The sequence below is a fragment of the Lacerta agilis genome, chromosome 4, assembly GCF_009819535.1.
Source record: "Lacerta agilis isolate rLacAgi1 chromosome 4, rLacAgi1.pri, whole genome shotgun sequence".
Lineage (NCBI taxonomy): Eukaryota > Metazoa > Chordata > Lepidosauria > Squamata > Lacertidae > Lacerta > Lacerta agilis.
This window is the reverse complement of record NC_046315.1, coordinates 74,503,152-74,626,374: the sequence shown is the minus strand read 5'-3', so window position 1 is coordinate 74,626,374 and position 123,223 is coordinate 74,503,152. Positions and strand designations below refer to the sequence as shown.

Below are 123,223 nucleotides of genomic sequence, written 5' to 3'. Positions count from 1 at the left end.
GGAACCAATGCTTTTTAACTTATTAAGGATTTAGAGTTAGGGATGAACAAAGTTTGTTCATGATATTGAACTGTGTGCGTTTCCTACTAGAGGGGCAAAAAGTGTACAATATTTAAGAAACCTTTCCATTAAAGTTAAACAGAGTATTTCAATCAGCTATATTTGCACCATATTTTGCGTTTTCAGGTCTAGGTGTTATCTGAGTCAGCATCATTATCTATGCTAGTTTAGTTGTAAAGACTTATCCAGGTACATGGGGCCGAAGGGGCTTCAGCTCCCCCAGTATTTTTGGGCAAGGGGCAGTGCTTCCCCCAATATAGAGGGGGCCGCCACCCCGCTGCTGCTACTGGGCACACTCCATGCACCCCCAGAGCTGGGCTGTGACAGGGACGAGCAAGCATGGAGATCACCCTCCTCCAGTGGCATCACGTGACGTCATGTGACCACCCCCCCTCAATGTGGAGGACAAGTTGGCACCCCTGGCCTTATCTTATCCTTGGCTTGATTTCTCTTGCAAGAGAAATGCTGCACCTCTCTGCCATTTGCTTTGTTATTTATTCCTGAGAATCAGACACTTTCCTAAAACAATGGCACCCCCTGTATTTTCCCATATGGACTTCCACCCCCTCCCCACCCCCAATGTTTTAGCATTTTATGGTTGTGTGTGCACACACTCCAGAGAGACAAATCAGAATGTTCACCTGTAATATTGTTTGCAGTAAGTTGTAAAGAAGTGCTAGTTTGGATGACGACAACCACAAAACTAAGACACACACACACACAACTCACTCCAATCTTTGGCCCTTTTGGAAGAAGAATTGCAACTTTGATGTTTCCTCCAAGTCATTTCTATCTTTGTTCTTTTAAAAGAATTTTGTCACCCAAAGGAAATATGATAAGCATCACACTGTAAAAGAAACCACCACTGAGATCTTTTGCTTGATATTACATGCACCTGTGTACTCAAAACTTTACTCTTCATCAGAAACTAAGGCTGCTATTTGTTCTGCATTCCCCACCCCACCCCATCCTGCCTTGCATACTGTTCACAAATAACATCTATATTCATTACGCTCTGTACCCAGTGACTGAGCTAGCTAACAGGGAAAGATATGTTCTTCCTGTTTTCTTGGGCTCTCCATTAGTGTTGGCCTGCTCCCTTTGCTTCCTTGCATTCCTGTTTACACAACAGTACTTCACAGCTTCTGGACCAATAACTTAAAACCAGCAGACATTTCTATGGCTCCTTCACTTAGAAAAAAAAACACACAGAAGTGATGAATGTCTTCTTTGTGTTGTTTTGTAGGTTGAGACAACATCAACAGAGATGAGGCTGAAGCCAGATTTTAGAGTTTTTCGGGGAACTAAAGGTGGAATGGCAGAATACTTTTGCCCTTGCTGTTCTGTGCCCACTCATCCTGCTAGGGCAGGGGTCAGCAACCTTTTTCAGCCGTGGGCCGGTCCACTGTCCCTCAGACCATGTGGTGGGCCAGACTGTATTTTGGGGAAAAAATGAACAAATTCCTATGCCCCACAAATAACCCAGAGATGCATTTTAAATAAAAGCACACATTCTACTCATGTAAAAACACGCTGATTCCTGGACCGTCCGTGGGCCGGATTGAGAAGGTGATTGGGCCGCATCTGGCCCACGGGCCTTAGGTTGTCTACCCCTGTGCTAGGGTCCCTGGTAAATGGTTTTCCTTCGAGTGGTTTGAAAGCTGCCTCATCACCTAAACCCAAGAGCAAATTGGATTATAAGCAGCTTCATCCATCACAAGTTTGAAAACCAATAATCGGAGCAAGCACCGCTTTTTATAAGTTGTGCTGGGTGAAAGCTGCTTAATAAGCCGTTTCATTCTCAAGTGAAAAGAAACCCCCCAGCTGCACAGCGGGCTGCAAAACTTAAGGAATGGGGGGTTGCAAAGAAATGGGATTTTGCTGCAGATGGAGCTCTGCTCCCACCTGCAAAGACATGCACAGCCCGAGGATCAAGGGGGCAAGCCAAACCCCACTCCCACTTGGGTGGCTTTGTGGAGTGACAAGGCAGCCACCGCATCTGCAGCTCTTCTGCTCACAGCAGCTGCAGGGGCAGGGAGAGAATGACTCAGCCCAACGCCATCATGCACTGAAACCAACTCGTGATCTGGTCGGTACTAGGCCAGTTCAGCTTTTTCGCTGACTCATTCCAGTGGTTTTTCCTGAATACTTCCAGTGGGCAGAAGGGGCAGGGTTGGTGCCAACAGGGTGATGCTTCTGCTATCCTTCCAACATCATGGGGGTTTGGCTTGCTCTGCCTATCTAGGTTGTTTCTTTTTATTTGGTCGTTTCTCATTTCTTCTGTTATGCTTTATGCAAGGCTATCTGCTTTGAAATATTTATTCTTCCTCAAGTGCCTGGGTCAGTTTACCTGCTCAAATAGGTTGTTGTTGTTGATTCAGTGCTTTTTCCTTTTAAAAGGTTTACTTTTTTTTACATACTTTAATTTTTTTTAAAGTAAATTTGTATGCCACCCTTCATTCGTAGATCTCAGGGCAGTTCACAACATAAAAACACATAAATAAATAACCCCCCCCCCAACCTCCCACAAACACATTTGAATTGGGCCCAGAAACTAACTGGCAGCCAGTGAAGGGGGCCCAGGATTAGTGCAGTATGCTCAAACCGTCTTGCCCCCGCAAGCAACCTGGCCACTGAACTTTGTGCCAGCTGAAGCTTCCGAACACTCATCAGAGGCAGCCCTATGTATAACACATTGCAGTAATCTAACCTAGAGGCTATCAGAACATAGGCAACATAGGGGCACAATAGGGCTAGCAGCCCAAGCTGGTGGAAGGCACTCTGCACCACTTTAAAACTCTTAATCTGAGTGCTTACTGTGGTGTTTTTTTAATTGGATAGAGGCTTGTGTATACAACAGTGGCATTTTTACTCAACTATTGCTGCTAGATTGGAGAAAATAATATACAGAGTGATTATATTTTTTATAATATGTTATGATTCTGTTATGAGTCTGCTCTGTCCCTTGAAAGCTCAAGTGACAAAACCTGAGAATCTTTATTTTTGTTTTGTTTTTTAAGTAAGGTAACTTATTTAACCTTTGCAGACACAATTTGCAAAAATTACTGATGCACTTGTACTCTGGGGCAGAGCAAGATTGTTACTTTCCCTTCCATGCTGCTCAAACATTTGGAGCGCTACAATCTGGTTTGAAGGTGAATTAACTGTGACACATCTGAAGATCTTGTTGCCACCACACCATTACTTTCTGCACACATCTGCCGAGTATGTGTTACTGCCTGGCTCTCACATTTATCTTCATCTGTTCCGTATTCCACAACTCTGGTCATAATGCCAGAAAGCATTTTCCAGCACTGTAAACATTTGTTAGCAGATAGAGGACTGGCTATGTTGTAGCAGCCATTTCAAGAACAGGGTGCAGCTTTTGTAAAACTTTTGTTGTATACTCGCCAAGGCATAAATACTAATAATGAAACTGCTTTAAATGGTACCCCCTCCCCCCAATTTCCACATTCAAGAGTAAAGGTTTATCCAATGCTGCTATTCTGCTCACTCTCCTGCACAGTGGAAGGTCCCCCCCCTTCTCCCGCAGCCTGCCATGCACTCTCAAAATACTCTCCAGAGGTTTGGGGAACCCTCTGGAGACGACTGGGGGCACAGGGAGAGTAGAAGAGAGGAAAGTCCTTTCGCACAAGCAGGACTCTGCTTGCGCAGTATTGAGCTACAGGTCAAAGCCCAGATGCTCAAAGAGAAAATAGTGAATTTAATCCTATAATACACTTAAGACCAATTCTATGAAGGCTTACTCAAATGCAATTCTCAGTTTGTCAATGGGGCCTTACCCTAAGTAAAGCCATTTTTGTCCATGTGTAATTTATTTAGTAGCATTATTCATGCTGCTTTCCTTATGCCTGAAGAGATCATTATTGTTTCTGGATGCTAATAAATAATAATAATAATAATAATAATAATAATAATAATAATAATAATAATAATAATAATAATTCCAGGTAGGTAGCTGTGTTGGTCTGCCATAGTCAAAACAAAATAAAATAAAAAACTCCTTCCAGTAGCACCTTAGAGACCAACTAAGTTTGTTCTTGGTATGAGATTTCGTGTGCATCTGAAGAAGTGTGCATGCACACGAAAGCTCATACCAAGAACAATTTACTATTTGGGTTTTTATTTTGTTTTGACAGTTACCCCTTTACTTATCACAGTGGAGGTGTCTGTCCTGCACTTTAACAAATTGTGACTTGGAGAGCAGAAAAGGCCGAGAACTGTGAATGGGTACTGTTCAATTTAATAGGAAAAAAGTGACTTCGCTTATGGAAAATGTGGAGCCAGTTTGGACATAATAGCCAATAAAAGTGAGGGGAAACATTCCTACTTCAATTAAACGGAATTTGGAGGCAGCTAAAGCCAAAGTTATTTTTCTTCTTTTTGTTTTACTTTTGATTATTAAACAATGTGCCGTATTATAGCACCAGGAAGCCCTAGGCAGGACAGGGGCTGCACTGCGATCTTGACTTCAAGACGTTGCAAGCCTGATACTAAACAGGATCTTAAGCTGGCTTTTACACGGGTCCTTTGTTTCTGGTCCTGCTCATACCCCAAAGATGCCTTCAACTTCTCATTCCTGCTGAAAACATGGGGAGTGTTTTACAAACTGCTGTCTAACAATGCTAACCCGCTACTTTCTGTGAACTTGACTAGGTTCAGCTCCACACCACGAAGAGGGAAAGAGCTGCTTTCTAAAACGAATCCAGGCTTGACAGATTCGTTTCGCACAGCAACATGCTTAGGGAGAGCACTGCAGATTCTAAGGGAAAGTAGGTATCTGTTCAGCTCCTGACATTGCCAGACTGTGTTGATGCCAGTGGCGTAGCTAGCCATTCAGGTGCCTGGTGTGGGGGGCGTGTCCTGCAGACGGGGGTGGGGTGATCCCCCCATGGGGGCAGGGCGAGCCTCTCCGACACTTGGAGCCTCTCCGCCGCCTCCACTTCAGCTATAGGGTGGCTGAGGGAGAGGCAGTAGGCAGACGCAAGCCGCACACTGCCGTTTCAGGTAGCGCGGAACCTGCAGGCGCCTAAGCCACCACGTCACTCCTAAAAAGTTTCATGAGTCCTATTTTATTTTATTTTTTTAAACTCGTTTTTTACACACACACACCCTCAGTGATGACAGCCGAGGCAGCCGTCACCCCCTTTCTCTACCACTGGTTGATGCACCTTGAGTTACTTTGTGGGAAGATACTGTGAACACCAGCTTTGTAGTGACCACAATGGGTCAGCTTTCGGAAGAACACCAAAAGCACCAACGCACAAAAACAAACTCATTTACTACCACGTGTTCACGAGTCACTTACCTGAAGTGAACAATTTAAGCAGGGCAAGCTGACTGGGGTGTGTGTGTGGAATATGTGGCAGATTCCCCACCTCCTCTTTCATTTCCAGAATAAGAATGTCCTCTCCCATAAAAGCTTGTTTATGGAAATGATGAATCATACTTAAGTGTTCTGGAGCAGCACCTACATTTGTATGCATAAGGCAGTGTTTTTCAACCACTGTTCCGCGGCACACTAGTGTGCCGCGAGATGTTGCCTGGTGTGCCATGGGAAAAATTGTGTTTATTTGATTCCTATTCAAGAGAATTACTTTATATATAGTCAATATAGGCACAGAGTTAATTTTTTTAACATTTTCTAATGGTGGTGTGCCTCGTGATTTTTTTCATAAAACAAGTGTGCCCTTGCCCAAAAAAGGTTGAAAAACACTGGCATAAGGGAAGCAAATCAAAGAAAGGTCTATTTCTCTGTGCTGACATCTCTTTCATCAGCCAGTTCCCTGGGCCCATCGGCAGCTCCTTCTTTCCTCCCACTTAGGAGGGAAGATTCTGGTTCCTACACCAAGACATCAACTGCCAGGAGCCAGAAAAGAATACATTAAGCACCTCCACATATACAATATAATGCATCCTTAGGTGTTCCAGTTTGTATGGGGTTGAGTTTTAAGTTATTGTTGGATTCACAGGGCCACCCAGTAGTAAAACCAGTAGTAAAACTATGTGGCTCACGGCATCAAGAAGCGCTTCACTATATTGCTATAATTTATATAGTAACACACCATTCCATACCCTTCCAACTCCCTGGGCCAAGAGCAGCTTAGATCAGGGGTAGGCAACCTAGGCCCACAGGGGTTGTTTAACTGGCTCACAAGCCGCCCCTGAACTGAGTCGCCCGCTCAGTGAGTCCCCACCTGCTGCGCTAAACCAGCACAGCACGACGCGAGGACTCACTTCCGTGGCATCGGAAATTGTGTCTGCGCAGACACAGACAATGGAAGTCACGCACGTGCATACAATCTGGCCCGTGGAGGGATTCCGCTGGAGTGAACTGGCCCAGGCGAGGTAAACCTTGCTGACTCCTGGCTTAGATGTATGTTTCTCACAGGGCAAAACCCCCTTTCCCCACACCTCTCTTGAAATGAAGGGACTTTAAGGAGCAGCTGGTGGTACAGCACAAAACCCTGCTGGAACGACCTGCCATGGTAAACTATGAAGTTAAACAAAGGGCAGAAAAGCATGGTGAATGATCAGTTGTATAGAAATCATTTTACTGGATGTTTCATATGTTTGTATAAGATCAAAATAATGATGGGTGGAATATTCAGGTTGTAAAACAATTTTTTGGGGGGGTGCAAAATAGAGACACAGGTGGCACTGTGGTCTAAACCACTGAGACTAGGGCTTGCTGATCAGAAGGTCGGCGGTTCGAATCCCTGCCATGGGGTGAGCTCCCGTTGCTCGGTCCCAGCTCCTGCCCACCTAGCAGTTCGAAAGCACGTCAAAGTGCAAGTAGATAAATAGGTATCGCTCCAGCGGGAAGGTAAACGGCGTTTCTGTGCGCTGCTCTGGTTTGCCAGAAGCGACTTTGTCATGCTGGCCACATGACCCGGAAGCTGTACACCAGCTCCCTCAGCCAGTAAAGCTGCAAAATATGAGATACATCCATTTCCTCTTGCCTATTTTCCTTCTAACAATAGCCGAGGCTGAAGCACTTGTGTAATAGAGACATTGCTATTCAGAAAAGGAAAACTGGCCTTCCTCCCCCTTCCTCCCCCTCTTCTCTCCGTGCACTCATTATTTTCGGTCCTGCTTCCAAGCAAACGCGCAGCCCCTCTGTTGCCCACTGAACAAAGCTCTTGGTGGATTATAAAGCCATAAGTGTGTGCGGCTGTTCTACATTGTTTTATTGAACGCCTGGTGCTCTTGTGACAGCCTCGCTCGCACACTGCCGCACATGAAAGAGCTGTCTGTGTCCCCGATTCCTCCAAACGGGGCCAGAGCCTGAAGCAGCTATGCACAATCCCTCAGGTTCCTCACTCCACTTCCTGATACTTCTCCGTCAGCAAAAGTATTTACCACTGCTTTCACTGTTCCACTTAGCTCTCAGTGTTTTTGCCAACAAACCCTTTCTTTGTGCTCTCTTTTAACGTTGGGCTGGGAGTTGTCATTCAGAGTTCACAGACCCCACTTTCAAATCTCAATTCAGCTATAGCTCCGTACTCTCCATATGATTGCAGGCCCTCCAGGTGTCCCGATTTTCCAGGGACAGTCCCAGATTTACAGAAGCCGTCCCCAATTTCTGATTTGATTTCGGATTGTCCTGCTTTTTCACAGGACGTTCCTATTTTCATCTGAGAAATGTAGGAGGGTATGGATTTATGCGACCCCCGAGCCAAGGAGATAAGTAACTATACAACCTTTAGAAGACATTGGAAGGTCGCCCTGTACAGTGGTACCTTGGTTCTCGAATGGCTTAGTTGCCGAACAAATCGGCTTCCAAATGCCGCAAACCCAGAAGTAAGTGTTCCGGTTTGTCAACGTTTTTCAGAAGCCAAATGTCCAACGTGGCTTCCGATTGAGTGCAGGAGGTTCCTGCAGCCAATCAGAAGCTGCGCCTTGGTTTTTGAATGGTTTTGGGAGTTGAATGGACTCTCCCTGTCATTCAATGGCAGGGAAGCAGCGGGGTATTGATGTTTGTTTCATAGATACTTCCCATGAAATATCCCGAAGTGATTAACAAAGAACGAGTGAGCAGGGCTTAGGGGCAAACTGGACCTGAGGTTGGCAACATGACACCCATGGGCACACATGTGCCTGCAGAGGATTGCCCTGCCATCCACAAGGTCTCCCCCCCCCACTCTGAAATTAGGCTTTAAAGAAGCATTATGTTGTAGACAATAAGGGCGTTTTTAGTGCTGAATTACATGCCACATGCAAATGTTTGCATTTAAATCCTGACAGCTGATTTTGGAGCAGAGAGGAAGGCAACTTCCCCCCACTTAACTCTTCTTTAATTACAACTCCATCAAACACTGCCCCCGTCCAACAACAAAGCAGGAATCTGGATGCATGCTTAACCTCATGCCTTGCTTTTGAGAGGCTCTATACTGTGAATGTAGCAAGTGCTGGATAGCAGTCAACATGACCACCCTACAAAGCTCCTTGCCTGCTGATATCTGCTATAAAAAGAGGCGAAAGAGTGGGTCAGGCTGTATTCTTTCGCTTCCTGCCTCCCCCTGCCACTGAGGCTCGTTTGCAAAGAGAGACATCCAAAACGCTCTGGAACAGGAATGGGAAACCTGTGTGGCCCTCCATCCCTGTCCATTATCTATGTTGGCTGGAGCTGATGGAATTTGGAGTCCAGCAACAGAGGCTTCAGCCGAGCTGTCTCTTAAGCACCATAGCCACTTGTGTCTCAGCTTGAAATATTGTGTGTCTGCATGTTTGCATGTCCACATCACTGACCAGGCAAAAGTTCAGAAAGTTCAGAAACCACGAAGCCCTCCAAACAGATGCTGGCTTGTGGTCTGCACAGACTGCAACAAGGCAGGGCTAACAGACACGGCCATTTTTGCATAAACAGGTGCCCATAATTTAATTTCACACTGCCTGTTTTGATGCCCGAAGTTCTTCAATCAAATTTTATGCATGCCAACGCCAACTTTTGCTGGTTTAACCACCATCATTTTCCCTTTAAAAAGGCATCAATTTGACACCTCCCAGAAAACTCCATGGGATCCTCCAAACTCTGCAGCTCCCAAGGTAAACTGAAGGGGCAGAAAATTTGAAGAGCCAAGCTGGTTCATAAACACCAATTCTCAAATATCTGCTTGGAGACCAGAATATTTGCCCTCTCCCACTCTCTAAGGCAAAACACTTGCAAAAACTCTGCACAACCACATCTGGTAAACATCATCCGAAAAAGGCTAGAGAACTTTGATCTCAAAAGAACCTTCTTGACTTGCCTATAAATGCCAGGTCACCTTTCTACTCATTCAAAAATGAAGAAGAACTGTTATAACTCTGAATATTTCAACTAACTCCATTGAGAGATCATTACACAACCAAGATAGTGCTCATCAAAGGGGGGGGGATAAAATAATATGTGTTTAATGTAGGCATGAAAGGGAGGACAAAAAAAGTCTAATTAAATGAGAAACTCAATGGTTAAGCACCTCAAAAAGAGATATTTCCCACCCTAAGAACACCGTGAACTTAATAGAGTTCAACCCCTCAGTTTATTTAATGCTAAGCATTTGCTCAATCCATACTAAACCACCATCATCACAAACACAACAACACCGTATGTTAATCTCCTGGTTAAAAATGGCGAACGAAAACTAGCATTAGGCCACAAGGAATAATTTATTGCCTGTATAATTTGTCCTTGCTTTAGTACAATATTTCATCAAAGACCTATTCAGAAGCGGTTCTGCATAAACCAAGTCAGTTTCAATTGCTCAGATAAGAGCTGGCCTAACTTCAGGAAAAAAATGAAATCTTTTGACCTTTGTAAACACATCTGAGCCTCCATTCCCCTCGCCCCCTCCTTCTCTTCCTTTTGGCAACGAATTTCCAGTGCAGCTAAATAAGAATATTTGAACAGTCATTCTTTGTAAAGTGCCATCCAAGCTTTTAGCGTTTGTAACAGTTATTGTAGCTCTATTCATCATACTGGAAATAGTGTGCAGATTTTTTTTTAAGGCTGTGAAATAATTTACAGGGATTAATCAAATCACTGCAAAAAGGGGGGGGGATCTTGATTAATCCCAGCAGGGGAGGTCTACATTCATGTATGAACCTGCCTTGGAGGAGGGGGGATTTTCAGAAGCAGCCAGCAGATCATTTGAGTTTGCTCGAGTTTGATCTGCACTTTATCTGAATTTGAATGTTTTCGATACTTATGGAGCATACAGCTGGGGAACATAGGCTTGACTTCTGAGGTTCTGTAATGATTTACACCATCTGATCAAAGGCCTGGACTTAGTCCAAGAATGACTGATGATGGTTCAACATTAGGTTTCTATTTCTGAAATCAAGGATGTGAATGGACAGTAATAAATGGCTCTGTTGCAATAGGAACTTGACATTTTTAAGGGCAGGATACATTTCTATGGTTATTGCACTTCTTGCTCTTAAAGAAAAAAACCCTCTCTAAATATTAGAGAAGTACAGAATAAATCATAATTAGAAAGTTCGGAGTGTTTTTTTAAAAAAATTGAATCACTGGAAATTAGATTCAGTTTGCAATTTAAAGGCAAACTTACAGAATCTGCACTTCCAATACAATATGCAAACCAAAACACAGCTATCCTTCAAAATCCACACTTCCCCAAATTTTGTAGCACAGATCTCCAGCTAAGAAATGTGCAAGAACTTGCATATACTAGGGTAAAAGTGCATATAAATGCATTTATTAGTGAAAATAAATATCCAAAAACACATTGTATTAGACAAAATTGCTTTGTAAAACTGATTATTTGGAAAAGTTGCATTCAACATGTATATATTAGGAGATAATACATTTACTTATACCTATTCATATGCTTAATTTGAAGTTATTGATCACTGCAAAAGAAAAAGTTTGATCTTGATGATAGTTCTTGAGCAAATACTACCCTTTGTGAGACAATAACCGAGCTGGCCTTCTAAGCACTCCGTATTTCATACCCCTTCTTTAAAATTATAATATTTGTATTTTAAGACAGAGCTCTATATACACCAGCATTGGACAAAAAAAAAATAGTAGCCTAATTCATTCAGTCAACTGAGTTATGCTGGGGAAATTTCCAGGTCAAAAGTTGCATCAGCTACTGAACATTTGATACTGACACAAACAAATTTAAATATTTTACCGGCTTAATATATTTCTCACGTAAGTAATTGATGTTGGGTGCTGCGAACTTCCAGCACTTCACATAGCTCCCACCAACACAATTAAAAGTACAAACACAATAAAATACACAAAGCCCTAATAATACAGTGGTACCAACCTCAGGTTACATACACTTCAGGTTACATACGCTTCAGGTTACAGACTCCGCTAACCCAGAAATTATGCTTCATTTTAAGAAATTTACCTCAGGATGAGAACAGAAATTGCACGGCGGCAGCAGGAGGCCACATTAGCTAAAGTGGTACCTCAGGTTAAGAACAGTTTCAGGTTAAGAACGGACCTCCAGAACGAATTAAGTTCTTAACCCCAGGTACCACTATACTGTTAAGTGCTCCCAGTCATAGAGTTGCGAGTACCATTGTCAGGTTGCTGAACAATAACCTGCAGAACTCAGTGAACTGGGAGGCCAACCAACCAGAAGAATCTCTGGGGTGTACTTGCCTGGAGGCAGAGGCAGAATCTGAAGTCAGGTCCAGCCCTAGGGTTGTGCGAATGGCAATCCACGTGGTCAGACAGTCCAGGGGTCAGGGAATTGAATGAAAATGGTATCAGGCCTCAAGACCAGCAGGAAACAGCAAGCTAGGGCCAGGAACTTACAACTGTAATTACCAGCACCTGACTGCTGCTGGAAGCTCTGCTTGAGAAGGCTGAAGCCAGCTGGTTTTCATCAGTGGCCTCTCTCCTCTGTGTCCTTGAAGGCTGATCTGCTGCAGGTGGAGTCACTCCACCTTCTCCCCCATTCAGGCTGCTGTTCAGCGGGAGAAACTGAACCCACTGACACCTAGCATACACCTTGGGTGAATGAATGAACTTTATTTGCATCAGCCATAGCAACAAATGAACATTGCGATATGCACAGAACAGATATAAAAAGTCGATTATATAAAACACAATTTAGGGCCCTGAATCAGCAGTCAAATAGTGCAGTGTTTTTCAACCTTTTTTGGGCAAAGGCACACTTGTTTCATGAAAAAATTCACGAGGCACACCACCATTAGAAAATGTTAAAAAAATTAACTCTGTGCCTATATTGACTATATATAAAGTAATTTTTCAATTTTTCCCACGGCACACCAGGCAACATCTCGTGGCACACTAGTGTGCCGCGGAACAGTAGTTGAAAAACACTGAAATAGTGGACCTTATTCTGATTGCCCCAGCTAAAAACCTTGCAACCTTTGCTGTCATCTGCTCCTCTTGATCTGCCAGGAGAAAAGACACTGTGACAGAGGTTGGTCGACCCGGAATGGACAATAAAAGAGGGGTGATAATCTCATTTCTCAAGTCTTTATAAAGAGTGCAAGCCAGAAGGGCATGCACCACTGATTCGGTGCTGCCATCTCCACAGGGACATAAGTGTTTTTAGTGTGGATCTGTTGGAATCGTCCCTCAAGTACAGCCGAGGGCAATACATTCAATCTAGCGAGTGTAAAAGCGCGTCTATATTTTGGAACTGCTAGGTTATGCAGATAGGGTGCCGGAGAATTGAAATGGGAAGGTGGAAAATACTGTGGACAAAATTCCCTTATTGTGGCCAAGTTGTTCTGACGCTTCATATCATTTAGGCACTGGCCTTGGGTTTGGTTCTCCTGAAATGAAGGTCTTTGGAGGCCAAGGACCATAATGTAAGATTTACACACATGCGCGCGCACACACACACACACACACACACACACACACAAACTTATACAGGCTGGGTATAAGACGGAAGGCTCACAGTATTAACACTCCATTAGAAGCTGCTCCCCCATTCTAGGGGGAGCTTTGGATTTTGCACAGAGAGCAAAGCAAGCTACTGGGTCATTTCCATCCCAGTTTCAAGACCGTCAGTTCCTTTTGTTTCGTTTCACCCACAGACACCTTGATGACATCTCCTTTACTCAGGGGAGAGGATAAGAAAGACACACTCCTTTCCAGAAGACTCATTAGCTCCTATGGCAACAAATCACCTGTAATGGGCCATCTTATACATACTCTGAAAGCACACAGCTATAAAAGTACAAGGCTGGAAGGGACCCTAAAACTCAAGTAGAATAGATTCCCTTAGAAATTAAGTTCAAAGAGTTAACATTATGTACGCTCAGCGTTTTTGGCATGTCTGCTGGGATTCCTTCCCACCAAATTCCAGCTGCACTCTCTTATTGAGCAGTGCTAGCAGGTGGCGCTGTGGGTTAAACCACAGAGCCTATGGTTTGCTGATTAGAAAGTTGGCGGATCAAATCCCCAAGATGGGATGAGCTCCCGTTGCTCAGCCCCAGCTCCTGCCCACCTGGTTCGCCAGAAGCGGCTTTGTCATGCTGGCCACATGACCCGGAAGCTGTACGCCAGCTCCCTCGGCCAGTAACGCGAGATGAGCAGCGCAACCCCAGAGTTGGACACGACTGGACCTAATGGTCAGGGTTCCCTTTACCTTTACCTAGTCATAAATTGCTTTGAAATAGTCTTTGGTTTCAAAAATGGCACCCAAGAAAGACCAGCTTGAAGCTTCCATGTGCAGTACTAGATTCAGTGCATGCGCACGAAAGCTTATACCAAGAACAAACTTAATTGGTCTCTAAGGTGCTATTGGACTCATATATATATATTCGCAGTACTAGTTGCCCTGTTCTTTGGATAGGTACTGGGTAAGTATCATGGATGAGGGACCTGTGGCCCTGCAGATGTTGCTGTACTACATTTCCTATCAGCCCTGATAAGTGGTCATGGGAAATGGAGTCCAACAAGGGCTACACTTTCTCCATCCCTGGTACATGAGGAGCACGACTGGTGCAGGATTTACTGCATTATCTCACCCACTAATTATACTCTTTCTACTAATGAATGTAAAGGGAACAAACTGTTACTACTTCTTCTTAACCAGAAAATCAAAGCACTGTGGGACCGTAGAGCTTATCCGTGTTTGCTTTGTTTATACCAACTTCTTACAAATTAGTGAAAGAAAGGTCGTGCCCGTTTTAAGCTGGCAAACTTAGCATCCCAAAACTGCAGCCCCCCCCCATATCATTGCGTTTTACTGATCTTACCAATGACCGTGTTCTGTTTATTACAAAGTTGTCACTTGTTGCTCTTGCATGGCTATCGCTCTCCCTACAGCAAACTGAATATATTCAATCTCACGTAACAGACGTTACAAGCAGTGCTATTTTGCTAGAAAAAGAGGTGCCGGAACTCACCATGAACGCCTTCCTTGTTCTTTTAGGATGGCAATAGTGCCCACCTGAGAGATGCCAGAACCGAGTTCCGGCAAGTTCCGGCTGGAAAAAAAAAGCCCCGATTGAAAGACTCAGAAATCTTTACGGAATTAAAGACATTGAATTCTGTCTAAACACACACACACACACACACACACACCTATTCCCCTCTGACTATTCAAGGGCACACGTGTTAGATATACAACAACGATGATCTATTGAAAGAATGCCATCTAGAAAGCCCCCGAAGTTAAGCCAGTGGAGGGGAGGGGGAAACCAATGTTGACTAAAGAGGTATCTGCTTTTCTCTTTGCATAGATCTTGCTGCTAAATCTCCCGGGGATCCGAGTTGAATGACATCCAAGGACAGAAACGATCACTGTCAGAGTTAATGGCTATGCATCTGCAATTTTTTAAAAAAATAAAAATGAGCTTCTGCAGTGCACAGCCCTGGAAGGTTACAAAAAAAAGGTCTGTTGTTTAAAAGTATTTATTTGTGCCTTAACGATGCCCTCTGTGCCTAATCCAATTAGTAAAAGAAGACGAGGCTGTATCATTAAAGATGATCTCATTAAAAAAAGGATGCTAGTGGGAAGCTTACTTGCATATAAGGCGGCTGTAAATCTAAGCTCCAGTATAGCCTGACTTCCAATGGTGTTTGCTCAGCACATTTTAGTAAGCTCTGATGGAAAGCCAGCATTCCCAAGGTCCAAATTAATAAAGCAGATGAAGTCATGCATTCCGGATGCTGCATGAAAGAGAGGGGAGGGAGAGGCGGAGAGGCGAAAGAGAGAGAAGATTCAGTGTCCTAATAAAATTATACAATTTTCCATCAAAAACTCAATACATGAAAACAGCCTAACAAAATATTTATGGGCTACCTTGGAATATCGTCTGGACTAAGCTATAATAGAGGGTGCTGGGAAAGATCCAGTCTTCAGAGGATTTCAGATTTAAAAGCTTTCCAGACAAAAGCAATAGTGTAGAGGATTTTTTTGTGCTTTACTAGCAATAGCTCTGATCCAGAGCTGGAGGTGCAATGGACGAGGGAGGGATAGCCTTATTTGCTTGTGCAGGAGGATATACAAGATTTGTGCATCGGGGCTGGGGGACAGAGCTTAATAACACATTTTAAGGAGGTGCGACGAGAGGTCAATGGCGCAATTTACGAAGTCCTATGTTTCTTGAGTGTTCAAAGCCCTTTGCACACATTTATGCAACAATCCTTACAACGGCCGTCTAAAACAGGCCAGTCTTCCTATTTCAGACAGGGGGCAAAGCCAGGAGAACAGTGCCTTGCTTAAAAACCACCTAGCAAGTTTGTGACTGGCATTAAGAGTTGGTGTGGGCGTGACCTGGATCATGCATGTAGCAATGACACTATTCCAGCTTCCAAGCTTCAGTAATACAACCTTGAAAAGATAAAAATATATACATTAAAACACCTCTGAAATTATGACACAGACGAGAGCTGAGGGAAGCTGAAACTCACCAGCGTCTCAACAGGCACTAGCCAATATATGCCCATGACAACTGCACAGCCACATTCCATATAAACACTCCCTGCCGTGATGGATGTCATCATACCTGGTGGAAGAAACCTCGTTTCCAAGCAACGGAACACCACTTTTAAGTGCTTTGGGGGAGGGAAGAGAAGCAAATTCACTTAAAAAACAAGAACCCCAGAAGTACTTTAAGGAAAGACCACCCACATTTATTGCACACCAACATTTTATCTGGGAGGCCTTAGTCGAGTCAGTTATGGAATGTCTGAGCTAAGGCTGCTGCAACCTATAAACTATTAGCTGCCTTGAATGTCAACATTACTGACAGAAAGGCAGGATATGTATTTTTTATATTTTATGATCAACCAGTGGTCTGAAAGCAGAAACTATGATGCGTAAGAGATTGGTGCCTCCACCACGTCCTATAAGAAGACTCACCTGTGGAGAGGTAAGAAGTACTGGCTTCTTCTATTACCCCTTTTTTTCTCTAGCATTCCACAAGCCTTTTATAGATCTTCTTGCTAGCAGAGTGTGTGCGTCAAATAGCTCATCAAATAAAGTAGAATCCAAATGCACTTCAAGCTCGAATGTGTATGGCCCAGCAATAATGTTGATGTTGTTGATGAGGACGATGTAGTAGTAGTAGTAGTAGTAGTAGTAGTAGTAGTAGTAAATTAAATTTGTATACTGCCCTTCATTTGAAGAACCCAGGGCAGTTCACAAGAGACCATCCAATACTTTTATTTAATGATTCAGTTTGCTAAATTTGCAGTTGGAACATGTTAAAAGAATTGCAAGGAATTTATGAATTAATATTACAATTGAATTGTTCTTGCAGTATTAAGTGTTTTTGACAACTACCGGTACTGTGGCTTAAGTGTTGAATAGTATCCCAAATTTTATAAAATACAAGCCAAACATCTCAAGACTTCTTAAAAAGACACAGTGGACTTTTAAATGAAGGAATCCTGCATTTTTATACACATACATTATAGGTTATATAATCCCAGATATTCTCTGGCAGGGTTTGGGACTCCCTCCGCCTGCCCTCTTTTCAGGTATGCAAAGTATGCAATCCTTTTAATTGAACAATCATCTCTTGGCAAGTGGACAAGCTTAAGTAATTCACAGAGCTGCGGCCTTCCACTCTATCTTGAAAACAGCAAGGGTGGGGGAAATCAGGTGGTTTGCACATATCAGCAAACTGTGGCTTTGGGTCATAATCAAGAGACAGCAACACTTGATCAATGTGTACAATGAATTCCACCTCTCCCCCCCCCCAATGAAGACTCAGACCCTCCTCTGTACACATTCCAAGCTTGTCAATATCCTTTGTAAACTGTGGCACCCAGAACTGGACACAGTACTGCAGGTGGGGGCCCGACCATGGCAGAATAGAGTGGTACTATTACTTCCCTTGATCTGGGCGCTATACTTCTGTTGATGCACACCTTCAAGCTGTGCATTAAAAAAAAGAAAGAAAATAAGTTGAGATTCTGCCAACTCACAAAAGGCTGAAAATATTTTCATAATGAGATAAAATAATGTATTTGGATGAAATTTTCTAAGTCACAGGAGCCAAGGGATGGATCAATTGTGGAATTCCTTGTTTCCTTAGCCATTTTCTTTTTGATTCATAGAACTCTCTGAGCAATGCATTTAAATGAAAATGAATAATCGCCCGCTTAACAGAAGTCATTAATCCCCTTTAAGTGCATTCCTGCATGAATCTATTACCATGCATTTCACAAGCTTCAGAGCTAAAATAAATGTTTGATGTAATGTGTGCTACCTACTCTGTTTTAATTAAACAACCTCCTCAGCCTTAGCTGGTGAAATATGTCATTAGTCAGTAGCACATTCATCTTCAAGGAGAAAGCTTTTGAGGGCTGCCTGATAGATACACTTCTGAAACAGTGGGAACTATCAGTTAATCCTTCCCAAGCACTAATGTCCTTTAATGTAATGTGAACTGGTTTCCCTCCCAACTCACCTTCGTTCTGGGCGCAATTAACCAACATGCCATGTTCCCCTTCTCCGAAAGGCAGAAACAAAAGGCATTTATAAGCTTGTCTTGGGCCTATGACTATGAGATATACTCCATAAGTGTTCCATTTATTACTGAAAGTCTGTGGTTTCTCAACCGAATCGGCCTTTGAAAGACGCGAACTCTTCCTCAGCCCTCAAAAGGTCCATCTCTTTGCACTGTTGTTGGCATCTGTCTGTCTTGGGAAACAAAAAAAGACCATTGGCTAATCCTTTTTCAAACCAACTGTGGGCTGAGTGGGACTCTGGCCTGCAAGATGTTGCTGCAGGTTCCACCTACAACACTGTTTAAAAACATTGAGCGGACAAGAAAATGACCAGCTAAGCGCTGAGCAGCCTAAAACAAACCCCTGTGAGTTAGCAAACACAAATTTTCAGTTGCGCATTTCTCCGGACAAACATCCAAGAAATTCAAAAGTATACTTTAGCAAGTTCACAATATGGTACTGCCTTCTGGTCGGGGAGGAGCTACAGCTGTTGACTGCAAGATCCTAGATTTGTAAAGGGAACAAGGGAAGACTTCCTGCCATAGGCTGGAATTCGTTCCAGCTGCCCTCTTGTCTCAAAGGATTTTGATGAGAAATGCAGTGTGGTGTGAGACCAGGGAATGATGATGATGGCAATGGCAGGAAATGCTTCCTGAATAAGCCAGGCTCTCTATAGCCAGCATGGAATTTCTGTCCTAGCACAAAACATGAGTGTGGCTTTATTTCTTTCTTTTGTAAACTATTTTTAGGGGATTTTGGAGCCATGAAGCAGGATGTTATTTTTTACACACACAGTAATGCATATTCCAAGTGATCAAATTTATGCATTTTGAGAAAATAACTTTGTTTCAGGATTTCTTGTACACTAAAGCAAGTTGGGTCAGCACTCCTCAGTATTCCATTTGTTTCTGGTGGTTCCCCACTATCTGTAACTGTGTGGTGAGCCAGTGTGGTGTAGTGGTTAAGAGTGGTAGACTCATAATCTGGTGAACCGGGGTTCGCGTCTCCGCTCCTCCACATGCAGCTGCTTGGGCTAGTCACACTTCTCTGAAGTCTCTCAGCCCCACTCACCTCACAGTGTTTGTTGTGGGGGAGGAAGGAAAAGGAGAATGTTAGCCGCTTTGAGACTCCTTCGGGTAGTGACAAAGCGGGATATCAAATCCAAACTCTTCTTCTTCTTCTGGAAGGCGTGTAGACATTTCTGTAAGCCTTACAGTGTCACTCTTCACTTTCATACATTTAATCAAGTTGCATACAGCAATTACTCATATGGTAGCAATCTTCCAATATCTTAAGGGCTGCCACATGGAAGACAGAGCAAGCTTTTCTCCTGCTCTGGAGGATAGGACCTGATTCAATGGCTTCAAGTTACAGGAAAGGAGATTCCGACTGATGGTAAGAGCTGTAAAGACAGTGGACTGGTCTCCCCTCAGAAGGTGGTGGACTCTCCTTCCTTGGAGGTTTTTCAGCAAAGGTTGGGTGGCCATCTGTCATGGATGTTTTAGTTGAGATTCTTGCATTGCAGGGGACTGAACTAGATGACCCTCAGAGTCCCTTCCAATTCTAGGATCCTACAATTCTATATTTTGCAACAGTGCTATCATTGCAATAACTGCTATAAATTATATACATGTCATTATACAGCAACACTGCTGTTTTTGTGTCATTTTGCAATGCAATACAATGCCCATTTTCCTTGTCAAATTAATTTTGCATCCATTAAGTAAAACCAAGAGGGTAAGATATTTTTGAAAATTGGTAGATCATCACTTCTGAGGAATGCAAAGAGGTCGCTTCACCTTAATTCACAGAAGAAGAAGAAGAAGAAGAAGAAGAAGGAGGAGGAGGAGGAGGAGGAGGAGGAGGAGGAGGAGGAGGAGGAGGAGGAGGAGGAGGAAAACATTTCATTTCTCATTTTCACAAGTAATGTAAGGAAGCAAATTTGTCCAGTAAATTGATTTTTTCGATACAAATTGCTGTGGGAGGGAGCTTGAGAAACACTTAACATTCAGAGCAGCTTCCTTTTGCTGCTGTTTTGTCAAACTTGAGTGCTCAGAATTCCTGAAAGCCCCAGCACCACTAATTTGAAGATAAGCTCCTAACACCCGCGATTCCAAAGGCTCACTGTTTGTCCTTCTCAGAGCAAACTTTTAGTTACCTTAGGATTCTTAAGACAAAAATAAATGGCCCAAGTTATGCTGGTGGCCTAGGCAGAGGAAGGAGGTTCTGTGGTATTCGCATCAACACAGCGAGTAGCCCTGTTAAGGGAGGAATTTCAGATTGTGGTAAGGGAAACTCATCAAGATAACCAGGAAGCTGTGGTGCTGCTACATTTCATATACAGATTGGAACACTTCCGAAACACGGGCTTACAAAGCATGAGTTTGATTTTCTTCTCCTTCTTCCAGCTGTCACTGTTTGTGTGAGATGAGGGAAGGACATTTTGTAAAAGGACTGCAGCCTCTGTGTCACTCTATAGTAATATCCTACTACACAACTTCAAAGACTCAAATGCATCTGCTAGACACAGAGGGCACAATGACTGAGATTGATTTCCTTTTCACATCAAGACAAATGAATAGGCTATATCTGAAAAAATCAACAATACAATTAAATACTATTATGAGCAATTAAATAAAGATCAAGGAGAACATAATCAAATTAATTTACAATACTGTAAGAGGGACATCAGGCAAGACAAGTCAATGGACAATAAATACAACTGGAAGATACTCTCATTCAAGCCAGCAGCTAAATTGTAAAAAGTTGCCCCCACAGGCAATTTCCTTGGGAAAAGATAGGCAACCAATTACCAAACGCTGTTTCATTTATCATGCTGATATATTAATCTGTCTAATTCAGTTGTTGGGCTCCAAATCCAGTCCCAAAAAAAGTTGCCCCAGAATTGTCAACATGTATTTATTTTGGGACATTCTTCTACTACAATTCAGTGGCATAGGAAGGGCAGGGTGCAGGGTGCGCTATGCTACAGGTTCCAGGGGAGGGGGGGTGACACTCCCTGGCCCCATCTCTGCCGCCCGGCACCCCGTCCGGATGGGGCAGCCCTATGAGCCACCGCTCGCATGCGTAGTGCATTCAGCCGGCACTGCTGCTCCCGCGGCGAGCGAGCGGCGGGTTGTGGGGCTGCCCAACCCACCACTCGCTCGGCGGCTCGCAACAGGGCATGCGCAGTGCATCCAACACATCGTGGCGTCATAACGCCGCGACGCCCCGCCCCCCAGGGGGTGCCTCCACGCTGCCGCCCCGGGCGGCGAAAAGGCTTCCTACGCCGCTGCTCCAATTTCTTGTACAGAAAGATTGTATGAAACTACCCAGCTTTAAAGCCCATTGAATTATTATTCCTGTTTGATACAGAGCCAAAGCACAATTCTTTTATTATGACCCCAACATGGTTTTATTTTTGCAGCCCCCTTAAAGCATTTGTATTGTTTTATCCATTATGCTCCAAGACAAATTCAGCAAGTTGAAAGGAACGGCCCAAAGGAAAGGAAAAAAATGGGCATACAAAAAAGTTGCCTGTCAATCTCACTTCTGTGACAGGCACGTGCCAGAAGGAAACTAAAAGACATTTTTAGAGGGTTAGACATTATTACAATCCAGCATAAATCCTGGATCGTTTGCTAAATGAAAATATATTTCACATTCCTGAAATGATAAAAATGTGCAGCTCGTGATTCTACCTTATGAAGCAAAATACATTTTCGAAGGATACTAGATCTCTGCAGATATTTGGTCAAAGAGATGCTCAGTGCACATGTGACAGGCTCTCCAGGGCTCAAAATGTGAGAGGAAAGTAGGAGGACCCTGTGGCGATCACCCAAACTTAGGAATGGCACAGAAGGAGTTAACAGGAATACCAGTAAGAACCTTTAGGGGGCGGAGTTATGTGGGCTATATAAACCCCTCCCGGGGAAGGAAGAGAGTTCTTTGGTCTTTAGTTCGTTAGTCTTTTGGTTCTTTAGTCTTGAGTCTTTTGGGGCTTGTTGTGGATATTGAGAGGTGGGAAGAAGGGTGGCAAGGGAAGGAGTAGGAACAGGGTTGGGAGAAATCGTTGGGCACTGTTGTTAACAAGAACACAACCAAGAAAGTACTGTTTATTCAGAAACCACATGCTTATGTACTAAACTTCAAATAAAACAGTTTTGTTCCAATATTCTCCTTGACTGAACTGAGTGAAGTAAATACCAGACAGACTGGTTGGTGGCAGCGGTTAATTAATAAAGTGGTGAGTGCAGGTATCAACGGACCGTTAAACGTCTGGGGGACCTGTGCAGGTTGAGCGAACCGCCACAGACCCTATATGAAAAACACAGTCCACATGACAAGTGGGACCTCTCTGGCTCCAAGGCTCCTGGCAAACCTATGGTTAGTTACAGTCCAAACTATGGCTTGCAGTATGCATATCACTAACTGCAATGTCATACTTGACTTTCTTCACTAATGTTTTATTCTGTGTTGTTTCATCTGATATTTTAATGCTTTATAAGCTGCTTTGAGATTTACTCGTAAAAATATTAAGCGGTATAGAAATGAAATGAAAAATAATGATGACACACGTATGCGGAAGGGCACCAAAAACAAGGTAACAAACAAGGTATCTGAAGAAGTGTGCATGCACACGAAAGCTCATACCAGGAACAAACTCAGTTGGTCTCTAAGGTGCTACTAGAAAGAATTTTCGATTTTGTTTTGAAGGTAACAAACGTTTGGCAGCGTAGTTGCTGATTTACTTCCAAAGCTAAAATATCACATTGCAATAGCATTAAACGTTGCTTCTCATGACAACTGACTCTGGATTACACAGAAGCGTAAAGGCTCTGCTAAAGTTGTGAGCAGAAGGCATAATGGTGGTTTATTCGCTGTATGATTTTCTTGTGGGCGCCCAGGGCGAACACCTAGCTGTTTGACACTGGTAAAATTGTGAAGCAAGAAAAGAAGAAGAGCATAAAGATGAAAAAGATATGGGTGCAGTAAAGTGAATTAAGCTATACGACGTCAGTTCACAAACAGAAAATAGCCCATGCATAGGAATAAGCCTCCCTCCTGCCACTCAGGCTCCACCTTCATTGCTCCCCACCAATGGTATAGCAGCTGCAAACTTATTTTCTTAAAGACTCTACCTTTGTTTCAGCAACAGTCAAAAAAGGGATGGTTGCATCACAAGAACAGGTTCAAATACTAAAGAAATAGGCTTGTGTGTAATAAGCAATGGCTTTTTTCTTTGAAACCAAGCCAGCACCTTCCCAACCAGTCTAAAAGCTGATGGGAGGAAGAACCTTTCCCCAAAAACCATCTCTCAGAATCACCAACAGCCAAGTGGACTACTGCCATCCATCACAAAGTGACTGTAAATCAAGCCAGCGGTAACTGCACTAGCTCTTTTTTGTCTGTCTATCCATGTTCCAAAACAAACAAGCAAACAAAACAACAGGCAGAGAAAAAATGGAAAAGGGTAATAAGACAGCTTCTCATGTCCCTTGAGGCTGGAACAAACTCCATTGTCATGTGGGGAGTTCATATGTTTGAAAACATCCCCACATCTCAGACAGAAACTTGCTATTGAAGGGAGAATGCAGAGAGCCTTCAAAAAACCAATTTAACACCTGAAAACTGTGATGATGCAACTGCATGGAAGGACTGGGTGACTTCGATGGCTGAACATTTGAAATGGACCTTCCTTCACCATCATGAAAACTCTCTCTCTTTTGTAAAAGAAGATGCCACCTTAATAACTTTAAATGTTTTGTAATGAATTTATGGTTTCTATATTTAACCAAAAAAGAGGCCAGTTTAAAAACCCCAAACCTTTATGCCTGCAAAAGGACAAAACAAATTTTGAGATTGATACCAAAGTGGTGAGGAACACCAGGAAGAATTTAAAACCAGTTTGTAGATTGATCAACTCAGTTACTGAATTCAGTGCTGACAAAGTCAAGCTGTTACTCACTGGAAGAAATAATCTGAGCTATTTATTTTGCATTTGAGGTGTCATAAATTAAGCTATCAATTGTTTTGAAGAAAAAGGATTCACATCTCACTATCAAGAGCTCAATCAATCAATGCATTTTAACAACAAAGGCAAACATTTTGTCGTATTGAAATAGAAAGCAACATGGAGAACAACAACAGCTCATTGTATAAAACTTATTGCATCCTGTTCAACCCAAGTAATTTGTAGAGTTCCGTACCCCAACCTCTAAAAGGGTTTTTTTTTTAAAGTAAGTGTTCAACATAATTAATAAGGAACTACACAAGCACTGTTGCAACAAAGTTCAATAGGGCTGAATCAGAAAGTTTTGGTGCATTGCATTCTTATTCATAAATATTCTCAACTACAGTGCTTACTCAGACTATTCAACTTGAATAAATATAAAATAGCAATTCAAAAAGAATGTATCAGGTAAATACAGAAAAAATGAAATGAAAATAATGTACTTAAAAGCAATACAATTTAAAACTAGTATTCTTTTTTAAAAAAGCAAACGAACAATGGTGAATGTCTGTGGATTTACCTCTGTACGAAGGCCATGAACTTATTCAAAATACACTAGACATTCATAAGATTAGAACAGACACATTCACATCAGATGAGCTGAAATTGTTTTCACTAAAGTGTTTATTGCATTTATAGCTTAATCCAGTCATTAAATGGTGGAAGAAATTTGCCACGTGGAGAAAAGGATCCCCTGGCAACTGATTCTCATGTGCCCGCCACCAGCTTCTGCCAGGCTAATGGGGCAATTTCCTGGTTTGGCTTCAAAATTTATTTGTTCCTGACCCTTGGCAATGGAGCACATTCACAGCTGTGGCACATAAGAACAGTGATCATACTTGGATTCAAGTCTATTTAGCACCACTGAATTTTAAGGCTGTAAACATCCAGCCTTCCTTCAACTGTAGGGAAGTTCTATTAACATCAATGCGAGTGCTTCAGAATAAATTACTGTGGCCTGAATATGTTTAACACACTTACTCTGGGCCAGAATCTAAGGTGACTCCAGTGAGCTGTCCCCCAGTAAAATTCAGACGAATGTCACAACTGCTCTGCTGGATTCTACCAAAGGTCCATCTAGTCAAGCATCTTCTTTGCCAGATTGGCCAACCAGATGCCTCCAGGAAGCTTGCAAGAAGGGCTTGAAGGCAATCATGTTGCGCTATCGGTTTGTCCTCCTACCTTTGCACAAGCAACCAGTGTCCACAGGAACAAGGATGGAATATGGATTCTCCATTTAGCCACTGCAGCAAATAGACCCATTTCCCATGAAACTGTCTAATCCCATTCTAAAGACATCTAAGCCTAGTGGAACTAATTCAAGAGTGGTGGGCTTTTAATCATCTTGAGAAGGTAACTTACATATAGAAAAGACCATCATGTACAATGGCCATTACTGACATGAGTTAAAAGGACTTGAAAGACTACCAAAGCGAGCGGTCCTTTAACTACAGGCAGCAGTTCCCCAACGTTAATATTATATTAGAATTCAAAGAAATAAAACAAAGCAAGTGTCCATACATTTGGCATGAATTCAAGATTTAAATATAAGAACATTGCAATTTGTTTTGGCTGATCTGATCAAACTACCTAAATCTCACGGTCAGTATATAAATGGTGGCATTTAACCACATTTCATCATGCTATAGGACTATTAAGGTCATCACCCAAGGATAAATTCAATACTCCATCTTCACATGATACCTTTTTTATTACAATATCCAAAAAGCTGAGTAAGCAAGTTTCTGGGATCATCAAGGTCCTTCTTTTGTTTTTCTTTTTGTTTTCAATTTTCAGGAATGTGCCATCAAGACTATATTTAAAACCATAAGAAGGTTAAAAGTAAAGAAAAAAGAAAAAAAAATGCATTTTCTTCATATAACATTCTGTGTGTCTTACTACCAATCACATCACCATTTGTAAACCCTGAATTTTTGTTCCGTTATGCATATATAAAACGTATGCATGTTATGTGTTGGAAGCCCCACCCGCCCATAATTAGCTATGTTTATTAAATGTCTGTATTAGTGTCAATCAGCTACAGATACATATTACTTTAAGAATTAAATACATAATTGTTTAATTCAAACAAGCAGAAGGGCAAGAAAAGAAAGCATTATGTGGATGGCACATTTGGTCGTAGATTACCAAAACATTCAACCATTACAATTCAATGATTCTCTAAGTAATCAACTTTCAATGAAACATCTCTGTTGCAATTACATGTCAAAGTATGCTAGATAGTTTTCTTATTACTACAATTTTACCGTAGTAGTTTAAGAAGTACTATTACAAAATGCTTTAGTTAGTGTACTCTTCACAAAGAATCAAGGAGGCAATGTAATAGTTGAGTAGAGAATGTAAAGAGTGCTTCTAGAAACTAGGAATTTCTGGAGTATACTACTTGGTAAGCAAAATAGCTACAGAACTCACAGCCACAATTGTTATGTCTACTATATTTCACTTAAGTTAGCTGCAGGTTCAGTGCATTCAAACTGTGCCCAGTCTCTTAATGATGAGTTCTGCCAGCGTGAGCTATCTGAACGAGTTAACACTGTTGTTGTTTTTTTAATTGAGAAAAAACCCCTTGTTTATGTGAACTAACTATGTAAACGTACACAGAAGAGAGGAGCTTAGAACCCAGGAAAGAATGGCCACTTAAGTGATATTTTCAACCTGAGGGAAACATGAAGCAACCAAATTTTTGACAGAGAGAGAGGGAGGGGGGAGACCAAGTAAGCAAAAAGAAAAGAAAAGAAAGAGGGGGAAAATGGGGTGGGGAAACAAAAGAGAAAGAATATAATCGACAGAGCAAATACTTTAGAAAGAGGTCGTTCTCTGAAGACAGTCTCAGACTGGCGTAGACTGCTCTGCTCTATAAAAGTGAATTTAGGACCTAAGGCTTGTAAGTTATGAGGGGCCCCCAACAGGCCTAGTCCATCTTCGACGTCACTGAAGTGCTTTCACAAGATATAACTTTTCCCCATGTTCACTGGTGAAGATAGGAGCCTTTTTGTAGTGTTCCACCAACTCATCCATAGTATTAAATCGACGCTGCCCAATGCAATAGACACTGTCCACCAGCTGCACCTTGAAATGTTTATTCTTCCCCGATGCCTTTAGAGATACTGAAAAGTCACTGGGCTGCAAAGAGAAAAAGGAAAGGAAGTGTTTAACGACAATATCAAACGTGCAGTTTTAAAGTCTGCTATGTGACGAGGTGAAGGAGCTTCCCTCCGCCGGGCTCAGCACTCTGGGTACTTCAAAATACGAATTACTATCATCATAATCAGCATCTTCAGTTAAGCGAAAGAATCTCAACAGCACCATCCATATACAGATATAAATTATGCAGCTCGAATGCAAACACTGCTGGTTTAAAGCCAGAGGCCGGCAAGTGTCAAGAGAAGTAGGTCTATATGCATTCAGAAATACCAAATATTCCTATGTGGAAAGAACATACCTAAAGCAGCATGCCATTTGAATCCATGGCCACAAGAGGGCCTTTCTTGATTTATTCTGTACCAAGTAGCTTTTATAAATATAAAAAGATCTAATATAGTTCATCCTATTTAACTTTAAACAACATGGCACATCTGCAGTATTGTATTACTTACAAAAAAAAATGTAGTTAAAATCGGTGTCTCTTATTCCACCACAAACTGAGCTGCCAACATTTCTTCGGGAATGGGTGTTTCAAACACCTGCTTTCTTTCTTTCTTTCTGCCTCTTTTTAAAAGTGGATGAGTTCCCGATATGCATTTCTGTGCCAGATTTATTTTGCTTACTACAATTAACTTCCCATCTGGTTTTACACGTTTAAGGCCAATGTATTAAGCCAGGGTTGTATAAATGAGCAGAAGAAAGAGCCATGTTAAATACTAGCAGACAAAACAATTCATTTAAGTTTGTGTGCCCAGCCATGGATTTCCGAGAGCTTCTTTCAAGCTACAGAACTAGGTAAGAAACAAAAGAATATATCCATTACTTAGGATGCTTACAAGGTTAGGATATAAAGAAACACCTCTTTCCCTACTAATTTCAATTGGCAGCAACTACTGAAAAACACTGCAGTGTTAATTGACAATTGCCTGTTATTTCGAATATTTAGCCCCACCTTAACAATGAGGTCGACCGAGCTATATATTGCTCTTAGCTAAAAAGCAGTAACAAAATTTTTACTGGCAGTTCTTTTGGATTACACTCGGTTCATGGGTGGAGGTTTTCCACTACACTATCCAGGCAATCTGGAAATTCCAATGATTTAGACCCCTCTGGTTGTAGCTGTCTGTTCCAGACATTTTGTCTTCCACATCCAGCCCAATTTTCCTAAATTGCCAGCCAGCCTACACACTTCTGGCTGATTCCCCACACCAGGAGGAAATAGGTTCGCTTAGACAACACTACCTGGAACCAAGGCAGAGAACATGAACTGTAACATCAAGTTACAGTTGTACCTTGGAAGTTGAATGGAATCCATTCCAGAAGTCCATTCGACTTCCAAAACTTTTGGAAACCAAAGCACGACTTCTGATTGGCTGCAGGAAGCTCCTGCAGCCAATCAGAAGCCCCGTCGGATGTTCGGCTTCCAAAAATAGTTCAAACACTGGAACAGTCATTTCTGGGTTTGTGGCGTTCGGGAGCCAAAACATTCAAGAACTAAGCTGTTCAAAAACCAAGGTACGACTGTATTACCCTACTGGTGTAATCCAAGGTGGTGTGTGTGTGTGTGTGTGTGTGTGTGTGTGTGTGTGCTCTGTAGAAAAATAATATGAAAATGAGATAGGAAGCAAATGTCTCAGGAGAATCAAGAAAAGTTCTAGGCTTTTCTATTTAAATAACTAAAACGGCTTAACAATCTCTGTCATTTTCCAGCAACCAATTCTATTAGAAAAAAATATATCACTGAAATTACAAGGGATTTATTTATGGAAATCATAACTTAAGTATGAGAAATGACATCACTGGCCACTGGAACATAATTTTTATATTATATTTATGTGATAACAAAAATGTAAGTTATGTGTCATTTGTCAAAATGGGAATCTGACAGATGAATAATACGCCAAAAACACAGCTCCTCCGGTCCTCCCTTCGAGAGCTGACTGCGTATGAAGTGCCTTAGTGCTCTCCAGAAGACTGTGGGTGTTGGGAAAGCCTTAGAGCAGCAATTTATAATATTAAAGTAAAAGTAATTTATAGGCAGAGCTGTAAGGAAACAAGGCTGGAAGCTAGAGACACCTGCACCAACATTGCACTGTATTTTCCACGGTATTAGGGCAACAACATCAACACTGTGCTATGGAGAGAGAGAGAGAGAGAGAGAGAGAGAGAGAGAGAGAGAGAGAAAGAATACCTTGAACAGGAGATTTGCAACTGCCCCAGCCTTAACAAAGCAGACAGGGAAAACTTAATAGGGCTTTTCTGTCACTTGAAATGAGTTCCTACTCAAGGATTGACATTAAAGCAATGATCGTCTTCCCAGATCCAAGATTCACTACTTAAATTTACATATAAAATACAAGTACTTTTCTTCCATCAGGCTACAAAAATGAGATCCTTTTGGGGTCCTTGGGCATTAAAAAAAAGCAAGCAGCGAAAAGGCACTTTAGTTCTTTGCAGAGAAGCACAGTCAAATAGGAGAATCTGAAGAACTTGAACAGCTGCTGCAGAAATGTCAGCCTCCTGCTCTCCACCTCCCCACCATGGGCTCATATTTTAGGTAACACAGGAAACTTGAAGAAAATGTAAAAGTAATTCAGCTTGTTTATTACTGTTCCCCCCCCCAAAAAAAACGCAAATAGTTCCATTAAAGTCTAAAACCTTTTTTTTTTTTTTGCATCTTAGCACTGTCACCCTATATACTGCACTGAAGTTAAAATGCAGCCTAAAACTATTCCCTGCTGTCTGCCTTGAACTTGTTCCAAGAGTGTTTATTTTTATATTTTGTGTCTGTTTGCCTTTTTCGTTTCAGCTCTTGGCAGATATTTCTGCTCCTTTTCCCACTGGACATAACTGCTACAGTCGGATGGCTCGCACGCAATCTTTCCCATGCTTGGTCTTCTGGAGTTGTATAGTAGCTCACAGGCACTTTTAAGGGCACGTCTGAAACTGGTTATTTGCTAGGGGTCAATGCTTCCGAGCGGCATCCAGAAGACTTTGCCTGCGCTATAATGAAGAGCCAACCTGCACCATCCCACACTGGCATAATAACCTAAACAAACATGTGTGATGATATTGTACAAGGATTAACCAAAACACAATGAAAACGCCACCACCTGCTATTGTAAAAGGAAGTTGCTTGATAATAAAATTGTTGGAAGGTGCTTGAGAGCCAGTGTGGTGTAGTGGTTAAGAGTGGTAGACTCGTAATCTGGGGAACCGGGTTCGCGTCTCCGCTCCTCCACATGCAGCTGCTGGGTGACCTTGGGCTAGTCACACTTCTCTGAAGTCTCTCAGCCCCACTCACCTCACAGAGTGTTTGTTGTGGGGGAGGAAGGGAAAGGAGAATGTTAGCCGCTTTGAGACTCCTTCGGGTAGTGATAAAGCGGGATATCAAATCCAAACTCTTCTTCTTCTTCTTCTTGAATATTAAAAATTGTATGGCGCGAAAGGTTACTCACGCACCTACATTTTCTACATTCACTTTTTTACACTGACTTTTTCATAGAAAAAAGGTAATGCCAGTCACGTTATGATTCTGCAGAATGTGTGCCCTATTTTGCACCCCTTCCCGCTACTTCTTGTAGACTGAGGTAAAACAGAAAATTTCATTCCAGCCCACGATTCTGCTGTCTGCTTTCTCACATAACCACAATCTTTACAGCTCTTCTCAGCAAAAGCCTCAATCATTTCCTCATTTTGTAGACAAAGTAATGCACTAAGTCACCTCTGGAAGAATCAAAACACTGAAAATCGCATACTCTAGTCCTATCCACTCAGTCAAAATGTATTTAACCTATATCTATGGACATTTAATTCCCCTCATCTGTGGTATGAGGCTTTACTGTAAATCCTTCCAGTGTATGTGGTTCTATGATGTAGAATAACACACACACACCCGATATTATTTTAACGAAGGGAAGCTAGAAGCTCTCTGTTCTGTTTTTGAGCAGTGGACAGTTCTTGAGTTACCAGAGTATACCATGGCCCAACTTCCTACAGAAAAGAACACTGCATTTGCCTTTGTACTTAGACTAATTCTTAGACTAATTTCCCACACAACAAGCCACTTTCAAGGAAGTTCCTCGTGATAGCTGTGCATCACAATGGTTGTGCAATGTGCATCTAATTCGTAAGAGCGGGTTCTGAACTTGGTTGTTCCGCATTTGGAACATGCTGGTAACATTCTTAGTCAGCAGAGAGAACTGAGAATTCATAGGTAGCAAGTTGCCTGAAAAGCAAATTTGGGAGCTGGTTTCCTGCCCTGTCAGAAATTCAGTGGGAAGGTTAATTTGCCTTGTATCTAAAGGCCTATGGAAGGATTACTCTTGGGGGGTTGCAAACGCATGGACGGGGGGCAAAAGAGATGCATTAGGCAGAGACCTCAGACATGGGGAGCATCAATGGATAGAAAAGGCTCACCACTTCATACAACTATCTTTTGAAAGGCCATGGCGAGGGGAGGGGGAGAGAAGGCGGAGGAGGCAGAGTTAGAGCATACACACAAACATTTTAGGTCTCCTAACGCGGGTGGTGCTGTGGTGTAAACCACAGAGCCTAGGGCTTGCCAATCAGAAGGTCGGCGGTTCAGATCCCTGTGACAGGGTTTGCTCCCATTGCTCGGTCCCAGCTCCTGCCAACCTAGCAGTTTGAAAGCATGCCAAAGTGCAAGTAGATAAATAGGTACCATTCCGGCGGGAAGGTAAACAGCGTTTCCGTGCGCTGCTCTGGTTCGCCAGAAGCTGCTTAGTCATGCTGGCCACATGACCCGGAAGCCGTACATCGGCTCCCTCGGCCAGTAAAGCGAGATGAGCGCTGCAACCTCAGAATCATTCACGACTGGACCTAATGGTCAGGGGTCCTTTTACCCTTTACCACCTCCACAGATCTTGAGCTGCTGGTAGGGACTCCAGGAGGAAGTGAAGGACTGTAGATGCCTCCATATTCCAGGGTTCAACTCCCTCATCTCACATTCTAAACCCAAGCTCACAAAAGGCACAAGGCTAGATTTTTATTTGACTTTTCAAGCTGCACTAGAAGGTTCAGGGGAGCCTCAGTATCTTGTGGCCCTACTTCATGTCACGCATAAGATCTAGATCGTTCCTTATCGACCTTCTGCCATCCCTTTCACCAGAAGCTGAAAGTATAACTTCAGATACCTATGTAGAAAATAGATTTTATTTTTGCCTTGGAATTTGTAAATTTCAGGACATCGTACACCCTCACACATTTATTCTTACTCCTTTATACTGTATCCTGTTTAATTGGCATTGTATACTGTGTTATTTCGCCTTACTTGTTTTAAAACAAGCAGTTAAAAAGCTAAGTATAATTATTCATGCTATCCTGCTTCCCAGGAAGCAATCTTATGCTGGTACAAAGCACATCCGTTGCCCCTGGGAGGCTGAAAGGGTCAAAATAAGATCTCTTGTTTATATGCTCCATTCTCTTGCTGTGGAATAGAAGCCTGACAATTTTTTCCTCTTACTTGCTTCTACTGCAGCTGAACTCAGTTTCATGCCCTGACCACTCAAGCACAGCTATCCCCTTAAGATGCCTTAAAACAAAACAAAACAAAACAGAACACACAAAGTCTCATGATGGGAAAAGCAGTAAAACTAGGCCGTTGACTATTTTAGTAACTCTGCTAGTGCAAAAAAGCAAAAGCAAAAAATACGCAGAGAAGAACAATCAGATTGAGCTGTCTTGTACACAACTATTGGAAAAAAATATTACCAGCTGACTCATACATATGTGCAGCAGGTCTGGCAAACTAGTTGCCTGCAGAAATAGTTAGCTGCCCTGGGCAAAGAGCTAATCGCAAGGTTGCTGGAGAATGGTTATTAAAGCCACCAACTGCTGACGAAGCCAGCAGCCGAGGAGACACACATGATAAATGATACAGGAAATTCAGTAATCCTGCTTGACGCATGAGAGAATATCTTCTGTTTATAATATACAAACAAGACTCCCGAGTGTGATATAAGGTAGCTAGAACGAAACCGTATTAAAATAACTTCTGAAATAAGCGGGGACGTGTACAGATTTGAAATCCACCCAAACATATTGGCATTTTCATTCATTGTTATTTGAGATCAAGTCCATCTTGAAGTGGTAGCTGTGGGAAGCCTGAGTGTGAAACCCACAGGAAGTGGCGAGAATAAAAAGCCCATCTGAAAAAGAGCTGAAGGTTATTCAGCTGCATCCAATGACAGCTGTTGCTGCAATAAATTAGTCTGTTTTGAAAGGTGCCTCAGGATTCCTTAGCTATGCGTAGATTTCAGGAAGATTACTCCCAAGTATGTATAAGATCATAATTCTACACTTTGCTGCAAGAGACCAAACACAGCTGTTCTCTTAGATCAGGGGTCGGCAGGCTAAGGCCCATGGGCCAGTAGTGGCCCACGAGGTTTGTCTAACTGGCCCATGGTGACCCCTGCCGCCCCCCACTCTTACCGGTGCAGTGCGGGGGCCGACTTCCGGGTTGATGGCACCTGTGCATGGGTGCTCCTCCGACCCAGATGTGCGCCGGAAATAGTGTGTGCACACGTATGCGGAATGGAGAAGTGCTTGTGCGCACACGCTATTTCTGGCGCACTTCCAGGTCGGAGAAGCGCCAGGAATAGTGTGTGCGCATGCATGCTCCTCTGACCCGGAAAAGCGTGCGTGCACACACACTCCGGCCCATCCTCGGACGGACATAGCGTCGACCGGCCCATCCTCGGATAAGGTTGCCGACCTCTGTCTTAGAAGCTTTCAAAGTGACTTCAACGAAGAAGCCAGAAGCAAAGGAGAACTTAACTGAGAGAACTTTTACACAGTCTGCTCACATGTAGAATACACACTGCAATACTGGAATTTCATTTGTATTTTAAGGAAATAATTCTAGTAGAAACAAAAATAAACCAAGAAAATTATATTAACAATCCAACTCATTTAAAACTTTCACACGAATATTTTGTTACGACCTCAGGTGCATCGGCATAGTTAAGAACTTGTTTTGCAAAATAATTTATAGACTCCGAAAATTCGCCGTAAAAGCTACTGAACAGAACCTCTACCTGCATTCAAATTTTTAAAAGTATAAAACAACACTGAAAGTTCCATTTGCATTTCCCCTTTAAGATGTACTGCACATCATACACTAGATTGGTTTGCTCTGTTCTTCTCTGCCTGTGCATATAACAAATATATTTATATATTAGTTTCAACCCATATAAGGTATTTTGAGATGTAGGCCACTTTCTTTAGCATAAGAGAAACGGTCACTTTCTGTACTATTTCATAAGAAAGACCTGGTCGATACATTGCAAAATCGAAATGCAGCACTTCGCAAAATTTCAGATTCTGAAATGGGCGCCACTTACCGAAGATTCGCTGTCTCTGACAAGGAAGTCCCCTTCCGCTCCCCGTTCGTTTAGAGCACATTCTGCCTGATGCCGAGTAACATTCCCATAATACCATTCTCTTCCTGCAAACCGTCCCGTAGTAGAGGGCCCTGTGTAGCTTATCGGAGGCGGGTGGGAACTGTTACTTGTAGGGCCATCACTTAAGATTACTACATAGTTTTTCGGAACGAGGCCGATTTGACCTCGGGAATTTTTACATTTCCACCATTCCGGGTCATTCTCAGGTTTCTCTATGACTTCCATGGTTTCGCCTTTCTCGAAGTTGAGCTCTTCTTCTGTGACAGAACTGAACGGGTACAATGTCTGAACAACGTGAAGTACTTTCATGGCCTGGCCATTGCTCATGGAGGCTCCCTTCCTCAAGCTGAGAAAACTCGGCGAATCGGCAGTCGCTTCCTCGACTTCTTCTACCACGTAGTTTGAAGGAAACCATCCAATTTGTCCGTTGTAACTCCCCCTCCACCAGCCATCGCTGCACTTTTCCATAACAATGACTCGGGATCCTTTCACGAGAGATAGTTCATCTTCCCTTTCTGCCACATAGGCAAATTTAACATAGGCAGGGATGTTCAGATCATAGATCCGATCGGCGTTGCTACCGTTAGATGGGTACTCTGCATCGGTACTAGGGGTCGGTGAGGCGTCTCTGGCACTTGTCTTCCGCTTTGTTTTCCCCAAACCTGTTTAAAAAAAAATCCAAAAAAGTTTCTAAAAAGCATTAAACAAAACATGGTTTGTAGATCTAATACAAAACTCGAAAACGCTAGGGCTGGATCTAGGCCAGGGGTCAGCAACCTAAGGCACATGGGCCGGAAGTGGCCTGCGGAGGTCGTTTGACCGGCCCATGAGCCGCCACTGGGCTGCCCGCCAGCGTGCTGTGCTGAAACAGCACAGCTCGGGGACTTGCTTCCACAGCGCCGAAAATCGCGTCTGCGCAGACGCTGAAAATTGTGTGTGCGCGATCCGGCCCAGGCAAGATCAACCTTGCTGACCCCTGATCTAGGCACATCAAAGAAGTGCTTCATTTAAACACGCTGCAAACTTTGCATGAGAAATCGGGTTGGCAAACACAAAACTCCACAGTGCCCTCTGGTGTCGCCGTGTTAGAATGCATGAACAATGCACATAAAGCGTTTTTTTTTCTTTGCCAATGTAGTCGAGTCCTAGATGTGTCAACAAAATAATGAAGACATAGAAGAATTGTTCTATGATGCCAGAAAACTGCCAGAGGGAAGAAAAAAAAACGTTAACTTTTTAAGAAGCTTCTTTTCATCTCAGAAGGGTAGCTACTAAATGAAGCTTTGATGTGCCCTTTCAGTGCATTTCTTTCCGAAGTCACTAAAGAACTAATACACACAGAACTGTTGGCAGCATAGAAAAGGAAATTACTATTTTTATAACCAGCTAGTATTGCATTGTGGGAATAACAACTCTTTAAAAATGCAACCAACCGATTTTCAATCCATTTTAGTTGCAGAAAAAGAAGTTGAAACAAGGTACCAAAATGTAAAGTTGGTTGTCTGAAGGTTCTACGTGGCTCCCATTAACATTCAAATCAATTCCACTGCAACTTCATAGAATAAAAACCATTTAAACCAAGAAATCGTATGATCATGCACAATACATATACGAAATTATTTGTGCACATTTTAGTGGTAAATTTTGACATTAAAATATGTACATGACCTACATAGTGACATGCAGTGAATTCGTGCAACTTGCTAATGTGCAACCAAACTGAGATATCAATTGCAGAGTGCAGCAGTATGGAAATCACTAGGTTTGGTTCTGGATAGGAGTCAACACAGGATATTCAATGTCACAGCATTTCAGATTTTAGAGGTACCGTGCACCTAATAATCTCCTATTTTGCTTTTAGTTGTGTCTGATCTGCAGCAGCCAAAGGAGCTCACAATTACTTGAAATAAAATAAAACCCATAGGAGTGTAATATTTTGAAGCACAACACTTTCAAAACCTGCAACAGAATATCAAGGTATTTATTAAACAGCTAGCAGCATAAGGAGTAATACAACCTTCACCAGCTCAAACAATAATATTAAATTCAAATGTTACTGTGATAAAGATCTAACACAGGAACTATTCTTTAATGCTCTGCACACACACACACACACACACGTTATTTTGCTTGTAAACCTCTGAAGGTAGTGAATTTCATTATGGAATTTCAATTAGGTTGCGAGCTCAGTTTATCTGGGACAAGTAGAATCCAAGCGCTGTTTGGGATTTCAACTGTGGGGGAAAGAAGGGCAACACATAGAAAAAACCACCCAGCCATAATCTTACACATATATTTGGACTACAACTAGAGTGAGAAAGAATCTGACTCCCCCACCCCACCGGCTTTCAGTGTGATACAGGATCTAATTAAAGTGCTTTGGCTAACATAAAGGAAATAATTCTGATATGAGCAGACAAAAACACAAGGTGGAAAATACAGAACAAAAACAAGGCAAGAAACACACACAACCTGCAGTATTTTAAAAATAAATCCTATTCTAAACAGTTGTCTCTCGCACATGCCATTTTGGGTTGACTACATCACCGCTTAATTACACACCGAAAATAGTTCCAAGTTAAATGCCTGTCTAGGGGTAGCTGAACGTACCTGATGCATTCTGGCAGATTATTCACCTAAATGGCATAAACAAAAATCTGCCGTACAGAACCTAAGTTGAAACTGCAGCAGGAGGAAAGGGGTGGGTGGGAATGACACACAAGTATGCTTGTCAAATTAATCTACGGAGCATCAAGTGTCACATTAACTAAATGAGGAAAATGTCAGTGATTCCTCCAGATACGTTCCACAGCTAACTCCCTTTTCCATCTTTCTGTGTGCTTATCTAAAGAACTGTAACTAAAGACTTCCCTCTAGCCTAAAAGTCAGTGGCCATGCAAGTTGGCAAAGTGACAGCAAAGAAACCAAGCTATTGTGGTGTGTGATACAATTGTAGGAAAACAGTACTTCAGTCTGCAGTAGAAGTTGGCCACGGTCTGATCTATGATGAAAACTTCCCGACCGTCACTGAACAACGTCTTGTGTATCAACATACAGGGCATTATTAAAAGGAACCAGAGATGGTAACTGGAGAGATACTGCTATCAAGAGAATGGGTAGTAATTGGACTTATTTCAGGTTAATGACCTCATTATTTCCGCATTCAATGGCAGTGACTAAGCCATTTTCCATTTGAATGTACACTTCTAGCAATTAAGATTTCCAAATATTTATAACAAGTCCCTTCTAACAACAGTGAGAGAGTGCAATTACCATCAGGAACCAGCCCTAAACCAACAACAAAAATCCATGAACAAATTTCCACAAAACAAGGCACTTGATATGTTCCAGTAACTAAAATTCAATAGTGAAATTACGCTTGAATTGAAGATTGCAACCTACCTTCTATTAAATGCCTTGACATCTGCAAACATTTGACCACTGTGCGGACTATTTTTAAAACTTTTCAGTATGGAAGAGAAGGAAGGAAACTCACTGCTTGTAAAGATTTATGCAATACAGTGGTACCCCGCTAGACGAATGCCTCGCTAGACGAAAAACTCGCTAGACGAAAGGCATTCGCTAGCGGAAGGCTGTCTCGCAAGACGAATTTTTCAATGGGCTTGCCTCGCAAGACGAAAAAATTTCCGATTTTTTTTTCTTTTTTTCGTCAAACCGCTATTCTCTCGTTGGTGCTTCGCAAGACGAAAAATTCGCTATACGACAGCACTCGCAGAACGAATTATTTTCGTCTAGCGAGGCACCACTGTACTAGCAAAATGCTCAACGTTATGATAAGCAGAGCAAGAGAACCAGAGGCCTAGCATACTGCAAGGACCATGGTGGGATTCTGGTCAGCTCTTATGGGACCACATACTGTCATGGAAGGGAATGCAGCCCATGACCATGTCTGTTTCTGTATTACAAATAAAAGGTGGTCAATGTTTAACAGAACTGGGAGCAGATGCATTCAATAAGAATTCATGAAGGCTTATAACAAATTATGTTTCTTAGTACTGAATCTTCTTACGAATTAAGTTTCGAATACATTACAATATTGGTTCAGAATCTGGCATTCAGGAGTCATGATATCTGTCTGGAGCAGCATTCAAAATTTCCCAGGTGCATTTTGCACCTGGCTATCAGTCACTTGTAACCAAGTGAAGATGCCCAGGTGTCATGATGTGCCTGACATATCCACCATCTGGAGGTGCGTGCCTGGGGATCCTTGGATCTTGACTGTTTTCACACACTACCAACACATCCTGTAGAATTCTGTCCATGGTATTTTATCTGCCCAATCAGAACAAATTTCAGGAACCAAAAAGTTGTACGGAAAAATACGACTTTTGAGCTGTCTGGTCCCCAAATGGCAGCTTGACATTGCGGTTTGGCGACCATAATCCTGGTTCAAGGAGCCATTTGGCACCTAGCTTATATATCGGAGTTTCTAACACTGGTCAAGAGTCAGTGTCTCCTGCTCAAGTCCCTCCTCCAAAACAAACAAACAAACCAACCCATCTCAGCAGCACTGACATAGCTGGCAACATTCAGCACTATGAAGAAATCTGTACTTTTCATTCCATATATTTTGGCAGCAGATAAAGATACCTGTTTCTGCAGACTTGTGCCATTTTCTAATTATAGTTTGCAACACTCGATTTGCAACGAAAGCAGGTTCATACCAAGCCTCCACATGTTTTTGCACATTCACAGGCTCTGCTGATTAGTTACTTCAATTCAGCATTTTAAACTCTTGGTATTCTCTGGATGAAAGAACAGAAATGCTGAAAGCAGTGGCTCTTCTGTTAGCCTACACTCCTCAGTATTTTATCAGTTATATAGGAGAGAGGCTGGCCAGCTGTTTTATTATTCAGTTATAGTTTTGGGTCATACAAGTCGGTACTGTCAGTTACTGTATTTTTCACTCCTTAACACACACCTGACCATAAGACACACCTAGTTTTTAGAGGAGGAAAACAAGAGGAAAAAAAATTCTGAATCACAGCCTCCTCGGAAGGAGAGCAATCCCCGCAGAGGCTTGGGAGGCTTTCCTTCCTATTCACTTTTTTTCTCCCCCTCTCCAAGCAGCACAGGTCCCTTTTCCAGCCTCCTCCTCTCCATCCCTTTCGCCCAAACTCCTCAGGTGACACCTGCAATTTCTCCCCTTCTCTGGTGCCTCTCCTTTGCCTTTGCCTTTCCACTCGCGGCAACCTACCTCCTCTCCCTTCGCCCCGCTTCTCGGTCCCCCTCCTCTCTGTCCTCTTCCTCGCCTCTCTCGGCAACTTCCTTGTCTCACCATCCTCCGGCCAACATCCCCGGAGCCATCAGGGGAAAGGGGAGGCCGCTGGCAACCTGGGAAGGCGGGGCAACGGCGCACACCGCATTCGGGCATTCAGTCTCCAGGGACCACAAATTCGCTCCATAAGACGCATGACATTTGCCCTTACTTTTTAGCAGGAAAAAAGTGCGTCTTATGGAGCGAAAAATACGGTAATTGCAAAAGTTGCTTGCCAAATATGATGATTAGGCATAGACTTTCCCCAAATCCAATTCAATATATAAACCCCCCCCCAAAAAAAGCTGAAAGGAAATCAGTAAAGGGTACTTTATACTTGGGCATCCAGCAACAAAACAGGATCAAGGAACACCCCAATTTGCAAACTTGGTCCATGAGAAGAAGTGCACAGTCATCACAAACAGATGGAATACCATCTCTCTGAATCTGTGAATTGTTTACCCACAGAAACTCCACGTTGTTAGACCTGAGTGTCCCATTACTGACCATCATCCAGCTTTTTTTTTTTAAAACAAAGTCCAGACTTCCAGCACTTCACCGAATTCAGATGTCCGCCAAATCCCCACAAATCTGAAAGTACAAATGACAAGCTGAGGGTACCCCACGGCAGAAGCGCCAAGCAGGGAATGAAGCAAAAAAGCCCTTCCGGAAACAGCCCTGCAAATAAGAATGGAACAACTATATCACCATGCCCCAAACTTCCAAACCACAGAGCCAATTCAGAAACTTATAATCACTAGATGGTATGGTATCAAAAGCCACAGCTGGAACACAATCCCCCATCCCTTTTCCCAGCATTGTCCAGCCATTAGGGGAAGGGGTGGGGAACTGTTTTAAGGCAGAAAGCTGTTGGGGGGGACGGGACATTTCAGTAATTGGCAAGGCTGGCTCCAAACACGAAATGCTATTTTCCGCAGAAACAAAGCCCTGTATTTAATTCTTAGTAACTCCACTCAAGTTTCACCTTCCCTTTTCTCCACAGATTTCTTTTAAAACTAAATTTGGGTGATGGGGTCATTCCCCCCCCCCCCAGACAGAGACCCTCTCTCAATCCTGACTGGACTAAAGACAAATATAAACTCCATATTCCACGAAAAAGTGTGTAACATGCAGTTGAACTGCAAGCCCTGCTTTACAATTGTATCCAGAAAAAAGTACAAGCTTGCAGCTGAAAAGTACATGGATGGTTTTTTGCATATTTTGCATATCTCTTGCTGAGGTATTTCCCATCTTTGGGGGTAGCAAATAAAATGTTATCTGCTGGAAATATGATAACCAGAGTGGTTCTACTACTCAGGAGTATAATTCTTCCTTCCCCTCAGAAAAAAAATGGGCCAGTTGGCTCACACAGCTTTTGCAGCAAAACATCAACTACTTAATGGAACAGTTGTGGAATTGGCAGTTTCTGTTAGACGCCAGGCGTATAAACCAGGCACTTATGCAGGTCACTTACTTGCAACACTAAGTCTACAGTCCTATCCACCCTTACCACTGAACGCAAGGTATACTTATGAGTAAACATGGACCAATTATGCTCTAGGTTTCCTGAAGACATGGACGGAAGTTGACAATAGAAATGGTCAGGATTTGAACAATAAGAAGCAGAACACATCACCTATTGTGTCCTATTTATAACGGTTGATATCAGGAATCGTATTTTTGTCTCTGGGGAAGGTAGGGAATGAGTCAAAGGGCATTTAATCACTTTAAAGGCACAAGATGTCAATGGAATAGGTAAGTATGTCCAATTGTTGTTATCCTTTAAAAACAAACAACTTCAGTGATATCTTGAACTCTGCAGGGAGTGAAGGGCAAATAATACACAGGCAGGATCAGGCTGAATTCTCCATAGTTTGTTTTGTCCCACGAAACCTAATTGAAACAGGCTGCAATTTGACAGAACTCTTTTTCTGAAGGGGGAGAGGAAGCAAAATTGCTCCCACTAAGGAACTGGGATTACCAAATTTAGCCCCCAATTTCACGAAGTGGTGCTCCGCATGTGGTAGCAAATTTTGTTTATCATGCCCAAAATAAAGTAGCCTGGGCTCCACAGACAGAGAAACCAGATGGCCCAATATTTCTCTTCTCCCCCTGAAATAGACGTATCTTCCAGCAACCACTCCTTCTTTCTATACTCTCCCCATGACTGAAGGCATTTTGCTAGCTTTGTTTAAAAAAAAAAACGGGAACAATTGTCCTAGGCTTGCTTGAATTATTTGGCTTACTTTATTATACTATTTTAAACAAACAAAAATTAAAATGGAAAGAGAACTTGTGGTGCGTGAGGGAGAACAGTTGCAACAGCCATACCACTATTCTGAGCTTAGATGCGGAAAGAGAGAATTAGCTTACGTAACCTCAGTCAGGGAAAAGTCATAAAGTCGCTTAGAAATTCTTCAAAAGCTGTTTGCATATGGTACTCACTATTTGACAGTTTATCATGCTACACTCCATAAATAGAATTGCGTGTTTTGTATCAGGCAACCGTAACTTCCAAAAATGTCGTCATTAACTACCATACAGAGAGATCGAGAGACTGGCATGCTTAATCATCTCTTTATTATTTTCTGCAGGGTTTTCACTGCATCTTGTTGTAGGGGACACAGGGAAACACACAAAAGAAGCAAAAGCTGGAACAGGCAGAGGAGAAGTCCCAGATTTAACATGCTGCCATTTCTGTAAATGACGCTGATTTAATGTCGTATCACAATTTCGATGTTTGAAAAGCAGATTCTCGCCTCGCCTTCCATCGTTCACATAGTCTAGAGGAGATGATGTTTTGGGATAAAGTTTGCTGTTGGATGATAGACAGATGGATAGATAACAAACTTTATAATTAAAAATCCTTAAGGCTACGATTGACTGTGATGGCTGTCACTGGTTTAAAGATATTACATTAGCCATTTTGATTTAACAAACCTGAAAACAATTTGTATAAAGCTATGTGGATTAGGGTGGTTCATAAAAAAAAAAACTTTTTAAAAAAATGTTAATATCAGTTAATATCTTGACCCTCCCTCCACGAAAACAGCTGTTTACTTGGCCGTTTTCCTATGTCGTGAAGGCTGAAATTTCAATACAGCGGAGCAGGGTCAAGATATGCATGAAATTTCAGATATAGTTATATAATCCCTAGAGAAGTAAGATAAGACCTTTGGAGCAGGCATTTTAAAAATAATAATAATTTATGAACCACCCTAATGTGGATTAGGGACAAAGGTTCCAGAGCATCCCTACTAGGAACTGAGTCTTGCTGAACTCAGCAGGAATTTATTTCTGGGTAAATATGCAGAGAATTTCAAAGTGTTACATTCCACATTTCCACCAAATGTTAGTCTCCAAGGCAGCTCACAACAAATAGGTGCAATCCATTACAACAAAATAAGAACCAGTGAATATAAACACAAAACAACAGCAGATCTAGCAGCTGAACACCAAGTAAGCGAAACAAAGAAATTAACTCCAATCAGACGCTGCCAAAGGTCAGGGCAAATAAACTTTTAGGTGGCAGCTAAAAGAGAAGTAATGTAGGCATCTGACAAATATATAGTCTGCTTATAGTTTTTGTTTGGCATATGCCACCTGCATGTATGTTAACTGAGTCGGTATCATTATTCTCAGAAAAATTAAGCCAATTTTAGCTGCTGAAAAATGGCAGCAGAATGGAGGGTGCACGTGGGCACTCAAGATTATTTTCTAAATAGCTGTTATGAAATAAAGCTTTAAATACACATAAAACATTAAGAGCTTCAGTTGACAATCGGAAGCAAAAATATAAGAATACAAAGGGCAAAATGAAGCGAAACAAAAACAAAACTTGACTGTACAGACACAGAAAATGTTTGTGTTGTAAATCTGACTCTTCCCTGCTTCAGTGAGGATTACACCATATACTTCCATTTTCATTAGTTATCTATAGGTGTTAATTGTCAAGTGAAAAAGCATTTGGTACTCCGGCAACACAGAGGGCCAGGGTTAGACTTAGGTTATTTTGTTGCCTCGGGTGAAGGAAAAGATGGTTCGTTTGCTTTAAGCATCCATATCTTGCTGTTCATCCCCTCATTATGCAAGAACATTTCCTAAGGTTCAGCAGTGTCATGAAGTCATCCTGACATCTGGCTTAATCATCATGGCATCTCTTTTGAGATCTCTACAGAAAGCAGCTCTTCAGAATTTATCTGTATGTACCACACATCACAAGCTCTTTTTTGTTCATAGAAATATCTGTGACCTGTTATCTCTTTGCAAAATGCAAAGCCAAAGCATGACTGAACAAAACAAAACAAAAAAAATTCCTTCCAGTAGCACCTTTGAGACCAACTAAGTTAGTTCTTGGTACGAGCTTCCTTGTGCATGCACACTTCTTCAGATACACTGAAATGGAAGTCACCAGACCCTTAAATATAGTGAGGGAGTGGGGAGGGGTATTACCGAGAAGGGTGGTTGAAGAACTCTTATTTTTATTATGTTCACTTTGGTTTTGAATGAAGCACAAACTATAACTGGTACAATTAACTAACCTTGGTCAATTAAGACTTCTTTCTCCAGACTCAAGATAGGCAAATTAGTGCTGATACAAAGGCCTGAATATTAACTTTTGTGTGCTTTTAGAGCACTTTCCTCCCTTTACTTATGACTTTACCGATTTTTTTTAATTGTTGACTATCCAACAAAACCCCACACATATTCCCAGTTTTAGAGTGACAGAATCACGCTATTTCCAAGTAACTAATTTCTTAATGTTTCAATAATTTAAAATTTGAAGTTATTGCAAATCCGGTTTTACAATTTAAAAAAAAAGAAAAATTCATTTTTGGTGCAGAAAGCAAAAGAACTTCATTTTAATTAGTAAACGTTTTAAATAATGTCTATATTTTAAACTTCATACAGCAGCAGCAGTTCCCACACTACGACAACTTGCCACACTTCGCTCCTACCTCAGAAGCAGCTTGATGTACGTAAACACACAACTTTTTTTTAGCGAATTGACTGTCAAATAAAAATTACTCATTACTGGGAATTTTCCCCTTTCCCTCCCCCATTTGCTCCTATTCTTGGTTCCCAGGGAGAAATATGGCAACGTAAAGATCACTAGGAACTGAGGGAGTCTGAGGGAGTGGAAGGGGATTGCGTAGGTGCTGAAATGGGTCTTGTGCATAGTCAAGTGTCATGTGTTCTCACTGGCTGATAGATCTGTTATGGTGACAGAGTGCAACTAGTAGAGCAATCATGGCTTCAGCAAGGCGCTCCAAAATGCGACTCTGTCTCTGTAGCAAGGCAACTCTCTTGGCGAAGCACCGCCCAAAAGCAGCATCTGACTGCCTCATAGCTGTGTCCATCTGTTCACCGAACACTTGTACTGACATGCCTCACGGACCAGGCTGAAACTTGTCTGTCCTGAAATCTGTGCTCAGCTTCACATTTGTCCAGCTCATAAAAAGAGCTCTGACCACCCTATTTCCTGCGTCTGCAGCAACATTTGCTAAGTTCTTTGTGATCTGTACACAATCACAGTCTTCTTCCTGTTCCTCAGCCTTGCTGTCCTCTGTGCATTGGTTAATGGCACCTCTTCTAGCACTAACTCATGTTGTTGTGTGTGATTCTTGCCTTATAAATGTGGGGGGAGGGGAGGGTGAGAAGGGAACTGTTAGAACTCTCTTTCTCATGAGTTGTGTGCGAAATTATGCTGGGAGAGTAAAGTGCAATGTTCAGTTGGGCTTAGGGGGGATAGGAACACATTGGCAGTGGGTGTGTTGCCTCTTTGCTTGAAGTGGAGCTGGCAGGACCAGACGTTTCCTGAACAGCAGCATCAGCTATAGTGACCATTTCCCCCCCTCTACTCACGGCCTGAGAGCCAATTTGTAGGACAGGCCTTAGTGAGTCACATGTTCCTGGGGCAGCTGGAGTCTGGTCTGGTGTAGTCATGGAACTGATCAGGGTCTATTCCACCGATGCTGGTCAGAGATACCGATGCCAAAAACCACAATATAGAAGATCACCCTAGCTTCCACTCTCAACTGCTTGTGAGTGGTGACCTTCTTCCAAACATTCATTTTCTTCCAACAGTGGCAATTCCATAGGAACATCTCCTTGTTGGGCCAGACAGAAACGATATATCTTGGCGAGACCAATGTGCTAGTCCCTCTGCATGTGTGGCAAGATTCAGAGATCAATGAACTCTGAGTGCTCTTCAGATGACCAGAACACTGCGCTTACTCTCTAGGATGCCATCTGCTGAGAGCCATGGACTCTCATGATGGCACATCTGCTGGTTCCTTTTTTGCAAGGGAGATGATATTGTATCTCCCAGGGAAACACAGGCCTGCGAGCACTCCCAACTGGAGAACAGCCTTTACCAAAGGTGTCATCGGTTTTGAAGACGCTCGAACTCAGGACGAAAGAAAGAAACGTGCTAAGAGGAAGGCACACCTGGCAAATCCTCACCGTGATCAACTCCCACCTGGAAACCTACGTCCCCACTGTGGAAGGACGTGTGGATCCAGAATTGGCCTCCACAGTCACTTATGGACTCACTGTTAAAACCGTGTTTATGGAAGACAATCTTACTCAGATACAAGTGATCGCCAAAGAAGGATTATATCATTATCACCATCCCCATCATTTATATCCCACCTTTTTTTTGCCAAAAACATGGTGTACATGGTTCTCCCCTTTCTCATTTAATCTCCACAACAACCCTGTGAGGTAGGGTTGAGAGGCAGGGGCTGTGCTGAAAGGTTTTCACTCTACTTCTACTACGGGGTCTCGCAACCCCATATTTTTTTTAAGGATTTTTTTAATTAAATATTTTCTTGGTTTACAAAGGTGTGTGCAATGTCTCTCGTATTTTTCCATGTAACATTTTTACAGAACAATTTTGGCTGTTGAGACATTAGGGGGAGGAAGGGGGAAGGAGGTGGGTGGGATGGGGAGACAATGTTTCTATTTTCCTTAGTATATGTAGGATTTGGTGTCAGCGTCGTTTGTGTTGGTTCTCTGTTGTTTGCTTGTGTTTCTTTGGCGGTGAGAGGTCAGGATTGGCATAGGGTGTGATTGTTCATTTGTGGTTGGCTGTGGTGGTCTTTGGTTTCCTGTGTGAATGGGGTGGATGGGCAACCCCATATCTAAAAGTATATACAGGACTGCACACCTTCCGCATTTCTAAAACTTTCTCAGTTTTATCCACATGAAAGCCTGATTTTATTTCTTCCAGATGATTGCACGTATAAATTGTTGCTACCATTTAATAAGGTTAAGTTGGAATATCATTATAACCTGTTCATTAAACTTCATTGCTTTGCTATTTATCCCTGTATGGATGTTAGTAAGAAGTAGTGAGCTATGCCTGCTTTAGGTTTTCCTCTCCTTGGCAGCATGGCACCTGCAAGGCAAAGCTGTTTCTTGTGAGGACGGGGAGGTAGAAGAGTGGGGTGGGGAAGGAGCTCGTTTCCAAGCAGAGTTAGGAGGAAGTTCTTCAGGCAAAGCACCATTGAGAGTCACTCAGACTTGAGTGGGATTTTTGTTTCCACACTGCTCTTGCAGCCGGGCTCTATAGGTTGGCACATGCCTGGGCTGGGGCAGGCAAACAAACCACGCTGAAGACATGCCATATTAGGACACGCCACAGTTCACAAAGCAACAACAAACCATGGTCAATGGTTTGCATGATGAGACAAATCACAATTGGGTAAAAACCAGCTGTGTGAAGCAGCTCAACATCTTCATTCCAATATCACTCCATTTGACAATTGCTTACTAGAGATTTGTGTAATCTTTGCTTATCCTTTCCTGAGATAGAACTTGATAAATACATGTGTGTGAATCAGCAACTGAGAGCTTATGGTGCAGCAGTGCCATTAAAGACTACTGAAGAGAGGGCCTTCTCTGTGGCAGCCCCTAAATTGTGCACTTCCCTCCTCACAGAGGTGTGCTTGGCATCAACATTAGGCAGTTTCCACCACAAGCTCTTTACCTGGGTTTTGACACCATATCAATAGATAGGACCCACCATCCTCTTGTGAATAATTCACTTCCAATTGTTTTAGCTCCATAAAGCTGGGTTAGCTCAGTTGGCGGAGCATGAGACTCTTACTCTCAGGGTTGTGGGTTTGAGCCCCACATTGGCCCAAAACATACCTAGATTGCATGGGGCTGGACTAGATGACCCATGTAGTTGCTTCCAACTTTACAATTCTATGATATTGTAATTTAAACAACTGTAACACACTCATCTTTGGACCCCAAAGTGAATGGTGGGGTTGTTGTTGTTGTTGTTGTTGTTGTTGTTGTTGTTGTTGTTGTTGTTGTTATGCTTGAGCTAATGTCAGGGGATGTACAATCTCAGGCTTCTTGATTATTGAAGGATAGGAACAAATTTCAGAAATAAGCAAATGAATTACTGCATGCTCCACCTATTGACTGATATCTATCCATCCATGCATGCAATTTAATAATGCCAGTATCTAGTGATGAAGTCCAGTGTGAAGCAGCTCTCAAAATCAATTGGAAAACAAGAATCCTGATTTATTTCTGTACCTGAAACCAGATATCAGAACCGTTTCTTCTGGACACCTTGGAAACAGGCCCACAAAAACCAATTGACCAATAAAAATAAATGGGTGATTTTGAACTGAGGCTAATAAACTGTGTACAAAATGGAGGACCCTCAAATTTAAGGCTGTAGGCTCAAGAGTTCTGTTCGGGCAAAGTAATTCTCTCTAGAGTGAGATTTGTAAACATTTGGTCACAATCCTATTAACTCCAGACAGAATGGCCATGCAAACCAAGACTTAAAAAGGGGTAAGTGCACATAACAGGATAAAAAAGCCCTTTTGGGAAGGGTATAGCTTAGTGAAAGTTCTCAGACAACAAAGCCAACATCTAAACAAATGCTACATTTCCTTTGGTGGTGAAATGGGGAGGGGTGGCACCTGAGGCATCCTGGCTGCTAACAAAAGCACGTTGCTTCAAAAAAGGAAATAACTGACAGTTTCCAGCAAACTTTCAAACAAACAGGAAGCTAAGTGAAAAAAAAGAAAAACCAAGTGACAGGCATACGACGTATTTAACTTTAAACAATCATAAAACTGTAAAGACAAGAACTGTGAATATCTGTGCTACCAAATCCAAATATTGCTGAAATAATCACCACACTCAGTGTATTGGTGCATTAAGTGCTGTTAAAAGGCAGGGACGTCCTATTATCAACAAAGACTCCACAGCAACAATTAGAAACAAATTCCGGACAATTTTTTAAAAAATATATATATTTCCAAAGTGTTCCAGGTACGGTTAATCCTTGTGTTTTACTGTCACAATATCTGACAAAACCTACGGTCAAGATTTCAGAGTGCGGAAAGCCAGGAACAATTTTCACCAACACTATCTAGCTTTCAAAATTCATATCAAGCAATTGTCATTTATGCCCTCATGAACTCAAGGCTATATTTTGAGCAGGCCTCTCCTCCTAAGCCTGAAGCTAGTGATAAATGTGGTGGGCCTTCTAACCAGAGAGGTCACTGCGAGCATACAGTAGTGGCACAGTGAAACTCTGGCTTCCAGGCACAATTCATGAAACTTAGATTTGACCTATAAAGCATTTAGACCTAAATGGCAAGTGTACATAAAGGGGAACTTTCCATGGCTGACCTAGCAATTACAGAATTCGCTCCCCTAGAAGCTAAACCTATCTAGAATGTGGCTGAGCTGGATGGAGACAGTGAAGTGGGCAGGAACACAGTTCAATGGATGGAGCCTTGCCGTTTTTATCATTCCTTCTGTCTTGCTGCCCTTCTTCACATTTCTTAAAGACGCAAATACATGTGATCCATTAGGATCTCCATTAAAAAAGCACACACACAACCCAAGGAATTTATTAAGAACCAAATAAGACCTTAACAAGGTAGGGACTGCAAGAAGAGATTAAACCTTCCCTCACTTCATGGTCTTCCTTCTGCCAGCTATTAACTGGCATGGAGGGCAGGTGGGGAAGAAGATTGGTATCCTTCGCCAGTGCCAATCCAATTCAGGGACCAAGCAGCCACTATTCTTTTAAAAAAAGAAAAAGAAAACAGAGTAGATCCTAATCATGGATCTCCCGTCACATCTATTAAGATAAGGTAAAAGTTCACTTTTTTTTTTAAATTATCATTCCCAATTCATTGAAAGAGACATCTAAAATTGATGAAGCCATGGTTTATAAATAATTTGTAAGTTGCTTGGATGAATACACAATACTTTTTTTGGTACTATATATTATCAGTTTACATACACATGTTTGGTGAGCATTGGGATGAATGTACCTTTTAAAAAAAATTGTCAAATTTTCAGGAAATGAACTGAGAATGAAAAGGAAAAGAAGCTATGTTGCTATAAAGCGGCAAACAAATCTTCGCTACTGGGCAAATGCTGTTAATTCCAGCATTTGCTCGGTTTTTCTGCTTGAACAACTACCAACAACTACAATCAAAACACCAAACAGCACAATGTGTTCTGTTACATCAGCATCTAATTATACATCAGAAGAAACATGTGTCTGAAGCCTTACTACCTTCAAAGATATACAGCCTCGTTTTTATTAAATAGAACATGAAGTCAAGACCTTTGACTGACAAGGCACTGATCACACTTCATGCAAGACACTCTAACCTAAAAAAAATATGTCTCTGTTCTGAAACAAATTCACACTCGGTTGCACATCTACAATGGAGTTCTCACCCAGGCCCTGCTGGACTGTGTGCATGAGCATTTTGAGGTGGGCAGGATCTGTATCCCCATTCCAGGTTAATAGTTACCAACTACTAGGGCTAGATCTAGATCATAATGTAGTTTTTGCCTCACTATCAACAGGCAAAATTAAGCTGGTTCACTGAAATACCAGCCAGGGCTATGGGGGGTGGGAATGATATCTTAACTGGTAAAATCTCTTGCTTTGTGTCATCAAAAGGACACATTTTTTAACATATATTTTTATTGGTAGATGCAGGGGCATGGTGAATTCTTACAAGATAGGGGCACCATCTTTACAGGATTGTACGCACATGAACGTTGATGGCTGGCTGGTGAAGGACCCTGTGTGAGAGGCAGGGAAGGGAAGATTTCCTAAGGTGAGGGGGCTGGGAGAAGAAAGAAAAGCTCCCAGGTGAGAGGGTCCACCCGCTTCTGAGTGAGACTAAGATTGAGATCTACCTTGGAGTGAGGGCCTTCTACTTTCTTTGCTCTTCTTTGTTTTTGCTTTCAATTTAGATTAGTTTGTTTTTTTATTGTATTGTATAATGAAAAGATTCAATAAAATTTATTGGGGGAACTAGGAAAACTGATTATCATCACCCCAGCATCATTATCCTGTCTAGTTTTCCATTCTGCCAATCACAGCCAATTATGTGAAGCGGAAGTGGAGGAACACGGCAAAATGATATCAGAAAACTGCATAAGTTTGGCAACTTAGTCTAGTGCATTTAAAGCAAGCAATGAGTTGCATCATAAATTAGAAATTCCATATGAGAGAGAAAGACTATGTGTTTCTGGTACACATTCTCAAATAATCACATGAAATGCACCACCTCTCCCACCACAGATTTGCATATCTGCTCACTCATGTAAAGATAAAAAATTAGGTCTCCAGTAGGCAGTAACTGAATTCGGCAAAGGACAAAACATAGCAGCAACTAAATGGTAGTAATAAATATAGAAACATGGAGAGGAAGGAACACACAAACAAAAGGTATAGGATTATAAAAGACAGGCATCACTTAGAGGAGTGATTTCCAAGGCACCATGGTGTGCCATGAAGGGTGGTCAGATGTGCTGCGAGCAACAATGGCACCTGCCCCTCTTTCCTTCCCTCCCTCTTCTGATGCCCTCTTATGCCTCTGCTTCTCAACAAAGGTTGTGGGGGGAAGTTCAGAGACCAGGGGTGGCAGCAGCGGCTGCCCAGAGGGTTCTCAAGGAGAGGAGGCTGAGGGAACACTCCATAAGGGAGGGTGTTCAAAAAAGGGTGAGGGGCTGCCAGCTATGCAGGTGAGGGGTGACATAACTGGACTCCTGAGCCCCACAGGGGTACCGCAGAAAGAATGTAGTTGGTCAAGGGAGTCGTGGACTCAAAAAGTTTTAAAACCTCTGACTCAGAGACACAATATTTATCCTCAAAGTACAAAGCAAGAACTGCTCGGCTTTTTCGATGATCACATAAATTAAGCAAATGCCACTTATGGTTAAAGTAGAACAAAAGCGGAAAGAATTCCTGATGTAGCAATTGGAGGATAAATGGAGATCATTCAACTCTCGCCATCACTTTGGTACAAGGCTAGAGAAAATTCAGCATGCTATAAAACAAAGCCCAGGAGCCCACAGGCTGCACCACACGGAGGTAGCTGAGGAAGAGATAGAGTGGTATTCAAGGAAGTTCAACTCAAGAGTAGACTCACTGAATGAGCACAGCTAAGATAGAATAGACCCACTGACATTAATGGGCCCAAGTATAACTTAGTCCAATACCACTAAAAATTTTCAGATGAGTCTAACAAATTGAAAGTTACCATGAAAGGAGACCAATCCAGCTAAAAATCAGGATCACCAGTCATTCTTCTTTAATCAGTGAAGTCCCCATGAGAAATTAAAAAATAAAGGCCATTAAGAGATAAAAGCTTTTGTAAATTTCACAACAACTGCCCATGTGCACGACTCGACATAAGTACTGTATATTCTGGCGTATAAGACTACTTTAAAATCCAGGAAAATCTTCTCAAAAGTCAGGGGTTGTCTTATATGCCGGGTGGAGAATCTGCGGTTGAGTATATCTCAAACCCTATATTTTAATTGGAAAAGTTGGGGGTCGTCTTATACGCCGGAAAATACGGTATACCAAAAAAAACCCAAAAAAAACCCACAACACAACACAATCCAAAGTGTTGGCGCTACCAGTACACGTGACGTATTTTAAAGCCTTTCTTTTTGTAGGGGAAAACAGGGAGTGTGGCGTGTGCATTCTTAAGAAAATCTGATAAACAGATTAGAGACAAAAGAAAATTTCTCTCTACTTGCATTTCCTCTTGATAATACAAAAATAGCTTCTTACAATAACGAATTCTCCACTGCTTAAAATTATGAGCTCCAAATTAAGAGCAAATATCCACACTCCTTTTCATATGCAATGCTGACATGATGTTCACCCTACAGGCGTTTTAACATAATTGGTTTCTGAAAAGAATTAATGCAAGACTCCAAAAGGACTTACCCAATGTGTCTTTCAGATTTTTAACCAAGGAACCCTTCTTCAAGCTGTTCTTCCTCTCAACATAATTTGATGGCACATATCCTGTTTTGTTGGCTGCGTTTCTTACCCTCCACCATGTTTTGGAATCATCTAACAGCCAGAGGCGCTCATTCTTCTTTATGTCAAGTTCTTGGTCCTGTTGTGCAGTGTAATCCCACTTTGCTATAACAATAACTTCTTCTGTCATCTTTCATGGAGTCCCTCTGTCATGAAACAAATACATTCATTGAAAAACTGCACATACTCCTCCGTTTCACCATTGAAGATTGAAAACATAGAGCAAGCTTTAAAAAGTAAGAACATCCTTGCAGAGCAAAAACACTACGTTTCTGATGCAGCACTAAACTACATTCCCGTAGAATAGGTCCAGATCAGCCCCTCACCCTTTTTCTGATCTGCTTCCAACAACTTTGTGCACATGTGGTACAGTCTAAGCAGAAATTTACCTAGCCACCACACAGTTTGACTACTTCATGATCCTGCCTCAAGGATTCTCATCACACTGCATCTAATTTGTTGGTCTGCAATTTATTGCAGATGCTGGAAGTTTAGTTTCATTTTAGGGGAGAAGAGATTATAAACTTCAGGAGGATGTGAAGATTAGAATCAAGACAATGAGATGCAGAGTGAAAGGAAATACAACTTAAGAACGGCAAAACCAGTCATTTTTGTTTTAATGAAACTCCCATAATATACTACTTGAAATCTAACCTGAACAATGAGTGTGGATGAAATATTTTGCTGAACTTCTCTAATATGATTGCTCATCCTTTACTATCCACTGCTTGAATGAACCTGTGTCATTCTTGGGTAGGTTTTAATCGGTTGCTGATGTTCCCTTTTAAAGCAATACAAAGACTTAAAATGCTCCAGAACAATTATCCTGATCCAAAACTGTTTTCTTTTTTTCCAAATTTTGACAAAAGTAATAATCAAAAATAAATAAGAATAAAAATGTGCACCCCACCACCGAGACTGTTCCATTGTAACTATCCAACCTCCCAAAATTTCAATACCTCTTGCGATGGTTTGACCCCTTTCCGTTTCAACAGTACAAATTCTACAACCACCCTCCATATCTCCTCAAAATCATTTCTCCTGCATATTCCCCATCTTACCTTAATGGCACATGTTAATTTATCATTAATAGCTATATCCCACACCTGTTTATACCATTCCTTCATTTTATATTCTGCTTGCCCCTTCCACTTCCTAGCTATAATAATTTGTGCAGCTGTCAATAAATTTGTGAGCGAGTCCTTCATAGCCTATAAACCTTCCATCCCATCGTAAATTGATAACAGTGCTACCTCAGGACTTTTGGTCAGCTTTAACCCAGTGATTTCTTTTGTCTGTTTTCTTTCATCTTAGAAGGAACACATAACTCACAAGAGACGAGAGTGCCAATGAGCATATAGAAATCCTCACCCCATTCATGTTACAATTGGTTTTCCCCAGCTAGGATAGCTCATTACAATTTCTTTACTATACAGCTAGTCAGCATGTAGATCCCTTTGACCCTCGCCCTCTCTCAAAATTCTGCACTCCTAATCTTCTACTGAAAAAACAATGCAAAAACATTTCTGCAACCTGAAAGGGACTTTTAGAATGAGGTGGTGCAACTCAACGCAAGGGCTGATAAGATCTCCAAAAGAGCCCCAAAGAAACAAGTACTAACTGTTTGGCCTACGGCAAAGAAAGAGGAAACAAGAGGCAGGTAAAGATGGGAAGTATTTGGAGCAAGAAATTGATTTAAGGATTAGTGTTTAGGATATTGTTCGTAGGCTATATAATGTTTATCTTCATAAGGAAAATAACCTTCTACCACCCATGATGGTACAGTGGTACCTCCGGTTGCGAACGGGATCTGTTCCAGAGCCCCGTTCGCAACATGAAAAGCCCTTAACCTGAAGCGTATCTGCGCATGTGCGCAGCGTGACCCGGCACTTCTGCGCATGCGCAAAGTGCCGCACCCGGAAGTAACCCGTTCCGATACTTCCGGGTTCAGCGCCTTCGTATCCCGTGACGAACGCAACCTGAAGCAAGCGTAACCAGAGATACGCCTGTACTTCACTTGTGGGGAAATTCAATAGGCCCGCTAACCACCAGATCACATCACACAATTGGCTTCTGTTGACTCTATGCACCTAAAATTAATATCCAGTTTCGCTTATAGTCCTTTTGCTCTGTCTTGCAATATACTATTGCTGTGTAATAAATGCAAGAGGAAGATCCAAGTAACTGTGGGGTCATTCCACGTCATGTCAACATGGGCATGTCACCCACCACCTCGGATTTTGATGAAACTTGGTGTACACCCTTCCCTTATGGTTGAAGGAACCCCCCTTAAATCCCCCCCATCTCATCCTCTTATTGAGCTCTGTGTAAAATTTCAAAGAGATCATTGGTTATGGGGAGGGTGTACATGTGCTGAGGGTCTCAAGAGGGACAGACAACGGAGATTTCATGAATCATGCTATAAAATTAAAACCGTTTGAGATAGAGGGGGGGAAATTAAGGGGGTTTCTTTCAACCATAAGGGAAGGGTGTACATCAAAATCCGAGACGGTGGGTGACAAAACCCTTGTTTTTTGTGTTGATTTGATGTGGAATGACCCTGTGACTTATCTTTTCAAAAGCAGAACAGATGTACTCAGCTCGCCTCTGCCTTATACAGGTTTTGGTGCCACTCAGTATTTTGTTGCTACAGTAATGTTCTGTAAGTCTGCAAGCACCTCCTCAATTAAATCTTAATGTATTAACAAATTGCAGAAATGGGCTCCCCATCACGCCTAGCGACATCAGCCAGACCCCCATTCCTGCTTTCCTGACAAAAAGTTTTAATGGACTCAGTAACACCTTGCGTTTCAACATAGCAGCAACAAAACTATCTGCTCATTGAAGGAATGGATCGCAGAACAGCAGACAAAACAGCTGTACTCTAGGTAAAATGACTGTTCTAGTTTTTAGGGTTTCTTCCATGGGAGTTATGCAGAGCTAACACACAGTAATCACAAAATAGTCAAACCACAGGTCAATGAAATGACCTGGCCACAGGGAGATTACAATTGTGCCTGCTCTGGATCCTCTTACTGTCAATACACATTTAGATTAATTTAAATTATTTTGAACATGGGAAGCTGAAATTCTCCCATTAACAGCTATACCGCCAGCATGAACAGTTGCTAGGTTATCCCCCACCCCCGTAAGAGCATCCACTCGCACGACCAAAACAAGCTTAACACGAAAACAAAAACAAAAAGCATTTTGCGTATTTTAAAACAAAACTTTTTAAAAAGAAAACAAGTTGCAATGTATCATAGCACTCTCAGTTGAACCAAGGACACATAATTGTTAACCTGAGCAGTCAGCCACATTTGGTCACTGCCAGAATTTTGTGATGGGAAGTGTGCCTAGTCTCCAACATTATTCTCAGCTTTGAAGGTGCTTGCAGAATCAATCCACAAGCTCCTTTTTTGTGGCCCCATACAATTGCTGTGCCACCACATTATGGACCAAACATATCTGTGGACATATTCCCTTTGACCGGATCTAGCAGAGATCCTGACCTGAACAAGCAAGAGTGTAGTGCAGCAACACAGAAGACTATATACTACAGGGATGGTAAAGCAATATTAATGCTTTGCTGCTACTACTGCAAAGTGACTGGGCAAAAATCATAGAATTGTAGCGTTGGAAGGAATCCCATCAAGTCCAACTCTCTGCAATGCAGGAATATGCAGCTGTTACCTTACAGGAATCAAACTTACAAGGATAAGGTCCCAAATTTCCAAGTGATGCTGGTATTATTCATTTCTGGAAAAGGCACTCAGCTATGAATGTCTACTTAGTCATATCAGCACACAATTTTTTTCAAAGTTAAAGGCACAGTTATCAATTTATGCAAAAACAGGCCAACTCCAACCATGACTTGGAGAAACATGCCACTAAAAAGGTAAAGGTAAAGGACCCCTGACAGTTAAGTCCAGTTGCGGCGCTCATCTTGCTTTACTGGCCGAGGGAGCCGAAGTTTGTCTGCAGACAGTTTTTCCGGGTCATGTGTCTAGCATGACTAAGCCGCTTCTGGCAAAACCAGAGCAGCACACGGAAATTCCGTTTACCTTCCCGCCGGAGCGGTACCTATTTATCTACTTGCACTGGCGTGCTTTCGAACTGCTAAGTTGGCAGGAGCTGGGACCGAGCAACTAGAGCTCACCCCGTCGCGGGGATTCGAACCGCCGACCTTCTGATCGGCAAGCCCTAGGCTCAGTGGTTTAGACCACAGCGCCACCCGTGCCCTCGAAACATGCCACTAGCTTCCTCTTAACTGAATTTCAAATGTAAATGTTCCCACCTCATAGGACTGAGCAATCTGTGAAACAAGCTTCCCCCCCATAACAGTTTGTTGACCCAAATTAAAGCAGAGCAGGATCTCTTCAAAACCATGGTTTGAGTTACAAGAACTGTAGCACAGAAATAGGTCAGAAGTCGGCTAGCAGAGTCGGAGGAACTTAAGTTAAACATCAAGACACACCTGCAAACACTCATCCCTTTTTTCAATGTTGCCCTATGATGTTCTCCACTGGTGTAATATATCTTTTGGCATGCCATCACATCACTATTAAGATACAGCTTTTTGATCCGACGCTGGAGCAATGGAGGGGGTTACAGCAGAGACAAGAAAATCGAAAGACACACACGCACACAAGCTTTGTGTTCATGCATTTGAACCTGGTATACCTTACAAATATTTAGCATCCGATACACTGTAATATCCACCACCATATTAGCAGCAGTATGAATATGGATTTTATGAATATGAACTTCATTTACTCTCTTTTAATGCAAATACACGGAGAAAGGTCTACAATTGCTACAGATAATATTTAAGACAGGATTATATCCTCCCTCATCTTTACAATTCTTCCACAGTTGGATACCATTCTAAGACTAAAAATTCCCACAAATGTGCCACCCATTTTACAGTAACATGGTTGGAGATACCGTGTCAAGTATCTTAACCCTGTTCACATTGTTCCCCTGAAATGCAGGTGTTGGGTATGTAAAAGCCTGCTTTTATCAAAGTGTGCAAGCAGCCACTCTAACTTACATATCCTTTGTTTACAGGAAACCTCAGGTTATGGGCTACCTCAAAAGCTAAATGTGCAGTTTCCTTACAAGACGAAAGAGTGTTGCACACACCACTAATGGCACAGAAGCTGTACATGCACATTGCATATTTGTGGTTTTAAAACAGTATTGCAAAATGCATTCTGTACACCATATTGTTCAGCCTTAAATCTGTTGTTAGTCATGAAATGATTAATCATGGAATGATATTTTTATTTATTTATTTTTTATTCTGATGCATGATCAGAGTGAAAGGGGGGGGATCTGACTGCAGTACCTTCTTGTCCATATTTTGCCCAGTTTTAACAGAAAAAAAACTAACCAATCCTTATAACAGTTATCATAAACCCAGCTCACACAAGCACACGACTGCATCACCAGCTGTCCTTTCCTTGGCCAAAATGCATGGTTTCTGCCCATGAGTTGTAGGACAGCAGCGAGGAATGAAAGTTAAAAAGCACTCTGAAAAATAGGTGTGCTGGAGGTCAATGAGAAGGCAAGACAGATTGCATCAAGATGACAAAAACAAATGTGGGGTTTTTTTTGGAGGCAGTGAAGATGTTTTAAAGCAGTAACCAAAATACGCTCCTGTACAATCCAAAACGACAAGAAGCTCCCCTTTCCCTTCCAGCTAATTACCTGCAAAATCAACAACATGCCACCTAGAATACACATTGTTCTGGTGCTCTATTTGCAGCATTAACTGTACAATTGGTATCAGTCAAATTTAAACTTGAAGTCTCTTCCAATATGCTATTGTTCAAAGAAAGCTTAGAATCACAGAACTGTAAGAGTTGGAAGCGATCCTGAGGCTCATCTAGTGCGACCCACTGAGATGCAGGAATACGCAGCTCTCCCTTACGTGGATCAAACTTGCAAAACTTGGTGTTATCAGCACCATGCTCTAACCAAGTGAGCTATCCACCTGACTTTAGCCTAGAAAATATTTCTTCTTCTTCTTCTTCTTCGTTGGCGACCACTCGTAGCCACGTAAGATTGTCTTCCATGAACACGGTCTTAACAGTGAGTCCCGTAAGTGACTGTGGAGGCCAGTTCTGGATCTAAATGTTTTATGCAAGCTCACTGCCAACTCCCTTTTCTACTTGTTGCACCACTCCTCCTTCAGCCCCACTCAACTATACTACCACTTACCCTACTAGTTAGTCTCAGCCTCCAAGGCCATCCTAGGAGTCTGTCCTGACCCAAGATGAACCATGCACAGCGCAGATTGGCACTCTCAAAAGCTACAAGCGCGCTGTTCTCATTCCCCCAAGTTCTGCCACTTCCCGAGTCATCCCAAGTTCTAGCACTGGCTCAAAGGACAGATGGGTGAACAAATCAAGAATGCAGCTTCCACAGTGCTACCCCGTATTAAAGGAGGCAGTGCTACAGAAAGTGCACACAGTTCTGTTTCCTGCTGCAGGAGCAACATTGCTACGGCACCTGAGTATAACTTGCAGGCAACCTGTTCAATGCTAAACTACAAAGGCTGTTGTGGTTTTTTAAAAGGAAGAATGCATGAATACTGATTAACCAGATGTTCCTTGTCAAAATTATCACAGCTGGGGGGGGGATGCCACTGATAAATATCAAACTGCCAAAAAAAGCAACCACAAGCGCCTAATATATGCTTATGTTCTCAGGCAGGAAAAAACCCTCCTAGAAACTTTGAACCTTTGTATCCTCTGAAGAAACAATGAAATGTCACTTAACAACACACACACACACACACACACACACACACACACACCAAGATACATCTTTATTCGAATCAGAAAAGATGTTTCTATATCGGACTACCTTCAACTTATTTCTACAGGTGATTTTCAACTAAGTCATGCTGTCATTCTGGCAAGCAGAATTCTGTATCTATTCATTTTCAGTTCTAATTTAAGATTCTGGTATTAGTCTTTAAAGTCCTAAGTGTGGGTCTAGGTTATCGGAACAACCACCTGCACCTATATGAACCTGCCTGAGCTTTTAAGGTGCCTGGCTCCCTGCCTAGAGCTGTTATATTGACAAGCATTAAAGGACAAAGCCTTTTCTGTGGTGACCCCATATCCTTGGAATCACCCCCCCCCAAAAAGAAAATACACATGGCCTCTTCTTTGTTCGTCTTTAGGAGAGACTTGGAGACTTTTGTTGTTGTTGCTCAAGTCCTCTTTTGGGTAATTTTATGGTGCTGTACTTTAATTATAGGTTTTACTGCTGCTGCTATTTTAATTTTGTTTCTGCAAGCAACTTTGAGACCCAGATGAGGTAGTTTTAAAACCAATAAATGATCTGGCGTTTTTAGTATATTGTTATTTATTACTGACTATGTTGTGAGAAGCCATTTAAGGAAAGATAACATTAAAGCTGGGTGAAAAACCCAACAAGGCATGTCTAGCTAGTGAACAAATTTAACAACTGCCATACCCTGACGATTTTAAAAATCTGTTACCTGAGACCTTGTGTCACTGGCAGAACTGTTGCAGAATGAGACTATCGAAAATGAGATTCTAAAGAAGTTTATACAAAACACTAGAAGAATCCTTCAGGAGTGACCTAGCCAAACCAGGCACCTGTGACTACTGTCCACAGATTTGCCACTGTAATACCTTGCAACTACAATGGAGCCCTACCTGCAGTTCCCGTGTGCCAACAAACTGCTGCTTAAAGTGGCTCTTATGGAGCTTGCTAGAGTGTGGCAACCAAGAACAGCTTTATCAAAGCAGGGTTCCCAGGGAAGCTTAGGTAAAGGTAAAGGTACCCCTGACCGTTAGGTCCAGTCACGGACAACTCTGGGGTGCTGAGCAAGGGCACCGTCTAAAAGATTGCAGCCACATGAAAGGCACTGGCTTTTTACCATTACATATTGCAGGTTGGGGGACACGACTCGGGATGAGCACCACAAAACAAATTCCCCTAAATTCATGGGTTATTTATACCAGATCTAGGGTTTCCCAAATCAGCGCCCATGGGGCAGCACAGCCCATCAAAGCCCTCCGACCCTCCAGACAAAAAATAAAACGAACAAATAAATGAAATGTTGTCATTTGTTGCCTATTTTCAATTACCTTGATGAGCAGCAGGCTGGGCTGGCTGGAAAAAGAAGAAGAGAAAGCTCCAAGCTGCCCCACCTTCTTCCCAGATAGCCAGCTGCTGTTTCCTTTCTTGGAAAAGAAAGGGTCAAAAGGAGTTGGGGTAGCAAGGAGAGAGGGGAAAAAGAAACAGATAACAGGACAATGCTCCACCTTGTATCCTCCCTCCAAATCTCTTCAGGTAGGACCCTGCCACTGGGGAATGAATGGGAGGCAGTAGGGTGCAGTCTTTTTGGGGGCGGGTTGAAGTGGGGGGGGCTTCCCTTTTTGGGGGGAGGGGGTTGTACTCATTTTCTCAGGCAGGTTATTTGTTCTCTGGGACCAGATAGGTCATCCAAGCAGTCTTCTTGTCGTGGTTGGAAAACTGTGCTGTGCACACCGATTTATGGCATTGCTCACAACAGTTCTGCTGTTGCCCACAGTCCCAAAAAAGACCCACAAAAGAAGAAGCGGAAGGTATATAGAACAGCATGGGAGACATGAAAAGTGTGAACTTGGGTGAAGATAGCTACAGCTCCTTAGCACAATGTGTGGGAGGAGAAGGAGAGATTCCTCTGCTGAGTTTTAAGGGAGCAGGAAGAATTAGATTACAAGAAGGAAAATTTTACTTTCCAGTTCTCCAGTTCCAATGTCAGCCCACATCTGTCTACTTTAAATAATGAGCCTTCAGGGCATAAAATTACCTCTTTTACATAACACTGTAAATTCCTAGGATTGGCTTGCTCCAAAATTAAAAGGTTCTCTCTCTTTCTCTTCTGTGTAAGTATTGGATTGTTTCTTCTTTTCTTTCTTGTGCTTTATCTTCAAATATTAAACAAACGTTACTTTAAAAAAATATTTCAAGAGGTCTCTCTCTTAAAGACTATCTGACTTTTAGAAGACATCTGAAGGCAGCCCTGTTTAGGGAAGTTTTTAATGTTTGGTTGTTTTATCATATTTTTAATATTCTGTTGGGAGCTGCCCAGGGTAGCTGGGGAAACTCAGCCAGATGGGCAGGGTATAAATAATAAATTATTATTATTACTTTAGGCACCCCAACCAGATCCTGAGCAGACCACAAGGGTCACATGGTAGCCTACTTAATAGATTGGTTCTGCCTTACTCAAATGTTCCTCAATGCTTTGTGGAGCAATCTGCTGAACAAACCAGTAAACTCCTTCCTTGAACCCTTGGAATTCAGCTTTTTGCCCATTTCTAGGCAGAGAAAGGCAATGAAGAGCATTTGGTCACAGGTTCCATATAAACAAAAGAAGAGGGTGGAACTGAGAAATAAAAGTTCTGCTTCTCCAAAACAGAAACTGTGGCATTTGGGATATTATATAAGAAGAAGGGAAAGGAGTGGGGTGTGTGAGATCAACCAAGTCCCATGGATTTCACAGTTGGCAAATACCCACTGCATAAAAGCAGAAGAGAATATTATGTTTACTCGCCTTTCCAATGCAATGTCTAACTCAAGATCATCGTGATCTGGGAATTTCCATGTCGGGAGAAGAATCACTGGTCCTCTGTCTATAAGCTATTGTCACAGAATTTCAGTGTTTCACACAGACTAGGGTGGCAAGACACAATCCCTTTACAACAGCTAAGTCCTATGTTTAGGGGAAAAGAGAAATAATATCTGACTGGTCACCTGGTGCGTTGCAGTTATCCCCTCCAGCATACAGATAATGGTTCATACATAGTGCAAGTCACTGCCAGTCTCAAAACTTTGAAGTACAGTATGTATGAGATCTGGCCCTATCTGTTCTTTTGGCCTATTGATTTTCACATGAAAGAGCCGCTGCTGTTCTCAATTCACTTTTTCCAGAAGCATCATAGTGCTTCTATCATTTGTGGGGGTGGGGGTGGGGATTCGTTTCTAAACTGTGCAAATTTCACCTTGATCTTACCTACAAAGGACAAAACTCTGAAACTTCTAATATTGCAAACCCGATTACTAATCCCCTAGAAAGCTATTACCTACTTTCTAAGGGAGTCTACTGTGTTGCTGTCTGTAAATGCTATTACTGACCCTTCTGCCCTCTGGAAGGGAAACACGTATTCCAATCTGTATTATCAGAATACTGCAGATATTTTACAGTTTAAATAAAATTGCAAATTGGGCAGTTGGGCAGGGGGAATCTTGCATGGATACAATACAATCAAGTTACTTATTTAGTTCGGGCATCACTATGCATATAATGCAATACATATCTCCAAGCACCATAGAAACAAATATCACAACTGGTAGTATTCATAATTTTTCTATTCTTTCACAATCAAAAATCTGATTGTGGAAATTGAGAGGAGCTAGGGTTGCCAACTGGCCAATGAAACACAGCCTGCCCTTGTGTCGTTAGGAGCAACCTGATATGCATGAGTAACATCAAGACGCAGTTAAAAACACAGCTACGAAGGCTAGTTAAAACTTTGGCAACATTACAAGAGGAAAAGAATAGAAGAATAGATTAGTGAAAGCCAGGCAATGTTGAGAGCCAGGGATAAGGGAATGTAAATAAACTGGATTATGACTCTGCCTTTTGCCCCTCGGTTGAAGAGCAGGGGCAGCTATTTAATAAATGATATGGATAAGGCAGGAAAAGTTGATTTCTTAAATGATATTGAAGGGCACTCCAGCCAGGGATAGGGATAGCCTTACCTTATTTCTATCCATCATGTAACATTACTTACAATAAATAAATAAAAAACAGGATTAGCAATTTGTTCTATGTTTGGAATTGCTAAAAAAACCCAAAACATATGGCACGTGACTGCAGCCCATATAAAAAACAAACAAACAGGTGCAGTTTTCCCACTTAGCTTCAGAGACTGTTGAGAGCTGATCTCTTTCATCAACTGATGACAATGGTTAGTATCACTGTATCATTAAAAAAAAACCTGTATCAAAATGAACTTAACAAGCATAACACTGCTTTGGTGCTGGTTGCTACCTGTAGATGGCCCCTGGCTACAAGACAGAAAGTCCGTCTCCGTTGTGAAAGAAAACTTCTGCAGTTTCCCTTTCACCTGAAACAAACTGATCATGCCCCTTGGAGAAAAGAAGGTAGCTTCTTCCTTTCCGGTTCTGGATCTTTGGGACATGGGCAGAGGTCACCAGAGAAAAATGAAGCCACATTTTTCTAGGTTGGTGGAAATCTACACAGGACTACTTAATTCTAATAGGTGCTGCTTCAACTTCTCAGCATCTTGTTTCCCAGAAGAAGACTATCCAAGTGCAATGCACCCTTAGATTCATTTTGTTTCTTTCCACTCCCTCCAGACCAGAGATTTCCATAATGGTCTTGTCCATTTGGTATTCCCTTTCAGAATACGGCTACCTGCACAATCAGCTTCATAGTCAATTGCATCTTCCCATCTGAATTACGGGGATTATTAAAAATTCCACTACAGTAATTGCTTCCCTTCTTACTAACGCCAGTGTTACAAATCTACTTATTTGGAATTATGGTGGCAACATGAAGATAACCAATCATACCACAACTAACACTGTCTTCTCATTTGCAAATCTAAGGATGCACAGATAGATAATCAAACTTTGCTACTCAGAAAAGAAGCAAAGCCAATTATTTGATACACTCGGTTAATTTTACAGGCACCATAAACTGTAACCTTATGGAGTAGTGATGGAAAGAAAATGGATGGGAAATGGATGGACGGCATAGCACAGGGTTGGTTTCCCCATGTGAGGAGAGAGGACAGAAATCCTTCCAAAGGAATATTTCTGTCTTCCCCTTTCCAAGGGGAGAGGACAGAGATCCTTTCCAAGTTCTAAACATTTCTAAGATGCATAGGTTCAGTCTCCACTGAGTAACACAACTGGTACTGCCTCCGATGCTGTTCACTCAGGAATGCATGACATTAAAGACCTCCTGAACTATATCTTGGAACAAGTAGTTAAGGAGGCTAAGTTAAGGATTCCTCCCCATATTTAAGAGTGAACACAAGCAACGTGACCATCCTGGAACTGATAGTACGGTTGCAGCCTTAAGTATACTAAATGATAAAAGCACTTGAGGAATGGGAGGCAAGACACAATTAGTCCAGCAATTTAAAGTGGGAAAGAGAGAAGTATTCTTAGTTCAAATGAAATCCATGTAACTTACCTTTGGCACAATTCAGGATCCAGACACAGAAAGTTAAGACTCTTGAGCAAAGTTACACTTGCGAGAAGGTTCTGAAACAAACAAAAATACACTTTTAATTAGAACGTTAAAGACAACACATGCTTTTAATCACTCTACTTTACTTGGTGCACGTGTTAATTTTAAATTAATGTAAACCAAAATGTAGATACGATTTCCACTTTCACCAGGAAAAAATTACACAGAAGAAATGTTAAGGGAACTGTAGCCGGTTGAACTCAAGCAAACGTTATTGAGTGATCAGCCTTTGACCAAAGTATACTATACTATAGCAAAACCACACACACACACACACACACACACACAGTCCCAAAGGGTGTACTTGCATTTAGTCTCAGGTAACTACATTTGCTCACATTCATGCCATAATATCCACCGTCTCACTTTCTCCTCTTTCACTATAGCTGGGAGCAGCCTTTGTAGCAACAGACCAGATAAATGGCTTCAAACTCAAGAAAGTTCAGAACCCATCAATACTGTAGACATATTGGATGGTATCCAAAGATGGCATTGCCATCATAGAAGCAGTTACTGATCCATGCTTTTCTGAGCTCTCCACGTACTCACAATCCCCCTCCCCGAGTGTGTGGGGGGGGACTACTTCTGAGAGTCGTGGGCCGTTGGAACAGAGTGAGATTTCATGTGGAGAGTTGCAGTAAGCAAATCGAAACAAAACCAGGTGCTCAGCTATTACTATTACAGCGGAACCTCAGTTGTCGAACGTAATCCATTCATGAAGACCGTTCGACTTCCGAAACGTTCAACAACCGAGGATCAAAGGGCCGTCGGCAAATCTCATTGGAGGGAAAAAGAGAAACGTGTTTCGGAATCCTTTTGACGTCTGAGGCGCGTTCGAAAATGGAAGCAGTTACTTCCAGGTTGCTGGCGTTCGGCTTCCGAAACGTTTGGCAGCCGAGACGTTTGGCAACTGAGGTTTGACTGAAATTCTATTTCTTACACGCACACCCCTTCACCATGAGGTCCCATGGCAGGTTACAGCAATGTAAAAAAACAAACGTATTAAAACCAGTTAAAAAAGAATTACAGCAAAGAGACTAGGGTGGATGCTAAACCATATACCTCAGGTGCCAAAGGAAAGAGTAAGGAATTGTGTCTTCCGTATACAACTAAAGTGATACCACTGAAGTGCTGGGTGCACCTCTGTGGGGAGGGAATTCCATAGCTGAAGGGTCTTCTGAGCCACCACTGCCATAATTTCCAAGGGCTGAAATTTCCAAGAGGACCCCCCTCTGCACATCCTAACACTGTAGAAGAGGTGGCTTTTCAGATTGCTGTTAAAGGTTTTAGCTGAAAAATACCTAAGAATCAGTTACTGATAGCAACACAAATGTTTTTCCTTTAAAAAAGGGAAAACTATTAGAGGGACACAGCTAATCTTCCTCCACTCCCAGGTCAGGTTAATCTTTAGGTACTGCAAGCATATTACTGTGTATATGAAAACAGTCCATGTTTTATAATTAAAAGCAACTGACTCTTAAATTAAGGCCACGGCTGATACGTAGCTTTGTGGGGAGCTGGTAAAAGAGAAAACTGCTCCTTCATAGTACTTCATTCATTATACCACTAAAACGAAGAAACAACTATACTAATTGAATGTAAAAGGACCAGACAGGAAGGATAAAAGAAACTGACAGTTTGTGGGAGTGAGAGTAAGGTACATGGAGAATGGGAGAAAAATTACAGGAGATAGGTAAAAATATATTGAGAGACATGTTGGGGTGAGAAGGAAAAGAGTTAAATGAAAACATCTCCTTGCAGTGCAACTTAAGGAAAGCCAGTTATAGAACTCCCTGTCAAAAGGGAAATGCTGTGGCAAAGAATTTAGCAATTTCTAAAGATGGATTAGATAGATATCAGTAAAAAAAGAAAAAAAGAAATGCTAAACACTGCCTCCATCTACCACCAATTTTTGAATGGGTCTGCCACTGCACCACCATTTTGTGACTAGTGGACCTCAGTAATTTTCGGCTGCCTTAAGTGGACCCTGAAGATAGGTTTTAAAACCTTCTGCACCTGACCTCTCTATGATCAAACATAATAATAATAATAAACTGTAAAAAGGATTAAAGAAATTGGAAAGCATGTAAAAAGTTCTTTTAAGTATTTGGAGACGCTCTACAAAACGCACATATGGTAAATAGTAATACAGTATACCTGAAACGAGGCATTTGCTCAAAAAACAACAACACTGCTGTGATGAATGTTAAGTTGAACATTACAGGTACATTTGGGGTATTACTTCAACCATGATAGCTTTTGTGGTTAAAATGCGCCATTGCATTCAAAGGGAAGAAGATACTAAAACTCATGCTACATCTTTTTTCATGACCCTAACCAAAAGGAGATGCGTACTCAAATAATCAGCTATCTTCCAAGGGAAAAGACCACATAGTTGCCCCAAAACAGCACTCAGAAAGTGTATATCAGAGTATTAGAGCATTTCAGATCCTACATAAGTCTATTCGGAAGTAAGCCTCGTTGTTCAGTGTAAATTACTCCTGGCTAAGTACATATAGGATTGCAGCCTGAACAACATACTGGACGTTGCAGAAACACTACAGATACACTAAGAAGAAAAAGCCATTCTCCCTTATTATTCAGGCTGAGCCAAAGATCAAGCCAAAAAAAAAGGGTTTAAGCTTGAATTGGTGTAGCTTAAGAAACATAAGAATGATTTTTTAAAAAGGAGCTGATAATAAAGAATAATAAGCAAGTTTAACAATGTGATTCTTTATGCAGTCATCAATAGCTTATCAAACTCTAAAAATAAACAGAACAGGGTTAAAAATCCAGCAGTAATATGGACTGTGGCTTGATTAAAAAGCAAACTTACCCCTCTCGTTGGACTTCCAAGGCTCCCTACTTTTTAAATTTTGCTGTATTTTATTTTGATTGTTGACTATACTACTGTGTCAAAGACTAATGACAGAATGCTATAAATTGCTAAACAATATGCTGTTGCAGACTTGTCAATCTAATGGCACCTTCAGAGCTATCTGAATACAATATCTGAGCACGAATCCAATCATGTCGTTTCTGTTTTTAAAACTCAAATAGAGAGCCCTGCAGGATTAGATGTGGAAATCATTCAAAAATATGGATTAGTTTCATAAATAGTTCCAACTCTGACACAAACCCTGAGCTACATCCTGGTCTGCTCTCAACGTGGGAGGAAAGGAACATATTTTGTTCCAGCAAGAACGAGCCTAGCTGCTGTTGCTGCTTGATCTGTCTTTGGTCAAAGCCCCATTAGCATGAGGTAAAAATCTGTCTCACATGATTAATTAAGTTACAGGTGGGTAGCCGTGTTGGTCTGCCATAGTCAAAACAAAATCGAAAATTCTTTCTAGTAGCACCTTAGAGACCAACTGAGTTTGTTCCTGGTATGAGCTTTCGTGTGCATGCACACGAAAGCTCATACCAGGAACAAACTCAGTTGGTCTCTAAGGTGCTACTAGAAAGAATTTTCGATTTTGTTATGATTAATTAAAAATTTTAAATGCATATGTATACAGAAAGAGAGAGAGAGAAAATAGAAGACGAAGAGTAGTTTGGATTTGATACCCCACTTTATCACTACCCGAAGGAGTCTCAAAGCGGCTAACATTCTCCTTTCCCTTCCTCTCCCACAAGAAACACTCTGTGAGGTGAGTGGGGCTGAGAGAATTCAGAGAAGTGTGACTAGCCCAAGGTCACCCAGCAGCTGCACGTGGAGGAGCGGAGACGCGAACCCAGTTCACCAGATTACCGCTCTTAACCACTACACCACACTTGCTCACAATCCTACCCAGAGGTCCTATTGGATTCAGTGGAGCTTACTCCCAGGTTAAGTAAGGTTAGGATTTTCATTGTAAATAAAAACAATACACTATAATCGTAACAAAGGTTACTAAAATTTGTTTACAAAACATAATTATTATTTTTTGGTAAATTCTACACTGGGATAGCCCTCCAGACATTGTGGACTATAACACTCATCAACCCCAGCCTCCATTGCTAATGGTCAGGGAGGAGAGTTGTTCTGGAGGGCACCATATTGGCTATTCCTGTTATCTACTATATATTTTGGAAAGTGGTTTGTATGTTTGTTCTTCGTAGGTTCAACCGCCTACCCGGATATTGTCGCCAAACTTGGTGGAGGGAGGGGAGGGATCAGTGTCAATGTTTTGAGTGCCTTTGGTGTGACATAGGTTTGGCCACCTCTAAAGATAACATTGCCAAACTCTGTGAAGATATTCCCCAAAGAGGGGGAAGCAGACTTCATTGTCCCTGATATGCTGGGTGCCATTTTGAATCAAGATTTCAAACCAAAAAGTGACTCTGGCATGATGGGTCTAAAGTGGCCATTTTACACAATCCTTTTTAAAAACACAGTATTTGGTGGGTTCTTTAAAAATCCTAGGCAGTGTCGGGCACTCCCTGTTAATATATCTTACTTTCATGACGTTAATGAGAAGAACCCAGTATTTTTCACAACTTTGACCTGTCTACCCATCCTTATTCACACATACTCCTCTGAATATTTTGCAATTTGAGAAACCTTCCAAACATACATTTGGATGCCAATGATTTTCATTAAGCATGCCAGAATTTACTACTGTTAAAAGATTCCACACTTGGTCATAATGCTCTTGAGTGAGCAATTGATTAAAGAATACATGCCTAATATTAATGGAAAGCTGGGGATGCTGTTAGTATCCTCCCATAAAGAAAACTCTTATCATGGAAAAAACCTACCAAATATATATAATCTGCCTTTAGTTAGAGATTATATATAGCATTAATGCTGCTGGTGCCTGTGTATCTGGTTTTATGTGGTACTGAATACCAGCAAGATAAAATTTTATATGACTTTTCTTTTGCATTAAAACATTATCAAGGCAATAATGCTAGTCCTTTTGGAAAGATTTCCTACCAGCTAATTTCTGCAGAGGCTATATTGATTCATAGAGAAGTCTTTATTAGTGAGTACAGTTTAATAAAATTGTAAATCCAGACTTTCTTTAGTTAACAGACTTGTAGATTTAATTTTCGAGTGTCACATAGGCCAAGAGCCTAAGTGATTCTGATGCTCAGTAAGAGTCTAGCCTACAAAACTAATGTTATAACCTAGATCGTTTACAGGAAAACCCTTCCACAAAGGATACAGAGATAAAATTAAGTTAGCTAGCCATGGTCACACCTTTCCTTCAAACCTTTTCAGAAAGCTTATTTCTATTTCCTTGCTCTTTCTCAAGCCACTCCCTACTTTGCGTGTTGAGCAATAATCAAACCGGAATGCTTAACCGTTAAGACTCCTATTGAGGCACGTTTCACAAAATTTTCAAGCACTTCACTTTCAAGTCACTGTTGGCGTACACTTCCATCATTTCTGAGAAACACGGTTCAGAAAGAAGATTCGTAAAAATACAGTATCTTCTGTTAACAGACACCTATGGGCTTCACCTGAAGTAGTAATGTTCAGCAACAGACCAAAATTAAATACAGTAGTGCACAAGCAACATGGTACGAAACTATACAAGAATAAAGATCAGTAATTTGTTCCCGGGACTTGCTTGAACTTCGCATAACTGTACCAGTAGAAACTACAATAATCACTAAGAGATGGGAATTCGTCCTCATGCAGCTCTGTGCACTGTATTGTCTACCCGTGGCCCTCCAGACATTGTTGGACCAGAATTCCCAAGGTAGCATCACCAAGGGTCAGGGCTGATAAGGCTCCAATAACACCACGGCAGACTGCAAGTGCCCCATCCCTGATATATATATATATTTCAAACAAGGCTCTACACAGGAGCACACACACTCAAACGGAAAGTACTCCAAAACAGTTCAGTTCCACAAGCCCATCCAGAATTTGAGGTGCACCTTCTCCAGTTGTCCCCATCTTCAAAGGTTAGGTGGCTGGTGAGCCGACATTTTCAGTGATGACACACAGTTGGTTTTATCAATAAAGCTTTGTGGATTTCTTGTGTCGATAGGCCAAAGTCTGAGGGCAGAAGACAGGGTGGGAGTTTAACGGAAACCAAGTAGTAATTCTGGCATATGTTCTTAGATAGTTATACGGGCTTTTAAATTTAACAAACATACATGCTGAATTTTTTTCTGGTTTATCAGACTGATTTGCTGAAGCATTCAGCCTCACAAGAGAACAGGGAAGTTTTGCATTCCCTGTCCTTCTGATATTTTGGGCAGCCAGAAGAAAGCCATGTAGAGTTTCCGTCACCCACCCGAATCCAGCCTAAACCTTTTGGGGAAGGAAAGGCCTTGGAAACAAGAGTCTGTCTCCAGGCACGACCAACCTAGAAAACTGCCTTCTTTACATGCTGTTCAAGAGTAGCTCACGTTGGTGGAATTCCTTCCACAAATCCTCCTTGCGAGCAACTTCTTTCTGCCCTTGACCACATCAATGCAAGCGCTTGTTCTGTCCTAGGGCAGTACAACAAACCTCTCAGTGCTATGCATAGTTTCATTTGAGATGTTATATTGCACACATTCCACTCCTAGCAGAGCATCAGTAAGCTCCAGAATTTGAATGATGTCTGCTCCATCAATGAATATACATAACAGTGGGTGACTCATGCTGTAGCTGAGAAGTCTTCTATGCATTTCATTAAGTCACTGTTTTATATCCAGGGGCATTCTTACCGCAAAAGACAGTGAAGGAGGGCATACCTAACTTCTGCGTTCAGAGAAACCATCAAAATTCCTACCCTGTGCTTGGCCATCAAGTTAAGAAGAGTGCACTACATGCTTTTAAATTAAGGCAAGTCTCTTTCTTTCTTTCTTTCTTTCTTTCTTTCTTTCTTTCTTTCTTTTTGACACCCTGGTTGTTTAGCTACAAAATAATGTTTTATTCTTCTGACTTACATCACTTTTCTCCATAGTTAAATATCTCCATAGCAGAAGGTCTCCAATTGTCTTTGGATAGATGGTGTCTTCTTTAAAGGAATTGACAAGCTCTTCAATCACTTCCACAAGTGAACAAGCATCTTTAGCAAATGCTGTCTGCACATTAGACATCTGATCACCGCGATGTGTTTCCATTTGTTTTCTTGTGTGCTGATGGGCTTCCTTAAATTCTGTTATCATTCTGGTGATTCTGGGTCCAAGTAAACATTGTTATGACTGAGGTAAAGTGCCACGGCTGGGATTCTGGTAAACTAACTAGGTTCAAACAGATCTTAAGACCTCTTAAAGAGCCACCGTGAAATATTATCTAGAATGTTGGACATGAGATCTAGGAGACCCAAGTTAAAATGTCTGCTGAGCTATGAAGCTCATGGTGTACCATTGAATCAATCACAGTCAGGTCTAACGTATGCCACACAACTGTTGTGATGATAAGTCAAGACTTCTACTCTTCTATTTCCTTGGATAGGAAAGCAAGATTAAAAGCTTATAAACACTATACAGTGGTACCTCGGTTTTCAAACATAATCCATTCCAGAAGTCTGTTCGAGTTCCGAAACATTTGAAAAATGAAAACCGAAAGCGGAAGCCTCAAAACGCAAGCCTCAATACGGAAAACGCAGAATGGAAGCCACGTTTCCCTGTTCAAGTTCTGAGGCGCGTTCGAAAACCGGGGCATTTACTTCTGGGTTTTTGGCGTTCAACTTCCAAAATGTTCAACTTCAAAGGCGTCTGATAACTGAGGTACCACCGTATGTACAGTGGTACCTCAGGTTACATACGATTCAGGTTACAGACTCCGCTAACCCAGAAATAATGCTTGAGGTTAAGAACTTTGCTTCAGGATAAGAACAGAAATAGTGCTCTGGCAGTGCAGTGGGAAGCCCCATTAGCTAAAGTGGTGCTTCAGGTTAAGAACAGTTTCAGGTTGATATCCCACTTTATCACTACCCGAAGGAGTCTCAAAGCAGTTAACATTCTCCCTTCCCTTCCACCCACACAACAAGAATCCAAGAAGAAACTTAGCTGGTCTCTAAGGTGCTACTGGAAGGATTTTTTGATTTTATATTTTGTTCCCCCACAACAAACACTCCGTGAGGTGAGTGGGGCTGAGAGTCTTCAGAGAAGTGTGACTAGCCCAAGGTCACCCAGCAGCTGCATGTGGAGGAGTGGAGACACGAACCCGGTTCCCCAGATTACGAGTCTACCACTCTTAACCACTATACCACACCTCTACGGAATTAAAAATCTTCTCAAATATCACTGGTTGAAAATATAAAAATGGGGTTGTCTTCAAAGAAGGTTGCAGGTTTGATTCCCCATGTGGGACAACTGCATTGCAGCGGGGTGGGACAAGATGACCCTCAAGGTCCTTTGCAACTCCATGATTCTATGATTCAAACCATGCTTGCAGAGGGGGTGGCAGCCCTTAAAAATCACTCCTGAGGCTCAGAGGGAATTCATGCTAAACTGAAGCAGGGGGAAATCGCTGTCCTCAACACACTATATATCCAAGTAAGTGAATGTACATAATCAGAACATTAATTCTTTAGGACCCTATGCACAGAGATCCTATGTTACCTTCATTAAGTTACCACTGTCTCTCAAACTAATGTTATTATTGTGTTATACGAGATCAGTTTTCACTTAAGGAAAGCAAAGTCCATGAGAAAGCCTTCACCCACTACAACAATTCATTTCTGCATAGCAGTTCCGACCCCCACCCCCCAAAAACCGAATCCTCAGGCAGAATTCCTGAGCCTCAAACTTGCCTTGCCCTCCCAGAGCAAAATAATCAAGATGATATAAAAAGCTCAGAAAAAGGCAACTTGTTTTGAATTTTTTTTAAAGCTTATAAATCACCCCCTGAATCTAAAGAGACAGCAACATTCTGAGATTAATTAAAGCATTTTGGAATGAAATCTTATCTGACTCTGGAGTTAGCATACGTCCTAGGTGTTTTATCTTTTTAACATTCCATTACATGTTTTGCTTTTATTGTGATATGCGATAATACCAAATTCCTAGCAAGCAGAATAGTAGTCCAGGGGCGTAGCAGAAATGAACGAACAACAAAGAAGAGACACTAAATTTTGCATCTAACCAACCCCTACGCAACGGCCCCAGGATTAGGCTGCTCTGCTGAGCAGTATAGTTGCTTCTGAAAGCAGTAACCCTACATCTCTTTCTACCCCAATAGCCTAAAGGTAAAGGTACCCCTGACCATTAGGTCCAGTCGCAGACGACTCTGGGGTTGCGGCGCTCATCTCACTCTACAGGCCGAGGGAGCTGCCGTTTGTCCATAGACAGCTTCCGGGTCATGTGGCCAGCATGACCAAGCTGCTTCTGGCGAACCAGAGCAGCGCACGGAAACGCCATTTACCTTTATCTACTTGCACTTGACATGCTTTTGGACTGCTGGGTGGGCAGGAGCTGGGACCGAGCAACGGGAGCTCACCCCATCTTCCTGTGGTTTAGACCCTTGCTCTGTGCTCATTTTCAAGTTGGGAGGAGTGGTTTTTGTTTTTTAATGAAATAGAATGTTTTCCTGAGGTTAAGCCCTTCAAACACTTTGCCAAAAAATATTAGACATTACCAGAATAGAGATGATATGGCAATAGGGGACTGCTGTTTTCAGTGGCAGCCATGAGGCTCATATAACATTGGGTTAGGCCCTTACACATAAACTATCTGCAGCGCTATGCACTGAAAGTGGGGGAAAATGAAAAGGACTAGCTTAGCTTGTACCAATGCATACATGGTGAGGTGGGAATGTCTGGCCTATGGGCCAATCTTGGCTTGCCAAAGGGTCCCTGTTGGCCCATGAGGCCATCTTCTTCAAACAATGTCCAACTGCCCATCAACTGACATCATTTGCGACATCAGCCAATAGCAGAGGGTAGGGTTAAGCCCAGAGTTGACTGCTTGCCTATTCTCAGCAGGGAGCAAAGGCACACAGCCATATCTGCATGATTTCAGGTGATGAGCAGGGAGTTAAATCCTTTTTGGTTGGGCAGGATTTTATGCAAACCCCTTCATGATTCAGGAAACGTTTTGCATGAAATCCCTGCTAAAATGAAGGGGGGGGACTTCCTTTAAGGAGGACCTTGCAAAATGCATTGAAGGTCCATGTCCTTCAAAACATTTTGTACCTGATGCTGCTTTGACGCCAGGTTGTTTGACAGGTGGGCAGCCCATGTTCACTGTCATAAATTTTTACCTACAAGACCAATCCGGATAATGATCTGGTCCACGGAGCCTAAAAGGTCAGCCACCCCTGACATACATGAACATTTCAGAAAGAAGTTGTAAAGATTAAATGGGAGCACATAGCCAACACTGTACTGTACATTTCACTGGTGAGAAGTTGTGTCAGCTGTAAGGAACTTAAAAAAGCAGCTACTCCTTAGTGCATATACAGATGAAGGGAGCCAATACTATGGCTAGCCATCCTAGTTCAATCTGTTCTCACAAGAAATCCTCCATCTAATGGACTGTGAAAGTGAAAGTTATGAAGATGAAATATTGACATAGCTTTAAAGAAATTTGGATTCTATAGATTCTTCCTGAGATAGAAGGGTAAATGCTGGCCAGATTGTGGATGGCATACATCTCTAAGTTCCCTGATCCCTCCAAGCATTTCTGGAATCCATATTTACTCACATCAACATGGGAGGAGAGGATTTCCTGTTCCTGATTTTAACAAACCAAAACAAGTGGCTCAGCATCTGCATTTTTATCCCCAAGGCCTATCAGGTGATACAACCATTTTATCTTCTTTCTCAGCTAAGCAGGCTTGTTAAAATGTTCGTTTCTTCCTGGTATCTGTCATTTCGGAACAGCTGTGTTACTCCCGCAAAAAAAGGACTGCACAAAAAGCACAGCGAAAAATAGTTTACGCTTTGAGACCAAAGAGAAATGAGGTTTAAATATGAAAGACAATGACATACTAAGAAATTAAAAGGCAAAACGAGTTCCACAAACAGCTGGAGCAACTGTGTACTGACAACTCACTGTAAATAGATCACAGCTCTGTTACTGAGTGGGGGAAGGGAAGAGCGAGACGAAAAGGTGGAAGCAGCATTCGTTTTGATGTAAAGGATGAAAAAAGTCATTAAAATATTTATATAACCTGAACACTGTGGAGTGGAACTCACCGCTCAGAGAGTAATCTATGCACTACTGAAAGCTCTTAACTGCAGCATCTATCATTCTCAATTCACTACCTAATTGGAACACAATTCCCTTGCTTGTCCTAAATTTAAGAACAACTTTCACAATACTTTTTTTTTGGGGGGGGGAGGACATGAATTCACACTAAACACCTACCATGCAGCAGGCCTTTTCAGCATTATTGGAAAATCATCTCCAGTTTTTATCTGCAATGTATTTGCCCAACCTATTTTTAAACAAGTACACAATTCCAGTAATGTGGCATTTATACAGATGTGAACCTTACAAAATAAATGTCAAACGTCCATAAAATGATACCAAGTGATCATTTCATTATATACGTGAATATTTTGCACATGCAAATAGCAGCACAAGGCCATGGTGGTTCAAAACACAAGTTAAATAAAGCACTTTGGGATGGGGAACATTATCCACTGGTAAATACAAATACAAGGGCACAAATTTATTTATTTTTAAAGTATGTTAAGAGTCTACCTTATTAATCAATTTTCATGCATACTTAAACACAGGAGGAAAAGAAACAGCATTTCTCTGTGCTGGAGGTACCGTATTTTTCGGTCCATAAGGCGCTCCGGACCACAAGACGCACTTGTTTTTTAAAGGGGAAAAACCAGGAAAAAACACGGAGGGGAGCGCTGGAGGGGAAGCCCCTTCTCCCTTCACAGCGGCTCATCCCCGCTTCCTTAAAGGGACATGGGGACGAGGGGAGAAGGTTTCTCCCCTCCTCCCCATGCCCCTTTAAAGCAACAGGGGATAAGCCTGCTTTTGGCGTCGGGGCGCAGGGTGGTGGAGAAAGCAGCAGCATCCCCGCTGTTTCCTCCACCATCCCATGCCTTGCACCGATCCCAAAAGCCTGCTTTTGGGATTGGCAGGCAGCGCGTGGGGTGGTGGAGGAAATCCTCTACCAACCTCCCTGCCGCCCACCGATCCCAAAAGCAGGCATCGCAGCTGCCTCCCCCCACCTCCCGCCGAATACGACGGGGGATGGGGGGAGGCAGCAGAGGTGTTGGTGGTTCATGCTAGCAGCTCCGTTCATGGAGCTGCTGGCATGATCCACCAACATCCCCTTCGCTTCCCGCCGCCTCCCCCCATCCCCCATCGCGTTCGGCGGGACGTGGGGGGAGGCGGCGGAGGTGTTGGTGGATCGTGCTAGCAGCTCCGTTCACGGAGCTGCTAGCACGATCCACCAACACCCCCTTCGCTTCCCGCCGCCTCCCCCCATCCCCCGTCACGTTCGGCGGGAGGTCGGGGGAAGCAGCGGAGATGTTGCTGGATCGTGCTAGCAGCTCCGCTCACCGAAAGAAGCTTCTTTCGGTGAACGGAGGTGCTGGCATGATCCAGCAACATTGCTGCTGCCTCCCCCCACCTCCTGCCGAATGCGGCAGGGGATGTGGGGAGGCAGTGGGAGCGAAGCCTTCGCTCCATAAGGCGCACAGCGATTTTCCCTTCCATTTTAGGAGGGGAAAAGTGCGTCTTATGGAGCGTAAAATACAGTACATGTTTTAACAGTGGCTGAGGTTTTACAGGAAAAATATATATACAGAATTCAATTTTAAATTCCATTTTCAAGAAATACAGTGGTACCTCGGGTTCTGTACTTAATTGGTTCCGGGGTGCTGTTTGTAACCCGAAAAGTACGTAACTCGAAAATCCCGCTTTGCGCATGTGCGAACTGCACAGAACGAGACCATGCAGAATGCTTCTGCGCATGCGCACCGAAAAACACTTCCGGGTTACCGGAGTACGAAACCTGAAAATACGTAACCCGAGGTACGACTGTAAAGAATTTGGGGGAGGGGGAAGAGGGGCTGAGATGAAACCTCTGATCGGCACAGTAATTTAGACTTTTATTCCCGAGGCAGGCAAGGGATTCATGATGAAGTGAAACAATCCTTGATCAACTTAATATTTTCTACATGACAAAGATCAATAAGTGGCAATCAAATTACATACCATTAGTTAGGGCTTCAAAATGGAATTTTTCTACAGACAGGAATTTCACAGAGAGCCCTCATCATGAAGTGCAACACATCTGACGGTATCTAAATGACAGGCATCAGGGAATCCTGAAGAGAGATCTGCTGTAGCATAGTTCTTCAGATTTGACACTCCAGTGCTCATATTACTCCAATCAGCACAGTAAATTAATGTAACAAGGCCTCAGGTTATTGAAAAGATTCAGTTTCAATTACTAACTTGGTTCTTTAGTCTCATTGTGCAGGTCAGGTGATCCTCAAAGTTCAGCATTTTACATAACTTTGGGCTAACACACACCCGTATTTTACGGCGTATAAGACGACTGGGCGTATAAGACGACCCCCAACTTTTCCAGTTAAAATACAGAGTTTGAGATATACTCGACCGCAGATTCTCCACCCGGCGTATAAGACGATCCCTGACTTTTGAGAAGATTTTCCTGGATTAAAAAGTAGTCTTATACACCAGAATATACAGGTATTACAATTGCAAAAGGGATGGCACCAAAAAAAGCCAGCCCTCGGGTAAATTGTATCCTCACTCCAGCCAAAAGGCACCAACTTGCTAATCGCACAAATATCCATTATAGGTATTTCTTAAAATAATATTAATAATAAACCACCTATCGTCTAAAAATAGATTTCAGGGTGGTATACAAAGAAATTTAAAGTTACAAAAACATTAAACCACAAACCAACAATGCAATAAAATTAAGGAAAATAAAGCCTCTCAAAAAACTGCTGTTGCTTGTGGTAAAAAGGTAAAGGGACCCCTGACCATTAGGTCCAGTCGTGTCCAACTCTGGGGTTGCAGCGCTCATCTCACGTTACTGGCCGAGGGAGCTGGCGTACAGCTTCCATGTGGTCAGCATGACAAAGCCGCTTCTGGTGAACCAGCAGTGCACAGAAACGCTGTTTACCTTCCCGCCTGAGTGGTACCTATTTATCTACTTGCAACAGGAGCTCACCCCTTCGCGGGGATTCAAACCGCCGACCTTCTGATCAGCAAGTCCAAGGCTCTGTGGTTTAACCCACAGCGCCACTCAAGTTTTAGCCTTACTCTTTTTGGTGTAGTGCTTTTAAACACCAACACAGCAACATAGAATGGGGGGGGGAATAAAAAAACTATTTTTAATGGCATAGTAGCATGCCACTAAAAATAGGTTTTGTATTCCCTCCATTCTATGTTGCTGTCTTGGTGTTTAAGAGCACTACAGGTACACCAAAAAGAGTAAGCCTAAAACTTGAGTATGTGATGTTTGGGGAAGACAAGGGCACTGCCACTGTTTAAAAAGGGGAGAGCTACGATTGCTAACAGCTTTCTCTCCCTCCCATCTTCTCCCAATCATATACACACACATTTCCCCAAAGAATAGTATAGAAGGAAATTTTCTTATCCTTACTGCAAAACTCATCTGTTTTTCTCCATATGGTAAGGTGGACAGTCATACCTAAAGATAATCTCTGCATTGGTCACTATTTGTTGTGAACCAAAGTAACTGATCATTTGCATTTGTTCCTTCTCTAGATAATTTGTCAAAGGACAAATTCCAAGTATCTATCTATCCCATCCTGAATTTGTGGGATTGCTAGATTTTATAAGTAATACTTGTTAAGTGACAAACTGGCATAATCTACTTGCACGTTAAAGAAGTCCAAATTGATTTTGGTGGATGATGGGAGAAAAAGGAAGGAAGCGCTAGATGGGAAAATGGAAGTCAGAATCACATCTTAATAGTAGAAATGTAAAAATCTCCTGAAACATTTAAAGCTGTGGAGAAAAACTTGTTTCCCCATATTTCCCCACCACATTTCGGAGGGTGGACGACGGACACACAAAGTAGGTAGTGGGGGAGATATATGCAATATTTACTTCCTTATCCAAGTTGCTCGAACAAACGAAATGCAACACTTTTAACTTAATTAGAATATAAAATGGTACCATTTGGCCTATTTAAAACCATAAATGACTTTGTTTCGTACCAACAAACTTGTGAATATACCCAGTTGTGCTCCACTTCCTTGTACAAGTCACCCAAACGGTCGAATTTTTTCCTCTGATGTTTTGCCACACATAAGGAGAACTTCTACAGTTTCTGCCCTGCTTTCTTCCGACATTTTTATTACCCAGCAAGGCAGGGCAATAACCTGATTGACTCCCAATGTGTAGGAGGGTGATTAGGAGACATGAAAAAGGTCAACCAGGAAGAGGCAGGTCAACAGGAAAGCCGAAGCAGGCTATTTGCTTCTAGCATCTCCAAACTAGATCAAAAGTCACTAGAAAAAGGCAAGAGGCACTTCCATGTGTGTAAAATGACGGCATTTTATACTCCTGTCAGGAAGAGGGCAGCACGCTTTAAGTAGAGAAATGCATCTTTGACTAGTTACCTGTATGCCAGGATTATGATTCTCTAATGCCGTGGGGTATTTTACATTTTTAAAAGTGTTCAAAAACATTGCACTCATTCTAAAAAATACATTTCAAGAGGGTTTTTAAGTGTTCTCCCAATCTTCCAATTTTTCAAATAATTCTGAGAAGAAACACAAATGAGTAAGGACCATTTCCCTCCTTGAATGTTCCCAGAGTTTATTTCCCAGGATTTCCTATCTCTACTCAACAGATGTGCAATAAGTTTGGTTATTTTTAAAAAAAAGCAAATTGACTAAACAGTCAACTTAAGACCCCTTTCAATGGCTAAAGTTTCCGTCCCTTACTGCATGTGATACTGTCTTGAGAATAAAGTTTTGTCCTTCGCTTAATCAAAAGTAACCCATTTCAGAGGCCTATACTTACTTTAAGCAGGATAAACCTTCCCCCACAGCTGAAGACTTTGGTTATTGACTTCTGCTGTTTATGCTTGGACATTTGCCAGAAAAATGTTTTGACTGTAGTTAAAGAGGAATGATACATCACTACATTTTAACAACAGCAGCATAGAGGAATGTGTCTTTTGGTGTATTATTAAACTCGTTGCTGTTAGCTATACATGAAAATGTATTGCTTCACAAAATACCCATTGTTGTGATTTGGCCATTTCACACACCGGTGATTAATCTCAACCAAATACATTCTAGAGGTCCAAACACAATATTGGAACTGGGGGGGTGGGGGTGAGGAGAGAGGGAGAATAGGCATGCGACTAGAAATTAAATCCCCTCTGTTGTAAGCTAGTTTAGTCAACTACGGGCTTTTCATGAAATTGCTCACGGCATGAGAGCAGGAGCAGAGCTGTAAAGTCTGAAGACCCAGCAAAGGTCGAGGGCATATAGCTTTCTGTCACCTCCTCCTATCCCTGAGCCATTGCTGAGTCACCGTTGCAGCTGGGCCTTCTCCCTCATCTCAAGCCAAGAGACCTGGTGATAAAGAGTCTTCTGAGGGCCAACTAGGCAAATCTAGGCTTGCCTTTAGGTCCACTGTGACCTTTGCTCATGATGCCCAAAGGCAAAGGGGGAGAATCAGAGGATCTAAGCAGGGCTCAAAATGTAGGGAGTATTGTGGGAGCCGGGCAACAGGCCCTTCTGCAAATTACAGTCGTTCCTTGGGAGTCGAACGGAATCTGTTCCAGAAGTCCGCTCGACTTCCAAAACATTCGGAAACCGAAGCGTGGCTTCTGACTGGCTGCAGGAAGCCCTTGCAGCCAATCGGAAGGCCCGGCGGACGTTCGGCTTCCAAAAATAGTTCGCAAACTGGAACAGTCACTTCCAGGTTTGCGGCATTCGGGAGCCAAAACGTTTGAGAACTAAGCTGTTTGGTAACCGAGGAACGTGTAGTTGAAGGTTGCAGCATGAATCTAGGGGAACCTGAGATAGAAAACCTCACTGTCTGACGGGTCAGCAACTCATTGCAGGTATGTACACGCGGCAATAAAGACTGTCTGCCTTATATCACCATCTTTCACATTTTACATTAGCACTTATACAGTGGTACCTCGGGTTACAGACGCTTCAGGTTACAGACTCTACTAACCCTGAAATAGTACCTCAGGTTAAGAACTTTACCTCAGGATGAGAACAGAAATCGTGGGGCGGCGGCGGAGCGGCAGGCCCCATTAGCTAAAGTGGTACCTCAGGTTAAGAACGGACCTCCAAAACAAATTAAGTTCTTAACCCGAGGTACCACTGCATATCTAACAGTATATGCAAACACAGTATTTTGATGTCCATTCCAACAGACTAGAAACAGCATCGGGTGCTGCTTCCCTTTGGTGCAATTCTACACATGGGTGAGGGCTGTAATTAAATGATTTAATCAGGCAGGGAGGGCGAGAAAAGAAACACTCATGGTCATAGTCGTCAACTTTTCCCTTTTCTTGTGAGGAATCCTATTCGGAATAAGGGAATTTCCCTTAAAAGGGGGGGGGGGGAGTTGACAGCTATGCTCATGGTCCTTCCTATGCAACCAGCACTCTTTCTTCCAGGATCCAGACTTATGGCTACATGGGGGAAGGGTCTCAAACCGTTTCAGATTCAGGAACCACTTTTAACCCCTAAATTGCAACACTGGACCCATTCAGCCAAGGCCGTCTCATCCATAGGGGCTAGTGGCGTGGTGCGCCAGGGCGCCAGCCCCCCCAGGGGCGTCCCCGCGAGCCTGCCGGCATACCGGGCGCCCCCTCCCCAACCCGCCCCCGTCCCCGCCCCCATGGGCGGGCTGGCGGCCGGACGCTCGCGCGCTGGCAGCACAGTCACTGCCGCCCATGCCGCTCCCGGGCGGGCTGTGAGCTGGCCGCCCTCGCCTCCCGTCCCGGGAGCACTGGAAGGGCGCACAGAGCCCCGCGCCGCTCCAGCGCCACGCCCCTCATCCCCCGCTCGCCCACCCCCCTCCTGAGGGGCGGCAAGGCGGCGGAGAGGTGGCACGCCGAGGGCGCCAGAGGGATCGCCGCACCACAGCGGCTGATCTCCCTAAGACGGCCCTGCATTCAACTCTTGTTTGTATATATTGTTCTAGCTTTCTATCTATGCATATATTACCCTCTTTCTCCTTCCCTTAAAATGGGATGACAATGATTGTGGCACAACAAAAATTGGGGGGGCCAACTCAACCTTCAAGACAATGTACACCTTCAAGCAGCTTTATGAAGGCTGTGTTCAGATGGTACTGTTTATTAACCAAAGCTCTGCCATTCATTCACTCACTCACTCACTCGAAGGACCATTCTTCTATTCAAGAACCAGTCCAGGCACAAATCACAGCACCCCACAGGATTTCTTGGGCAGTGGGGAGCCATCTGCAGGTACTTGGACTTGCCCTGCCTAGTCTTGTCTTAAAGGGCTGTACAAAAAAAAAGGCACTTAGAAACAGAAGTAAGCAATAAGATCAAGCTATCTGCCAGGAACATATTGTAAGTTGGGAAGGTGACAATCCAAGTTGCACTTCCGTATAAAAATAAAGGCAGTTCCTAAAATAGGTGTGCTTTGGGAAATAGTTGCAGCAACGGTGCAGATCTGAGGAGGAAATAATAGAAAGGATAAACTGCAGCTTAGAAGAAGAAGAAGAAGAAGAAGAAGAAGAAGAAGAAGAAGAAGAAGAAGAAGCAAAAATAAATGATGAAGGCAATGCAGAAAAACGTCTGCTCAGAAATTATTCCTACATTTCTCCCTAGATCAGTGGTTCCCAACCTTTACGAGTACAAAGACCCCTTTCTCACCTCAAAAATGTTTTGTGAACCCCCCCACATGTTAACTGTTGCAATTTCAGACTCTTAATTGAGAAAATACATAACGACAAAAAACATGCAAAGATCTGTGTTACAGAGAACGCTCTGTCTCGTCTCTCAGTCTAGATTTTAAGGGAGCAGAGGAAATGTTAATAAAATAAAATAAAGGTGTTCCTTAGGAAGGTTATAAGCACTATCAGCAGCAGGATCCCCCAGAAATAAAAAATCCCGATATTTAAAATTGTACTTTAAATATTCAGGCTTGAAGTAGAGTTCAGTGTAACTCCCCAGTTCAGTGAACGCTGCCAGTCTGATCAAATACATTATTTGCCTCTAATGGAAGATAATTCTTCTAACTTACCCTAATAATTCTGTTGCAATAAAGACTGCCTTATTTTGAGCCACTTTCCCTTAAAACCCCAACCCATTAGAAGGGTCTTCCACACCAAACCCAATCTACTCTGTGACATATGGAATATTATTCATCTTGAATAATTTTTCTCTCTGCTCAACATTTTATAAGGAGCAAAGCTTTTTAGAAGGCTTCTATCTGACACACACACACACATATCATCACTAGAAATTTGCATTAGTGCTGACAATAGTTTATACTTAAAATAAAATAAAATACACTGGGTGGTCTAAATAAGGCACCATTTGCAGTATGTCTATGAATACTATATTAACAGCACCTGAGTCCACTTGCTTTTATTATAATTATATAGAGGAATATTATACCTGTATTAGTCCATAGCAGCAACTCCCATTTTAAAAAGCATGGAAGTGCCCTTCAACTGTCGTATACCTCTATCATCAAACTTTTCTATCCTCTAATTTTATAGATAGTTCACTGAACAACCTATCATTCCATCAGCAAATCAGGCTTACTGGATGCAACACTAGGTTGGCTTTGGGTTGGACTAGGCTGGCCACCAAACACTCAAAGTGGGGCAACCAATTTCACCAATCCTCCCCTACCTGAGAGCCCCCTACAATATCCCATACCGCTGCAGCTTTCAGGAGGTGCAAGGAGCAGTGAAAATCAGGGGCCCAGTCTTGCACGAGTGCAAGTGTTTTCCACTAGCACAAAGCAGCCATTGGGTACCTTTGTGCACATTCTATTTTACCTTCTGGTAAAAACAAGACTTGATCAGGAAATCTCTCAAACTTGCCCATCCATTTCAACTTTGGGGTTAAGATTTCCGAAGTGTATTTAAAATGGAGGCATTTGAACTGATTACAATGCCAATAGACATAATTACATTCCCCTCCCGCCCCCCAATCTCCTCCAAACATAATATGTGTAGGTGGTGAAGAGAACAAAATGTATTGCCATGCTCAGCTGTCAGGCTAGAACACAGTCTTCTCTAACTTCTAATTCTGGATCATTTCCTGGCTAACTATGAAGATGATTCTCTACTAATCAACTGCAAAGTATCAACTGTTAACAGATTAACTTGAGAGTTCATTGGATCTTTTAACTGGTAATTACCATGTTAATGGTACTGAAAAGTACCTTATTTTACTTTCATTTGACATTTCAGCCTATAGATTTATACTTGCTGACATAAATTTATCAACACTCTTTCAAATATATACCGAAGAACACTCTTGGGCTCCTTGCTTAGCTATACTTAATAATAGTAAACCTTCGGGCAGTAATTCATCAACAGACTAAAATGCTCCTCAAAAGTTAATACATTCCTACCTTGGAAGTCGAACGGAATCTGTTCTGGAAGTCTATTCGACTTCTGAAAACGTTCGAAAACCCAAGTGCAGCTTCTGATTGGCTGCAGGAAGCTCCTGCAGCCAATCGGAAGCCCTGTGAGATGTTTGGCTTCCAAAAGAACGTTCGAAAACTGGAAACACTCACTTCCGGGTTTTGATCGTTTGGGAGCGAATTTGTTCGGGAGCCAAGGCGTTTGAGATCCAAGGTACGACTGTATTGACATTAACCATAACAACCTACAAGTAAATGAATTAGTTAAAATTTCACAACCACTGTGTATTTTATAGTACCTAAATACCACAAAAATGTACTGGGTACTCATAAGCACAAAGGAATTCTTGGGGGGTGGGTATTGTTACTAACAGAATCAGACAAATTCTTAGTTAGTGTTTGCAAAGCTGCAAATTTATTCTAGCACGCCGTTTTATTCAGTTATGCGTACATTTTGCTTCCCTGATTGCTTCGAGCTTATGTTGGTTGATTGGCTGTTCCCATGCGTCATATTAAACTGTACATAATGTTTGATGTTTGTTCTGAGGATAAATGGGCGGAGGCAAGGAGGGGGGAGAAGAACCAGGGATGCTGTCTTATTGTAAGAAAATAAAAAGTCCTAGAGGAAAGGTGGGAAAGAAATGTAACAAACTCGTCACCGGAGAAACAGTACCCTTTGCTTCAACATTCAGTCTACTTAGAGGCATCACCTTTGGGTAAAGACCAAAGTCTTGGTGAGTATGTATGATTATACAGTGGTACCTCGGTTCTCAAACGACTCTGTTGACGAACGTTTCGGAACCCAAACGCCAAAAACCCAGAAGCAAATGCTTCCATTTTCAAACGCGCCTTGGAACTCAAACGGCTTCTACTGCGTGTCTTTCAATTTTCTCAATTGAATTTGCAGGCAGCCCTTTGTGCTTCGGTTTTCGGACATTTCGGAACCGTTTACATTTGAGAACCGAGGTACCACTGTACTACCTTTACAATTCAAATAAAAGTAGTGTTGTTAAATTAGGGGAGACTCCTTCACCGAACATGCCAACTTGAAGTGTGCACTACTTTCTTTAAAGAACCTAAGCCTTGTGAGCCATCTCTGTATAAAGAAAACTAAAAAATATTTGATCATCTGGGCACTTGGAAATCTGTTTTTCCCCCTGTTCAGTTTTGTCTTCTGAACCCCAGCTCCGACACATAAAATTTGCAGTATTTTCTAATCCTGATTTTAATGTTTTGCTCCAATTAGCTGCCTATTATTTTGGTAAAAGTGGAAAAATCCAATACTTTGTATCTTCCGTAAGATGGCAAGATTATCGCAATGCAACACGTAAAGCACAGACTGCATCCAAAGGAAAGTTATCTGTTTAGGTTTACTGTAAAACACTAGAGAATAATGCAGTGCATGACAAGATGATTAAATGTAATTAATTAAATCTGCAAGCGAATCTGGGTGAGTAGACTACACAAAATGGATGCTCATTCTTCAGTTCATGCCTACTAACTCTGAAATTATTCTAACGCTGCAATCCAAGACACACGTACCTGGGAGTAACCTGTATACGGGTGAGGTGTTTCAATAAAGACCATGGGTGCTGTAATCACTCAGATCAGGAGATCTCAAGTGCTTGACTCCTATTTATCTAAATAGGGCCACATCAAGGTTTACCTCTGGCTTGCACAAACATGCATAAATTCTATCCAGGGCTTCTCAACAGTGCTATACTGGCCTTTCAAACCCATTGTTGAAAGTATTTAAAACACAGTAGAAACTAAAGCAAACCACAACAAGTATGTTCAAAACTCATTTTGCTAGCTCAAGCAATAAATTCCTTAAATAGCGTAAGCACTTACTGCAACAAAAAGTTTTGAGAAATACATTCCCACATGGAAGACTTTTTTAGACAATTCCCCCTCTCCCCGCAACACAACTGCCTCCCCTAACAATGCAGGTTTTCTTCAACACGAAAACAATTTTGCCACATAATACCAAGCTTTTACCTTCACAGGAAAAACAAGTTTCTGTCACAATGGCCTGGTTCATGCAACACGGCCAGCCAAACTATGGTTTATGCAACAAGACCAGCCAAACTATGGTTTACTGGGACCAACTGAAGGTGCAGACCCCTCATACTGCTGAAATGGCATCCAACACTTCCTCCCTCAGGGGGACATAAACCAGAGTGCTGGATTAATGTTGTGTAAGCCAGCTCTAAAGTTTGTTTCTCTCAAATCCAAAGAAGGTAACAAAACTAAACCATGGTTTATTCCATGGTTTATTCTCATGGTTTGCAGAGAAGCAAACCCAAAGTGCTGGTTTTCACACACTAAGTAACATCCTGGATTGTCTGTTCCCACTGTGGCAAAGGGAGAGGGGTCCCGTGTGATTTGAGCAGTGTGCACAAGCAAGCTTGCTCATTCCTGGAATGCCATAGATTAACTGTGGCTTACTGTTATGCGCAAACCAGGCCATGATCTGCTCATTGGAAAAATCGCAATCTTTAGGCAAAGAAATCTAAGCACATACACAATTGCCTTTAACAGCATTTGTTTTGTTTTGAGAACATAGGCTGAGAGTCCTCTGTGGACATCGGTTTCCTGAAATCACACACACACACACCGATTTCCAGAAAAGCATTATAGCGAGTGAAGATGCAAACTGTTTAGAAATCAACTACACAGTAGAAAAAAGTCATGTGAGGCACCTCCTTAAGATTCAAAAATTTCAGCTCTAGCTAAGTCAGTAGCATAGTTTTAGACCAGAATGTGTTCTTGCTTTATTTCCATTCATTTTTTATTATTTATACTTCTGTTAATTTTGTATTCATTTCTTGTTTTACAGAATGTTTTCTCCATCCCATCCATCACCTATTTACTAGTATTTTTCAATACTATTCATTATTCTTAGCAGTAATTTCCATTATTCTTGGCACTATTTTCCATCGCCAAGCTTCAAACCATTGTTTACCAGTTCCAAATTGTTATCTGATTATCATTAAAATTTATCCCCTTTTCAATCTTCTGCGCATGAAGATGCTCACCGGCCCATGCCACATTAAAACCATCAAATAGTACTATTACTATTACTACAATTCATTGCCCTTTGATAACAATCAATACAGAAGAGTGTCTTAAGTGCTGCTTAGAGAACAAAGAAATATCATGGTACCTGCTCAAATGGCTTATAATGAATTCCATATTGTTTTGAGTAGAGTAGCTATTATTTAACAGTCACCCGCCCTAAAATATAATTTACTTGTAAGTCCTACTGATTTCAGGTAAGCGTGCATGGGGTTGCGCTTGTAACATACGGCTGGAAGAACTGATTTCCCTTCCACAAAAACCTGCACTAGACTGTTAGCCTAATAAATCATTGAGCAAAAGTAGCCTAGGACACTGTCTTGCAAAGCATTTCCTAATGTTCGGTAACCAACTAGAGGCTATATATAAACAACAGCATTTCAACGGATCATTGAGAACTAATGAATTTAAGTGAGTTAACAGAAACAAATCTGGAAAAGAAACCATGCTTCAAAACAACGTAATGAAACAACCTTGAATAGGTGTTTTCAAGTCAGTTGATGAATCCCGATATACAGGTCAAAACTTTTTCTGTTTTTAAAAAATGCATTGCTTCCACGCAACGGAGAATATAAAATACAACCAACATCACATACCAATATACACCTGAAGTTCATATACTGTATAGCTACAAAGTGTAAAAGAAGTGCCTCAAAGTCAATGTAGTTATTCCAGAATACACAATCTGGTTACCTGTTGGTGAATGACTTAGCCCCTAACCCTATACATCTGCACTTGTTATAAGAAGCCTGTGAAATGGGTTTTAATGAAGTGTTGGCACTGGTGCAGCCATATGCCCCTTCCTAGTGAAGTATTCCAAATATCACACCAAATTCCTTAAAAAGTGCTTTTTAGTTAGAACATATCCTTAAAAACTCAAACGAAACACCCAAGTGAACTGATCTATGCTTTATAAAAAGCTACATTAAACAGGCTCAAAATAATACACGGCACTGAACTTATTCCCTTATTTACTAAACTAGCAAAATGCCCATCATATCTGATGAGAGCAAAGAGAGCAGAGTTCCTTTCCTCCAAAATCCACAATGACCATTGGATGACGTCCTCACTCATCACACCACACCCACTCCTAAAGCAGAACAGCTTTCCTGACCTCACTTCCAACAACAGTGTTCTGCACAGTTCTTAATAAACGTTCATTGCGACAGGCAGGATGTGTATGAGAAGGGCCAGGTAAGTTACCTGTTACGAGGCACATATTTTTAGGACTGCTTGGGACAACCCAGCCCTCAAATGTAGGCCCTTTGCTTTCGTATAAAAGAACAGCCCCCATTCTCCTATATGGAAGTAAGTAAAGAGACACCATCGGCACAGTGGCACACCCCCTTCTCTGGCTCTGGTTACTCCTGCTATAGGGAGGTATTAAACCAGTTCTGGATAGGGCAGTGAAGAACAAAATATGGGGGGGCACACTCCTGAAAACATAAACACAGTGGTCAGATGTGCCTTTTACCAGTACAGGCTTGTACACCAGCCCTATCTCAGTAACCCATGAATTAGCTCCTCCAAGATGTGACTACCTGTGTTGCAGGACTGTCTTGGGAGGTTTGGAAACTCAGGTCATTATAAAATGTAGGCATCCAGATGCTAGTGGGGGCCATCTGAATGTGTAACACTTGTTTTTGCCGCCTAATAAGCAATGCAACTGATGCAAACTGTCTTCAGCTCAAATGCCGCATTCAAAGCTGACCAACCCTCCAAACAGCCACACGCCACCAAATAGCCACCAAAACATGTACATTGCGTACCACATGCAGGCACACTCTTAAGAGGTTTAAACATCTCAGCCTAGCACTGTAATGGGATGGTCTCCTGATGGAGAAGATAGCAGCTGGGAGATCACTAAAAAAGACTTTGTGGACATCATAGAGACCACAGGTTTACTGCTATGTTTCCAGGCCCAACATGCTCATATGAACCTTTAAATCAATTTGGAAATAGGTTAGCATAGGAACCTCCTTTGCATATACACCTTGTTCATGTAAAGATATTTAGGTTGCTCATGCAAAGATGGTTAGGCTGGCATGCATAAGAGACAGGGCCTTCTCAGTGATGGCCCCAGAGTTATGGGGCTTTCTTCTGGTTATGCTTGGCTCCTTTTAAGTACAGGCCTTTAAGTGGGACTTGCAAACTGCTCTTCACTGCTGCCTTTTCTCAAGTGTGCAAATGATGTGCATGCTTCAGAAAACAATTTTCTCATAATAATTGTACCCTATTTGATGTGTCTCAGTTTATCTTGTACCTTTTTATATATGATGCTTTGGGTCTAAAAAGTGATTTATAAATACTCTGAATGAATGCATAAAAATAATCAATAGCAAATCACACTTATCTGCTGACATAATTTATCTTCTGAACATACCACCATAAAGTAAATGAAATTTACAACGTCAGAATTTTTTAAAAAACCCAAGATTCCAGAGTTCTATTGCTAATAGTAAAAACAATCAAGGCTGATTTAGATACCAACTCCTTACCCTTATGTTCCCTACAGAGCATGTTCCCTATTTTCACATAAGTGAAGGTAAATAGAGTTGGCTATTTATGTAAAGATGACTAAGCACTGTGCATGCTTTTATGCTTTATTATTTACACACATATTAACTACTCCAATATCCAGTTAGATAATGATCATTTAAGTCACGTGAATATATCCCAAGGTCCCCTGTTTTCTAGAGAAGCAGTAAATCATCTTCTCTATGTTGGACAGAGGCACTGTGGGGAAAACCCAAGCAGATCTGTTCCAGTAATGTCCATATTAAGGAGTATGGTTATAATTTCTTGCAAGCAAATTCTGCAGTCTTCCTCACTTTAATTCCTTGTGTAGCAGGTCCAAAACACTTTCAATATGATTTCAAGAAGTCCAACTTGAGCGAAGGGCCATTCATGAAACACCTTTGAGGTGCTTCAACATTAGGGAAATAATAATAATATAATAATAATAATAATAATTTATTTGTACCCCGCCCATCTGGCTGGGTCTCCCCAGCCACTGTGGGCGGCTTCCAACAAATATTAAAATACATTAAAATATTACAGATTAAAAAGTTCCCTAAACAGGGCTGCCTTCAGGTATTTTCTAAATGTCAGGTAGTTGTTTATCTCTTTGACCTCTGATGGAAGGGCGTTCCACAGGTCGGGCGCCACTACTGAGAAGGCCTTCTGTCTAGTTCCCTGTAGCTTTGCTTCTCGCAGTGAGGGAACCACCAGAAGGCCCTCGGCGCTGGATCTCAGTGTCCGGGCTGAACGATGGGGGTGGAGACGCTCCTTCAGGTATACAGGACCAAGGCCTTTTAGGGCTTTAAAGGTCAACACCAACACTTTGAATTGTGCTTGGAAACGTACTGGGAGCCAATGTATATCTCTCAGGACCGGTGTTATGTGGTCCTGGTGGCCACTCCCAGTCACCAGTCTAGCTGCTGCATTCTGGATTAATTGCAGTATCCCGGTCACCTTCAAAGGTAGCCCCACGTAGAGCGCATTGCAGTAGTCCAAGCGGAAGATAACCAGAGCATGCACCACTCTGGCAAGACAGTCTGCAGGCAGGTAGGGTCTCAGCCTGCGTACCAGATAGAGCTGGTAGACAGCCGCCCTGGACACAGAATTAAGTAGCTGTTAAAATATTATAACCCTCCTGAAAGCTAAAATTTGAATATTCAGCTCTCCCCATCCCTGATACATACCCACACACAAAGCCTAGACTGAGCCAAACTCTCAACAATGCAAACTGATGCATGCATCTCTCAATCCATGTTTTGACCGGCATACACCTAAATATGTGAATGTAGCAAACATGTATATCATACAGGTGTACTTGTCAGGGATTGGCTGCAGCTTCCTGCAGAGTGTACCTGAGCTTGCCTCTGCACAAAAATCTGAAATGGCGCTAAGTAAAAGCTAACAAAGAATACAGATTTCAGTGTTTTAAGATGATGCATCAATTGTAACATGGAAGAAGAAAGTAGTTAGCATTACAACAAAAACAGCTCAGCTGAATCTACCCTATGCACAATTATAGGCCTTACTGCAAGTACACAAGCTTCGGAACCGACTATAAACGCACTAAGTGACTATCTACATACAATAATAAAAGTAGCAATAGTACTTGGCAAAAGGCAGGGGTGTCTTAACAGCGGTGCTTAAATAAAGCAGGTGGGGCTAACCTGAAGCCCTCCAGATGTTGCTGAACTAAACTCCAATCAACCCCACCCAGCGTGACTAATAATAATAATAATAATAAATGGTGGGTGTCATAGTTTAGCGACATCTGGAGGGTGACAGGTTAGTCACCTAGATATGAAGCTTTAGAATGCTCTATTACAACCACCCTATATTGTTCTTCATATACGGGGAGTAAAATAATGCTCTTGAGACATCCATCTACTTTATGATACAAAATAATAATAATCAACTAGTATAAGCCACTGCTTCTCTCTCTCTTCATTTTAAAAAAACAGCTCCCCCTGCCCCTCTTCAGCACTTCTCTAGAGCCACCACTCTTGCCATATACCTGTATTTAATCCCCCTGTCCCGCTCCCTCACTTCTTCCAGTCCACAAAGGAGTAAAAGAAAAAAGAAAAAAGCTGGACCTGGTTCCTCCCCCCCCCCCTTTTTTTGCAAACAGCAAATGATCTCCTATGCAACCGATGTGTGGGGAGTGAACTCCCACCTCTACTTCCAGCCCCATCGTCCCCTCCCCCCAAAAAACACACACACACACCCCTAAATTCCGCCGCCCCCCCCCCCCACCTCCCACAATCTCCCCGCCCCACGCAGTGCTTTGCAACACCCAGCACTTCTCCGTCTGGACCACCCCGCCTCTTCTTTCCTCCTCCTCCTCCTCCTCTGCCCCCCCCTGAAAACAAAACAAAACCCGAAACCTAGTCCCCTCTTTCTTTCGAGATGCCTGAGCTTGCCTCCCCACTCCCCTTTCCCACCCCCCATGGGTGGAAATAAAACCCATATTCCCAAACGCACCCTTTTCCATTTCTCACCCGGATTCCACAATAGTCGTCCATAGTTCCGAGGGCGGGGGCAGGCGAAGGCAGCTGCTTCCCCACCCCCCAAAAAAGTCCCTCCCTCTCCGTCACGACCCCTTGATTTATGTGATATATAAATCAGAGGGTGGGGGGGGGCGATTTAAAAATGTTTAATCTTTATTTTTTTAAAAATAAAAAACCCGCCTCTCTCTTCCTCTCCCACCCCCCACCCCGCCGTCGCAAAACCCGGCGCAGGAGAGAGACCGAAGGGAGAAGAAGAAGAAGGGCGGAGGCAGCCCGTCCTCAACCAGGCTCCCTTCTCTCCGTGCGCCCTCCCCGCATCTCCAACGGGGCGCGCCGGCTAGGCCCCGCGGACACGGGACGGGCGCGGAGAGGTGGGGTCCCCGGAGGGGCTTCTAACCCCCGAGCCCGCCCCCCTCAACTCCTCCAAGTTTATGGCGGCTCGTGATATTCTTGCTCTCTCTCTCTCTCTCTTTCTCTCTCTCGCCTTACCTGGCTGGCGGGAGGAAGGGGAGACCCGCCGGTGGTCCACTCCTCCGGGCGCGTCGGGGCTCCCCGGGCCAGGCGCGCGGGCGGAGGATTAATAATGGCAGGAGGAGGAGGCGGAAAGGAGAAGGCTGCTCTCCCCGGCGGGCTCCGCTCTTTGTCTCGGCGGCGGCTGCTCCTCTTTCTCTCCCCGCTTTACCCCGTGCGCGGCTCGCTCTGCTCGGGGGGCTCCTTCTCCTTCGCCCAGCGAGCCAGGCGCTCTGGGGCCGCCGGCGTTTCCGCGCTCCCCTCCCGGGCTCCTCTCCCCCTTCCTCCCGCGGCTCGACGTGTCCAAGGCCCCAGCGCTCCTGCCGCCGCTCAGCCCAGCCTCGGCGGCAGCAGCAGCAGCGACGGGCCCCTCCCCCTCTGCCCAGGCAGGCAGGCAGCTCCCTCCCTCCCTCTCCCTCCTCTCTCTCTTTTCCTTTTCCTCCTCCTTCCTCCCCTGGCCGCCCCTTCCCTTCCTGCTGCCGCCGGGATCGCGTAGGGCGGGGAGGAGGAGAGCAGCCCTCCTCTCCCCTGCTTTCCTTTTCCGTCTCCTGGGAGGATCTCCTTCTCTTCCTGCTGCTGCTGCTGCAACAACCCCCCACCCCACCCCGCTCCCTCTTTTCTTTTTTTAATTCCTGCTCTTCCTCCCCTCCCCGAGCGCGGGGGGGGGGGGAGGGAGGGACGGGACACGATTTTTTTTTATTTTTGGAGCAGCCGATGCAAGAACCGCAGCCTCTCTCTCTCGCTCTCCCCTTGTCTTCTCACACCTACGCGCCTCTCTAATTTTGGGAGGGACTTTTTTTCTTCTTCTTGCTCTCGGTCTGCAGCAGCATCGCGCACTCTCGGTTTGGTTATGATGGTGGTGGTTGTGGTGATGATGACAGGAACACTGTACCCCCGAGATTCAAACTCTTTATTTTTCTCTCCGGGACTTCTGGAGAAGGGAGAGACAGAGAGCGCGCGTGGAGGGTCGGAATGGGCGCTAAGCCCCGGGACCGCATAGAAAAGCAGCCCGGTCCTTGCGTGGGACTTAGGTGCCCCCTAACCCTGTGGAAACATTAGGGAGGTGGGGGGAACCTACCTCTGCCAGATTTGGCGGGGGGGGCACTTTTCAGCCATCAACTTATATACACGTGTGCATGTACAGTATTTTAATTTTTGCGCCCTCACCCGTTGGATAAGGTTGCCCCTCGATTTATTTGTTTCTTAAAAGGCCCGGAGCAATGGCCGTGGAGCGGCTTGTAAATCTGGCCTTCCCTGCCAATCCTATCCCGATTCCAGACCGCGAACTTTCTGGATTAGCTATAAATCCGGGGAAGAGAGAGAGAGAGTCGAAACCGTTAACATGTGACTCGGGACGCGCGCAAATGGAGAGCTCAGATCCGCGCCCACGGTTTGCTGTGTGATTCTCACCCTCTCTATTTTAAGGTGCTCGTTTGGGGGTGGAAAACAAAAAAACAGCACCGTGGACTGGGAAAGTGCTTCTGGTGTTGCTTGTTTTTGCTAGGCGTTGGTGGGAGCCATAGATCCAGAAAGAAACAGGAGGCGGTTTCGAAGACACCGGATTCTCTGCCAGCGCGATGCTACACTTGCACCGCCAACTAAAAAATAGAAAGGAAACCGGCCAATGTTACCATTCCCAGAAGAGCACCCCAGAGAAGGGAACTTTCGGGCTCAGCGTCACCGCCTCCGAAGAGGCTGATTGGACAAGGTCGTGATGTCACTCTGGAAGCACCGCCTTCACTCTGGAGGGCAGGAAAACTACCTGTGTCAAAGATAATAGATGTCTAAAGAGTGCAAAACAGTTGCAGCGCCAATACCGGGCTGAATTGTTAATATTAGAAAATCCACAAATGTTAATGCGTTTCGTTGGTTCAATGCCTTTTATTACCTGGTGGGATTAATTATGTCTTCATTTGATAGAATTAATCTTTTAGGGCTGTCTGGCAAAGGCCACTAACAAATAATAAAACAGGTTAAATAAAATATACAAATGTTAACTGCATTGTAGACAGCAGCAATAAACACTAAAAGCAGCATTAAACACCAAGAACAGGGTGGAACAGCACAAGTCTTTGTTTACTCATGAGTAAGTACAGCTTCATCCTATGCCCTTTTACAATGTGGTTTTTTGGGGGGGGGGTTATTGGGCTGTTTTTATTTTGATTATATGTTTTGTGGTTTTATATTTTGATTTTGTTCTGTGAACTGCCCTGAGACCTCCAGGTATAGGGCATTAAATAAATTCAATAATAATAATAATAAACTTTGTTCAACGTGGTTTAATCCCAGGTAGATGAGCATAGCATTGCAACCTAAAGCAGTGAAATAAAACAGGCCAGCAAAATAAAATTAATTCATTTTGGGGGTTGAACTACAAGTGGCAATGTCTCTGGTTGCTACCCACTTTGGTTCTCCAGCTGGCAGAACCTGGAGCAAGACCTCTGAACCAGATCATGGTGAACAGGTAGGTTCATGTGGGGAAAAGGCACCATTATTTAACCTGATCCCAAACTGTAGTTTTGTAGATGGACACTAGCACCATGAATCGCCTTCACTCATGAATTGGAAGCCAGTGAAAAACATATTTCTGTACTGGCAGTGTGTGTTCTGAGCAGTCAGGATCGGAAGAAAAAAAAATCTGGCCATCATTTTCTGCTCTATCTGCAGTTTCCGAATAGTTTTCCAGGGAAGCCCTATATGCAGCACATTGCAGCAATCAGTTCTCAATTATACCAAGGCATGAATGACTGGTAAGACTCTGTCCACAGCTAGCAATCCAACATAAGTTGGTTTAAAAAAAAATGCTTTGTACTAAGGCTGTAATTTGAGCATTCAAAGTACTCCCAAGCTGCAGACTTGATTCTTTTGGGGAAGTGGAGCACCAACTAGATTAGCTTTTGCATCATCAGAACAAGGATTTTCAGTATCTGGAGTCTAAAATTGAATGGAGGTATAGAACGTAACTGGGGTGCCTATACTCGTGCATGGTCTGCTTAACTAAATCTCCCAGTGTGTTCAGAGTTTTCAAACAAAAATGACATAGTCAAGCTCTCTTAAAGTTAAGGCATAACTATGCTATGTTAAGTGATTCTGAAGATGAGTTTTTGCTCAAAACTTTAGCAGTTGCCTCACTAGTCAAACCAAGGTCTGGCATGTTCAGCAATAATCCCAGTCATCAGTAGGTATTAAGTGAGAGGTCAATGTGAAATTAGCTTGCGATCCACTGTGAATCTCAATTTTCCTTTTGTCCTGGTATAGAGTCAGCGAGGAAATCTGATACGCAGGACAAAGGTTAATTAGCAAGCTCATTGCTCTCTGTACACAAGGTTCTCACATTTTCTTGAAATGCTGCAGTATGTATGCTTACTCGAAAATACATCTTACTAAGTTTAATGATTCCGATAGCCAGGTAAGTAAGTGAGTTGGGTAAAGCTACAACCTGTGTGCTGCACACTTATCTCAAAGTGAGCTCCTAGGATTGAGATTTAAAGACGACAATTCTATTCGCAAGAGTTATACTTGCGAATAACTCTTAGCAAATTCAACTACTGTAGTTCTTTCCTAAAGACGGCCAAAAAGAACATTTTAATTGTTTAATTTAGATGAATACAGCGCACACGCTGTTCACATTTGCACAAGCCATTCTTAGACTCTCTTACATGTAATTGTGAAATCGTGAATGAACTTTTCTTCCCTTCCCCTCCCTTTCCATGTTAAAATATTTATGTTGCAAACAGTCACAGCCCTTTTGTGCATGTTTACAAATTTAATAAATAAATAAATAAATAGTTCCACTGTGCTCACTGAGACTTTCAAGAAAGTGTGTTCACGACTGTAGCCTTAGGGTGACACTGAGCACTTTTAATTCTTAGTGGCTGAATAATAATAATAATAATAATAATAATAATAATAATAAATAAACACACCTCATTCCTGTGCACAGCTGGGTGACATAAGAATCAAATTGTAAATACCTTCCCCCCATGGAAATTAAAATGATTTCAAAATGCTTTTGGCTGGCTCATACCCTTGAGTTCATATGTATAATTCACCACTACAGAATGCACTGGTCAAAACATACCCAAAATGCTTTAATTAGTTACCACTGAGTCACTTGTGTATCCTTGGCAATGTTTCTAATTCAGCCTGAAACTAACATAGCTGCTCTTCTCACTTACTGCATGACTATTGAATTGTCAGTGACATTTACTAAAAACGGACTTGAGAGAGGAATGATATCAGGACTTGGGAATGCTTTCGCGTTCCTGTCCTGAAGGCAGCAAAATGATCAGAAGGTGCTTTTAACATCCCGATGTAAGCTGAGATACACAAATTTAGATTCTGTTACAATAAATTCTTTTATTAATAGCACCTCATCTTCCTCACCAGTAATCTCGAGGAAAGGGTGGGAAAACTAAACGTAAACGTGGATCTACGTAACTCGGGGCCCATTTACATGAAATCACTCCACATGATAGCCGAGACAGTATACAAGGAGTGATTTGTGGATAGTAGCTCTATGCTCATGTCTAGTTTTCACCATCGTAACACCCGTGCTCCTGAGAGGTTTTATTTTAAAAATGAGGTAGAATGGCGAGCACTGCCAAATCCATGTGTACATGAATACCTTGACATAGTATTATGGCTGGCTCCATACATGGAATTTGAAACATCCTTTCATGGATCGCCTAAGTTCAAAGTCTGCTGAAATTACTCGGAAATATGCACCATTGAATTTAGTGAGGCTTTCTCCTAAGGAAATATCATGCTGTGCGTGATCAGCCCTGATATATTCATTAATCATGCTCTGGGTAGATCCACTGAAATCAAGTCCCTTTATTCTAATCTGTCTAATCTGAATATGACTCAAGTTTGACTGTCACCATGTGTTCATGATGTTTCTTGGACCCCATGATCTACTTTGTTGCAGAAATATTAAATGCGGGCTAAAAATGGTTTCACAGAGTAATACACTGCACATAAATAACATTAAGAAGTTCTGAAATGGTTAACTCTTTGAGCAAGTGTTAAGACTGAATCCTTTTGTATATAGACTATCATAAAAATAGAAATGCCTGGGGTGGTTGGGACACAGGCACAGCTGGCCAGATTGTGTCTTAGTTCAGATGATCATTAAAGCCTTCACAAACCACGGTTTATAGAGCCAGAAACGAGCATTAAGAAGAGAAGAAGAGAAGAGTTTGGATTTGATATCCCGCTTTTCACTACCCGAAGGAGTCTCAAAGCGGCTCACATTCTCCTTTCCCTTCCTCCCCCACAACAAACACTCTGTGAGGTGAGTGGGGCTGAGAGACTTCAGAGAAGTGTGACTGGCCCAAGGTCACCCAGCAACTGCATGTGGAGGAGCGGGGACGCGAACCCGGTTCCCCAGATAATGAGTCTACCGCTCTTAACCACTACACCACGCTTAAGGCTGAGTGCACCTCCCTTATTCCACCGATTCCAACTGCGCACTGGTTGTATTAAGCTAGAGTTCCCTGTTATGTCCAAACCAGGTAATTCTGGCTCAATGTTGGATTTAAAAAAAAACCATGAAAATAAGACAGAATGTGGCTATTTTGTGAGTTATTCATCAACATTAAGCCAGAGTTCCCCAGTTTAGAAACAGGGAGGGAAAGGGAAGGCAAAATTTCCCAGTTTAGAAATGGGGGGGTTTGGGCATGATATAAGTCAGGAGCTTCATGCCAAACCAGTGCATGACAGGGAGAGAAAAGTAGCACATGACTGGTGTTCATTGATTTAGCTTTGTCATCGCTTTAACTGAAAGAACTATGCAATAGCTCAAGCCAGCTTCCCTATCCAACAATGAAGTTAAGAATCACTTCCTCATTCAATCATGATTCTTATTCTTTCTTTGCCTTGTGGGTAAAGCTCATAATTAAACCACAGTTTCTTTTAGAAGACCTCAATTTATAGAAGTTCCATGGAACAGTGTTGATTAAAAAAACAGCACATGCCACTGATAAAAATGAAGGAAGTCGAAGCAGAACTGGGATTCAGCAGTAACTATGGAGTTGTGGGCTCTGGTTAACCGAAATGAGTTTTCCTATGGTCCTGCAAATAAACAACATTGTGAAGTTCCCATTTTTATTCCAGACTGTAGGCAACAATAACTGTAAACATTGCACAAGAACTAACCGGTCCTGAAGGCTGTTTCGTTTTCCACTGGCTGTGAAGACTGATCTAAATACATCTTCCTTTACAAAAAGCAAAAGCTGATAACATAAATGATGATCGATCTCCCTGTGTGTGTGCCCTCTCAGGTGACAAGTGTGATATTTTAGCCTTGGTAGTCGAATGTAATCCATTCCGGAAGACCGTCCAACTTCCAAAACGTTTGACAGCTGAGGCACGGCTTCCGATAGGTTGCAAGAGCTTCTTGCACTCAAGCAGAAGCCACGTTGGACGTTCGAGTTCTGAGGAACATTTGAAACCAGAGCATTTACTTCCAGACAGTGTTTTTTTTTCCTTTAAAAAAATGTTTAGGGGTACTCTCATTTTCCTACTCATATTGAAATACTGCCCCTCAATGGAGCCAAACTTAGATTCACAAAATGTTTAGGGGTATGCGTACACCCTGCATCACCCCCAGAAAAAAAAGCACTGCTTCTGGGTTTTCAGTGTCTGGGAACTGAAATGTTCAAAGACGGAGCCATTTGAGAACTGAGGTTTGACTTACAATAAAGCTTACCTAATAAGGTAAAGGTAAAGGGACCCCTGACCATTAGGTCCAGTCATATCTGACTCTGGGGTTGTGGCACTCATCTCGCGTTAATGGCTGAGGGAGCCGGCGTACAGCTTCCAGGTCATGTGGCCAGCATGACAAAGCCGCTTCTGGTGAACCAGAGCAGCACACGGAAACGCCGTTTACCTTCCCGCCGGAGCGGTACCTATTTATCTACTTGCACTTTGACGTGCTTTTGAACTGCTAGGTGGGCAGGAGCAGGGACCGAGCAACGGGAGCTCACCCCATCATGGGGATTCAAACTGCCGACCTTCTGATCAGCAAGCCCTAGGTTTAACCCACAGCACCACCAGCGTCCCAAAGCTTAGTAGTGTGCTCTATTTATGCAATCATTCAAGTTTCAGATTGATGCTCCTTTTATGTGCCATCTTGCCGTTCAGATTTGCTGAAATTAGAGAATGTAAGGATCATACTATGTTTCCCACACCATCACACTGAGCCCCTTTTCAAGCCGTCGCCATAAGTGCCGCTCAACACATGACTTTTCACCATTGCCACTATACTTTGCTCAGCAGCTGAAACTGGCTTGGAAATGCTTCGTGCCCTGTCCTGTGTTAACGTGGGGCATTGAACTGATGTCGTGAATAACATTGATGCACACCAGCCCTCCATCTCTAGATTTCACCTGGGATCCTTCTCTGCTAGAGCATCTCAAATTAGCAGAAGTTTTTTGAAATCAGCATAAATTGGCTTCCCCCCCCCCTTTCCAAGTACTCAAGCGTGATCAAAAGCTAAATAAGAGGTGGAGTCAATAACAACAGGTTCTCCTCCTTTCATCTGGCTATGTAGCACTACAGAGGAAGCATCAGAATAAAAACCTGCTGCGGGCTCATCACAACAGATCTTGATGATGCCAAAATGTTAATGCTATGCTATTCTGCTGTTATCCAGTTTTCCAAAGGGAAGGAAGTTCCAGGGGCAGTCTTTTCCAGCTCTTTTTTCTTGTGAGAATAAAGTCCTGAGGTTTTTAAGGTCTGTTTTTTAAAATGGCTGTTTAATTGCACATGGCGCTGTGGTCTAAACAACTGAGCCTAGGGCTTGCTGATCAGAAGGTAGGTGGTTCGAATCCCTGCGACGGGGTGAGCTCCCGTTGCTCTGTCCCAGCTCCTGCCCACCTAGCAGTTTGAAAGCACGTCAAAGTGCAAGTAGATAAATAGGTACCACTCTGGCGGGAAGGTAAACGGAGTTTCTGTGTGCTGCTCTGGTTCGCCAGAAGCGGCTTAGTCATGCTGGCCACATGACTCAGAAGCTGTCTGTGGACAAATGTCGGCTCCCTCGGCCTATATAGTGAGATGAGCGTCACAACCTCAGAGTCGTCTGCGACTGGACCTTACGGTCAGGGGTACTTTTACCTTTTTACCTTTACACACACTGAGCATGGGCCACAATGGCAGTCACACGAGTTAACAACTAACAACTTGTTACACTAGTGGAATCCAGTACAACGATTCCAGCGCCACATTTAGGGCAATACGGGTGGTTGCATTAGCTTCATATATGCATCGGGAACTCTACCTGAAATATCTGCTACATTAAAAGAAAACTTTGGTCCTTAGCAGATGGTCTTTCATGACCTGGAGAGGAAAACAGCAAGGGACTCTGGCTCAAATCATGATGTCTTGCAGGTCTGTTTACTGCACAGACTTGTTTTTTGTTTTGTTTTTCAGTAACCCTCTTATAACTAAAAAAGGGGTGGCGGCAATTCAGGCATTTCTCCTATATCATTTCTGAGACAAAAGCTGTTGGGGCTGTTTTTGCTCTCTTGTCAACAGTCCGTGAATAACCTTGGTCGCATATGCAGATGCAACGAGCAAGGCATCTGTACAATCGATGGCTGCTGTAATTAATTAGTCCTGGAATTAACTGGAAAACATAGTCTAAAGAAATAGCAGCACAGGGCTGAAATTGATATTGCCTCCTAATGCTATTGATTTCAATTTAAATGACTAATCTAATCTATGAAAAAGTAGAAATGTATCATCATACTAACAAGAGAATTATAGAAAGCCACTGGGTCAAATGGAAAGGCTTTCAAAAGGGCAACTCTGGTTGCAATTCTAACCCCGGTTACCTGGGAGTGGGCAGGGGGCAGCCCCAGACCTTGAAAGGCTAAGCTGGCTGAGGGCCCCCACCAGGGACCACCTGTGTTTTTGTTTTGAGTTTATAACTTTATTCTAACAAGGCTCCCACGACAGGTCTCAGGCAAGCTCTACACAGGCCTGCCTGGAAGTAAGTCCCACTGAACTCAACAGGACTTACTTCTGAGAAGAGATGGTTTGGGTTTCTCTGTAAGTGCTTATAATCTGTAAAATGCACTGGGTGGAGGTCTATACTGCAGTCCTATACTCACCTGGGAGTAAGCCTCACTGAGGATTACTCAATAGAACTTACTTCTGAATAGACATATATATATATATAAGATTGGCCCAGAGGTGTATAAAAAAACATGAAAATATTCATTGCAGGTGCTATTGGCCTAAAGCATTTATTTTTTTAAAAAGAGAGATTTTGTTTGAAAACCTAGCCATTTAAAAATATTAATTATATAAATGTATCCCATTACTTTTGAAAGTGAACCCAATCTTTCATTGAGCAGTCACAGAAAACCATAGTCAAAGAAATAATCAGATCTTGCAGAACGTACTAAAAACATTGATATTTAACATGACCTCTTGGCTGCACTTCTCTCTCTCTTTGCAGATTTATAGTTCCTAGAAGTCAGAAGCAGAACTTAGGGAAAACCAATTCTGCAAGCTCCCTGAAATGAAAGGGTCTAGATAACCCGAGTTCTTCATGAATGGGAGCTTCTTGTGCACTGTAAGCAAGCCTACATATTTTGACGAGTACAAAATTGTCTGAGCCTTTTAGGGATGACTAACCTGTGTTCCTACAGATGCTGTTGGACTACAAATCCTATCATCACTATCAATTGACTGTGTTGGCTGGGGCTGATGGGAGTTGGAATCCAACAACATATTGAGGTCCCCAGGTTCCCATCACTGCCTGAAAATAAATTATGAAGGGTGTGATTCCCACCCACCCATCCACCCCAGCAATTGGTGCATTAGATCATCAGCAACAACAAGTGCCTACATATATCTAGCCTCAAAACTGACTTAATCCTCTTGAAGGTCATTGCTTAATAGAACAACCACAAGAATGATGCCAATGTGTAATTCTGCTGGGGATCTTCTGAGAACGTCATAGCTGCCTGATTGCCTTCTTTCAGCGGCTTCATAATTGGCCTCTGACCTTTGAAACAGAAATAAAATCAATCTATCACTGAATGATCCACTGAAATCATATCTACTGAGGATAGATAATTTAAAAACAAAACACTGCTCTGAGTTTGCAGTAAACACGTTTAGCCATCTTGTATTTGGAGAATGCAGTGAAGTTAAGAACTCGAGGGAAATGCACAGACCTCAGAATGGATTAGCTTTTTTGTGTGAACGCCACAAACGCTTGAAAAACTGTTTTCTCGAGAGCAATCCAATGGAGCTGGCTTTGATACAGACATCTTGGCACACGGCGGTCAACGTGCACAGTGGCTGCCATATCACAGTGGCTCAGTGCTGGAGGTCCCAGGTTCAGTCGCTGGCATTTCCAGGTAGGGCCGGGACAAACCCTGGTCCATAGCCTCCAACATTTCTCTGATGAAAACAGGGACATCCTACCATGTACTCCAGTGAAAATAGGAATGTCCTAAAGAAAAGCAGGTCATTCCAGGATGAAATCAGAAACCGGGATGGCTTCTATCAATCCGGAACTGTCCCTGGAAAATAGGGACACTTGGAGGGTCTGCAGAATCCTGCAACTCAGTGTAGACAGAATTGAGGTAGATGGATCAATGGATTCACTCAGTTTAAGGCAGACTGGTACATTCCTATCAGGGAACAGATTTGGGGAATAAGCCCTGACACACTCACACAGCCCTGTGCAAACAGAATAGCACATGAAAGCAGCACAATTCAAGACTCAACACCCCACTCCGCTGTTTACATGAAGGTGGCTAGGCATGATTAATTGGGTATTGTTTCCCCACTCCACTCCAATCTCCTCCCTCCACCAAGAAATGAGCAGTTAGGTGTATAATTATAGAGCCATGGTGCGGTTTCTTGTGTCTGTACGTGTGCATTTCAGAATTGTTACTTTGGTTGTAAACAAGGCAGCCATGCCAATTTTCCACGGCATGGAAACTTTCTGTGTGCCTTTGCAAGAATACACTACATAGCGCACAGAACTGGAAATGCTATTTAGTGCCAGCAAAATGAGAAAGGGATAGTTTACTCTTTAACAGGAGGGTTTGAACGTCACATCTGGGAGCTGAGGAAAATATTAATGTTGAAACTACCGGGCCAGTATGAGTGTGCAAATTAAATTTGGGTACTGTATCTCTTGGACTTGTTTAACCTAGTAAAGGGGAGACTGAGAGGAGATATGATAGCCATCTTCAAATATCTAAAAGACGATGAAGCAATGCTTGTTTGATCTTGCTCCATAGGGTAGGACCCAAACCAATGGCTTCAAGTTACAAGAAAGGAGATTCCTGACTAAACACCAGGAAGAATTTTCTGACAGTAAGAGCAGTTTGGCAGTGGGACACACTCCATGGGAGAGTGGTAGATTCACCTTCCTTGGAGGGTTTTAAGCAGAGGTTGGATAGCTATCTGCCATGTATGATTTAGGTTTGATTCCTGCATTGCAGGGGTTTGGACTAGATTGACCCTTAGAGTCCCTTCCAACTCTTCAGTTCTATGATATTTTAGACTGGCCCCTATAATTCAGTTTGATAAGTAGCACGTAGCCAGTAGGAAAATGGGAAGCTCCTTTATAATGCTATTTTAGGATCACAGGGAGCTGAGTCGCACCACTGGTCCATCTAGCTCAGTACTGTCTGCACTGCGTGGCAGCAGTTTCCCAGGGTTTCAGACAGCGGTGTCTCCCAGCCCTACCTGGAGGTGATGGTGAAGATGCCAGGAATTTTACCTGGAACCTTTTTTTGCATGCAAAGTATGTGCCATACTACTGAATAACAGCCCTTCAAAGAAAAGCATCTCCCATGGGTCTTGATCCTGCAACTTTGGAATTAATGGGAAAGCGCCTTTATCCACTGAGCTGTGCTGTGAAAAGCTTCAACTGCTTATTTCTGCATACTCAAATCTCTCTTAAATGCCCAGGAGCAACCTGGAGATGCATTTTCTTTTGGATAGTTGACAGCCCTACTCCGACCATGACTTTAAATGTATGGTATGTCCCATGGGCATAGCTAGGATTTATTTTAGCGGGGGCAGGCTTTATGTTAGATGGGGGGCAGAACCGAGTTATCTGCAATGCAATTGGGCAGTTAGTTTTTGGTTTTTTTACTTGATGGGGGGGCAGCTGCACCCTCTGCCTATGCCCATGGTGTGTACCCAGCCTAAGTGAAGTTGAAATTTCCATATTCCATCACTAGGATGGGGGTGGTTGTTGCACATATTACAAGGGGCTGTATATCCTTCTATGGTTGTGCTAGTCCAGAGTTTGGAACATTTCTAGTCTTAGCATATTTGTACTTGTACACCTGCCTTGCGCAGCCATCTCCTTTGTGCCACCCCTGCAAAGTATACAGAGCTGTCTGTCTGTCTGAATAGATGTATGTTTATGATCCTAAAGGTAGCAACTAGGAGGAGAAAAATTAAATGAAAACAGTATACTTCTGAGCACAAAGGTCATGCTATGTTTATAATGGATAAATATTCCATTAGGGAAGTATTTCCCAAACCAGCAATAAAGGCAATGCAGCTATTAAATGCAGGGCACACACACACACACACACACACACAACACACACACTCTGCACATTGGGCTTCTGAAGAATGGAATAGATTAGGTGTCAAGGCAGCAAATGAGATGTAAAAACGACCAAAATTGAATTTCTCCCCAACTTCATAATTCACCCATAAGCTGTATAAATGTCTATTCATTAAGAAAAGATCTGAAGGCAGAACTTTTTGCCTCTCCATTTTTCCATTTTCGTTTTGAGTTATGCTGTAATTCCCTGCAAATAGCCCACATATTCTGACATGTTGTGAAATGTCTTAAAACTGGATTTGCAGTCACAGAACATATCTCACAGCAGTATGTTTTTAAAATAATAATTTGACGCGTTCCAAGCAAATAAAAGATGCAGGGGGAAACACTGGCATATTATCTGAAGTGATGATTCTTGAGAAGATAGCATCCTTTACATGTCTTCCTCTGCTTATTTTCGCCATGGAATTTTTGTTTTGTTTCTTAACCATCCTCTTATCTATAATAGTAGGACTTTTGAATATTAATCAATGTGACAAATACAGGGGAATCGCCCACAAAGACAGGATTTGAGAGTTTAAGGGTTCCTTCAGACATGTTTCTGTGGGTGTATTCTGCAACATATAATAGTTCATTAGTGATGGATTTATACTGGACTGTCTACAAATCATTCCACCTTTTTAATTGTTCTTTTTAATTGTCCTCATTGCCCTCTGGAGGGAGGCTCCTCGGCTACGGCACAACACAAGCTATTCGACTTCTGAGGCGCGTTCAAAAATGGAAGCATTTATTTCTGGGTTTTCGGCGTTCGAAAACCAAAATGTTTGGCAACACTTGGGAAGGTTCTCTTTCTATTCACCTATATTAATTTTAGTGCTCCTGAGTACTTTGTGCTGGCTTGCTGTGACTAAATGAATCATGCCTAAGTTTTTTTTAAACACACACACACACACACACACACACACAATATTAAATTTCAGCTACTACTTCAAAATACTATCTTCAGAAAGGACAGCATGAATGGGGAGAGAACCCCATGGGATATGCATATGTATAAAAACTATAGAGGAGAAAAGAAAACCCTTTTTACATTTACTGCTGCGCTATATTCAAAAATGCAGAGATTTTGCAGAATGTTTAGAATATAATACAGGCTTTAAAATAGTTCAGATCCCTGGAGAAACTCTGGCCTGCTTATCATAAGAATAAGAACATGCATTTAGTAACCGACTTTTAAAGGTAGTTCTGTGCCAGTGAATGATAAAAAATTGATTCCAATGACAACACCTCATTGTTACATATGTTGTCTTAGAGAACAGGTTTTCAAAAATGCAGAAAATGCACTGTTCAAAGAAATGGACAGGAGCATAATGCAAAAACATGAGGCAAAGCATGAATCACCAACGTGGCTGAAATCTTAAAATAGAGTAATCTTTGTAATCTCATTTTCTCTCATATAGCAGCCCATGACTCAGTGCTTATTATTTTGAAATGGGAAAGTATGACTTTCCAACTTGTTCCCTTGGGACTGATCTGGAAGAGATGCTTTGTACATAGATATTGCCCCCGCCTCTCTCAAGGATAACTCATTCGGCTGCATGAACTCTAGTAGGAAACAGTGCAATTCAGTTGCAGAAGAAGACCCAGACTGCACACTCTACTACCGCAGTGGTTTTCAGACTTCCTGGCCTCATAGAATTCTTTCCACTTTAGAGGAAGTGGTCATCGCTCAGTGGTATAGCGCCTGCGTTGTGTGCGGGAGATGATGGGTTCATTCCCTGGCAATAACATGTAAGCCTGGGTCCTGGTGAGGTCATCCCAGTCGTAGACAATGGCGAGCTAGGTGGACCAGCAGTTTGACTGGCATAAGACAGCTTCTTGTGACTCGCCGACAAAGGAACTCCTGAATGTCTGCTGGGAAACCAGTGTTGCTGAGGGTTCTGGGAAGGAATTTAGGGTGCAGACTTGCTTCACAGAGGCCACTCTCCCAACCTGTTTGATTTCCTCTTTTGCTTGGGTGAAATGTTAGGAGAGGGCACCAAAACCCCTGAAGCTGTGCATATCGGGATGATCAGATGAGGAGGACAAGCCAGACAGATGGGTTGCCATTAATAAGCTTCTTTTTGGGAATGGATTTAGGCACTAGGAGAGGATATATTATGTAGTTATCTAAATGAGCACCACCCTTTGCAGCTTTAAACTTGGAAGCTAAGTTTCTAGAAACAACAATCCACGATGCTTTAAGGCAGACTGGATTTTCCCTTTCCTTCCTCTTCAAAATAACAATCATACATGTTTTGTGAAGAAGTAAAAGTAGTATTTAATTACATATTCTAGGTCTTGAGCAGCAGTTACAGTGGCAAAATGAAGGCAGGTTTATAACGACTAGCAAAGTTACAAAAGTACAGAATTTAAGTTCAAAATGGTGTCTGATCTGTGTAGCTCAGACATACACGTGTGGTCAGTTTGGAGACATGATGAGGAAAGAGGGAGATGCCCAGGCAGGAAGGAAGTACGTAGTGTTACAGCTTCCTGGCATGGCAGACAAAGGAAGTGATCTCACAGAGTTCTCGTTTGTGAATTTTACAGGAAAGCTCTGTGAGCTTCAACCCTTTCATGTGCCTATCTGGTAAAATATGAATTGTTGGCTTGACTGCAATATTGTCCCACACTTCTCAGCAAGGAAGAAGATTGTTGGAGAGCACCAAGTTTCTCTAGAATACATTCTTTTAAAACTAGGCTACTGCTGCAGTGGCGCAACTCTGTCTTTGGGGTTCCTGAGATAGCTGCTGCCAGAATGCTCTTCTGGTAAATTGTCTGTCATCTTTAGGGAGCTAGGGTCACTGCCCAAGACTTGCACTGATGTTTTACATGCAACAAATTTAGGTCTGAGCTCCGCTGGCTACCAGCTTTCAAAAGGGCAATGGACTTTTGTACCTACCAGTGGACTTTTGTACCTCTTGCCACCAAGCTCACTTCTATTTTTTTTTAAAACCATTAAGCGAATAAATGGGAGAATTGCATGAACGGTGCCTTTTTTAATCTGGTCCTGTGACTCTATTTAATTTCAAACTAAGAATGGCTGTTTCCCACATATGTACATACCTGCAAAGTAATTGCCTCAGAGACACCATCTCTGTAGGTGAATTGTGCACTGAGAATAATGTTTTCTTTGTCAGGACTGTTCAGAGTCAAGCCAGACAAATCTCTCTCTTTCTCTTCACATATTGTAGATGCATTTCTCCATCACAAATAACTGTTTTTAACCTCCAGACAAAACTCTGCCTCTTAAGCATTTCCCTTTTAAGATTCAGACCCTTTTTCCAGCCCCCTGCAATGCCCGGATATGCAGCTGTCCCATATGGGGATAGAACTTGCAACCTTGGCACTATTACCGGTAGTACTATGCTCTAACCAGCTGAGCTATCCAGACTCTTTCATTCTTGGATCGTTTTGGAGTCCCTTGTGCAAGACGTTCTTCACAAGTCCCCTCCTACAGATTCCCAAAGAAGAGGAAGAAGAAGAAGAAGAAGAAGAAGAAGAAGAAGAAGAAGAAGAAGAAGAAGAAGAGTTTGGATTTGATACCCCGCTTTTCACTACCCGAAGGAGTCTCAAAGCGGCTAACATTCTCCTTTCCCTTCCTCCCCCACAACAAACACTCTGTGAGGTGAGTGGGGCTGAGAGACTTCAGAGAAGTGTGACTAGCCCACGGTCACCCAGCAGCTGCATGTGGAGGAGCGGAGATGCGAACCCGGTTCCCCAGATAACGAGTCTACCGCTCTTAACCACTACACCACACTGGCTCTCGAAGGAAGGATCCAGAGGAAGGTAAAATGCTGAATGAAGGACAGCTGAAGACAGCAACATAGCAAGCAAGCCAGCACACAAAAGATGATGCTTCAGAGTGAGGGAAGGAGGCAATGCTGGACTGTCCCCTCACTCCACAGCTGAGCTAATGAATCACCTGGCCTGTGGGAAGAAAGAGGAAAGGATGGGAGGTGGACAGACAACCTTGGTTGGATTGTCTTGCTCTTCACCACAGAACCAACTCTACGTTTGTTTTCATTTGTTTATTTTAGTATTTTACCATTATAAGCCACCTTGGAAGCCTTGGCAGAAATATGGTATAGAAATGCAATACATAAATAAATAAGAAATATGAATCTGCAAAGGTAAAACCCAGGCCTATTTGTGTGTGACATTACCAGTATCTATATTTTTATATTTTGGTTGCCTATGGCAGCCATTTTGTTCCGGCACCCACAGCATTTTTATCAATATATGAGTACTGGCACCACAACTTTAACCCCTCCATCCCTAAAGCATTGGTCAAACCTAATCATGAAGCCCACTAGCACATTTATAAAACATTCTTGGTAGGCAATGTATAGCACTGAGTTCATATTACTCTAGAAAGGCGGTATGTTAGGATAATAGTTTTACTCGAATCTTTAAGGGCATCTCCATAATAGATTTCTGGAAGTCAGGCCCAAGGGTCAAGAGGGTCAGCTCTCAATAGGTTCAGGCAGTAGGAGAGAGAACAATGGTTCTTACAGATTCTTAACAGAATACTGTTGTATTTAAGACCTGTTGTTGCCTCTTTCCGGAAGCAACCATTAAACTGTTCAGTTAGATCCCTAATGTCTCATTCACAATGATCAAGCCAGACAAATCCATAGCAAAATGTAATGATACGAAGGCTTTGGCACTATATTTATCCCCTGCATGTCCCTGGCCATCTGCACAGTGACAGTGATGATCATCATCTAACCAATATCAGTAGAGGACATGCAGTCTTCACAAATAGCTTTCTGCTATTCAAGTGGGTTGAGGACGCAAGGTCCTTTTTTTTTTTAACTTAAGGAATACTTCACAGTGTTTAAGCGCTGAACTGAAACTGCTGCAGAGGACACCGAACAGCCCGGCAATGAATGAATAACAATGAAGCCACTGTACCAAAGCTCCTGACACATTATACAATAGTCACTTTTCATATTAACATAATGCCAATATTTATGTTTCTTCTTGCTAGGCAGTCCATGGAAATGAATAATTTGCTGGAGTGGTTTATAGCTTGAAGCTTTTGCTACTGCATCAGTTTACGGGCAAAATATAACACTTTGGGTGGAAGATCATGGGTGAAAACCTTAAGACAACTCACCCCAATGCTATATTGAGCTGCCTTTCAGTCCATTGAAATGGAAAAAAGAATCTCGTACACATTAATTTTGGAATGTGTTTTGGAAAAGAAGTCAGAAGCAACCAACAACTTTGCTGCTAAGTAATTATTTTAAAATGATCATTACTAATTAGAAATAATTAGGAGGGAAAAACCCAAGGCCACTATTTATCTTGTGATATATATAATGCTAAGCCTGATTTATAGGAAACTTGGTGTTTCCTACATGCCTGTTTGTTTGTTTTTTGGCACAAATGGTGGCTCTGGTCCTGCCAGCTGAGTTTGCAAATGGCTAGAGCAAGGATTATGGATAGCCTTGTTTTAAAAGTAAAATCACTGAAACACTAAATCCACCTTTGCTTTGGTGGATTATGCTGATAATTATACTGATGTCCGTTGAATACGGGGTTGACCTGATTAATGATTTTTAGTTGATTAACTGTCCTGCTCAGTCAGTTTAATTGATGAATTAACCAGCTTAAGCAAACATCAAATTATCTCCAAACAGGTGACATTTTATGGATAATACTGAACGTGTCTCTTGGCATAGTATCAGAGAAATATAATTTATTGCCTGAAACACAGGACATCCATAATCTGTCTCGCGACAGTGTACTTTATTAAAATACCAGATATGCTGTAGCATAATAGGGACTAACATAATATATGTGATCTAACAAATTAACCGATTCACTACATCCATTACTTAAGTGTTGCTTTTGTCTCTTACTGTAGATCTGTAAAAAGATTTTACATTTTAAAGTATGCACGTGGAAGATAATTTGTGCGGCTTCAAAGCAACTAATGTTAGTCTTGACTTGATTGTTCCATTGAGTTCTATTAGGACTTGGTCTCACTTAGCTGGTTCATGGACCAAGGTAACTTCACAATGGTTGCAGCAAAATGGTGGAGGGAGCAAGGGTGGAATTGCAGATTGATGACACCACAAAACCAAGAGTAGTGAACTAGAGATTAAAAAGCAAAAATGTTATGGCTTCTGCCTTTAAGGTTTCCAAACTATCATATTTTCACTTCTACTGTATATTTTGGAAAATTGCTTTGTCTTTGGACACCTCTTCAGATATCATAACCAATTTTGTATTATGGTTCCTGAGATCAAGGAGCAGGTTTTCAGCTGAGTTTGGATATAACTGGATGCCATTTTGAATAAAAGATGGTTGAATGAGCATGTCAACACTGCACCTTTTTTTTGTTAGTTTGTTTCATAGAACTCCCAAGCCACACTTGATATGAGGCTGATGTTTTCTTATAAAATACATGTTTTCTCAATGAAATTCAAATGTCCTATTGAGATGTAGCTGTCACAATTAGGATTTAGGACAAAAATAATTATTGTGGCTTGCAGAACCAGTTTGGGACTGAGCTGTGTGGGCTCACCTATTTCCCATATATCTAATTAAAAATGAAAAGCATCTTAACTCTGCAATTGACTGGTTATGTAACCTCATGCAGATCTTCAAAGCTTAGTCTATGGTTTCTAAATATTTAAAATGGATACGTTACCTGTTCTGTACTTTACAAAAGTGTTTTAAATGCAGGCAGAATACCTATAATTAGGCAGATGAAAGCTATCAGAAGATTTATCTTTCCGAAGGCAATTTATGTTATTTACCAGTTTTTGAGGTAGAATGCTAAATCAAACAGAGGACTCGCCTCAGGTATTACAGCAGTTCAGGTGTGCACCTATATGTTTCCACACAAGCTCCAGAGATATTACTTTTTGTTTTATGAATCGTCCTTGTGATTTGATTTGTACAGGCAACTTAAGATAACAATTTAAACTTGGAGGATGCTTGGAGGTTAAAAAACCCCACCGATACTGAGGCAACTTACTTCAGTGAATCTCAGCAGTCATGGTCGAGGATAGATTATATCTGGATATCGAATGAATTGGCATCGAAAATACAAAAAGCGGAAATCGGCCCAAAGACTTATTCGGACCATAATCCTGTACAGGTAACACTCAAAATGGTTTCCAAGGGTTCTTTCAGATGGAGAATGGATGACGCGTTGATGAGGGACACCAAGCTGGTAGAAAGAGCTGTGAAGAAGATGAAGGAGTACTTTCAAATCAATTGGAACTCGGATGTAGAAAAAAGAATTGCCTGGGATGCAAGTAAAGCGGTAATGAGAGGATTCCTCATAAGTGAAAAAGCAAAAAAGAAAAAATTACAAAACGCTGAAATGGAAAGACTGTTGAAACTAATTAAGGTTAAAGAAAAAGAGTTGAGAGGTCACCCCAAATCTTCAAGAATTCAAAAGGAAATTAAATACTTGCAATCCCAGTATGCTAAAAATATGAATCAAGATATAGAATGGAAACTGAAAATGATGAAACAAAGATCATTTGAATCTGCGAATAAATGTGGAAAACTACTAGCTTGGCAACTGAAGAAAAGACAAAAGGCAAATGTCATCGGCAATTTAGTAGTAAATGGAAAAATAGTGGAGAACCCGGAGGAAATCAGAAAGTGTTTTCAAAAATTTTACAAGCAACTGTACAAGGAGGAGAGGATAAAAGAAGAAGAGATAGACCGATTTCTGCAACAAAATAGCTTGCAAAAAGTCCCAGAGGATAAATTAGTAACTCTCAACCACCCAATATCGACCCAAGAGATTGAGGATGCAATTAAGAACATGCAACTAGGAAAGGCACCAGGACCGGATGGACTAACTGCAAAGTTTTATAAGACTCTAAAAGATTGGCTCTCGCAGCCTTTGAAAGAAATTTGCAATAAAATACTGGAAGGAGATAGGGCACCAGAGACGTGGAAAGAAGCCTTTATCACACTGATTCCAAAACCAGATACAGATAGAACGTTAATGAAAAATTATCGCCCAATTTCCCTTTTGAATGTGGACTATAAAATTTTTGCAAATGTTATGGCTACAAGACTGAAAAGAGTGCTGAAAGACTATATACATAAAGATCAAGCGGGTTTCCTTCCAGGAAGACAAATAAGTAATAACACAAGAATTATTGTGGACATTTTAGAAAAACTGGAAAGAAACATAAACACAGAGGCAGCACTATTGTTTATTGATGCGGAGAAAGCCTTTGACAAGGTATCTTGGATGTTTATGAAAAAGAATTTGGAAAAGATGGGAGTTGGAGAAAGATTCTTAAATGGTATCAAAGCCATTTATACAGAACAAAGAGCAAAAATAATAGTAAATGGTGTGATATCGGAGGAAATTGAAGTTGAAAAAGGAACAAGACAAGGGTGCCCTATCTCCCCTTTATTATTTATTACGGTCCTGGAGGTCCTTTTAAATATGTTACGAAAAGAGAAACAAATAAAAGGAATTAGGGTGGGAGAGAAAGAATACAAACTACGCGCCTTTGCAGATGATTTGATGCTATCCCTACAAGAACCGGAAAGCAGTGTCCCCAAAGCCTTGGAATTAATCGAACAATTTGGACGCGTAGCTGGCTTCAAATTAAATAAACAGAAAACCAAAGTTTTAAGTAAAAATATGAGTGCAGAACAGATACAAAGATTACAAGATGGCACAGGCCTCAATTTTGTTAAATCTGTAAAATATCTAGGTATCAATCTCACAGCAAAAAATGTTAACCTGTACAAAGATAACTATGAAAAACTGTGGACAGAGATAAAGAAAGATCTGGAGATATGGACAAGACTGAAACTATCCTTAATGGGAAGAATAGCAGCGATTAAAATGAATGTCCTACCAAGGATGCTGTTTTTATTCCAAGCCATACCGATTTTGGATAAAATGGAGTGTTTTAAGACATGGCAAAGGGACTTATCGAAGTTTATATGGCAGGGCAAAAAGCCTAGAATTAAGTTTAAGATTTTGACAGACTCTAAAGAGAGAGGAGGCTTTGCCCTGCCAGATTTAAGACTTTATTTTGAAGCAGCGGCCTTTTGCTGGTTGAAAGATTGGTTTAAATTAAAGAATGTAGATGCGTTGGACTTGGAAGGACACGACAACATGTTTGGCTGGCATGCATACCTTTGGTATGACAAAGCTAAAATCCACAGAACTTTTAAAAGTCATATAATTAGGAAATCTTTGTATCAGGTCTGGATTAGATACAAGGACTTACTGGAGAGAAAGACTCCTAGATGGATATCACCAGTGGAGGCTAAGGCCTATAAGAGACCAAATATGTCTGCAAGTTGGTTACGATACATGGACATATTGCAGCAGGAAGGGGACTCGTTTAAGTTGAAAAGTTATGATCAAGTCAAAAGTCAAGTCCCAGACTGGCTGCAATATCACCAGGTACATGAAACATTTAAATTAGATAAAAAAATTGGTTTTCAAGTAGAAAAATCTAAACTGGAAACAGAACTGATCGAATCGAACTCTAAAAACCTTTCCAAGATGTATAACTTGTTGCTAGAGTGGCATACGAAAGATGAATTGGTCAAATCAACAATGATAGACTGGGCAAAAGATGTGGGTCATAACATTATGATGGATGACTGGGAGAGATTGTGGCAAAAAGGTATCAATTTCACTGCATGTAATAGTTTAAGAGAAAATGTAATGAAAATGATATATAGATGGTATCTGACACCAGTTAAGTTAGCAAGAATGAATTCTAAAATGTCGGATGTGTGTTGGAAATGTAAAACGTCGAAAGGTACCTTTTATCATATGTGGTGGTCGTGTTCAGGGGTAAAGGCCTTCTGGGACAAGATTTATAATGAGCTTAAGAAGGTAATGAAAATTACCTTTTGTAAGAAACCAGAGGCATTTCTCTTGAGCATGACCAATGAAGAGATACCCAGTCAGGATAGAGTATTTTTTATGTATGCCACGACAGCGGCTAGAATTTTATTGGCAAGAAACTGGAAGGGTGAAGAGCTACCGACAATTGAAGAATGGCAGACGAAGCTGATGGAGTATATGGAGCTCGCAGACCTGACCGCCAGAATCCGAGACCAGAGGGAGGAGAAGGTGTCGCAAGATTGGAAGAAATTTAAGGACTATTTAGTTAAGCATGTTAAACTGAATGTTTGAATTTTTGTGCAGAAATATATAAAAGAGTCGGCTTTTAGAAATTTAAGGTTAGTGATAATGGTTTAGAAGAAATTTTGATGTGATAGATCTATTTGTATAAGAAGGTTCTAAGATATAGAATATAAGTTAAGAAATATATTGGTTTAAATAAATTTAAAGAGTATTAGGATATTGAGTATAAGTCAATGGGAAAAGAAATGAAGCTACCTAAAGAAAATATATGTTTTTGAAGACAGAGGAGGGATCAGGGGAAGTCCCCCCTAAGAAGTTTAAAATAAGATGAGAAACAAAGATAAGTGTTAGGTAAGGTTTGTATAAGTTTTCTTTTTTGTATGGTATTGTTGTGTTTTATATTGTTGATTGTGTACTATGTTTTGATTGTGTTTATGTATGTCTAATGTTGTTTTTGCTTTGTTTTATGGTAAAATAATAAAATCTTTAAAAAAAAAAAACTTAAGATAACATGGCAAAAGTAGTGAATAGTTGCTGAAATGATGAGTAACTAGAGTTCAAGAGGAAAGGCATGGAGGCATTTGATGGAGGCATTTCTGGCTTGCATTCAAAATCTGGTTTCTCAAACCAGACTGTATGCAGCAGAGCACAAACAAAACGCAGTAAGCATTTCTAAGCTAAGAAGAATAAGGCACACCTTTATTGAGCTTGAGCACAAATATAGTAAAGTTCTCTTCTTTGCCAGGTTTCAGCCAGTTTACATAGTCACACTTTATTTCCCCCCATTACAGACAGAAAGGGGATTGTTAAGTAGTGGGTGGACACAGCAGACAACACAGTGATTTCCAAGCAGCTCTTGTTTATTCTCAGGCTGGAACAGAAGTGAGCTGAAGGGCTCAGCAGCCTGCTTATATAGAACTCAGCTACAAAGCAACAGTAACAACTTTCTGTAGTTACCCAATCCCTGAATGTCACTTTTCAATCCCTCATTTGCATGTGCGGACCTGAGTGAAAACTGCAGCAGAATGAACTATATACACACACCCCTAGTGGCCTAGCGTGAGAACTTCAATACATAACAGGGATGATCCTAGAAACCTAATGGGGGAACAAGATCTGCTGGGGTGTTCACATTGTGAGCCCCTCCATCTTATGCTTAGTCTGTATGAATGTGTAAATAAAACTGTACATAACAAAGACAACACAGTCAGGTATGGGCTGATACATCTGAAATCTCTCATCAATTGGATAATGGGGTGAGAGGGGGTCCACAGCAGGGGCAAAGTATATTTCTAGGTGGGCAACAAAAAGAATACTGCATATGCTAATGTCAGGAGTATAGAAATGGGGGCAAATGGAAAGTGACCTCGTTGGGGGGACAGACAGTTGTCCTCCTGCCTCACCACCAGTGTTCTGGGGCCACCAATGTTCACGGCAAATATAAATCTCCTTCTGTGATTATCCTCAGTCCGTATTGGCATTTGTTTCTGCAGCCAAAATCTTCAACTGTTCTTCTGCAGGCAGGTACAATGTTTTTTCTTTTCAACTGCTGATTTGCTGTTTTCTCTCTCTCTCGTGTATAGAAATTGTTCAGGCACTGTTCTCTATTAAGTCAGAATTTGAGTTAGTTTTACTAGGCAGTCCTTGCCATAACTGCTACTTCTCCTGTTAAACTAATTAGCAAAAGATTTACTTTCCCCATCTGCTTGTGTATTTCTCCCTTTCCTCTCAGGTTTCGAAGGAATAAACATTGCTAATTGCTAGTTAATTTTGCTGACACTCTGGGATGTATACGGCCAGGGGTCAGGCCTGCTGATTAACATACATTCGTTTTTTCTTAGTTACTCTTTATGCACAGCTACTACAATTCCTAATTGAATCTATCACTTTCCCTTATTTTTCTTGCTAGTTCAAAAGTACACCCTATATCAACAGTGTTAATTCATTATGTTTTCACTTTTTTATGAAATATGTTATATGCTCTTTTTTCTCTCCTTGCCTCTTTGCTTAGCACTTGCTAACCTGAGTTTCAAGAATTCTTTTCCCCCTTTATCATTCCTAAAGACATTTATTGCCAATACTTACACGATGCCTCATAGCTGATACAAAACTGGTTTTCAACAGGCTGAACGAGCAAACAAGGTGCTCTTACACTCTTTGACAGATTTACAATCAGCCTCCTATAGTTAATAATGAACAAATGACCTGTGTCAATGAATGTACATATGCAAATATGAAAATAGCCAGAATTTCTTGCTCAGGGACCATTATACCATCTCTTTCCTATGCCTTGATCATTCTCAGCTAAGAGAGAGTAAGGGTCAAGGATCATTTACTGGGTAGTACATTTAACAGTATATAGCATAATCATGTGGTAAGCTGGTCATCTACAATGTCCCTTGTAAATGTTGAGAAGTATTTTCCTTCAAGATCGTGATGATCAGAAATCTGTGCAAGAAGTCGTGTCACCAATATCTTTGCCGCTATGCTGGGGCAATGCAAACAACCTGCTTACACTACTGAGCCCCTTGGGCTTGCTGATTGGAAGGTTGACGGTTCGAATCCATGCAACGGTGGTGAACTCCTGCCGCTCTGTCCCAGCTCCTGTCAACCTAGCAGTTTGAAAGCACGCCAACCCAAGTAGATAAGTAGGTATTGCTGCAGCAGGAAGGTAAACAGCTTTTCCATGCCCTCTGGCACACATCATGATGTCCCATTATGCCAGAAGCAGTTTAATCATGCTGGCTGTATGACCCAGAAAGCTGTCTGTGGACAAACTCTGGCTCCCTTGGCCTGAAAGTGAGATAAACACCGCACCACATAGTCATCCTTGACTGGACCTAACCATCCAAGGATCCTTTACAGTACCTTTATATCCACAAAGTGGTAAGTCACCACTTGATAAAATGCCCTCTGCTCTCCACCCATTGTTTGGTATGCTTTCAAGATATTGCGGGCTTCCCCCCCCCCCAACACAAAATCCTTCAAAATACTTTCCCGTCCAATATACCTCTCTCACCCACCCCCAATTAAAATCGTTTACTTTTGAGTGATCTCTCTGTTTGCTTAATTCTAGCAAGAGGCATGTGGACCTACGCTGCTGCCAACAGGTGAGCTGCCGAAGCAGTACAAATGAAACAGCAGGCCACCGATGAGAGATGTGGAGGAGAGGAAACTACACCCAGAGCTATGCCATTTGAGGCAAGGTAGAACATACTGTGCACATTGATGGTATCATTTAGCCATCAATACCTCTGTGGAGCACCACCCCCTTCTCTATCGGCGCTATGGGTCCTAGGGAATGATCACGTTCCATTAGCCAGGCAGCAGAATGACAGCATGTCATTTACCACTGAGCTACAGCTACTGGCCTAACTTAGTTTCTCTGTACCAGGTAGGAAGTAATTGTTCTGCAGCGGCACTCCCTGTGTTTCAGTTCTCTATTATCTAGGTCACAGAGAAACCCTGAAAATAGTTATAAGAAACTTCTTTAATGATTCATATTTAACTGTAGCTGTCATTTCACAGATGTTTCATCGAATCCCACATGAGTCCAGTGGTTTCAAACTCTTTGATAGTTCTACCATTTCTTCCCCCAGGTCTGCTATTTACTAGTCCTTTGAGTCTGCAACAGCTGCCCACTGTAGTTTCTCTTCTTCTTCGTCGTCATTAAAAAAAAAAAAACCTTCTGTCCAATGAAACTAGGCCAAACTCTTCTTGTAACAAAAGATGCTTACTGCTGCCATCCATGTTTTTCAAGTGGTTGCTCTGAAAAATGGGCCAATTCATTTGACTGATGGATGAGCGAATGATCCACACCTTGTAGTTTTATGGTCTGTCCCCTGTCCAGCAGTTCTGAAGGTAAATCCGGGGTGGATAATTGTTTTTAGCTGGAAGGTTCCATCTTTTCCAGGGGCTACATTCCCAAACTGGGCAGAAACAATGAATGTAAATGTTATCTTTGTAGAGCTAGCTAGTTTCCAAAGTCACTCACCAATGCCTCTCTGCCCCCATCAAGGCAAGCAAGAGGCATTATCACAGCTCAATCCTCCATTTCAGCCAGGCAAGCACACTTATAATGACACCTCTGTACCATGTTTATAGTACAGCGTATGCTGAACAAAAGACACTGGGCCACCCACCACAGTTGCACTGTGTTTGCTGCAGGCCAGGCCTCCCGATACCTTCATAATTACTCTGGACAAGCACACTTTGAAACTCTTAATAAAAAATAAAAAAATTCCTTCCAGTAGCACCTTAAAGACCAACTAAGTTTGTTCTTGGTATGAGCTTTCGTGTGCATGCACACTTCTTCAGATACACGGAAACAGAAGTCACCAGACCCTTATATATAGTGAGAGAGTGGGGAGGTGTATTACTCAGAAGGGTGGTGGGAATGGGTGATTGGCTGATACCCTTCTGAGTAATAACCCTCCCCACTCTCCCACTATATATAAGGGTCTGGTGACTTCTGTTTCTGTATATCTGAAGAAGTGTGCATGCACACAAAAGTTCATACCAAGAACAAACTTAGTTGGTCTCTAAGGTGCTACTGGAAGGAATTTTTTTATTTTTTATTTTGTTTTGACTATGGCAGACCAACATGGCTACCTACCTGTGACTGTATTTGAAACTCTTGTTTTCAGTTACCAATTATATTTAGAAAAGCGAGTATTGCATGGTTAAATTAGAAATTCTATTATTGTGGACTGGAGCCAGACACCACAGCTGGACATTTCTCCCTTGTTATTTTTAGGTTCTGTTCTGTGTTCTTTCCAGCAATACAGTGACATGTTCTTTGGCAGGCAATAGCCGTGAGTGAGCAGCCCTCCGTGCAAAAATCAGAAACACATAATTCTTCCCAGCCAATTCCAGTATGATATCAAGAAAGCCATTCGCTGCTCAACCTGCAGTTTCCAATCCATAACTGTCCAAAATACTACATTCAATTTTGTTTTCCTGTCGGAAAGTTCTGAGAACCAGGAAAATTTAGCAATAACCCCATCGCTGATAGCCTGAAGATATCACTTGGCACTCAGCTGAGCAATGTCCACCAGGAAATATCATATGGATTTCCAGAGAAATGTGGGAATTGTTCTCAGACTTTTGCACACCACCCTGGAGATCTTTGGATAAAAAGTGAGTTAAGAAATACTTTAAAGAAAATAGTTAATTATACCGTGGAGAATTTGAGGGTACAGAATATTAAAACTTTATAATATCACACTGATGGGGACTTTGTAACCAAGGTATATAATAGATTTCTTGGTTTCAAGTTGAACATTCAGGGTGTAGTTTTCAAGTACTCATTACACACACAGAAATCGCAGTACTGATTCCCGTCACGGCTGCCCATACAGATAAGATAAAGGATGCACAATGAAAAACTGTTACATAATGAATAAACATACATATAGGAGCTATACAATTAAACACTGCTGCATAATGTATGCACATAATTCTGAAGGGTGGAGTGGCTTTTATTTGGAGCAGGCATTAGGAATGGATTAGCTATTATGCTAAATAAACTATTGCTCATGGCTCCACCCAAACTGGTAGTAAGAGTATTTTTATCCTGCTGTTAAAATGGGCTCCTTTACAACTCGGTTCACTTCAGAACATGGCAATGATTCCTCAAATGCTGAAAATTAAAATACCGGTAGCCTACCCAGCATGAGGAAATGGATCTGTTTGCATATAAGAATTCAAGGACAAGACATGAGATGTGGGTGGATGAATGCAAGGAATCCTGTGTTTACCCCCTACAAACATACTGGACAAGGTGAGTTTCTAAAGGTAGTTTAGGGGTATGAAAGAGTTCTTTCCAATCCTATATTAGATTTCTGCAACACAGGAAATTGCTTGACATGTTGCTCTCATATCTCCAAACTGTAATTCTGA

General features: G+C 42.1%; 1 protein-coding gene across 2 annotated transcripts; it reads right to left on the bottom strand.

The window, feature by feature from the left end:
- Positions 1-26,772: 26,772 nt before the first annotated feature.
- Positions 26,773-94,958, bottom strand: NCK2 (NCK adaptor protein 2). Of its 2 annotated transcripts, XM_033147652.1 has the most exons (6): positions 94,593-94,958; positions 65,483-65,553; positions 62,810-62,968; positions 53,128-53,369; positions 34,535-35,256; positions 26,773-27,149 (listed from the first exon to the last, which is right to left on the bottom strand). In XM_033147652.1, exons 4-6 carry the CDS (start codon positions 53,351-53,353, stop codon positions 26,955-26,957), a joined length of 1,143 nt encoding a protein of 380 aa, XP_033003543.1. In that variant the 5' UTR covers positions 53,354-53,369; positions 62,810-62,968; positions 65,483-65,553; positions 94,593-94,958; the 3' UTR covers positions 26,773-26,954. The 2 variants fall into 2 exon arrangements, with proteins under 2 accessions (XP_033003543.1, XP_033003542.1); XM_033147651.1 differs by lacking the exon at positions 62,810-62,968.
- Between the last annotated feature and the right edge of the window lie 28,265 nt (positions 94,959-123,223).

What these genes read in the sequence shown, in the direction of transcription:
- NCK2 (XM_033147652.1), bottom strand. Translation starts at nt 53,353, where the DNA reads ATGACAGAAGAAGTTATTGTTATAGCAAAGTGGGATTACACTGCACAA. An exon ending in AAATCTGAAAGACACATTGG is followed by an intron (nt 35,257 to 53,127) that starts GTAAGTCCTTTT and finishes TTTTTTAAACAG; the next exon opens with GTTTGGGGAAAACAAAGCGG. An exon ending in TCAGAGACAGCGAATCTTCG is followed by an intron (nt 27,150 to 34,534) that starts GTAAGTGGCGCC and finishes TTCTCTTTGCAG; the next exon opens with CCCAGTGACTTTTCAGTATC.